This window comes from Ranitomeya imitator, chromosome 3 (assembly GCF_032444005.1).
Source record: "Ranitomeya imitator isolate aRanImi1 chromosome 3, aRanImi1.pri, whole genome shotgun sequence".
NCBI classification, from domain to species: Eukaryota; Metazoa; Chordata; class Amphibia; order Anura; family Dendrobatidae; genus Ranitomeya; species Ranitomeya imitator.
Window position 1 is genome coordinate 435,132,021 of NC_091284.1, and position 117,177 is coordinate 435,249,197.

Below are 117,177 nucleotides of genomic sequence, written 5' to 3' on the forward strand. Positions count from 1 at the left end.
ACTTTTGTGAGGTCTATGGCTTACATTGACCCATTGTCCATATAGGCACACGGTTGTTCATCTGCTTTACTAGCACATTACATTACTCCTTGGATAGGATGGGGTATAGGGATGGTCTTTAGTGTCCTTATTTTATTTCATGTATGTACTTGTCAGTGTGTGTTTTTCAGTGTCTTAATAAAATTTTGTACTTTTTAAACTTGTTATCTGTAAGCTCCTTTGTTCTCCTGTATGAGATATTGCCGTTTGGAGCAGGATTTGGTAGTGCTCAGGACATGGTTTCTGGACACTCTACAATATGAGCCTGGGTGTATGTATACTGCCACTATATGAGTGGTTGTAACCATGGATACCTAAGGTCTTGCAATGCCTGTCCATGAATAAGCAACATAGCAGTTCAGAACTATTCTACATTTCTAATTGGAGGTATTTGCTAATATTATTATTATACACACTACGTATTGGGATAGGATCTTGGAGATGGAATACCCATTAAAGGCATTTTAGAGATGGGAATACCCTGTTAAGTCACAACCATGCTGCTAGCCAAACTGTTAACCTTGAGGAACACCTCAGGAAGCCAAGGACTCACTTTATACAGGGATCTAGACTTTGCTACAAGGAGTCCACAAATACTGGAGTAGAAGCCGAATAACCACGTCTGGCTCCTCAGCTAAACTGACAAAGATAGAGTCGGGTCATACACAGATCTCAAGCTGGTGAACATTAGAACAGGACGAGGCAGGAAGGTTAAGAGTAAGCCAAGGACAATATTTAGCAGTAGTAGAATACGTTTCTAAAGTATACAGGAAGATAAAAAAAGAATCCAGATGCAGGGTCAGGTCGCAAAACGGGTCAGAACCAAGTACCAATACACATAATCAAAAACATCCATTCACGATGATCCATCAGGAGTCGGCACAGTGCAGAATTGTCTGACAATGGAATCAAGAATATACAATATTTACATACACAGAATCATATAAATCTGTCCAGATATACCACGTCCACTGTTATTTGGTTTTTTTTTTGTGTGCCAGAGTTCGGATAGAAAAAAAAAGCAAAGCTGTGACCCTTCAATCGGTTGTGTCTGGGTCTTTATCAAACTAACATAATGGTTAAACATATCCCATGTTTAAACCTTCTTCACCCAACCAATTAACTAGTCAAAACACACAAATATTAACGCACATTATTTGGCATAAAACTATTTTATTGGCTTAAACTATTGGTTAGAATAACATAAAATGCAGTACATACATGGAAATAACTGTGATTAGGTAATACAACACATAGTAAAGTAACGTGAAATTAGACATACATATAAATTATTTGTCAGCCATTATTAAAGCTACTGAGAGTACGCAGTGATTTATAGAGCTCTCCCTCAAAGTCCTTCAGTATGCAAAAAAATGTTATACCATTATTACAGTGCTGATATGCCGTTCTGGGGTTTATTCATTGTCACCCAGCCTTTTCCACTACAGGTTTTGCTAAAAAGAAACATTAATAGAATTGTAAAGGACAACTAAAGGGTGATCAGTTAGGCCGGGTTCACACTGCATTGGTGCAGTCCGTTCAACATATCCGTTAAACGGACTGCACTATCGCAAGTGCCGGTGCTTGCACAGCGCTAGCGCAGATGGAGCTTCTGCTAGCTCCATCTGCGCTAGCAGTGACGGACCTGGAAACGCTGCAGCCCGCGTCTCGGGTCCGTCACTCAAATGACGGCACATCACTAGCGCACGCCCATTGTGGGCGTGCGCTAGCGATGCGTTCGCCATTGCAAGTAATGGCGGCGTTAACGGACTACGTTACACCGCGTTATGCCGCGGTGTAACGTAGTCCGTTAAACGAGTTCACACAACGCAGTGTGAACCCAGCCTAAGATATGCTATAGAAAGTGCACCCAGTGTTTGAAGGCAATTGCTTTGCTTGAATGGAAGTGGTTACAAACTTTGCTCGAAAACAACGATAATATATTGTTAAAGAAAATTTGTCACCAGGTTTTTGTAATCTGAGAGTAGCAAGATGTAGGGAAATAGATTCTGATTCCAGCGATGTGTCACTAACTGGGCTGCTTGGTGTAATTTTGATAAAATTGCTGAAGATCCAGCAATCCTCTAATGCTGAGCTCTGTATAATCTCGCCCACACCACTGATTGGCAGCTTTCTGCCTATATACAGTATGAAAATAAAGGCATTAAATATGTTTCACAAAACAGGAGAAAAGTGGACCATGGTAATTTATGAGGGCAGGTGGATTAAGAAGGTGGATATTAAAGACGTACTGTATATGTTGCTGGATATAATTATCTCTTTTGCATGATCATTATCTTTATATTGTTGTGTCTCTATCCAGTTTGCTGCATTCTGGCACTGACATTGGGGAGGTGACAAGATGGGTGCATCTTAGGGCGCAGTCAGACCGCCATATAAATAGTAGCTAGATCAAAACACACTGCATGGACTGGGCAGTAGCTCTCCCAACCTGAGCGTAACGGCTGGATTGAAATACATGAAGCTGTCACACTCAGGCTGGGAGAGCCGCTGGCCAGTCCATGCACTGCGATCCAATCTCGCTCTGACTTATTTCGCTTTTAGGCAACAAAATAGACTTTTAACCCTTTAAACTGCGTCGTCTGATAAGAAAGGTTTAAGGAAAAGGATGACATCAATGTATAGTACTGTGCAAAAGTTTTAGGCAGGTGTGGAAAAAATGCTGAAAAGTTATCATGAATTAAAAAAATAGAAGTGCTGACAGTTTATTTTTATCAGCTTACAAAATATAAAGTGAATAAACAAAGAAATCAAATCAATATTTGTTGTGACCATCCTTTGCCTTCAATACAATATATTGTACATTCTTCTAGATACACTTGTGCACAGTTTTTGAAGAAACTCATCTGGGAGGTTGTTCCAAACATCTTGGAAAACTAACCACAGATCTTCCGTGGATGTAGGCTTCCACAAATCTTTCTGTCTCTTCTTGTAATCCCACACAGACTAGATGTTGAAATCAGTGCTCTTTTGGGGCCATGTCACCACGTCCATGGCTCTTTGTTCTTTACTCTGAAGATCGTTTCCTAATTTGCTGTATGTTTGGGGCCATGATCCTACTGCAGAATATATTTGTAGCTTTGTAGGGGTCATATCATCACTTCCAGAAATCCTTGTTATTTGCGTCTATGGTCCTCAACATTGCCTATATCTTGGTGTCCTCAATGTTGGGAAAGATAGGTAGATATTTATCCTTCATGCAATACCATCAGAGAGGCATCTGATTGGCTCAAAATATTATTCTGCCGCAGGACAAGTGATGATATGGCCCCCACAGAGCCCTGATCTCAACATCATTGAGTCTGTGTGGGATTACATGGTGTGGAAAAAGGATTTGCACAAGCCTACATCCACAGAATATCTGTGGTTAGTTCTCCAAGATGTTTAGAACAACCACCCTGCCAAGTTCCTTCAAAAACTGTGAAAGTGTATCTAGACAAATTGCTGCTTTTGTGCTGTTTTGAAGGTAAAGGGAGTTCACACCAAATATTGATTTTATTTAGATTCTTCTTTTGTTCATTCACTTTGCATTTTGTTAATTGATAAAAAAAAACTTTTCACACTTCTATTTTTTAAAGAATTCTTACATTGCAGCGTTTTTTTCCACCCCTGACTAAAACTTTTCACAGCACTGTATGTAATAAAGGTATTCACATATTTTAACATATTCATTTCAAGATACTAAATGCATATGGTCATAATGTGTTCTATATGTGGATCGAGACATAAAATCCATTTTGCTGGTGATATTACTTTTCATGTCCATTGATCTCTTCCAGCAAATGTCCCGGCTGCAATCAAAAGAAAAAGAAAGGTCAATGGTCATAAATAGGAAACCATTGTACATTGCAATGGATGTCTCAAAGTCTTTGCTCTGTTAATGTACTGTAGATCATAAGAAATAAATATTTGAAAAACTTTCCTGACAACTGTTTGCAATGTGAAGGTTTCTTACAAATCAATGTTAGAGTCTGGTTTACATTGGTGTATCTATTGGCACGCAGCCATCGATATAATATGTCTTGCCTCATCTATTTGCACAGTTACTGTGAGAATCATTGAATCTTATCTATCATTTTTTCTTTGTCCAATCTTAAATTCATATGCACAATTGACCGGTTGTGCAGGGCCTCCTACCAGGTCCAAAAGTAATATAGAAGTTAAGGAAGCAAAAACAGCAAATTCTTGGTAAAAAAAAGCTATTCTTTTTTCCATGTCAATTAAAAAGCAAACAGTAAGACACAGCAGGCAACGATTCGGCCATAATTGTCATTTATCAAGCTGTATGAATTTTTTTGGGCTTGATAAAGACCAATTATGGCCGAAATGTCGCCCACTGTGTCTTCCTGTTCATTATTTAATTGACATGGAATAAAGAATAGGTTTTTACCAAGAATTTGCTGTTTTTGTGCCTCGGCTTTCCTCAACTTCTGTATCATTTATTCTTTTATTCTACCCAAGCTAATATTTCCAAGGGGCCAAATCTATGTCTATTATTTATTTGTTGGTACAATTCGGTAGAAATCAAAATGGTGGGTGTATAGACATGAAAGCCCTTACACATGAAACATGTCTACAACTTAAGTGCCTGGGAAAGCAGAAAAGCATAGAAATACATAAGACATAAAAACACAAAGATCAGCTGTGTTGAAATCCAACATGCCTGATCCTTCTTCACTTTGACAGTTAGGACATCGTCATACTTATAAGATGGTTGGTCGGCCCCAGTGAAATTGGATTTAGTTGAAATAACTGTATTGTCTAATGATTAGAGTAGACTTAATGATTAGATTATTAATCTATTGACTGTCAATGTGGAGGAGTGCAAACATCTCTATTGACTTCTCACAGTATGTTGTCTTCTATAGCTTAAGGTACCTTCACACATAACGATTTCGTTAACGATACCGTTGCAACGTCACGCTTTTTGTGATGTAGCAACGATCCCGCTATCGATCTCGTTATGTGTGACAGCGACCAATGATCAGGCCCCTGCTAGGAGATTGTTGGTCGCTGGGGAATGATCAGGACCTTTTTTTGGTCGCTGATCACCCGCTGTCATCGCTGGATTGGCGTGTGTGCCTCCAATCCAGCGATGTGTTCACTTGTAACCAGGGTAAATATCGGGTTACTAAGCACAGGGCCGCGCTTAGTAACCCGATATTTACCCTGGTTACCATTGTAAAAGTTAAAAAAAAAACAGTACATACTCACATTCCGATGTCTGTCACGTCCCCCGCCGTCAGCTTCCCTGCACTGTCAGCGCCGGCCATAAAGCAGAGCACAGCGGTGACGTCATTTTTACCATTTTAACTTTTACAATGGTAACCAGGGTAAATATCGGGTTACTAAGCGCGGCCCTACACTTAGTAACCCGATGTTTACCCTGGTTACCCGGGGACTTCGGCATCGTTGAAGACAGTTTCAACGATGCCGAAGTCATTCCCCGGATCGTTGGTCGCTGGAGAGAGCTGTCTGTGTGACAGCTCCCCAGCGACCACACAACGACTTACCAACGATCACGGCCAGGTTGTATCGCTGGTCGTGATCGTTGGTAAGTCGTTTAGTGTAACGGTACCATTAGCCACAAGGTAGCACTCATTTTTGGTCCATGTCTATGATTAACCCCATAGAAGTAATTTCTGTATGCTTTTGTCTAGACATAGTATCATGAGCATAGTCTTACCTTCCAGTAAATAGTGCAGCAATCAAGGCAACCAGCAAAATAGCCAATAAGACACAGAGTATAGAAGTTAGGACAATCATTCCTCCACTTCGACCAGAAGACCAAAAGGCGTCCCCTTGAAATGGTTTTTCTGTTGCAAAAATATATTATATTAGAAATAGCATGTTTTATTGTAAATTTCACATACCTAATGTGTTTATCAGGGAAGGCTAACTCACTTTTGGGAGCAATGACAATAACGGTTGCCATGATGAGCTTTCAACAGAGCATGTTCTCAACAATAAAATGCTTAATATGGATGGATATTGATTAATAACTTTTTGTTTATTGTTTTTTCTACAAATATAGAATGTAAAAAAATCAGAAGAAAGGCGCCCTTTTCACTTTACAGTGTGAATTGAGTCTGGTATAGCATCTCCGTCATATTCAAGAGATTGAACCGCGTCTGAGCAGCCATAGCAGTTAGAATAAAAAGGTGTACAAGTACAAAATCTCTTTAAAAGGAGATTTCAAGGGATTTAGAAAATGGCTATTGGGCCAAAATAAGAAAGTAAAACAATTTCCAGTATATTTATGTTCAGACAAACAGATGAAAAACTCTTGTTTCATCCAGATAAAAGCAGACATTTTCATCCATACTGTCATCTGCATTGCGTCCATGTGCTATCTGTTTGGGTTTTACATCTGCATGGCAACAGATAGAAACATGTACAAGACCATATACATTTTCCTATGCTAATAATGGTCATTTATCTGTAAAAAATGGATGCAATACACATGATCCGTAAGCAGTGCATTTTTTTTTGCGCACCCATAGACTTGATTGGGCAAGTGTCATCCACAAAATAGAAGAGACTAGTTTATGCTGCGATTTTTATCACACAGACATTTAGACAGTGTAAAAAACACACTGAGGCCGGCGTCACACTAGCGAGTTTTACGGACGTATGAGCGCATAAAATACGTCCGTAAAACACGCATTACACACGGCCCAATGATTCTCAATGGGTCAGGTCCTATCAGCCGTATATTACGCATCCGTATTCTACGGCTTTCTACGGCCATACAAAGTCGCAGCATGCTGCGTTTGTCACCGTATTGCGCAAATAATACGCCAATGAAAGTCTATGGGGGCGAGAAAAATACGGATTACACATGGACCAGCAGTGTGACTTGCGAGAAATACGCAGCGGTGTTAGAGAGAAAAGCCGGCAATTCAGTGCGGTGTACAGTAAAATCACACTGACAGGTTACAATAGAATAGGTAGAATAAATGTGTACACAAAGAATAGGTATATATATATATATATATATAATTGAGACACATATATGTATATATATTAATATTTCATACAGCGCTAGATAGCTTAAAAGCTGGTAATTCAATTGCTGGCTTTTGCTATCTCCTTCCTAAACCCGACATGATATGAGACATGGTTTACATACAGTAAACCATCTCATATCACCATTTTTTTTGCATATTCCACACTACTAATGTTAGTAGTGTGTATGTGCAAAATTGATGCGCTCTAGCTATTAAATTTAAGGGTTAAATGGCAGAAAAAATTGGCGTGGGCTCCCGTGCAATTTTCTCTGCCAGAGTAGTAAAGCCAGTGACTGAGGGCAGATATTAATAGCCTGGAGAGGGTCCACGGTTATTGGTCCCCCCTGGCTAAAAACATCTGCCCCCAGCCACCCCAGAAAAGGCACATCTGGAAGATGCGCCTATTCTGGCACTTGGCCACTCTCTTCCCATTCCTGTGTAGCGGTGGGATATGGGGTAATGAAGGCTTAATGTCACCTTGCTACTGTAAGGTGACATTAAGCCAGATTAATAATGGAGAGGTGTCAATTATGACACCTATCCATTATTAACCCAATAGTCTGAAATGGTTTAAAAAAACACAAACACATTATTACAAAGTCTTTTAATGAAATAAAAACACAGGTTGTTGGAATATTTTATTATCCTGGTAATCCACCTGAAGACCCTCATTCTGTAACAAAGGAAAAATAAAAAAACAACAATATCTCATACCTTCCGATGATCTGTCACGTCCCACGATGTAAATCCATCTGAAGGGGTTAACATTTTTTACAGGCAGGAGCTCTGCTATAATGCAGCTGTGCTCCTGGCTGTAAGACCCCAGCGAATGAATGTAAAGTAGGTCAATGACCTGTAGTTACCTTCATTCGCAGTGATGCGCCCTCTGTTGGATGTCCTTCGAGCGTGGGTAAAAAATCAGAGAAGTTCCCAGGCTCGAGTTCATATGAGGACAACCAGCAGAGGGCGCATCACCGCTTTTCACATATCTCGCGCTGAATGAAATATAAATACAGTGTATATACAGTGGGGCAAAAAAGTATTTAGTCAGTCAGCAATAGTGCAAGTTCCACCACTTAAAAAGATGAGAGGCGTCTGTAATTTACATCATAGGTAGACCTCAACTATGGGAGACAAACTGAGAAAACAAAATCCAGACAATCACATTGTCTGTTTTTTTAACATTTTATTTGCATATTATGGTGGAAAATAAGTATTTGGTCAGAAACAAAATTTCTTCTCAATACTTTGTAATATATCCTTTGTTGGCAATGACAGAGGTCAAACGTTTTCTGTAAGTCTTCACAAGGTTGCCACACACTGTTGTTGGTATGTTGGCCCATTCCTCCATGCAGATCTCCTCTAGAGCAGTGATGTTTTTGGCTTTTCGCTTGGCAACACGGACTTTCAACTCCCTCCAAAGGTTTTCTATAGGGTTGAGATCTGGAGACTGGCTAGGCCACTCCAGGACCTTGAAATGCTTCTTACGAAGCCACTCCTTCGTTGCCCTGGCGGTGTGCTTTGGATCATTGTCATGTTGAAAGACCCAGCCACGTTTCATCTTCAATGCCCTTGCTGATGGAAGGAGGTTTGCACTCAAAATCTCACGATACATGGCCCCATTCATTCTTTCATGTACCCGGATCAGTCGTCCTGGCCCCTTTGCAGAGAAACAGCCCCAAAGCATGATGTTTCCACCACCATGCTTTACAGTAGGTATGGTGTTTGATGGATGCAACTCAGTATTCTTTTTCCTCCAAACACGACAAGTTGTGTTTCTACCAAACAGTTCCAGTTTGGCTTCATCAGACCATAGGACATTCTCCCAAAACTCCTCTGGATCATCCAAATGCTCTCTAGCAAACTTCAGACGGGCCCGGACATGTACTGGCTTAAGCAGTGGGACACGTCTGGCACTGCAGGATCTGAGTCCATGGTGGCGTAGTGTGTTACTTATGGTAGGCCTTGTTACATTGGTCCCAGCTCTCTGCAGTTCATTCACTAGGTCCCCCTGCGTGGTTCTGGGATTTTTGCTCACCGTTCTTGTGATCATTCTGACCCCACGGGGTGGGATTTTGCGTGGAGCCCCAGATCGAGGGAGATTATCAGTGGTCTTGTATGTCTTCCATTTTCTAATTATTGCTCCCACTGTTGATTTCTTCACTCCAAGCTGGTTGGCTATTGCAGATTCAGTCTTCCCAGCCTGGTGCAGGGCTACAATTTTGTTTCTGGTGTCCTTTGACAGCTCTTCGGTCTTCACCATAGTGGAGTTGGGAGTCAGACTGTTTGAGGGTGTGCACAGGTGTCTTTTTATACTGATAACAAGTTTAAACAGGTGCCATTACTACAGGTAATGAGTGGAGGAAAGAGGAGACTCTTAAAGAAGAAGTTACAGGTCTGTGAGAGCCAGAAATCTTGATTGTTTGTTTCTGACAAATACTTATTTTCCACCATAATATGCAAATAAATTGCTAAAAAAACAGACAATGTGATTTTCTGGATTTTTTTTTCTCAGTTTGTCTCCCATAGTTGAGGTCTACCTATGATGTAAATTACAGACGCCTCTCATCTTTTTAAGTGGTGGAACTTGCACTATTGCTGACTGACTAAATACTTTTTTGCCCCACTGTATATATATATATATATGTGAGTGTGTGTCTCAATGACATATATATATATATATATATATATATATATATACTGTATATATGTTTTAACGAACATTTGAGCCCATAAATCCATTAGATGTCAATATTGCAAGCCTGCGAGAAAAAAATCGCAGTATGGATGCCATACGGATTACATACGGAGGATGCCATGTGCAAAATACGCTGCCACACCCTGCCTACGGATGACATACAGATCACTATTTTGGGAATATTTCTGCGTATTACAGCCGTATTACGGCCGTAAAATACGGACCGTATTGTCTTACGCCGAGTGTGACGCCGGCCTTAAAGAGAACATGTCAGTAGGATTTTGCAAAGTAAACCACACACGGCCATATTGGCAATTAGATACTAATTAAAATGATATCTGCCACCGGTGCCATTTTCCTGGAAGCTACAGGAGATAAATGTGTGCAAGCACCTCCCGTGGTAAGGACGGCATCGATGAGAAGTTTAAACCAGGAGGACAATAAAGACAACAGGAGCTGCAGGTGGCAGTGCCAAAAACCCACCCACAGTCCCCTGCTCCTAAGACACCTGACCCACAGACCCCTGCCCCAGTCTCCTGTCCCACAGTCCCCCTGCCCCATAGTTCCCCTGCCCCACAGTCCCCTGCTCCACAGACACCTGCCACACAGTCTCCTGCCCCACTGTCCCCCTGCTCCACAGACACCTACCCCGCAGTCTCCTACCCCACAGTCCACTGTCCCCCTGGCCCGCAGTCCCCCTGCCCCACAGACCCCCTGACCCACAGTCTCATGCCTCACAGTCCCCCTGCCCCACAGTCCCCCTGCCCCACAGACCCCTTGCCCCACAGTCCCCTGCCTCACAGTCCCCCTGCCCCACAGCCCCCCTGCCCCACAGCCCCCCTGCCCCAGAGTCCCATGCCCCACAGACCCCCTGCCTCACAGTCCCCCTGCTCCACAGTCCCCCTGCCCCAATGGACAAAGTTATGATTATAAGAAAACTTCAAACCCTGATTACACAAAAGCCACAAAACAGATTTCTTCACCACAGATATCGTTTTAATCAGTATCGCAGTGCCAATAAGGCCATATGTGCACTTTACTTAGCAACAGGTCCCCTTTCAATCAATTGGTGTTAGAATATAGGCTTGTTCAAATAAGTATGCACCATGAACTGCACACAGACCCAGTGCACATGGACGATTTTCTATACGGTCTGAGTGAAAAAAAAGCATTATGCAATACTTTGAACTTTTTATGAATCTCAGTAATACATGTGATTTAAAGGCGCTCCGGCACCCATGCAATGCAGATGAGCACATGGAGCCAATCACGTTAGAAATTTGTGGTCTCAACTGGGCCGATTTCCAATATGGCCTTCTTAATCCATCCTTACAAGAATGCCAGCAGGCTACTAGATGTAATGCAGAACCTGGCAGCAGCCACTTCACAGTGAATGGCACTGCGCTTTGCACCTTCGTTCCATGTGTTGTCATCTGGCCACCAAGTAACAGCTGATTGGTGGGTTGCCAGTTGTCGGAATCCCAGCAATCTCAAATTGATGACCTATGCCTCAACAACCCATTTAAAGGGACTCTATCAGCAGAAAACAACTGTGCAAACTAAGTCCTGCCACAGTCCTGCCACTCGGTGTATCACGGAGAGGCCAAGCATTTAACAACACCTTCCCACCTGCTTGGTTTCCATCTATCGCCGCCCTTCATTGGCTCTATGAATCCAGAGCCCTCAATTGAACAAAGAGGGTTGAGAATGAGGGAAACCAAGCAGGTAGGAGGGTGGATGTTTGACCTAATTCTGCCAATTTTCATCTGTATTATTACCTATATGACATCCATGTGTCCGTATTTTACATGTATATGGCATCTGTGTTTCTACATCAGCAATTATTGACATTTGTGAGACCAATTACAGTTTACTATGTTAATAATGACAAAGTATCCATAAAAGTATAATATATTTAGAATACTATACAGATGGGATTACTTGAATTTTTGTGCACCCTTTGACTTGAATAGGAGAATCTCATCCAAAATGTGGAAGATAGTGTTGCGTGCTGTGATTTGTTTTTTCCTCACTCGGTCCGTGTGTAAGAACTCATCTGAACAGCCCTATTGAATTACATTATTCAGTGTGCTGTCTGATTTTTTTACATGGACACCATATGTCCGCATAGAACACTTGTCTGAACGAGCTCTAAGAGTTGCTTTTTGTAGCAGCTGTCTCACCCTAATAAAGTTCGGTTCCAATAGATAGACACTCTATTTTTCGGTTTATTCTAATGACGCATATGACAAAATGGTTTGTTAGAGACAACCCTTTAAAGGGGTTTTCCACAATTTAAGTTCATCCCCTATGTTTAACCAAGAGCTATCTTCTGATTGACCTCTTCTCCATTCAGATAGCGTTCAGCTACGCCCCATTGTTGGGATCCGGCTGCAGCCCCCAAGTGATCAGTAAGTTATCCCCATCATATGTATAAAGTCAAAATTAATACACCAGAGAGTTTTAAAATATCCAATCCAATTAGTAACCAGTATATAAAAGGCAAAGAGTGGGAGCATTAAGACACTATGATTAGTAGTACCTTTCAGTAGCTTAATTTCTTCTGACCATTGTGTTTTGTCATATACTCCTATGTTGTCCAGCAGAACAAATCTCACCCTAAATTGCAGAAAGGTACCGTATATTAGTTATTACATATTAATTATTTTATTTCATGCAAAATAAATCATTAGCAAACATGAAGATGAGAATAGCGATGTTTTTATACATTTACTCCTCCAAGGCTACCAGTATTTCTCAAGACATAATCAAAATTCCCACATAGGGTAATGAATTACACAGGTCTACAATAACAATTTTTTTTTCAGCTGCCAAGATTTTTTTGAATGGATTTAGGGTATTTTGAGGGTGCAGAGTTAAAAAAAACAATCAAACATTACTTTTGCTCAATTGGTTCTAGTTTTTGAGATAATTCATCCATTAAAATAATGCATTCCACCAATGCGACTTGTGTGGTAACTAATGCAATAGCTTTTGACTCTATCAGTGTCTTAGGTAATGAAATATCCCATAGAATTATTTTGTATTTCAATTTGGAGGCTTATAATGCTATAAAAGCGATTTTTTTTAAAGCCAAAATTCTGTTGTAATGAATTAACTATAAAATATCTCGGAAACTAAAGCCAATCTGGCAAAACCAAAGTCATATTCTTATTTAACACCATTAACTTGATATAAAACTCCTCAGACATCGTTGGCACGAAAATCACTGTATACCAATGTAATGATTAATTTGTCTTATTAAGGCATGATTCAGGCAACAGTAAATATGATGTCTGTATGAAATCTATTTGCATTGTGCCAGAAATTAGATAGGAACCCAATAGAAGACATAGAGGAGTCCGCTCCAGCCCTGGGGTCTTGGTAGAGCTATCAGCTTGTTGTGACCGTAATAGGAAATTATCCTATTATCCTATCCTAATATTTATGCAAGCCACTGTACATTCAGGTTCCATGGCTGTGGCTTATATGTGCATTTTTATTTCTGCAGTCTTCCCCATTTAAATCAGAAGATTTAAAATAAATTAGTGACATTTAAATCCGTCTTGCTTGACCCTTCTTTTTATTGACATCTGCCCTTATGGTGGAACATTACCATACATATTGTGGTTGTTGTATATACAGTGGGGCAAAAAAGTATTTAGTCAGTCAGCAATAGTGCAAGTTCCACCACTTAAAAAGATGAGAGGCGTCTGTAATTTACATCATAGGTAGACCTCAACTATGGGAGACAAACTGAGAAAAAAAAATCCAGAAAATCACATTGTCTGTTTTTTTTTAACATTTTATTTGCATATTATGGTGGAAAATAAGTATTTGGTCAGAAACAAAATTTCATCTCAATACTTTGTAATATATCCTTTGTTGGCAATGACAGAGGTCAAACGTTTTCTGTAAGTCTTCACAAGGTTGCCACACACTGTTGTTGGTATGTTGGCCCATTCCTCCATGCAGATCTCCTCTAGAGCAGTGATGTTTTTGGCTTTTCGCTTGGCAACACGGACTTTCAACTCCCTCCAAAGGTTTTCTATATGGTTGAAATCTGGAGACTGGCTAGGCCACTCCAGGACCTTGAAATGCTTCTTACGAAGCCACTCCTTCGTTGCCCTGGCGGTGTGCTTTGGATCATTGTCATGTTGAAAGACCCAGCCACGTTTCATCTTCAATGCCCTTGCTGATGGAAGGAGGTTTGCACTCAAAATCTCACGATACATGGCCCCATTCATTCTTTCATGTACCTGGATCAGTCGTCCTGGCCCCTTTGCAGAGAAACAGTGCCAAAGCATGATGTTTCCACCACAATGCTTTACAGTAGGTATGGTGTTTGATGGATGCAACTCAGTATTCTTTTTCCTCCAAACACGACAAGTTGTGTTTCTACCAAACAGTTCCAGTTTGGTTTCATCAGACCATAGGACATTCTCCCAAAACTCCTCTGGATCATCCAAATGCTCTCTAGCAAACTTCAGATGGGCCCGGACATGTACTGGCTTAAGCAGTGGGACATGTCTGGCACTGCAGGATCTGAGTCCATGGTGGCGTAGTGTGTTACTTATGGTAGGCCTTGTTACATTTGTCCCAGCTCTCTGCAGTTCATTCACTAGGTCCCCCCGCGTGGTTCTGGGATTTTTGCTCACCGTTCTTGTGATCATTCTGACCCCACGGGGTGGGATTTTGTGTGGAGCCCCAGATCGAGGGAGATTTTCAGTGGTCTTGTATGTCTTCCATTTTCTAATTATTGCTCCCACTGTTGATTTCTTCACTCCAAGCTGGTTGGCTATTGCAGATTCAGTCTTCCCAGCCTGGTGCAGGGCTACAATTTTGTTTTTGGTGTCCTTTGACAGCTCTTTGGTCTTCACCATAGTGGAGTTTGGAGTCAGACTGTTTGAGGGTGTGCACAGGTGTCTTTTTATACTGATAACAAGTTTAAACAGGTGCCATTACTACAGGTAATCAGTGGAGGAAAGAGGAGACTCTTAAAGAAGAAGTTACAGGTCTGTGAGAGCCAGAAATCTTGATTGTTTGTTTCTGACCAAATACTTATTTTCCACCATAATATGCAAAAAAAATGTTAAAAAAACAGACAATGTGATTTTCTGGATTTTTTTTTTCTCAGTTTGTCTCCCATAGTTGAGGTCTACCTATGATGTAAATTACAGACGCCTCTCATCTTTTTAAGTGGTGGAACTTGCACTATTGCTGACTGACTAAATACTTTTTTGCCCCACTGTATACACACAGTTCCTAGTGATGACTATGCAGGGAGAATGTGGGGAGAGCACCTTATCGTCGCGCACGCCTGAGGTCACTGGAGCGGAAATTGTGGAGGGCACTGTGACGTGCATGGGAGGGGGTGATATTATAATGAAGACAGGGGGCAGGGATTTCTTCCAGGCACTGCACACCCCAGAGCCTGGAAGAAATCATTAGCATAAGAAATAAAATAAGATTTCTCAACAACAAGACCGCTAATATGAGGCATGCAGGTAGGACTAAGTTAACATTTCTATCACCTGTATGCCCATATTAATAGGTTATACACATCCCAGGGGGTGACAGATTATCTTTAAAAGGTGCCTGACAGCAGGATTTACCTCTATTAACTAATTACAGCATTGCTTTTGTAATTCTGGTGCAGCATGTTATAATTAGTTAGACTAGCCGGACAGGCGTGCACTTAGTGCTGAGAAGTCTAGCCCAGCCATCCGATAACATGAACACAGTGGAGTGGTTATAGTCTCTGCAGTGCTCCTTTTCCTCCTACCTGCTTCCTAAATCACACAAATTTGTGGCTGCTGCCATCCCTTTTGGCATGCATAGTGATCTGCCTATGTGCCACTGCCTTGACATCACTCTGTGCTGACCTGAAGTCTGACTGACAGATCTCACAGTAGTTGTGCTGCTATGTTGTGTTATAGTGCTGAGCTGGCAAGTGATTGCACATAAGCAGAAGTTCACTGTACATGGCTGAAGTGCATGCCTCTGCTGTGAGATTGCGGAGGGAAAGGCTCAGCTGGTTAGACTTCAGGTCACACAGCGTGACGCCAGGGTAATGGAACAGAGGCAGAAGATTACTGTGCATGACCCAAGTCACTGCTGTAACCGCAATTTGTGTCATTTAGGGAGGAGGCAAAGTAGATGGGGCATAATGACCATGGCTGCAGAGGTTGTGACCGGGGGCCCGCCGACACCAGCACAAACTTCAACTGGATGTGCGTCCTCGGCTGAAGTGTATTGTGGTACAGAGATCTGTTGGGTCCGTGTGTGGCAATGCATGCTGCCAGCCAATCAGAGGCCATCAGCTGATGTCAGCGTGCATGTGACAGGGCGCACGGCAGTGACGTCATGTTCTCCCATTGCTTGCATGCTGAAATCAGCTGCCTGCTTCAGAAGAGGATGCTTAGTGGTGGGGGAGCGGGGGAAGGTGAGTATAATTATTTGTTTTTTTCAATGCATTAAAGAACAGGGGCAGAACTGGGAACATATACCAGGATTGGGCCTAGGATAAGGGACAAATATACCAGGATGGGTAACATACATACGAGGATAGGGGATATATATACAGTTGTGTTAAAAAGTGTTTTACTCCCTTCTCATTTCTTATTCTTTTGCATCTTTGTCACACTTAAATGTTTCAGATCACCAAACAAATTTAAATATTAGACAAAGATAACACAAGTAAACACAAAATGCAGTTTTTAAATGAAGGTCTTTATTATTAAGGGAAAATGAAATCCAAGCCTACAGAGCCCTGTGTGAAAAAGTGATTGCCCCTAATCCTAATAACTGGTTGGCAATGAGTCTTTTACAATGCTCTGGAGGAATTTTGTCCCACTCATCTTTGCAGAATTGTTGTAATTAAGGGGTACTTCACACTAAGCGAGATCGCTAGCGAGATCGCTGCTGAGTCACAAGTTTTGTGACGCAACAGCGACCTCAGTAGCGATCTCGCTATGTTTGACACGTAGCAGCGACCAGGCCCCTGCTGTGAGATCGCTAGTCATGTCGGAATGGCCTGGACCTATTTTTGATCATTGAGGTCCCGCTGGGTAGCACACATCGCTGTGTTTGACACCTTACCAACGACCTCGTTGATGACTCAGACACCGACACATAGGTGTGCATTTGCGTTGCCTTTTCCCCACCCCTCCGCTCCGATTGATGGTCGCTACTGCGTTCTGATTGGCGGTCATGCCTTCAGCAGAAGGCGACATAGTAGCGCTTCCATCCTTTGTTCCTGACCGTGTGGTGGTTTGCAGATCGTTGTAGAGTTCTCCGGCCTGCGACTCCTCTTCGATTTATCTATTCTTCAACGGTTCTTCTGACACCTATATTTTGTGCACGGTAGGTATCGTTTGGGGTCTCAAATGCGTTTTCATTTTTCCTTAATCTGCAAACCACCAATCGGAACTGAATGGGCGCGGAAAAGGCAACGCAAATGCACACCTGTGTGACTACAACGTCACACAGGACGTCCCTCATCGAGGTCTGAATCGTCATAATAGCTGCCATGTGACAGGGTCGCAATGACCAACGACATCGTTGTACAGGTCGCCGCATCGCTGCTACTTCGTTGGGAAGATCGCACTGTTTGACATCTCACCAGCGACCACATAGCGACGCAGCAACGATCCCTGACAGGTCGTATCGTTGTCGGGATCGCTTTAGCGTCGCTAAGTGTGACGGGGCCTTAAGCCACATTGGAGGATTTCCAAGCATGAACTACCTTTTTAAGGTCATGCCACTGCATCTCAATTGGATTAAGGTCAGGACTTTGACTAGGCCATTCCAAAGTCTTAATTTTGCTTTTCTTAAACCATTCAGAGGTGGAATTGCTGGAATTCATGGTTCCATTTAGCACTGCAAGTCTTCCAGTGTAACAACTCTGCTGGCATCACGGCATGGCCTCTCATCTCTCACACTATCTTACCCACTGCTCCAGGTCCTGTTGTGGCTTCTGTTTCTTGCCAGCTCCATATTCTGTGCCTCTGCTCACTGCATGCTTCCTGGCTGTGTGCATAGGGGGGCGGCGCCTGAACGCTCTGGTTCTTATAGGAATCAAGTGCACCTGTCTAAGGCTACGTTCAGATTTGCGTTCCGCCGGGCTGCGTCGGGCGCAGCCGCGGCGACGCATGCATCATGCGCCCCTATATTTAACATGGGGGCGCATGGACATGCGTTGTGCTGCGTTTTGCAATGCATGCGTCTTTTTTGCCGCATGCGTCAGGGCGCAGAGGACGCAGCAAGATGCATTTTTTTTGCGTCCAAAATTCGACAAAAAAGGACGCATGCGTCGCAAAACGCAGTGTTTTAGCGTGCGTTTTGGTGCGTTTTTATTTGCATTGTGCGTTGCGTTGCCGACGCAGCGGCGCACAACGCAAATGTGAATGTAGCCTAAAATGTTCCTGACCAATTACCAAGAGATCTCCAGTATTTAGAGCAGCTCCACCCAGTGGACAGGGCCTGTGCAATGTGTTATCTCAGTTAGTATTTTGCTTCTGAGCTGCTCTGTTTCTCCTTCTCTGGAGGCTCTACTCCTTAGTTTTGCCTTGTTCTTCTTGGTCTGCCCTCCAGGTGGTTGTATATCCAGGTCTCATTTCTGTGTCCTTGCTTTACCTTGTTTTGGTCTGAATATCCTGGTCCCTGTGTCTTTGTTCTTGTACCTTGTCTTGTTCCATTACCTGGTCTGAACTTTGTCCTATCTCTGTCTCCTTGTTTGTGGTTTCTTTCCCTGCAGTGCCTCTCTGCTCTGCTCTCAGCTCCGCACTCTGCGACCTTGCTTTGCTCTTGTCTCTGCACTCTGTGCCTTCACTCTGCTCTTGGCTCTGCACTCTGTGCTTTCATTCTGCTCTTGGCTATGCACTTTGTGGTTCTACCCTTGTCTCTCTGCGGCTTTGCCTCTGCTCCGCACTCCTGCGGTAACATCAACTGATCTTCACTGTCCTATTAAAGGAGTAGAAGAATCTAGGATATCTATAAACAGAAAGACAGTGAGGAAACACTTAGCTAACATAAATGAATTCAAGTCTCCAGGTCCAGATGAATTACACCCCAGAATACTGAAAGAGATAGCAAAATACATTTTTGAACCACTCTCCATAATCTTTAAAAATTCTTGGAGAACAGAAGAAGTCCCAAAAGACTGGAGAAGAGCAAATGTTCCTATCTTCAAAAAGGGGAAGAAGGTGGATCCAGGGAACTACAGGCCGGTGAGTCTGACTTCCATGATTAAGCAGAGTCAGCATGGGTTTGTAACTAATAAGTCATGTCAGACTAACTTAATTTCCTTCTATAACAGAATCACTGACTGGGTAGATCAGGGAAATTCTGTAGATATGGTATATCTTGACTTCAGCAAAGCATTTGACAAAGTATTTCACACCATTCTTATTGAAAAAATGACTAAGTATTGAATGGACAAGCCAACTGTTAGGTGGATTCATAACTGGCTTTGTGATTGCATCCAAAGAGTGGTCATAAATGGCTGCACATCCAGTTGGAAGAATGTCTCAAGTGGGGTACCACAGGGTTCTGTCCTGGGCCCTGTATTGTTCAACATCTTTACCAATGATTTAGGTGAAGAAACTGAGGGTACACTAATTAAATTTGCTGATGACACAAAGCTAGGAGGGATAGCTAATACTAGAGAAGAGAGGATTCAAAAAGATATAAATCACTGGAGCAATGGGCAGCAACTAACAGAATGGTTTTTAACAAGGAAAAATGCAAAGTACTACATCAGGGCAAAAAAAATAAATAAAAAAAAAGCATTTACAGAATGGGAGGCAACAGCACATGTGAAAAAGACTTGGTTATACTTATTAGATCATAAACTAAACATGAGTCAACAGTGTGATGCAGCAGCAAAAAAAGGCAAAAGTAATTCTGGGATGTATTAACAGGAAGCATACAGTCTAGATCAGTCGAAGTCATTATTGCCTTCTATATCTCTTTGGTTAGACTTCACATGGAATACCGTGTCTAGTTATGGGCACCACATTTTAAAAAAAGACATCAACAAACTGGAGCAAGTTCAGAGAAGAGCGACCAGAATGGTGACCGGTCTGCAAACCATGTCCTATGAGGAACGGTTGCAGGATTTGAGAATGTTTACCTTGCAGAAAAGAAGACTGAGAGGAAACTTAATAGCTGTCTACAAATATCTCAAGGGCTGTCACATTTTAGAAGGATCATCTTTATTCTCATTTGCACAAGGAAAGACTAGAAGCAATGGGATGAAACTGAATGGGAGGAGACAAAGATTAGATATTAGAAAAACCTTTTGGCAGTTAGGGTGATCAATGAGTGGAACATGCTGCCACAAGAGGTGATGAGTTATCCTTCTATGGAAGTCTTCAAACAGAGGCTGGACAGACATCTGTCTGGGATGATTTAGTGAATCCTGCTTTGAGCAGGAGGTTGGACCAGATGACCCAGGAGGTCCCTTCCAACTCTATCACTCCTTGATTCTATGAGTTATCACTGCACTCTTGGAAAGGTTCATCACTGTTTAATTTTTTGGCCATTTGTGGATAATGACTTTCACTCTGGTTTACTGGAGTCTCAATCTTGAGAAATTACTTTATAACCTTTTCCAGACAGATAGAGTTCAATAGCATTGTTTCTCATTTGTTCCAGAGTGTTTTTGTTTGTTTAGCTTTTGATGATCTTTTGGTCTACTTCACTTTGTCGGGCAGGTCCAATTTAAGTGACTTCTTGATTGAGAACAGAAGTGGCAGTAATCAGGCCAGCATGTGGCTAGGCAATTTGAACTCGGCTTCCGAAACATATAATAGACCACAGTAAATTTATGTTTTAAGGTGGGGAGGCAATCACTTTTTCACACAAGGCACTGTAGGTTTGGTTTTCTTTTTCCCTTAATAATAAAGACCTTCATTTAAAAACTGCATTTTTTATTTACTTGTGCTATCTTTGCCTAATGTTTAAATTTGTTTGGTGATCTGAAACATTTAAGTGTGAAAAACATGCAAGAGAATAGGAAATCAGGAAGGGAGCAAACACTTTTTTTTGCAAAATTGTACAATGATGGGGCCCAGGATAAGGGACATACATACCATGATGAGGGATATATACACCAGGATGGGGCCCAGGATAAGGGACATGTATACCAGGATGGGTAACATACATACCAGGATGGGGGATATATATACCAGGATAAGGGACATAAATACCAGGATGGGGCCCAGGATAATGGACATATATACCAGGATGGGGGATATATATATACCAGGATGGAGCTCAAGACATGGGACATATATACCAGGATGGGGGATATATATACTAGGATGGGGATATATATACCAGGATAAGGGACATATATACTAGGATGGGTAACATACATACCAGGATGGGGCCCTGTTATGAACTGGTGGTTTAGGAGCAACATGAGACGAGCTCTGAATGAGGTGGTACCTGTACTGACCGCAGTTCCTAAGCTTAACACAACACTAGCAGTAGCCGTGGGATGTTCCTGTCACTCCCTAGACACCTCGTCACAGCCGGAGAACTAACTACCCCTAAAGATAGAAACAGGAAAGCTATCTTGACTCAGAGAAAATCCCCAAAGGATAGACAGCCCCCCACAAATAATGACTGTGAGTGGAGAGGGAAATGACATACGTAGAATGAAACCAGGATGTAGCAAAGGAGGCCAGTCTAGCTAGATAGATAGAACAGGACAGAATACTGTGCGGTCAGTATTAAAAAACTAGAAAAATCCACACAGAGTTTACAAAAATCTCCACATCTGACTAAAGGTGTGGAGGGTAAATCTGCTTCCCAGAGCTTCCAGCTTAACTGAATAAATCCATACTGACAAGCTGGACAAAAACATAGAATGTACAGAACAATTAAGTCCACTACATGTGGACAGAAAAGAGCAAAGCAAGGACTTATCTTTGCTGAACTGGTCAGGATGTCCGGGAAATCCAAGCAGAGATGTGAATCCAACCAGGAACCATTGACAAGTGGCACTGGCTGAAGGAAAGAGCCAGGCAAAAATAGCAGAGCAGAAAGACAATCAGTGGAAGCAGCTGCAGACTGCTAAATCCAAGGAGCAGCCATTCCACTTAAAACCACCGGAGGGAGCCCAAGAGCAGAACTCACAAAAGTGCCACTTACAACCACCGGAGGGAGCCCAAGAGCGGAATTCACAGCAGGGCCCAGGATAATGGACATATATAACAGGATGGATAACATACATACCAGGATGGGGGATATACAATATGTACCAGGATGGGGTTCAGGATAAGGGACATATATACCAAGATGGGGGATATATATATACTAGGATGGGGATATATATACCAGGATAAGGGACATATATACCAGGTTGGAGGGTACATATACCAGGATTGGGATCCAGGATAAGAAACACATATACAAGGATGGGGCTCAGGATAAGGGACATATATACGGTGGCTTAGTGGTTAGCACTGCAGCATTGCAGGGGTCCTTGATTCAAATCCTACCAATGACAACATCTGCAAGGAGTTTGTATGCTCTACCAGTGTTTGCGTGGATTTCCTCCAGGTTCTCCGGTTTACACTCCAAAGACATACTGATAGGGAATCTAGATTGTAAGCTCCAGGTGGAACAGTGCCGATAATGTCTGTAAAGTTCTGTGGAATTAATGGCGTTATATAAGTGAGTAAAATAAATAAATTAGTAAAGTATATATATATTTTATATATACAGTACAGACCAAAAGTTTGGACACACCTTCTCATTTAAATATTTTTCTGTATTTTCATGACTATGAAAATTGTACATTCAAACTGAAGGCATCAAAACTATGAATTAACACATGTGGAATTATATAATTAACAAAAAAGTGCGAAACAACAGAAACTATGTCTTATATTCTAGGTTCTTCAAAGTAGCCACCTTTTGCTTTGATGACTGCTTTGCACACTCTTGGCATTCTCTTGATGAGCTTGGAGAGGTTGTCACCAGGAATGGTTTTCACTTCACAGGTGTGCCCTGTCAGGTTTAATAAGTGGGATTTCTTGCCTTATAAATGGGGTTGGGACCATCAGTTGTGTTGAGCAGAGGTCTGGTGGATACACAGCTGATAGTCCTAAAAAATAGACTGTTAGAATTTGTATTATAGCAAGAAAAAAGCAGCTAAGAAAAGAAAAACAAGTGGCCATCATTACTTTAAGAATTGAAGGTCAGTCAGTCCGAAAAATTAGGAAAACTTTGAAAGTGTCCCCAAGTGCAGTTGCAAAAGCCATCAAGCGCTACAAAGAAACTGGCTCACATGAGGACCGCCCCAGGAAAGGAAGACCAAGAGTCAAAATACAAAAATAGAAAAAGCCGCACAGCCTGATGACAAGAAATAACAGTGGGATCACTAGAGGAACTACTGAGCTCAGAAAGTCCAGAGAGGTGCTCACGTTTGAACACACAGCAAAAGTGTATTAATACGAAAATGAAGGAAAAAACGTGGCAACACTCACCGATCCTGTTAAGCAGATTGTGTCTTTTTACTCAAGCGATGATGAGACCGTATTCACGGCTCGGGGGAGAAAAACATACAAGAGGTGAGCGGGGAGAGGACAACAGCCGTTTCGCGCCTACACCGGCGCTTCTACGGGTCCACGCTGGAATACAACACCGCCAGGTGAGATAAGTGCATCAGCACCGCCCCCTATGACGTGTATCCTATCCAGCGCAGGCAGAAATCAGGTGCACGTTAGGAAGGTAAGTGAAATTGCACACACTTTTTTAAAATCAAAATAAACCGACTTGGACATTGCGATATTATACATACACCTAGAGTAACAAAATTAGCATAAAAAGTGGATATAAACTACATACAATGAGCAGTCATAATGCATACAGGACTAGCTATTCAAACTTTGCATTTTTTATATACCATTATATGAATAATCAATTTAATAAACTGGTCTTGTATCCGAATCATATCTCGTCATTATTATCATTATTATTGAAATCAAGTCAATTTTTAGAAAAGGGAAAGAAGAAATGCAACAATAAGAACGAGAGATTATAATACTGATCGTGCTGATCTAACCATTCGTTTGACCCAAGCTTTATAAAAACACCGACATGTCAATTTTTTCGTTAAGTCCGGCCGGACCTGTTGCTTTTGTTCTCATTATCCATCTAGCCTCACGCTGTAACAAATGCTTTTGTAGGTCACCTCCTTGTTTTGGTAGGAATACTTTTTCGATCCCTGCAAAAGTTAATACATTAGGATCCCCTGCATGACAATCTTTAATATGTTGAATAAGTCTGGGAACACCTTTCCCTGAATGGATAGATCTTTGGTGTTCCCTAAAACGTGTAAATAATTTGCGGATTGTCTTGCCTATATAAAATCTCCTGCAGGGACAAAAAATAACGTATACTACGTAATCTGTCCTGCAGGTGATTAATTGTTGGACACGATGTGTACAGGGACCAATGTTTAAAACAGGAGCCTGGATATGGAAGCGACAATATCGGCACTGTCCACATCTATGATTCCCTTTCGGTGTAATCTGTTCTAACCACGTACTTTTGCATTCTGTTATACGGTTACGGACTGAAACATCTCTAATCCTTCTCCCCCGTCTGTTAGCAATAAGAGGGCCTCCCACAGCAATGTCAATCAATTCTTTGTCTCTTTCCAATATATGCCAATGCTTCCTGATTACGGACCTAATGTCCCTGTCCATGGAACTGAATTGGAAACAGAAATTGAAACGTCTGGGAGTGATTTTTGTGGAGTCTATTGTATGTGTACAGTTATTAACTCGTCTCATGGCATCTCCTATAATATCTTCCGGGTACCCTCTATCTCTGAACCTTTGACATAAGTCCTTAGATTGATCTTCAAACCCTCTCATTGTGTTATTTACTCTTTTTGTCCTCAATAATTGGCTATATGGCAATGACCTTTTTACATGATGGGGATGAAAACTATCATGATGTAGTAATGAATTAATGGCGGTCGGTTTACGATACACCGATGTACATAATTTCCCTTCCTGGATGCATACATTAACATCCAAGAACTCTAATTTATCACCGCCAAAATTAGAGGTAAAAGACATCCCCATTGTGTTGCTGGTGTTTAAAAGGTCAACAAACTGATTGAATTCGATCTCAGTTCCATCCCAAATAAGGAATACATCATCTATATACCTTAAATATGTCCTAATATGTTTCAAAAAGACATTTGAATTCGAGTATATATAATCTTCCTTGAAGACAGCCATATATAGATTAGCGAATGTACATGCAGCCGGGGTCCCCATGGCAGTCCCGGTGATCTGCCTGTACCACGAATGAAGAAAACTGAAGATGTTATGGGTCAGGATGAAATGGAGACTTTCACATACAAAGTCAAGATAATTGGTACTCTTATCGGTAGTCTCCAAAATTCTCCTAATTGAGCTAATGCCCAACTCTTGTGGTATATTAGTGTACAGGCTGATCACGTCGAGGGAAGCCAATGAGAACCCCGGCTGCCAATCCACTGTCTGTACTTGTTTTAGGAAAGAATCTGTATCCTTAATGTAGGATGGAACATCTTTGAGTAGCGGGCGTAGGAGCCAATCAACATATTGTGACAGGGGTTTGGTCAAAGACCCCACCCCTGACACAATTGGTCTCCCAGGAGGAGACGTGACAGATTTATGGATTTTTGATAGGTAATATCAGTGAGGCTTTGTGGGACACGCCGGTAGAAGTTTCTCCTCCTTGTTCTCTGGAATGATATTATTCTCAACTGCTCGTCTGAGCAGGGAGCGGAGATCATCTTTAAATTTCTGTGTATAGTCCTTCTTTAAAGGAAGGTAAACAGTAGTGTCTGATAACTGCCGCAAAGCCTCAGTGATATATACCTCTCTAGGAATTAATACTACTTTGCCTCCTTTGTCTGCTGGACGTATTATGACATCTGTCCAGCTGGCCATGTCCTTCAACGCCTCCTTCTCCAAATCAGACAAATTAGTTGGTGCTTTCTTGTACAATATCGCCTCCAAGAAGGACTATACACAGAAATTTAAAGATGATCTCCGCTCCCTGCTCAGACGAGCAGTTGAGAACAATATGTTGATTGGCTCCTACGCCCGCTACTCAAAGATGTTCCATCCTACATTAAGGATACAGATTCTTTCCTAAAACAAGTACAGACAGTGGATTGGCAGCCGGGGTTCTCATTGGCTTCCCTCGACGTGATCAGCCTGTACACTAATATACCACAAGAGTTGGGCATTAGCTCAATTAGGAGAATTTTGGAGACTACCGATAAGAGTACCAATTATCTTGACTTTGTATGTGAAAGTCTCCATTTCATCCTGACCCATAACATCTTCAGTTTTCTTCATTCGTGGTACAGGCAGATCACCGGGACTGCCATGGGGACCCCGGCTGCATGTACATTCGCTAATCTATATATGGCTGTCTTCGAGGAAGATTATATATACTCGAATTCAAATGTCTTTTTGAAACATATTAGGACATATTTAAGGTATATAGATGATGTATTCCTTATTTGGGATGGAACTGAGATCGAATTCAATCAGTTTGTTGACCTTTTAAACACCAGCAACACAATGGGGATGTCTTTTACCTCTAATTTTGGCGGTGATAAATTAGAGTTCTTGGATGTTAATGTATGCATCCAGGAAGGGAAATTATGTACATCGGTGTATCGTAAACCGACCGCCATTAATTCATTACTACATCATGATAGTTTTCATCCCCATCATATAAAAAGGTCATTGCCATATAGCCAATTATTGAGGACAAAAAGAGTAAATAACACAATGAGAGGGTTTGAAGATCAATCTAAGGACTTATGTCAAAGGTTCAGAGATAGAGGGTACCCGGAAGATATTATAGGAGATGCCATGAGACGAGTTAATAACTGTACACATACGATAGACTCCACAAAAATCACTCCCAGACGTTTCAATTTCTGTTTCCAATTCAGTTCCATGGACAGGGACATTAGGTCCGTAATCAGGAAGCATTGGCATATATTGGAAAGAGACAAAGAATTGATTGACATTGCTGTGGGAGGCCCTCTTATTGCTAACAGACGGGGGAGAAGGATTAGAGATGTTTTAGTCCTTAACCGTATAACAGAATGCAAAAGTACGTGGTTAGAACAGATTACACCGAATGGCAATTATAGATGTGGACAGTGCCGATATTGTCGCTTCCATATCCAGGCTCCTGTTTTAAACATTGGTCCCTGTACACATCGTGTCCAACAATTAATCACCTGCAGGACAGATTACGTAGTATACGTTATTTTCTGTCCCTGCAGGAGATTTTATATAGGCAAGACAATCCGCAAATTATTTACACGTTTTAGGGAACACCAAAGATCTATCCATTCAGGGAAAGGTGTTCCCAGACTTATTCAACATATTAAAGATTGTCATGCAGGGGATCCTAATGTATTAACTTTTGCAGGGATCGAAAAAGTATTCCTACCAAAACAAGGAGGTGACCTACAAAAGCTTTTGTTACAGCGTGAGGCTAGATGGATAATGAGAACAAAAGCAACAGGTCCGGCCGGACTTAACGAAAAAATTGACATGTCGGTGTTTTTATAAAGCTTGGGTCAAACGAATGGTTAGATCAGCACGATTAGTATTATAATTTCCCGTTCTTATTGTTGCATTTCTTCTTTCCTTTTTCTAAAAATTGACTTGATTTCAATAATAATGATAATAATGACGAGATATGATTCGGATACAAGACCAGTTTGTTAAATTGATTATTCATATAATGGTATATAAAAAACGCAAAGTTTGAATAGCTAGTCCTGTATGCATTATGACTGCTCATTGTATGTAGTTTATATCCACTTTTTATGCTAATTTTGTTACTCTAGGTGTATGTATAATATCGCAATGTCCAAGTCGGTTTATTTTGATTTTAAAAAAGTGTGTGCAATTTCACTTACCTTCCTAACGTGCACCTGATTTCTGCCTGCGCTGGATAGGATACATGTCATAGGGGGCAGTGCTGATGCACTTATCTCACCTGGCGGTATTGTATTCCAGCGTGGACCCGTAGAAGCGCCGGTGTAGGCGCGAAACGGCTGTTGTCCTCTCCCCGCTCACCTCTTGTATGTTTTTCTCCCCCGAGCCGTGAATACGGTCTCATCATCGCTTGAATAAAAAGACACAATCTGCTTAACAGGATCGGTGAGTGTTGCCACGTTTTTTCCTTCATTTTCGTATTGAAGACCAAGAGTCACCTCTGCTTCTGAGGATAAGTTTCTCCGAGTCACCAGCCTCAGAAATCGCAGGTTATCAGCAGCTCAGATTAGAGACCAGGTCAATGCCACACAGAGTTCTAGGAGCAGACACATCTCTACAACAACTGTTAAGAGGAGACTTTGTTCAGCAGGCCTTCATGGTAAAATAGCTGCTAGGAAACCACTGCTAAGGACAGGCAAAAAGCAGAAGAGACTTGTTTGGGCTAAAGAACACAAGGAATGGACATTAGACCAGTGGAAATCTGTGCTTTGGTCTGATGAGTCCAAATTTGAGATCTTTGGTTCCAATCACCGTGTCTTTGTGCGATGCAGAAAAGGTGAACGGATGGACTCTACATGCCTGGTTCCCACCGTGAAGCATGGAGGAGGAAGTGTGATGGTGTGGGGGTGCTTTGCTGGTGACACTGTTGGGGATTTATTCAAAATTGAAGGCATACTGAACCAGCATGACTACCACAGCATCTTGCAGCGGCATGCTATTCCATCCAGTTTGCCTTTAGTTGGACCATCATTTATTTTTCAACAGGACAATGACCCCAAACACACCTCCAGGCTGTGTAAGGGCTATTTGACCAAGAAGGAGAGAGTGATGGGTGCTACGCCAGATGACCTGGCCTCCACAGTCACCAGAACTGAACCCAATCGAGATGGTTTGGGGTGAGCTGGACCGCAGAGTGAAGGCAAAAGGGCCAACAAGTGCTAAGCATCTCTGGGAACTCCTTCAAGATTGTTGGAAGACCATTCCCGGTGACTACCGCTTGAAGCTTATGAAGAGAATGCCAAGAGTGTGCAAAGCCATCATCAAAGCAAAAGGTGGCTACTTTGAAGAACCTAGAATATAAGACATAATTTCAGTTGTTTCACACTTTTTTTAAGTATATAATTCTACATGTGTTAATTCATAGTTTTGATGCGTTCAGTGTGAATTTACAGTTTTCATAGTCGTAAAAATACAGAAAAATCTTTAAATGAGAAGGTGTGTCCAAACTTTGGTCTGTACTGTATACACACACACACACATGTGGGCAAAATTGTTGGTACTCCTCGTTTAATGACAGAAAAACCCACAATGGTCACAGAAATAACTTGAATCTGACAAAAGTAATAAAAAAAGAACAAATGAAAGTCAGACATTGCTTTTCAACCATGCTTCCACAGAATTTAAAAAAAATAAAACTCATGAAATAGGCCTGGACAGAAATGATGGTACCCTTAACTTAATATTTTGTTGCGCAACCTTTTGAGGCAATCACTGCAAACAAATGATTCCTGTAACTGTCAATGAGACTTCTGCACCTCTCGAAGGGTATTTTGGCCCACTTCTCAAGAGCAAACTGCTCTAGTTGTCTCCTATTTGATGGTTGCCTTTTCCAGGCGGCATGTTTGAGCCCTTTCCAAAGATGCTCAATAAGATTTAGGTCAGGGCTCATAGAAGACCACTTCAGAATAGAACAGTGTTTTCCTCTTAGCCATTCTTGGGTGTTTTTAGCTGTGTGTTTTGGGTCATTATCCTGTTGCAAGACCCATGACCTGTGACTGAGACCAAGCTTTCTGACACTGGGCAGCACATTTCCATCACGAAACCCTTGATAATCTTGAGATTTCATTGTACCCTGCACAGATTCTAGACACCCTGTGCCAGATGCTGCAAAGCAGCCCCAGAACATAACAGAGCTTCCTCCATGGTTCACAGTAGGGACAGTGTTCTTTTCTTGATATGCTTCATTTTTCCATCTGTGAACATAGAGCTGATCTACCTTGCCAAAAAAGTTCAATTTTTGTCTCATCTGTCCATAGGACTTTCTCCCAGAAGCTTTGTGGCTTGTTAACATATAGTTTGGAAAATTCCAGTCTGGCTTTTTTAGGATTTTTTTTCAACAATGGTGTCCTCCTTGGTCGTCTCCTACGAAGTCCACTTTGGCTCATACAACGACTTATGGTGCAATCTGACACTAATGTTCCTTGAGCTTGATGTTCACATTTAATCAGTATAGTAGTTTTTCTGGGCTCTTTTGTTACCATTCGTATTATTCGTCTCTTTGATTTGTCATCAATTTTCCTCCTTCATCCACGTCTTGGAGGTTGGCTACAGTCCCATGGATCTTAAATTTCTGAATAATACGAGTGTGCAATTGTAGTCACAGGAACATCATCAAGCTGCTTGGAGATGGTCTTATAACTTTTACCTTTAACATGTTTGTCTGTTATGAAAGGTAATTCAGTACCACAATGGACATAGAGCTCAGCGCACATACAGTGACCTGGCAATAACCCAAAAAACAACAACGAGCTCTGAGACGTGGGAACTCTGTTGACCGCAATCCCTAATCCTCTCCAACCACACTAAAGGCAGCCGTGGATTGCGCCTAACGCTCCCTATGCAACTCGGCACGGCCTGAGAAATTAGCTAGCCTGAAGATAGAAAATAAGCCAACCTTGCCTCAGAGAAATACCCCAAAGGAAAAGGCAGCCCCCACATATAATGACTGTGAGTTAAGATGAAAAGACAAACGTAGAGATGAAATAGATTTAGCAAAGTGAGGCCCAACTTTCTGAACAGAGCGAGGACAGGAAAGGTAACTTTGCGGTCAACACAAAACCCTACAAAAACCACGCAAAGGGGGCAAAAAGACCCTCCGTACCGAACTAACGGCAAGGAGGTACACGCTCTGCGTCCCAGAGCTTCCAGCAAGCAGTAAAAAACAAATTGACAAGCTGGACAGAAAAAAACAGCAAACAAATAGCAAAGAGTAACTTAGCTATGCAGAGCAGCAGGCCACAGGAACGATCCAGGAGGAAACAGGTCCAATACTAGAACATTGACTGGAGGCCAGGATCAAAGCACTAGGTGGAGTTAAATAGAGCAGCACCTAACGACTTCACCACATCACCTGAGGAAGGAAACTCAGAAGCCGCAGTACCACTTTCCTCCACCAACGGAAGCTCACAGAGAGAACCAGCCGAAGTACCACTTGTGACCACAGGAGGGAGCTCTGCCACAGAATTCACAACATTTGTCTATAATTTTCTTTCTAATTTCCTGAGACAACTCCTTCCTTCGCTTCCTCTGGTCCATGCTGAGTATGATACACACCATGTCACCAAACAGCACAGTGAGTATCTGTAGCTCTATATACAGGCCCACTCACTGATTCCAAGATTGTAGACACCTGTGATGCTAGTTAGTGGACACACCTTGATTTAACATGTCCCTTTTGTCGCATTATTTTCAGGGGTACCATCTGTCCTATTTCATGAGTTTCATTTTTTTTTAAATTCGGTGGAAGCATAGTTGAAAAGCAATTTCTGACTTTCATTTGTTCTTTTTCATAGATCTTTTATTTATTATTACTTTTGTCAGATTCAAGTTTTCTGTGACCATTGTGGGTTTTTCTGTCATTAAACGAGGGGTACCAACAATTTTGACCACGTGTGTGTATATATATACACACACACACACATCGGTATGGGGCCAGGATGAGGAGCATAGGGGCCTATCGAATTTTAGTTATACCACTGCAGGGGAGGACTACAGAAACAGCAACCATGTGCCTGTGGGCGTGAAATGGACTGGCTAGGCTACTCAGCAATAAGTGATCACCTTATCAACTAGGTCTAATTAGAATATGTGGCACCGCTGATTTTAGAAATATACTAGCACCTTTTCCTAAACATTGAGGTTTCTACAAATTTGCTCTTAATGATAAATGCAGCGCTGTAATTTGTTAATAGTAATTGCCGCTGTCAGGTTCCCTTTAAGAGAGTCTTGTATCCTACTGAAGGGTTGAAAATAAGAAAATGAATAGAGTAGCAATGTTCCTACCTGTAGGTTTGATTATTACTTAATTCTCCATTGCAGAACTGACTTTCTGTGCATGATGATGGTGACGTAGAACCAATCTTTATCAATTTAATCACTTTATCATTGTTTGAACAAGGATATTTTCCAGCAGAGACAAGAAGAGTATGGTAATACGTATAACTGCCATTTATGTATGCAGAATATGGAACTGGCGTACCAAAATCTGAATCGTTTAGGACAGAAAATGCTGTAAAAGAAATATATTTCTAGAATAAGAAAACAGATTTTTAATCACTATATTCTTACACAAGGTTTTTTGGATTTTAAAATGCTAAAAATGACACAATTAGGGGAGCACGAAGAATAAAATAAGAGCAAAAGATAACAACTTTTGACCAAACATCATATCCTCTTTAATTTGGGTTATTGCATTTTATATGTATTTTTGTAAATTTATTGGCACATTTTTTTTATATCCTGATCTTCATTAAAAAGCAAGATTAATATTCTTGTAATTTTCACACTGGCCACTCAGTTCTTCCTATGCTTTCAGGAAGAGTTTTCAGGAGGCTCCATATCATCAGAGGCAGAATTACAATGACAGATTACATCTCTATGCACAACTGATAACACAGGATTCACCAAACATAATAGATGTTGTCACAGCTGACCATTCTTTAACCCCTTCACAACACGGCCAATTTCCGTTTTTCCGTTTTTGTTTTTCCTCCCCTTCTTCCCAGAGCCATTTTTATTTTTCTGTCCACACAGGCATATGAGGGAAGGTTTGTTTTTGTGGGATGAGTTGCACTTGTGAAAGACTTCACTCATTTTACAAAGTAGTGTGGTAGAAAATGGGAAAAAAATCCAAGTTCGGAAAAATTGTGAAAAACACCCACAATTCTAATATTGTATTTTCTGAATTATTTTTAAGATATACATTGTGTGGTAAAAATGACCTCACAATATGATTCTCCTCATCAATACAATTATGACAATACCAAACATGTCCAGTTTATTATTTTATGGTAAAAAAATCAGAGGTTTGAAAAAAAATTGGGGGCTGTGTCTCCATTTTCTGAGACCTGTAACATTTTTCAGTTAATGGAGCTGTGGGATGGCTTCTTTTATGCGTGTAGATATGACATTTTGATCGCTTGTTAGAGTATTTTTTGTGATTTTATAGCAACCAAAGAACCCTAATGTTGGTGTTGAATTTTTTTACATTTACGGTGTTTACCGATCGGGTAACTTATTTTTATATTTTGATAGATTAGTCTTTTCTGAATGTGGTTTTTTTTGCTATTTTTATTTTTAATAGGGAAAGGGGGGGATGATTTGAACTTTTCTGTTTGTTTTTTTCATATTTTTTAAAATATTTATTTTATTTTTCACTGTACTTGTTAGGCTACATTCACATTTGCGTTGTTGGGCGCAGCGTCAGCGACGCGACGCAACCAACAACGCATGTGCACAATGCATCGTTTTGCAACGCATGCGTTGTCATAAGATCCTACAGATCAGGAATTTCGGCTCAGGAAAAATGCTACAAGTGCCCTGTCTTGTGTGTCTATATGACGCATGCGTCGTAAAACGCAGTACAACGCATACCGGCGCATGTCCATGCGCCCCCCATGTTAAAGATAGGGGCGCATGACGCATGCGTCGGTATGCGTCGACGACGCTGCGCCCAACAACGCAAATGTGAACGTAGCCTTAGCCCCCTTAGGAGACTTGAACATGCGATTGTCTGATCGCTTGTGCTATATACAGCAATACCATAGTATTGCTGCATATAATAAAAATGATGGTATCCTTTGAAGCCCTGCCATGGGCAGGATTTAACTCTTAAGCCCCGAGGGTGGTTTGCACGTTAATGACCGGGCCAATTTTTACAATTCTGACCACTGTCCCTTTATGAGGTTATCACTCTTGAACGCTTCAACGGATCTTGGCGATTCTGAGATTATTTTCTCGTGACATATTCTAGTTCATGATAGTGGTAACATTTCTTTGATATTACCTGCGTTTATTTGTGAAAAAAATGGAAATTTGGTGAAAATTTTGAAAATTTCACAATTTTCCAACTTTGAATTTGTATGCCCTTAAATCCCAGAGATACAGTACAGACCAAAAGTCTGGACACACCTTCTCATTTAAGTTTTTTTCTGTATTTTCATGACTATGAAAATTGTAAATTCACACTGAAGGCATCAAAACTATGAATTAACACATGTGGAATTATATACTTAACAAAAAAGTGTGAAACAAATAAAATTATGTCTTACATTCTAGGTTCTTCAAAGTAGCCACCTTTTGCTTTGATGATGGCTTTGCACACTCTTGGTATTCTCTTGATGAGCTTCAAGAAGTAGTCAGCGGAAATGGTCTTCCAACCATCTTGAAGGAGTTCCCAGAGATGTTTAGCTCTTGTTGGCCCTTTTGTCTTCACTCTGCGGTTAAGCTCACCCCAAACTATCTTGATTGGGTTCAGGTCTGGTGACTGTGGAGGTCAGGTCATCTGGCGTAGCACCCCATCACTCTCCTTCTTGGTCAAATAGCCCTTACACAGCCTGGAGGTGTGTTTGGGGTCATTGTCCTGTTGAAAAATAAATGATGGTCCAACTAAGCGCAAACCGGATGGAATAGCATGCCGCTGCAAGATGCTCTGGTAGCCATGCTGGTTGATTATGCCTTCACTTTTGAATAAATTCCCAACAGTGTCTCCAGCAAAGCACCCCCACACCATCACACCTCCTCCTCCATGCTTCATAGTGGGAACCAGCATGTAGTATTCATCCGTTCACCTTTTCTGCGTTGCACAAAGACACGGTGGTTAGAACCAAAGATCTCAAATTTGGACTCATCAGACCAAAGCACAGATTTCCACTGGTCTAATGTCCATTCCTTGTGTTCTTTATCCCAACCAAGTCTCTTCTGCTTGTTGCCTGTCCTTAGCAGTGATTTCCTAGCAGCTATTTTACCATGAAAGCCTGCTGAACAAAGTCTCCTCTTAATAGTTGTTTTAGAGATGTGTTTGCTGCTAGAACTCTGTGTGGCATTGATCTGGTCTCTAATCTGAGCTGCTGTTAACCTGCGATTTCTGAGGCTGGTGACTCGGATAAACTTATCCTCAGAAGCAGAGGTGACTCTTGATCTTCCTTTCCTGGGGCGGTCCTCATGTGAGCCAGTTTTTTGTAGTGCTTGATGGCTTTTGCAACTCCACTTGGGGACACTTCCAAAGTTTTCCCAATTTTTCGGATTGACTGACCTTCATTTCTTAAAGTAATGATGGCCACTCGTTTTTCTTTTTTCTTGCCATAATACAAATTCTTTTCCAAAGATTTTATTTGGATTTTAAAATAGCAGGCAAGAAAAGGGAATAAGGGCGGGATAGGACGGTGGGGAAGGGGGAGGGGAAAGAAGGGAGGGGCATAGGGAAAAATAGCAATGCAACATTATAGCAACAGTGATATACACTTATAGGGTACATAATGTCCAGGTCATAAGGTTTAAACGAAACAACTGTGAACCAACGCATAGACAAATAAACAAACGAGAGATTGCAAGCCAATTAAGGCCAATCATATGTGAGCAAATATTTAACAAGGATTGAACCGTTAGATAGTGCACGGAATTTACAATTAATAGGTATTGCACCTAGAACTTGGTGGTGAGGGAATTAAGTAATGGGGGACGGAAAGCCATGTCCCATTTGTTCCATTTTTTGTAAAATCTTGCAAACTGATTGCTAATCAAAGCAAATTTCAGTTCATGTGATCTGTGTTGCTGGACTAGGTGCAGGATAACCTCTGGATTTGGGAGTATTTTGTTTTTCCAGTGGAAAGTGATGAGATTTTTTGCTACAAGACAAAGATGAATAAAAATGGGTTGGAGTGCCAAGTCTAGTTCGTCCAAGTTAAGGGAAAGAAGGGCCATTTGAGGTGTGAGGGTTAAAGTTTTGTTAGAGAGTTTATTGAGAGTGGTAGAGATCCAAGACCAGACTATTTTGACTCTAGGACATTCCCAAAGCATATGTAATAGGTCTCCCTTGAAGCCGCAGTCTCTCCAGCAAAGGGGTGAGGATGAGTTTGAAGGACCGAAGTGTGCTAATTTTGCCGGGGTAAGGTACCAATTACTAATAGTTTTAAAGTATGTTTCTTGAAGTGGGAATGAGATTGTGGAGTTGTACGTTTTGGAGAGAGCTTCTTCCCATTGCTCAGGAGAAAAGGTGGATTTTAGGGTTTTTTCCCAGGTGATCATATAAGGGCTTTTTGACAAACTATCGTCATTGTTGAAAGAGTCATAGAGAAAACCATGACTCCAGAAGATTTTATGGTGAGGATTGAGTAAGACTTTTATTGAGGAGTGGGTAAAGTTTTTCCTCAGGGATGAAAAGTCTAAGAAATTGGAGCCGTTGTGGATATCTCCCAATTTAGTGATTTTAAATTCTGGCCAAATTGTAGGGAGGGTTATATTAGAGAGACTAAAGATAAGAGTAAGGGGTATGTTTTTAAGAATGGAGAATTTGTGTGTCCGTCTGCTTGGTTTGGAAAATTTACACCAAGCTTGGGCAATGGCCTGGAATAGAGGGTGAGCGTTGAAGTTAGGAAGATGGTTTGAGATTGCTTGAGTGATGATATTACTTAACTATTTGCCATTATTTAAAAATAATTCCAAGTCAAACCAGGCCGGAGGTTCACGTTGGGAAATCCAATGGACACTTTGTTTAATCAGAAGGGTTTGATAATGGGCAATAATGTTAGGAAGGCCCATCCCACCATTCCCTTTCTTCCTGTATAATGATGAGGAGGAAGTCCTAGCTTTTTTTCCTCCCCACAAGAAGGTTTTGAACAAGGTTTGGATATTTGTTAGGAGTATGACCGGGATGGGCAGAGGGAGGCATCGGAGAACATATAGAATTTTTGGAAGGATATGTGTTTTAAGGATATAATTTTTTCCCCACCAAGAGAGATTTTTTTCTTTAAAGATTAAGCAGTCTTTGCTTATTGAATCTGTCAAATTTCTCAGATTTATCTTCACCATAAGGTGGAGATTGTTACAGAGAGTAATACCTAGGTAAGGAATCTCTCTGTTGCACCAGTTAAGGGATGTTTTATCCTTTATTGCATCCGTTTGTTTAGTGTCAAGATTAAGGGGAAGGATGTTCGATTTTGACTGGTTGATTTTGTAGTTGGATAAATCTGAGAACTTGTCCAGCTCACTAAAAACCTCATATGAAGAGTTTTGGGGGTCAGTTAAAGTCAAAATAATATCATCTGCGAATAGGCTTATTTTGTGTTCCTTGTGTTGGGTATGGATACCTTTAATTTTGTCATTGCTAAGAATGTGTTCGGCTAGGGGTTCAAGGGCCAAGTTGAAAAGTAGGGGTGATAGGGGGCACCCCTGTCTGGTGCCATTTGAGATAGTAAAGGGGTTTGAGATATGGTTGTTGGAGGTTATTTTCGCGCTTGGGTTTGAGTATAGTGCCATAATAGTAGTCACTAGTTTTTGATTAAATCCAAATTTGAAAAGAGTGTGTCTAAGGAAATCCCAATTTATGCGGTCAAAGGCCTTCTCGGCATCTAGTGATATTAAAGTTGTTGGGGTTTTTGTTGAATTGGCGTACCTGATGGCGTTTACCAATCTCCTTGTGGCATCTGCGGGTTGTCTCCCATGTGTGAATCCCATTTGGTCGTTGGCCAGAAGAGACGGGAGAAAATTACTCAACCTGTTGGCTAATATTTTGGAGAACAGTTTTATGTCTGTGTTGATGAGGGAAATAGGGCGATAATTGGTCAATAGTTCAGGGTCACCTTTAGGTTTCGGGATCAGGACAATCGAGGCCTCAAGCATTTCCTTTGGAAATAACCCCCGGTCGGCGGCGAAGTTGAATACTTCTGCAAGGTGAGGAGATAAAAGTTTACTGAAGGTTTTGTAATATGAATTGTTGAAACCGTCAGGGCCTGGGGATTTGTGGAGGGGGAGTTTGTTAATAGTATCTTCTATTTCAATAGGGGAAAAAGGGGCAGACATAAAGGCCAAGTCGTCGGTTGATAAAGAGGGAAGATTAATTGAGTTGAGGTAATCATTGATAGCTGACGAGTTGGGTTGGGAAGAGAAAAAAGTTGATTTGAGGTTATATAATTTTTGGTAGAAGTGGGCGAATTCGTTTACTATATCTTGGGGGTGGGATAAAATACCGTTTTTGGAGGTGGCTACTATTCTGTTGATTCTATTGTAAATTCTTTTATTCTTTACCCTATTTGACATGAACGAAGTCGGTTTATTTAGTGAGGAGTAATATTTATATTTTGAGGATATTACTACAGCATCATAAGGAGTGGTGATGAGTGACTTGAGATTTTGTCTCAAGGTCAAAAGTTCAGTTTGGAGAGAGGAAGATTGGGAATGATGGGCTAGTATTTCGGATTCTTTATTGTGGATTTGGGTTTGGACTTCCAAGATTTTCCTTTTATTTTCTTTTTTAATTTTTGATGAAATGTCAATGAAAGTACCTCTGAGTACAGCCTTGTGAGTACACCAATTGTTGAAAGGGTTGGTTGAGGAGGAATTGTTCTCTAGGAAGAATTGGGAAATGGCCTTTTCTATTTTTTGCTTGTGGAAGGTGTCGTGAAGGATGCTGGAGTTACATCTCCACGTATTGGCTTTCTTAAGAGGGGGGCCTAATTGAATAAGACTGTGTACTGGTGAATGATCCGAGAAAGATTTTTTGCCTATAGAGATCTCCTGGAGTCTGGGGAGAGTGAACACGTCTGTAAGGATTAGATCAATCCGGGATGCGGACTGGTGAACGTCTGAAAAGAAAGTGTACTCTCTTGACGACGTGTTTAGGCACCTAAAGACGTCGAAAAGTTCGTTTTTAAAGATCCACTGATTTAGGTTATCTGAAGGACTGCGGGTGTGTGAGGAGGAGTCTATAGTGCTATCCGGTGTAATGTTGAAATCTCCAGCAAGAATTAGTTCACCTTTCCTAACCTTGGAGATGGTTTTCATAAGCTTGTTTAGAAAGCGAATCTGGTGACGGTTGGGGCCATAAAGGTTTACTAGGGTACAGATTTGGTCATTGATTTTGCAGATCAAGATGAGGTATCTACCGTTAGTATCTTTATGTTCCTCTATGATTTCAAAAGGAGTTGAAGAACTTATCATAGTGATTACACCTGCTTTTTTCTGGGGACCACAGGATGTAAAAATGTGGGGGAACTTTTTGTGATAGAGGTGTGGGTGATTATTAATCATGAACTTTGACTCCTGAATGCATGCAATGTCTATGTGTGATCTTTCTAGTTCCCTCCAGAGGGAGAACCTTTTCCATGGGCTATTTAGGCCTTTCACATTGTAGGAGGTGAGTTTGAAACTCATGATGGGTCTAATTTGGAATAGGTGCGGGGATGATCAGTAGAGAGCTAAGTAACTTGGAACCTAGAACAGATGGATACAATGATATAGACTGAACCAATACTTGAATACAATCAGTGTATATCAACAAAAGAAGCAACCTGTAAAGAGAAAGGCAGATTGTTAACAGTAAACAATAAACATAAGCAGAACACTAATTAATGAACTGCTACTAGACATTCGGGGTATTTCACATGGACGGGTAATAGTGAAACCCAAAGTAGGCATAAAGAGAACCTAGTAGGCAGTCAAGTTATTTCTCATGTTCCAGTATTTTGTCTTGGTCTGGAGATGGAACTTAAGAAGTTGGCGCCTTCCTCTGGGGTGAAGACAGGGATAACTTTGCCCTGGTAGCGGATTAGGAGCTTGAGGGGGAACCCCCAATTGTACGGGATTCCTTTATCCCTGAGGGCAGAGGTGACACCGGAGAAGGAGCGTCTAGCATCTAATGTGAATTTTGACAAGTCAGGAAAAACCTTCAGATCACTATACGGGTCCGGGAACGTTTTTTGGTCCTTTAGGTATTTTAGAATTTTTTCTTTCGTTTGGAAGAAGTGTACCCTCAGGATTGTGTCCCTTGGGACTTCGGCTGCTAATTTTGGGGGCCGCGGAAGTCTATGAGCCCTGTCTATCTCAAGGTCAGAAGAGGAGAGGTTTGGTATAGCTGTTTTGAAGATGTCTTTAATATGATCAGAGAGACGTTCTGGAGGAATGCTTTCCGGGATGCCTCGAATCTTTAAATTATTGCGGCGGCTTCTATCTTCCACATCTGAGATTTTAAGCTTGAGTTTGTATACCTCAGCAGAAAGTTCCTCTAAGTCAAAGGACGAGTTAGCTGATTTTCGTTCAAGTTTTTGTAGTCTCTCTTCATGGTTGATAATCTTTTCAGAGAGCTTTTCAAACATTGAATTTAATTTAAGGTCAATCTGTTTACTTTGTTCTTTGAAGTTTTTGTCCATATCCCTTCCCATTTTTTCCATTTTTTCAGATAGTTTGGCCAAATATGAAAGTACGTCTCCCTGTGGCGGTTCGAGACCTACTTTGGATCCCTTTAAAGATGGAAAATCTTCCACATAGTTATAGCTTGGGGGATTTTTCTTGGCCTTGGGTTTCACGGGGGAGGAATTTGGAGAGATATCCTCTGACTCCTCATCCGAGCCAGATTGTTCGTGTGAAGAGGTATAAACCTTTCCCCATGTTCCTGGAGCATTTCTTTTAAGGCTCTGAGAAGTGTCCATCTCCGCGAGGATCTGGTTGTTTTTACCAGTATTTACGGGTATGTGTTGGGGGTAGTAAGATTGCTTTGTGGGAGTGTTAACCCTGCGTGGTGAGCGGGATCTGCTTCTATTAGTAATAGTGGCTCTATCGCTGTTTACTTGGCGTTGTGGATGAGCTTTGTTGCTTTTTGGTAGGTTGGGGATTTTTGAGGTAGGAGAGGACCCTTTGTTTCTAGTGGTACTCATTCTGGAGATAAGGAGAGGTTTTGTAGGTGTATAAAGCGTTGTCCAGCTTACCCCCCTTGTTTGTTTTAATGTTTCCCCCTTTTTGCTTGAATAGTAGTGATTGATACATAATAAGAGGTGGCAGGCTTAGAAGATATAGTAACATAGTAACATAGTAACATAGTTAGTAAGGCCGAAAAAAGACATTTGTCCATCCAGTTCAGCCTATATTCCATCATAATAAATCCCCAGATCTACGTCCTTCTACAGAACCTAATAATTGTATGATACAATATTTTTCTGCTCCAGGAAGACATCCAGGCCTCTCTTGAACCCCTCGACTGAGTTCGCCATCACCACCTCCTCAGGCAAGCAATTCCAGATTCTCACTGCCCTAACAGTAAAGAATCCTCTTCTATGTTGGTGGAAAAACCTTCTCTCCTCCAGACGCAAAGAATGCCCCCTTGTGCCCGTCACCTTCCTTGGTATAAACAGATCCTCAGCGAGATATTTGTATTGTCCCCTTATATACTTATACATGGTTATTAGATCGCCCCTCAGTCGTCTTTTTTCTAGACTAAATAATCCTAATTTCGCTAATCTATCTGGGTATTGTAGTTCTCCCATCCCCTTTATTAATTTTGTTGCCCTCCTTTGTACTCTCTCTAGTTCCATTATATCCTTCCTGAGCACCGGTGCCCAAAACTGGACACAGTACTCCATGTGCGGTCTAACTAGGGATTTGTACAGAGGCAGTATAATGCTCTCATCATGTGTATCCAGACCTCTTTTAATGCACCCCATGATCCTGTTTGCCTTGGCAGCTGCTGCCTGGCACTGGCTGCTCCAGGTAAGTTTATCATTAACTAGGATCCCCAAGTCCTTCTCCCTGTCAGATTTACCCAGTGGTTTCCCATTCAGTGTGTAATGGTGATATTGATTCCTTCTTCCCATGTGTATAACCTTACATTTATCATTGTTAAACCTCATCTGCCACCTTTCAGCCCAAGTTTCCAACTTATCCAGATCCATCTGTAGCAGAATACTATCTTCTCTTGTATTAACTGCTTTACATAGTTTTGTATCATCTGCAAATATCGATATTTTACTGTGTAAACCTTCTACCAGATCATTAATGAATATGTTGAAGAGAAGAGGTCCCAATACCGACCCCTGCGGTACCCCACTGGTCACAGCGACCCAGTTAGAGACTATACCATTTATAACCACCCTCTGCTTTCTATCACTAAGCCAGTTACTAACCCATTTACACACATTTTCCCCCAGACCAAGCATTCTCATTTTGTGTACCAACCTCTTGTGCGGCACGGTATCAAACGCTTTGGAAAAATCGAGATATACCACGTCCAATGACTCACCGTGGTCCAGCCTATAGCTTACCTCTTCATAAAAACTGATTAGATTGGTTTGACAGGAGCGATTTCTCATAAACCCATGCTGATATGGAGTTAAACAGTTATTCTCATTGAGATAATCCAGAATAACATCCCTCAGAAACCCTTCAAATATTTTACCAACAATAGAGGTTAGACTTACTTACTATAGGTTTCACAGCGATGGGAAAAAGAGCTTCACCTTTAAGATATAAGCCAGTAGGTGGTGCTGTGGTGCTGAGAGTTCCCCAGACCAGACTCTCTAATAGGATTTGTGAGCTTTGAGCTTATTGTTGTGGCAGCTTAGCTCTCTGTCCCTTTAATCCTGAAGGGAATGAGATTAACCCTTAAGGTACCGTCACACTTAGCGACGCTGCAGCGATACCGACAACGATCCGGATCGCTGCAGCGTCGCTGTTTGGTCGCTGGAGAGCTGTCACACAGACAGCTCTCCAGCGACCAACGATCCCGAGGTCCCCGGTAACCAGGGTAAACATCGGGTAACTAAGCGCAGGGCCGCGCTTAGTAACCCGATGTTTACCCTGGTTACCAGCGTAAAAAAACAAACAGTACATACTTACATTCAGCTGTGTGTCCCTTGCCGTCTGGTTCCTGCACTGACTGCTGGCCATAAAGTGAAAGTGAAAGCACAGCACAGCAGTGAGTCACACAGCGGTGACTCACCGCTGTGGCTGTGCTCTGCTTTCACTTTACGGCCAGCAGTCAGTGCAGGAACCAGACGGCAAGGGACAGACAGCTGAATGTAAGTATGTACTGTTTGTTTTTTTACGCTGGTAACCAGGGTAAACATCGGGTTACTAAGCGCGGCCCTGCGCTTAGTTACCCGATGTTTACCCTGGTTACCAGTGAAGACATCGCTGAATCGGTGTCACACACGCCGATTCAGCGATGTCTACGGGGAGTCCAGCGACCAAATAAAGTTCTGGACTTTCTTCCCCGACCAGCGACAGCACAGCAGGGGCCTGATCGTTGCTGCCTGTCACACTGGACGATATCGCTAGCGAGGACGCTGCAACGTCACGGATCGCTAGCGATATCGTCTAGTGTGACGGTACCTTTACTTGTATATTAGCACAACCAGGCTGCTCTCACAGACAGTGTGACTGCCCCCTCCTCGGATTCAAGCACTTCTTGGGGCTACAGGAGTATGAGGGTCTATCAGTGACCTCAGTATATGCAACCACAGCGGCTCCCTGCTGGTAATGTTTATGGTAATTATATATTACTGTTCCTCTTCTTTAGCCCCCAACCATTTATTTAGGGAAGACCTCTCCCTGCCTTAAGCACTGATAATTCTACAGCACTGCTCCCTGTCTCGCTGTGGGCGGTGTAATATGGCAGCGTTGTCTGCCTGTTCTTACAGAGCAGCCTTGTAATTAGATCTCCTGGCGTCAGCAGCAGCTGCAGTGATGGAGCGTCTTCACTGCTCCTTTCCGCAGGGCAGGTGTCAGTGGCTGATTCTCACTGAACTGCAGCTGGAGAGGCGGGGGAGGGAGGGATCTCCGTCCTGCTTACTCTGTCTGCAGTGAGGCTCCTTAATCTCCCGGCCAGTGATGCGGGAGTATGCAGGGCTGTGGAGGCTAGGGTCAGGGGAGACCGGTAATACAGTGGCTGTGAATCTAAGGGCTTACCCCAACTGAAGTGCCGCTCCAAAGGGACTGGATCTTTGCCTTTACTTGCGGTGGTGCGGGAGTTCAGCCTTGTTCTTTGTACAAGGAGGGCTTCAGCGTCTCCTTTCTTCTCAGGGGAACCCCCTCAAAGTGCAGGAGGATCTGGAGAGGACCCCTGTTATCTTGAGTCTCCAGTAGTTGCAGGACTCTTAGGAGAGAAAGGAGGAGGATCCAGGCCACATGTAAAAATTAGACCAAAATGATCTTGAAAGATCCAATAGCTTTTTAGGATGGTAATAAGGTGGAATTTAAGCTTAGATGGTTCAAAACCGTCGCAGATTGAGTTAGATTTTGCGGGTTTCACTGGAGCACCCGGTTCCTAAGTCCTCATGGTACAAGGCATAGGCCACGCCCCCCATAATACAAATTCTAACAGTATATTCAGTTGTACTATCAGCTGTGAATCCACCAGACTTCTGCACAACACAACTGATGGTCTCAACCCTATTTATAAGGCAAGAAATCCCACTTATTAAACCTGACAGGGCACACCTGTGAAGTGAAAACCATTTCCGGTGACTAACTCTGGAAGCTCATCAAGAGAATGCCAAGAGTGTGCAAAGCAGTCATCAAAGCAAGAGGTGGCTACTTTGAGGAACCTAGAATATAAGACATATTTTCAGTTTTTTCTCACTTTTTTGTTAAGTATATAATTCCACATGTGTTAATTCACAGTTTTGATGCCTTCAGTGTGAATTTACAATTTTCATAGTCATGAAAATACAGAAAAATCTTTAAATGAGAAGGTGTGTCCAAACTTTTGGTCTGTACTGTATGTCACCCAAAATACTTAATAAGTGACATTTCCCACAAGTCTACTTTACATCAGAACAATTTTGGAAACATTTTTTTTTGTTAGGGAGTTATAAGGGTTAAAAGTTGCCCAGCAATTTCTCATTTTTACAACAAAATTTACAAAACCATATTTTTAGGGACCACCTCACATTTGAAGTCACATTTAGGGGTCTATATAGCTAAAATACACAAAAGTGACACCATTCTAAAAACTGCACCCCTCAAGCTGATCAAAACCACATTCAAGAAGTTTATTAACCCTTCAGGGGCTTCATGAGAGCTAAAGCAATGTTGAAGGAAAAAATGAAAATTTAACTTTTTAGTCATGAAAACGATCTTCTAGCAACAATTTTTTTATTTTCCCAAAGGTAACAGGAGGAACTTATCTAGATGTGTTATGAGCACTTTGAACCCCCAGGGGCTTCACAGACGTTTATAATGCCCGGGCGTGAAAATAAAAAAATCATATTTTTTCCACAAACATGATCGTTTAGTCCCCAATTTTTTATTTTCCCAAAGGTAACAGGAGAAATTGGACTGCAAATGTTGTTGTCCAATTTGTCCTGAGTACGCTGATACCCCATATGTGGGGGGGAACCACTGTTTGGGCGCATGGCAGGGCTCAGAAGAGAAGGAGCGCCATTTGACTTTTTCAAGCTAAAATTAGCTGGAATTGAGAACGGACGCCATGTCGCGTTTGGTGAGCCCCTGATGTGCCTAAACAGTGGAAACCCCCCCAAGTGACCCCATTTTGGAAACAAGTGCTGGGCCTGCACTAGTCTCTGGCCTGCAATCGGTGCCACTGCAGCAAGGCACGATCCAGGCCGATACAGCAGGGCACGATCCAGGCTGGTACAGCAGGGCACAGCACAGTAATACCGCCGCTGTGCCCTGCGATTGGCACGATCGTTACAATTGGCGATCGCGCAAATCCGGGGGGGTTTTGTCGGTGCCTGGCTTTGCCAGGCACCGGCCCTAGGATCGAGTACATCGGTGTTATGAACTGGTGGTTTAGGAGCAACATGGGACGAGCTCTGAAGGAGGTGGTACCTGTACTGACCGCAGTTCCTAAGCTCAACACAACACTAGAAGTAGCCGTGGGATGTTCCTGTCACTCCCTAGACACCTCGTCACAGCCTGAGAACTAACTACCCCTAAAGATAGAAACAGGAAAGCTATCTTGCCTCAGAGAAAATCCCCAAAGGATAGATAGCCCCCCACAAGTAATGACTGTGAGTGGAGAGGGAAAAAGACATACATAGAATGAAACCAGGATGTAGCAAAGGATGCCAGTCTAGCTAGATAGATAGGACAGGACTGAAAAAATCCATACTGACAAGCTGGACAAAACATAGAATGTACAGAACAATTAAGTCCACTACATGTGGGCAGAAAAGAGCAAAGCAAGGACTTATCTTTGCTGAACAGGTCAGGATATCAGGGAAATCCAAGCAGAGATGTGAATCCAACCATGAACCATTGACAAGTGGCACTGGCTGAAGGGAAGAGCCAGGCATAAAAGCCGAGCAGAAAGACAATCAGTGAAAGCAGCTGCAGACTGCTAAATCCAAGGAGCAGCCATTCCACTTAAAACCACCGGAGGGAGCCCAAGAGCAGAACTCACAAAAGTGCCACTTACAACCACCGGAGGGAGCCCAATAGCAGAATTCACAACAGTACCCCCCCCCCTTGAGGAGGGGTCACCGAACCCTCACCAGAGCCCCCAGGCCGATCAGGACGAGCCAAGTGAAAAGCACAAACCAAATCGGCGGCATGGACATCGGAGGAAACAACCCAAGAATTATCCTCTTGGCCATAACCCTTCCACTTGACAAGATACTGAAGCCTCCACCTCGAAAAACGAGAATCCAAAATTTTCTCAACCTCATATTCCAACTCTCCTTCAACCAACACCGCGGCAGGAGGATCAACCGAGGGAACAACGGGCACCACATATCTCCGCAACAAAGATCTATGGAAAACATTATGAATGGCAAAAGAGGCTGGAAGAGCCACACGAAAAGACACCGGATTGATAATTTCAGAAATCTTATAAGGACCAATAAACCGAGGCTTAAACTTAGGGGAAGAAACCTTCATAGGAACATGACGAGAAGACAACCAAACTAAATCCCCCACACGAAGCCGGGGACCAACACACCGACATCGGTTAGCAAAACGTTGAGCCTTTTCCTGAGACAACGTCAAATTGTCTACCACATGAGTCCAAATCTGCTGCAGCCTGTCCACCACAAAATCCACACCAGGACAATCAGAAGGCTCAACCTGCCCCGGAGAAAAACGAGGATGAAAACCAAAATTACAAAAGAAAGGTGAAACCAAAGTAGCCGAACTAGCCCTATTATTAAGGGCAAACTCGGCCAACGGCAAGAAAGCCACCCAATCATCCTGATCAGCAGACACAAAGCATCTCAAATAGGTTTCCAAGGTCTGATTAGTTCGCTCAGTTTGGCCATTTGTCTGAGGATGAAACGCCGAAGAAAAAGACAAATCAATGCCCATCCTAGCACAAAAGGCCCGCCAAAACCTAGAGACAAACTGAGAACCTCTGTCAGACACAATATTCTCCGGAATGCCATGCAAACGAACCACATGCTGAAAAAACAATGGAACCAAATCTGAGGAGGAAGGCAACTTAGGCAAAGGTACCAGATGGACCATTTTAGAGAACCGGTCACAAACCACCCAGATAACAGACATCTTCTGGGAAACAGGAAGATCCGAAATAAAATCCATGGAAATATGCGTCCAGGGCCTCTCAGGGACCGGCAAAGGCAAAAGCAACCCACTAGCGCGGGAACAGCAAGGCTTGGCCCGGGCGCAAGTCCCACAGGACAGCACAAAAGCACGCACATCACGCGACAAGGAAGGCCACCAAAAGGACCTAGCAACCAAATCTCTGGTACCAAAAATCCCAGGATGACCAGCCAACACTGAACAATGAACCTCAGAAATTACCCTACTTGTCCATCTATCAGGAACAAACAGCTTCCCCACTGGACAGCGGTCAGGCTTATCAGCCTGAAATTTCTGAAGCACCCGCCGCAAATCAGGGGAGATGGCAGAAAGAATCACCCTTCCTTAAGAATGCCAACCGGCTCAAGGACTCCAGGAGAATCAGGCAAAAAACTCCTAGAGAGGGCATCAGCCTTAACACTCTTAGATCCCGGAAGATACGAGACCACAAAATCAAAACGGGAGAAAAACATTGACCATCGAGCCTGTCTAGGGTTCAGCCGCTTGGCCGACTCGAGGTAAATCAGATTCTTATGATCAGTCAAGACCACAACGCGGTGCTTGGCTCCCTCAAGCCAATGTCGCCACTCCTAAAAAGGCCCACTTCATAGCCAACAACTCACGATTGCCGACGTCATAATTGCGCTCTGCAGGCGAAAACTTTCTGGAAAAAAATGCACACGGTTTCATAAAACGGCCCCTGCCCCAATCTCAGAAGCATCAACCTCCACCTGAAAAGGAAGAGAAACATCCGGCTGACGCAACACAGGGGCAGAAGTAAATCGGCGTTTAAGCTCCCGAAAGGCCTCAACAGCCGCAGAGGACCAATTCGTCACATCAGCGCCTTTCTTCGTCAAATCAGTAAGGGCCTTAACCACACTGGAAAAGTTGGCAATGAAACGGCGATATAAATTAGCAAAGCCCAAAAATTTCTGATGGCTCTTCACAGATGTGGGTTGAATCCAGTCATGAATGGCTTGGACCTTAACAGGATCCATTTCCATAGACGAGGGAGAAAAAATAAAACCCAAAAAAGAGACCTTCTGAACTCCGAATAGGCACTTAGACCCCTTCACAAATAAAGCATTATCACGAAGGATCTGGAATACCATCCTGACCTGCTTCACATGAGACTCCCAATCATCGGAAAAAATCAAAATATCATCCAAATATACAACCATGAATTTATCAAGATAATTGCGGAAAATATCATGCATGAAAGATTGGAACACAGATGGAGGATTAGAGAGCCCGAATGGCATCACAAGGTATTCAAAATGGCCTTCGGGCGTATTAAATGCAGTTTTCCATTCGTCACCCTGTTTAATACGAACAAGATTATATGCCCCTCGAAGGTCAATCTTAGTAAACCAACTAGCCCCCTTAACCGAGCAAACAAATCAGAAAGCAAAGGCAAGAGGTATTGGAATTTGACCGTGATCTTATTAAGAAGACAATAATCTATACAAGGTCTCAAGGAGCCATCCTTCTTAGCAACAAAAAAGAAACCCGCTCCCAATGGTGACGAAGACGGCAGAATATGCCCCTTCTCCAAAGACTCCTTAACATAACTCCGCATGGCGGCATGCTCTGGCACAGACAGATTGAAAAGTCGGCCCTTAGGGAACTTGCAGCCAGGAATCAAGTCAATAGCACAATCACAGTCCCTGTGCGGTGGAAGGGAACTGGACTTGGGCTCGTCAAATACATCCTGTAAATCGGACAAAAACTCAGGGACCTCAGAAGAGGGGGAAGAGGAAATTGACATCAAAGGAACGTCACTATGTACCCTGTTATGATCTGGTGGTTTAGGAGCTACATGGAATGAGCTATGAAGGAAGTGGTATCTGTACTGACCGCAGTCCCTAAGCTCAACACAACACTAAAAGTAGCCGTGGGATGCTCCTAACTCTTCCTAGGCAGCTCGTCACAGCCTAAGAGCTAACTACCCCTAAAGATAGAAGCAGGAAAACTATCTTGCCTTAGAGAAAATCCCCAAAGGATAGATTAGCCCCCCACAAATAATGACTGTGAGTGGAGAGGGAAAAGACATGCACAGAATGAAACCAGGATGAGCACAGGAGGCCAGTCTAGCTAGATAGAGAGGACAGGATGGAATACTGTGCGGTCAGTATAAAACACTACAAAAATCCACGCAGAGATTACAAAAATCTACACACCTGACTAAAGGTATGGAGGGTAAATCTGCTTCCCAGAGCTTCCAGCAAGACAGAATTAATTCATACTGATAAGCTGGACAAACATAGAAAGCACAGAACGGATGAGTCCACAATCTGTGGACAGAAAAGAGCAAGCAAGAACTTAGCTTTGCTGAACTGGTCAGGATAACAGGGAAATTCAAAGAGATGTGAATCCAACCAGGAACCATTTACAAGTGCCACTGGCTGAAGACTAGAGCCAGGTTAAATAGCAGAGCCAGGAGAGACGATTAGAGAAAGCAGCTGCTAAAGCTAAACCCAAGGAGCAGCAGTACCACTCAAAACCACCAGAGGGAGCCCAAGGGCAGAATTCACAAAAGTGCCATTTACAACCACCGGAGGGAGCACAAGAACGGAATTCACAAGAGTACCCCCCCCTTGAGGAGGGGTCACCGAACCCTCACCAGAGCGCCCAGGCCGATCAGGACGAGCCAAGTGAAAAGCATGAACCAAATCGGTGGCATGGACATCGGAGGCAACAATCCAAGAATTATCCTCCTGGCCATAACCCTTCCACTTGACAAGATACTGAAGCCTCTGCCTCGAAAAACGAGAATCCAAAATCTTCTCAACCTCATATTCCAACTCTCCCTCAACCAACACCGGGGCAGGAGGGTCAACCGAGGGAACAACGGGCACCACATATCTCCACAACAAAGATCTATGGAAAACATTATGAATGGCAAAAGAGGCTGGAAGAGCCAAACGAAAAGACACCGGATTAATAATTTAAGAAATTTTATAAGGACCAATAAATCGAGGCTTAAACTTAGGGGAAGAAACCTTCATAGGAACATGACAAGAAGACAACCAAACCAAATCCCCCACACGAAGCCGGGGGCCAACACACCGATGGCGGTTAGCAAAACGTTGAGCCCTTTCCTGAGAGAACGTCAAATTGTCCACCACATGAGTCCAAATCTGCTGCAGCCTGTCCACCACAGAATCAACACCAGGACAATCAGAAGGCTCAACCTGCCCAGAAGAAAAACGAGGATGAAAACCAAAATTACAAAAAAAGGGTGAAACCAAAGTAGCCGAACTAGCCCGATTATTAAGGGCAAACTCGGCCAACGGTAAAAAAGACACCCAATCATCCTGATCAGCAGACACAAAGCATCTCAAATAGGTCTCCAAGGTCTGATTAGTTTTCTCAGTTTGGCCATTAGTCTGAGGATGAAACGCCGAAGAAAAAGACAAATCAATGCCCATCCTAGCACAAAAGGCCCGCCAAAACCTAGAAACAAACTGAGAACCTCTGTCAGACACAATATTCTCCGGAATGCCATGCAAACGAACCACATGCTGAAAAAACAATGGAACCAGATCTGAGGAGGAAGGCAACTTAGGCAAAGGAACAAGATAGACCATTTTAGAGAACTGGTCACAAACAACCCAGATAACAGACATCTTCTGGGAAACAGGAAGATCAGAAATAAAATCCATGGAAATATGCGTCCAGGGCCTCTCAGGGACCAGCAAAGGCAAAAGCAACCCACTAGCGCGGGAACAGCAAGGCTTGGCTCGGGCGCAAGTCCCACAGGACTGCACAAAAGCACGGACATCGCGCGACAAGGAAGGCCACCAAAAGGACCTAGCAACCAAATCACTGGTACCAAAAATCCCAGGATGACCAGCCAACACTGAACAATGAACCTCAGAAATCACCTTACTTGTCCATCCATCAGGAACAAACAGCTTCCCCACAGGACAGCGGTCAGGCCTATCAGCCTGAAATTCCTGAAGCACCCGCCGTAAATCAGGGGAGATGGCAGAAAGAATCACCCCTTCCTTAAGAATGCCAACCGGCTCAAGGACTCCAGGAGAATCAGGCAAAAAACTCCTAGAGAGAGCATCAGCCTTAACATTCTTAGATCCCGGAAGATACGAGACCACAAAATCAAAACGGGAGAAAAACAGGGACCATTGAGCCTGTCTAGGATTCAGCCGCTTGGCCAACTCGAGGTAAATCAGATTCTTATGCTCAGTCAGGACCACAACGCGGTGCTTAGCTCCCTCAATCCAATGTCGCCACTCCTCAAACGCCCACTTCATAGCCAACAACTCCCGATTGACGACATCATAATTGCATTCCGCAGGCGAAAACTTTCTGGAAAAAAAAGCACACGGTTTCATCAAAGAACCATCAGATTCCCTCTGAAACAAAACGGCCCCTGCCCCAATCTCAGAAGCGTCGACCTCCACCTGAAAAGGAAGAGAAACATCCGGCTGACGCAACACAGGGGCAGAAGTAAATCAGCGTTTTAGCTCCTGAAAGGCCTCAACAGCCGCAGAGGACCAATTCGCCACATCAGCTCCTTTCTTCATCAAATCAGTAAGGGCCTTAACCACACTGGAAAAGTTGGCAATGAAACGGCGATAGAAATTAGCAAAGCCCAAAAATTTTTGAAGGCCCTTCACAGATGTGGGTTGAATCGAGTCATGAATAGCTTGGACCTTAACAGGATCCATTTCTATGGACGAGGGAGAAAAAATAAAACCCAAAAAAGAGACCTTCTGAACTCCGAATAGGCACTTAGACCCCTTCACAAACAAAGCATTATCACGAAGGATCTGGAACACCATCCTGACCTGCTTCACATGAGACTCCCAATCATCGGAAAAAATCAAAATATCATCCATATATACAACCATAAATTTATCAAGATAATTGCGGAAGATATCATGCATGAAGGACTGGAACACAGATGGAGCATTAGAGAGCCCAAATGGCATCACAAGGTATTCAAAATGGCCTTCGGGTGTATTAAATGCAGTTTTCCATTCGTCACCCTGTTTAATACGAACAAGATTATATGCCCCTCGGAGGTCAATCTTAGTAAACCAACTAGGCCCCTTAATCTGAGCAAACAAATCAGTAAGCAAAGGCAAGGGGTATTGGAATTTAACCGTGATCTTATTAAGAAGACGATAATCTATACAGGGTCTCAAGGAGCCATCCTTCTTAGCAACAAAAATGAAACCCGCTCCCAATGGTGACGAAGACGGCCGAATATGCCCCTTCTCCAAAGATTCTTTAACATAGCTCCACATGGCAGCATGCTCTGGCACAGACAGATTGAAAAGTCGGCCTTTAGGGAACTTACAACCTGGAATCAAGTTAATAGCACAATCACAGTCCCTATGTGGAGGAAGGGAACTGGACTTGGGCTCATCAAATACATCCTGGAAATCCGACAAAAACTCAGGGACCTCAGAAGAGGGGGAAGAGGAAATTGACATCAAAGGAACGTCACTATGTACCCCTTGACAACCCCAACTAGTCACAGACATAGTTTTCCAATCCAGCATCGGTTATCCTATCACATTGCATAGATTCAGGACTCTGCTAAGAGGACACTGCCACATGGTGCACAGCTTTGCGATCGCGCAAACGCCGATCAATCTGAATGGCTAGAGACATAGACTCGCTCAAACCAGTAGGCGTAGGAAAGCCCACCATAACATCTTTAAGGGCTTCAGAAAGACCCTTTCTGAAAATAGCAGCCATAGCATCCTCATTCCATTTAGTAAGCACAGACCATTTCCTAAATTTCTGGCAGTATAATTCTGCCGCTTCCTGACCTTGACACAAGGCCAACAGGGTTTTTTCTGCATGATCCACAGAGTTAGGTTCATCATACAATAATCCAAGCGCTTGAAAAAATGCATCTACATTCCGCAATGCTGGATCGCCTGATTCAAGAGAGAATGCCCAGTCCTGAGGGTCACCACGCAGCAAGGATATGATGATTTTTACTTGCTGAATGGGATCGCCAGAAGAACGGGGTTTCAAAGCAAAAATCAATTTGCAGTTATTTTTAAAGTTCAAAAACTTGGATCTGTCTCCAAAAAACAAATCAGGAGTAGGAATTTTAGGCTCCAAAGCCGGAGTCTGGACAACATAATCTTGGATACTCTGTACTCTTTAGAAGCACAAAATAAGGAAAGCAGGAAGCAGCACCGCTGCGATACACTCACCCCTCGTGCGTAGAGTTAGTCCAAAAAAGCCGAAATACCAGCCTTCCAAATAATCAGTCCTGAGAAGGTGCAGCATCCAAAGAATACCGATCACCACAATATGAGAGAAGAAGATGGAGCGCACACCTCAATCCGGACGAAACGAAGCCTTTATTGGAACATCTTACACATGGACGCGGGTGGAAGAAAACATGATGGGAGAAGACGGGACCATCTTCTTCTCTCATATTGTGGTACTCTGTACTCTTGCAGCAAGTTGATCCACACGAGAAAACAAACCCTGAACATCCATGCCAGAGCACAAATCCTGCACCACCCAAAGGTCAAGAGGAAAAAAAAAAAGACAAAAAGAGAGCACAGAAAAAAAATGGCTCAAAATTTTTTCCTTCTTTTTGAGATGCATTTAATTCATTTATGGCCACTTGTACTGTTATGATCTGGTGGTTTAGGAGCAACATGGAACGAGCTCTGAAGGAAGTGGTATCTGTACTGACCGCAGTCCCTAAGCTCAACACAACACTAGAAGTAGCCGTGGGATGCTCCTAACTCTCCCTAGGCACTTCATCACAGCCTAAGAGCTAACTACCCCTAAAGATAGAAGCAGGAAAACTATCTTGCCTCAGAGAAAATCCCCAAAGGATAGATTAGCCCCCCACAAATAATGACTGTGAGTGGATAGGGAAAAGACATGCACAGAATGAAACCAGGATGAGCACAGGAGGCCAGTCTAGCTAGATAGAGAGGACAGGATGGAATACTGTGCGGTCAGTATAAAACACTACAAAAATCCACGCAGAGATTACAAAAATCTACACACCTGACTAAAGGTGTGGAGGGTAAATCTGCTTCCCAGAGCTTCCAGCAAGACAGAATTAATTCATACTGATAAGCTGGACAAACATAGAAAGCACAGAACGGATAAGTCCACAATCTGTGGACAGAAAAGAGCAAGCAAGAACTTAGCTTTGCTGAACTGGTCAGGATAACAGGGAAATCCAAAGAGATGTGAATCCAACCAGGAACTATTTAAAAGTGGCACTGGCTGAAGACTAGAGCCAGGTTAAATAGCAGAGCCAGGATAGATGATTAGTGAAAACAGCTGCTAAAGCTAAACCCAAGGAGCAGCAGTACCACTCAAAACCACCAGAGGGAGCCCAAGGGCAGAATTCACAAAAGTGCCATTTACAACCACCGGAGGGAGCCCAAGAACGGAATTCACAACAGTATCCCTTGACAACCACAACTAGTCACAGACATAGTTTTCCAATCCAGCACCGGATTATGTTCCTGTAACCATGGAAAACCCAGTACAACAACATCATGCAGGTTATGCAACACCAGAAAACGGCAATCTTCCTGATGTGCTGGAGCCATGTACATGGTCATCTGCATCCAGTACTGAGGTTTATCCTTGGCCAATGGTGTAGCATCAATGCCCCTCAAAGGAATAGGGCTCTGCAAAGGCTGCAAGGAAAAACCACAGCACCTGGCGAATTCTAAGTCCATTAAGTTCAGGGCAGCGCCTGAATCCACAAATGCCATGACAGAAAAGGACGACAATGATCAAATCAGGGTCACAGATAAGAGAAATTTAGGCTGTACAGTACTGATGGTAACAGACCTAGCGACCCTCTTAGTACGCTTAGGGCAATCAGAAATAGCATGAGCAGAATCACCACAGTAAAAACACAGCCTATTCTGACGTCTGAATTCCTGCCGTTCTGTTCTAGTCAAAATCCTATCACACTGCATAGGCTCAGGACTCTGCTCAGAGGACACTGCCATATGATGCACAGCTTTGCGCTCGCGCAGACGCCGATCAATCTGAATGGCTAGAGACATAGATTCGCTCAAACCAGCAGGCGTAGGGAAGCCCACCATAACATCTTTAAGGGCTTCAGAAAGACCTTTTCTGAAAATTGCAGCCATAGCATCCTCATTCCATTTAGTGAGCACAGACCATTTTCTAAATTTCTGGCAGTATAATTCTGCCGCTTCCTGATCCTGACACAGGGCCAACAGGGTTCTTTCTGCATGATCCACAGAATTAGGTTCGTCATACAATAATCCGAGCGCTTGAAAAAATGCGTCTACATTCAGCAATGCCGGATCCCCTGATTCAAGGGAGAATGCCCAGTCCTGAGGGTCACCACGCAGTAAGGATATGATGATTTTAACTTGCTGAATTTGATCACCAGAAGAACGGGGTTTCAAAGCAAAAAACAATTTGCAGTTATTTTTAAAGTTCAAAAACTTGGATCTGTCCCTAATAAACAAATCAGGAGTAGGAATTTTAGGCTCTAAAGCTGGAGTCTGGACAACATAATCTTGGATACTCTGTACTCTTGCAGCAAGTTGATCCACACGAGAAAACAAACCCTGAACATCCATGCCAGAGCCAAAATCCTGAACCACCCAGAGATCAAGAGGAAAAAAAAGACAAAACAGAGCACAGAAAAAAAAATGGCTCAGAATTTTTTTTCCCTTCTTTTGAGATGCATTTAATTCATTTTTGGCCACTTGTACTGTTATGATCTGGTGGTTTAGGAGCAACATGGAACGAGCTCTGAAGGAAGTGGTATCTGTACTGACCGCAGTCCCTAAGCTCAACACAACACTAGAAGTAGCCGTGGGATGCTCCTAACTCTCCCTAGGCACCTCATCACAGCCTAAGAGCTAACTACCCCTAAAGATAGAAGCAGGAAAACTATCTTGCCTCAGAGAAAATCCCCAAAGGATAGATTAGCCCCCCACAAATAATGACTGTGAGTGGATAGGGAAAAGACATGCACAGAATGAAACCAGGATGAGCACAGGAGGCCAGTCTAGCTAGATAGAGAGGACAGGATGGAATACTGTGCGGTCAGTATAAAACACTACAAAAATCCACGCAGAGATTACAAAAATCTACACACCTGACTAAAGGTGTGGAGGGTAAATCTGCTTCCCAGAGCTTCCAGCAAGACAGAATTAATTCATACTGATAAGCTGGACAAACATAGAAAGCACAGAACGGATAAGTCCACAATCTGTGGACAGAAAAGAGCAAGCAAGAACTTAGCTTTGCTGAACTGGTCAGGATAACAGGGAAATCCAAAGAGATGTGAATCCAACCAGGAACTATTTAAAAGTGGCACTGGCTGAAGACTAGAGCCAGGTTAAATAGCAGAGCCAGGATAGATGATTAGTGAAAACAGCTGCTAAAGCTAAACCCAAGGAGCAGCAGTACCACTCAAAACCACCAGAGGGAGCCCAAGGGCAGAATTCACAAAAGTGCCATTTACAACCACCGGAGGGAGCCCAAGAACGGAATTCACAACAGTATCCCTTGACAACCACAACTAGTCACAGACATAGTTTTCCAATCCAGCACCGGATTATGTTCCTGTAACCATGGAAAACCCAGTACAACAACATCATGCAGGTTATGCAACACCAGAAAACGGCAATCTTCCTGATGTGCTGGAGCCATGTACATGGTCATCTGCGTCCAGTACTGAGGTTTATCCTTGGCCAATGGTGTAGCATCAATGCCCCTCAAAGGAATAGGGCTCTGCAAAGGCTGCAAGGAAAAACCACAGCACCTGGCGAATTCTAAGTCCATTAAGTTCAGGGCAGCGCCTGAATCCACAAATGCCATGACAGAAAAGGACGACAATGATCAAATCAGGGTCACAGATAAGAGAAATTTAGGCTGTACAGTACTGATGGTAACAGACCTAGCGACCCTCTTAGTACGCTTAGGGCAATCAGAAATAGCATGAGCAGAATCACCACAGTAAAAACACAGCCTATTCTGACGTCTGAATTCCTGCCGTTCTGTTCTAGTCAAAATCCTATCACACTGCATAGGCTCAGGACTCTGCTCAGAGGACACTGCCATATGATGCACAGCTTTGCGCTCGCGCAGACGCCGATCAATCTGAATGGCTAGAGACATAGATTCGCTCAAACCAGCAGGCGTAGGGAAGCCCACCATAACATCTTTAAGGGCTTCAGAAAGACCTTTTCTGAAAATTGCAGCCATAGCATCCTCATTCCATTTAGTGAGCACAGACCATTTTCTAAATTTCTGGCAGTATAATTCTGCCGCTTCCTGATCCTGACACAGGGCCAACAGGGTTCTTTCTGCATGATCCACAGAATTAGGTTCGTCATACAATAATCCGAGCGCTTGAAAAAATGCGTCTACATTCAGCAATGCCGGATCCCCTGATTCAAGGGAGAATGCCCAGTCCTGAGGGTCACCACGCAGTAAGGATATGATGATTTTAACTTGCTGAATTTGATCACCAGAAGAACGGGGTTTCAAAGCAAAAAACAATTTGCAGTTATTTTTAAAGTTCAAAAACTTGGATCTGTCCCTAATAAACAAATCAGGAGTAGGAATTTTAGGCTCTAAAGCTGGAGTCTGGACAACATAATCTTGGATACTCTGTACTCTTGCAGCAAGTTGATCCACACGAGAAAACAAACCCTGAACATCCATGCCAGAGCCAAAATCCTGAACCACCCAGAGATCAAGAGGAAAAAAAAGACAAAACAGAGCACAGAAAAAAAAATGGCTCAGAATTTTTTTTCCCTTCTTTTGAGATGCATTTAATTCATTTTTGGCCACTTGTACTGTTATGAACTGGTGGTTTAGGAGCAATATGGGATGAGCTCTGAAGGAGGTGGTACCTGTACTGACCGCAGTTCCTAAACTCAACACAACACTAGAAGTAGCCGTGGGATGTTCCTGTCACTCCCTAGACACCTCGTCACAGCCTGAGAACTAACTACCCCTAAAGATAGAAACAGGAAAGCTATCTTGCCTCAGAGAAAATCCCCAAAGGATAGATAGCCCCCCACAAGTAATGACTGTGAGTGAAGAGGGAAAAGACATACATAGAATGAAACCAGGATGTAGCAAAGGAGGCCAGTCTAGCTAGATAGATAGGACAGGACAGCATACTGTGCGGTCAGTATTAAAAACTAGAAAAATCCACACAGAGTTTACAAAAATCTCCACACCTGACTAAAGGTGTGGAGGGTAAATCTGCTTCCCAGAGCTTCCAGCTTAACTGAAAAAATCCATACTGACAAGCTGGACAAAACATAGAATGTACAGAACAATTAAGTCCACTACATGTGGACAGAAAAGAGCAAAGCAAGGACTTATCTTTGCTGAACAGGTCAGGATATCAGGGAAATCCAAGCAGAGATGTGAATCCAACCAGGAACCATTGACAAGTGGCACAGGCTGAAGGGAAGAGCCAGGCATAAAAGCCGAGCAGAAAGACAATCAGTGGAAGCAGCTGCAGACTGCTAAATCCAAGGAGCAGCCATTCCACTTAAAACCACCGGAGGGAGCCCAAGAGCAGAACTCACAAAAGTGCCACTTACAACCACCGGAGGGAGACCAAGAGCGGAATTCACAACACATCGGTACTCGATCCTAGCCTGGGACCTCATTGTTTGCAGCCGCTCCGATTGGCTGAAACAATGAGAAACGCTGTGATTGGCTGTTCAGAATTGAACAGCCTATCACAGCGATCGAGAGGCCTGGGGGGCGGAGCCAGGCCCTGGGATGCCGACGCCATCTTCCTTCAGGGAAGATGGCACCGGAAATTGAATGTGATCTCTGCGACTTAAGTCGCGATGTCCCATTAAACAGTATGACGTACTATCCCTTCACTGGAAATTAAGTCCCCGGTCACCTTGACGAAATAGTACGTCATATGGGATTAAGGGGTTAAAGGAAGCTCTATAGTGACAAACACAGAGGTCTTTAAGAAACCCCTGGCTGTGATGGCAACACATTGGCGACCCGAGATATCACTAGTGCACCAATGGTTGCATAGAATGACGCACCTCCCTTCCAGGGCATTGTTAATGGCGCTGTCAGAGTTTGACAGCAACATTTAACAGGTTAACAACCACGGGCGGCAGTTTGCACCACCTGCGTTTGTCAGAGGCACGTCTTGGCTGTAAAACATAGCCATTACCTGATGAGTATTGGGGGAAATCGCTCCATGAGCCTGCTCCATACACCCGATTACCGACGTGCGCTGTACATGTGTCATGTAGTGAAGAAGTTAATTAAAAAGTCTTTGCTATTCCCTAACTTCTCTAATTTCTTTCTTTAGTTATTTTTTACTACTTCCTCTTTGATGACGCTTTATTTGAGAATCCCAGTGCAGCCTGAGTAAGTCAAACGAGTCGTCATCATTGGGCAGAGGCTGCTGTCATTGAGTTGTCAATTCCGACATTTGCTCAGTAGATATGCACAGTGACAGTGCGCTCGCTCACCAGCTCTGATGAGAAGTGGCTAGCTGGCAAGAGAGTGGACTGTCAGTGCACATTGTAAGAAGATTACCTGTCATACAGGTAAAACATGGTGTTTAATCTTACAAGGCTCTCCAGATGGATCATTACTTCTGATCAGGGTCAGGGTGAGAGCGTACTGTCCATATTGTACAGCGACAATAATCTGCTGTGCATACGTCGGAATTGACAACCATTGCATGCTTAGTGGGGAATGGGACTAGCCTAGCTAGACCCTGAAACAGACTTCACTGATGCTACAGGGAGGGGGGCAGAGACTGCGGCAGTGACCTCAGCCGCTGCCCCTGATGACTACTCCCTTGACTATCCCAACATGCACTGGGATTCTCAAAAAAGAAGCATCATCAAAGAGCATTTAGAGTAGTGAGGGAATGGTAGGGACTTTTTAATTAAGGTATATTTAAAAAAAGAGATTAGATTATGACATTACACAGATAGGCATTTGGGAATAAAGTAAATTTTAGTTCTGGACCATCCCTTTAACGCAAAGTGGAATGAAAAAGTTAATAATTAAATTTTTTTAACTAAAATGCAAATTTTGCTTCACGTTTTTACATTTTCATGAAGTGAAATGAGAGAAAATACACAAAAATATTTGTTAAGCAATTCCTACTGAAAATATGTGGCACCTGTTAGGTGATCGGAATCTACTTTTTACTTTTGGATAATTTTTGCTGTGGACGCCATGTTGCATTTGCAAAGTCCCAAAAGTGCTAAAACAGTAGGCCCCTCCACCCACAAGTGACACCATTTTGGAAACAAAAGCCTTCAAGGGATTATTCTAGGCATGAAGTGATCTTTTTCAACCCAGGTGCATCTAAAAATTGTACGAATGAAAACATCAATGAGAAAGGTCCTCAAATAGCATCAGAAAATTGACAACTTGTCGGTGTGACTGCTGTCTCTGCAAAGCGCAGCAGATGAGGTCACTAGCTACTGTGCTCTGTACATTGAAGTTGAACGTGGAAAGCCCAGTAGCTAGTGACAAAGTCATCTCATCTGCTGCACTTTGCCGAAGCATTCAAACATTTGTGATGCATGGACTGACCCATGGATTTCCTAACCCAAGCTTTCCAGGTTCATAGACACATGTGAAGTTCCCAAGTTCAGGTCAGGAGACCGACGGCCAGTCTGTATATTATGGTCCGTACACAGACTGTGGTACACAGACATCTGAATGAGACTTTACAATGACAAAGCAGAGCTCAGTGTTGAGAGCACAGCAGCCTTGATGATTTGACTGCTGAGCTCTGAATGCTGTAGCAGTAACAGCAGAATGGGCACCAGGGCAGTTGTTTTCACAGCTGTGAACTTGGCATGAAGGGTGTATGCACACTTCCCAGCTGATGCTGCCACAACGTAGAAGATACGGTCAAAGAGGACCCTTATGAAAAAGCAAAATTTGGAGCTAAAAAAGATTTATCTGGGAAAAATTTGATTTTTTTTATTTTCACGGCTCTATGTTATAAACTTTTGTGAAGCACCTGTGGGTTCAAGGTGCTCAATATCCATCTAGATAAGTTCCCTAAGGGGTCTAGTTTCCAAACTGGTGTCACTTGTTTTGGGTTTCCACTGTTTAGGCACATCAGGAGCTCTCCAAACACGACATGGCATCCGCTAATGGTTTTGAGTATCTTGAGGGGTGCAACTTTTGAAATGGGTATTTTCTGTCATATAATCCCCTCAAGGTCACTTCAAATGTGAGGTGGTCCCTAAAAACTAGTTTTGCAAATTTTGTTGTAAAAATGAGAACTCGCTGGTCAACTTTTAACCCTCATAACTTCCTAACAAAAAAAATATTTAAAAAATTGTGCTGATATAAAGTAGACATGTGGGAAATGTTATTCATTAACTACTTTGTGTCATATGACTCTCTGATTTAAGGGCATAAAAGTTAAAAGTTTGAAAACTGCAAAATTTTCAAAATATTTGCAAAATTTCCATTTTTTCACAAAAATAAACGCAAGTCATATCAAATAAATTTTACTACTGTCATGAAGTACAATATGTCACAAGAAAACAGTCTCAGAATCCGTGGAATCCATTGAAGCATTTCAGAGTTATGACCTCATGAGTAGTCAGAATTGTATAATTTGGCTTGGTCAGAAAGGTGAAAACAGACTTCAGGCGAAGGTGTTAAAATAATGTACCGTATGTTGGTTTATTAAATATATATATAGAAACAAAATACTGTACTTACATTGATTCAGTGCAATTACCACCCACACATTAGTACTGGGGAAATCATTAAAAATGCAATTTGGTAGATCCAGAACAAAGCTTGTATCCGTTACGTTGCCGCTTATGTTTTGTGGAATCTTTGGAATATAGTCTGATACACCTGCAAAATAAAAATGTGCTCAATAATTTTGCTCCTCATGACTTTGCAATTTAATGGTACGGTAAATGGAATTTAGAAATTATGATCTGGTGTGTTTTAAAGGCTATGCACACCTTAGCACGGATTCATTTTACTGTTTCTAAATTTTTACAACTTTCTAAATCTTCTTCATAATTTCTTTTCTACCATTTTGCTGCTGCACAGTGTCTGTAAGTCCTTTACTTAGCTGCCTGCATTGACAAACATGTTACAAGTCCACTAGAGTGCCTGATCCTTGTTCTGATAGCTCTCTCTGCTCCTCTCTCCTTTCTCTCAGTTTTAGAGACTGCAGCATGAAATGGGATGGGATTGTATACAAATTTACACAGTATGGAGAAACGAGAAAGTATCTCAGGGAGGGCAGAGAAAACAGGCTATAGAAAAGGAGGAAAGTACATGAAGATAAATAAGTGAAGGATAGAAGCTGTGCTGATATATGAGCTAATGAAGCCAGCAGCACATTGGATACATACAGACCTCACATCCAGCCTGTGTAGCTAAGAGGGACATATCCACAAAAGAAAGATCTTAAACTTCAATTTAGCTGCAAAATGCAAATCATGGTGTTGTGAAAAGAAATGAAGGAATACAGATTGCAGATGGCAACTTAATTCAGTTTTATTAGTTAAAGGTAACCATTTATCATTTTTTTCATTCTAATGCTGATCATAACTTTTAGTCTAAGTTCCCAAAATGAGCTTTTGATTCTGAGTATTTTGCTGCGCAAAAAAACACAGCGTCTTACATTTATACAATACTTTATGTTTACATTCCTACAAATATCATGCTTCTTTTTAACCCCTTAACGAATGCCGATACACCTTTTAACGGCCCTAAGAAATAAGTGTATAGCGCCCCCCAGAGTCAGATAATCTCCTGGGGGAGGGGTAGCAGAGACCCCCAGAGAACATGATTCGGGTCGGTTTTTACCATCCCCAGTCTTGTGATCGCCGTTATTCACTGAAACACACAAGAAATTTTACTGCTAACATGAACTACAATATGTCACAGAAAAACAGCCTCAGAAACAGTGGGATACGTTTTAAGCGTTCCAGAGCTATAACTTCATAAAGTGACAGTGGTCAGAATTGTAAAAATTGGCTAAGGGGTTAAAGCTGCATAAACTCACCTGCAGTGCGTGTTTGAAATCCGCAATGTATCAATTTCTCTTGTGGATACGTTATTATTATTTATTATTATAGCGCCATTTATTCCATGGCGCTTTACATGTGAGGAGGGGTATACATAATAAAAAACAAATACAATAATCTTATGCATACAAGTCACAACTGGTACAGGAGGAGAGAGGACCCTGCCCGCGAAGGCTCACAATCTACAAGGGATGGGTGAGGATACAGTAGGCGAGGGTAGAGTTGGCTGTGCAGCAGTTTGGTTGACAGGTGGTTACTGTAGGGTGTAGGCTTGTTGGAAGAGGTAGGTCTTCAGGTTCCTTTTGAAGATTTCGATGGTAGGCGAGGTCTGATATGTTGGGGTAGAGAGTTCCAGAGTAGGGGGATGCATGAGAGAAATCTTGTATTCGATTGTAGGAAGAGGAGATAAGAGGGGAGTAGAGAAGTAGATCTTGTGAGGATTGGAGGAGTTGAGTTGAGAATTATGTGCCGATTTTCCCATATAATTGCATTAGATGCAGAAAATTACACGTAGTAAATGCATGTAATCCACACAGGAGTGTGTAAAGGGCAGAGCCAGGGCCGTAGTCATGGCTAAGCTTATCGGCGCTGGAGTGCCCTGGCCTCCCATCACATGAAAATAACGTCCCACTGTCAGCTTACTTGTCTCTTTGTCCTCTGCACCGTCAGATTCCACATTGCACTTGGCTTTATCTTTCCCTGCACTCCTCTGCTTGTCACACGGCACGTGCCCAGGTCAGACCATAGTATACGGTTCCTCAGCGTCCTCCCTGTCCCGACTCACTGTGCTAGGGGATTCCTTCAGCTGTTTCACCCTGGATCTGAGGGGAACAACACATGCAATGAACTTCCACATGGTGAGCGACCTGCCTGTCTGTACTGCTGTGACTTCTTCTGCTGCTAACACTTCTGTCACTGTGGCTTCTGTCTTTCCTGCAGCACAGATCTAAGGACCCAGGATGGCTGAGATTCTCCCTTAGAAAAAACGTTGCGGGTGTTGAGTAGCTCAGGCATTAAGCCCACCCGAGCACTTTGGGCTCCCTAGTCTCTTCTGCCTCTTCCCAGGAAATATTCCTCACTTACTATCCAGCTGACTCCTCCTAAAGTTAGCTGTGTAATAGATTGTGTCCTATCCTATCTATGTATACTAAAATGCCCCCATCTAGTGGCTGAACTTAGCACTGTGCTTTCCCTACGAGTTAACCAAAAACACAGTGCAGATAAAACATACAAGCCTACAGTAAAACCATATACATACAATAAACATAATAGAACGAGTGTGAGGGGGGAAAATATAAGTGTATCAATGAGGGTATGTTCTCACGGTCAGGAACTGGCAGCACTTTGGACACAGCACATGTCCACTCCGTCCAAAGCGCTGCCAGCTTTTGAACTCAGGTGATTCCGCATGTGTTCATTGAACCGTGTGGAATCACTGCACCTAATACATTGGATGGGAAATTTATCTTGCGGAGATGGAGTGCCTCCACAAGATAAATTGACATGCTGCGGTCTCAAAAGACGCGCCACATTTCCGTCTCCACAGGGTAGCTGGAGGCATCCCTGCACGCATAGTGGAGATGGGATTTCTTCAAATCCCATCCACTATGCTGTAACATCTGGCCACTGCGGATTGAACGCTGCAGATGTACACAGTGTCAAACCCGCAGCATTTACTGACTGTGGGAACATACCCTAAAGCTTTGTCAAAGCCAAATGCCAGTAAATATAAAAAAACAGCTTAATTTAAAACAGGTTAAACTAAAAAGGTACAAAAAGTACAGCGCCAAAAACGTGATAAAAATGCTTGCATAAAAATGCACTCACAAGCGCAATTAAAAAAACAAGTCAGCTAGTAGGTGCAGAATTGTTGCAGAAAATTTACAATATCAAAAACTCACCAAATACTCATCATGGGAATATTTCTTTAAGCAATCAGTGGTATGTGTATTTTTGAGAAACAAGAAGTCCCATCCATGCACATTACAATTGACACAGTCAATACTGAAAAAACTACAACCTGTTGCCTACATTTGGTTCAGGGTATAATGATACAAAAAGGGAGTGCCTGGTACCCTATCTTCTTTAATGGCCCATAGCTCAAGATCTAGTGAGGGGGATTGTGATGTTATCAAATACCTATTCGACCGCTTATCTTGGAAGTTGTTATCAACCACTGGGACTCCCATCGATCTAAAAAATGGAGATCTGCAGAGCCCTGTCGTAGTTGAGTATGTGTGTTAGAAATAATCCGAGCACTGTACTCATCTATACACAACAGTCGCACAGACAATAAATGAAGCAGTGCTGAAAATTTCAACCTCTGTTCATAAAGATTGCTACAGAGTCCATTCTTAGAATCAATGGGAGCCCAAATAAAGAGACCCTCAGAGATCAGTAAATCAACTATCCTATGGAAAGTGATAGGCTAAAAAATTGGGACATAGTGGAGAGAGAATTGATAACAACCAATGCCAGGTATCTGCTGCCAAGGAATTTATAAAGAGGAATGTCACAAGGAGGACCTAAATGCACATCATTACTATTATTCATCTAGCATCAACTTCAATTATTGCGAATTTTCTCATACCAGACCTTTGTTACACCTCAACTAGGATGGATGATTTTCCTCTTATGATCACATAGTTTGCACAACCTGAAAACCACCTCTGCTTGTTGCACATGCCCATAAAGGCCTACAAGACTTTTAATTTTGTATCTTTAGTTATTGATTTAATAAGCTGAAGTAAGAAACTTGTTTTCCATATTATGTTTTTCCATTAGGCTGGAATCACACATGCAGTTTTTCATTAAACCAAACATATGGAATTAGATGTGGAGTTTGCATGGTTTGCAGCTCACAGAATCAGAAAGAATAAGTCCATCTATCAAAACAGCAAGACCATCATCATTGAACGATTCTTCAAGTTGTCTTGTTTGTTGGTGTGTATTATAAACATCCAAAAACATGTGACATTATTACCAATGGCAGAGAATAGACAAATACATATCGTGGCTGTACATCTAAGATGTAAAGTAATGCAAGTCTTTAGAGAAAACTCAACAAAAAATTTAAAGACACATAAAACGTGCATACTGGATGAAATCCCAGACTCCATTCCCAAGCTGATGCTCATGACACATAACCCACATGAATGGGTTATTCGGGGGATACACATTAGGTCCTCATACCCACATGAATGGGGAATGGGTTGTTGGTGGAGGGATACACATCGAATCGTAATTCCTGCATAAATGAGGAATGGGTTGTTGGTGGACATACACATCGGGTCCTCATACCTACATGAATGGGGAATGGGTTGTTGGTGGAGAGATACACATCGAATCATAATGCCTGCATAAATGGGGAATGGGTTGTTGGTGGAGAGATACACATCGAATTGTAATGCCTGCATAAATGAGGAATGGGTTATTGGTGGAGATACACATCGGGTCCTCATACCCACATGAATGGGGAATGGGTTGTTGGAGGAGAGATACACATAGGGTCCTCATACCCACATAAATGGAGATAGGTTATTGGTGGAGATACACATCGGGACCTCATACCCACATAATTGGAGAATGGGTTAATGGTAGAGATACAAATTGAATCCTCATACTTGCATAAATAGGGAATGGGTTATTGGTAGAGATACACATCGGGTCTTCACATCCACATATAGTGATCTTTATGAGCCATTTACCATTTTTTCTTGTATTGATTATTTCCTGTGGCACAATGATACTGGTCTTGCTGCCTGCATATAGCAATAAACAGATACATTCCAAACTATTTCTGCCTTCTGCATTGGACATCTTGCCCTAACAGCCAGGTTTTTGTCCCATTTATGCACAGATGTTTGTGTAGTTTTTTATTGAGTTGGGTGATGTTTTTTTGGCATGGAAACATAATTTGGGCTTATTTTGACTTCAGTGTTATTTTGTCTGTGTACTTTCTGTGCATTCCGCAGACAGCACATGGACACATTATATTCTATAAACCAGTGGAATAATCTGATCCCGTTTGCAGATCTTGCTCTCCCATTCAAGTGAAGGGGTTTGAGAAAAAAATGGCAGCACACATAGGACATCCTTGTCCTGTCCATTTTTCATGGAACTATTTCTAGGTGATGGTTGTGAAACCCCCACTATGAGCATCCTTCCTTTCTTTTATTTTAGTGGACATGAAAAACATACGACACATGGATGATAAAGACAAGTACACAAAACACAAACCAATGAAAACTGGACAATAATACATGTTAAAAAAATGCAAATTGCAAATCAGACACTCATGTCAGTCACTGATCTTGTACTCATTATTTTTGAGCTTTCTTCCAATGCATTTACATATCTAGCATGCAGCATCTATACGGATGGCGTACTACCCTTTTTAAATTTTGCGCCATGTCATCTACGATTTTTGTACAGCCTGGCACTCCTCATACAAAATAAATGAGCAGCTTCCTACACTAATAATGTGAGTTTTTTTTTAATGTTTTTAAGAACGGCTACATCTGCAAAGCTACTGATGTCTTCTCTGTTGTGTATCAGGCATTTGACCTAAAGTTGTACAGTTTACAATTGTGAAGGCAGTGTGGGACTAGTGTGCCAAGGGCCCACCAGTAACATCAACTCCATGGCCCCACGTTTAAGCTATATTCAAATATGACATTATCCTCATTCACAAATTTCTATAGCAATAAAATGGGTTGATTGTTAAATAAAAAAAAAATATATGCTGACTCTGTATGTACATAGTGAACCAAGTGTATTGTGCCATCTGAGGCTGGAGTCACACTCAGCGTAAGATAAAACGGTCCGTATATTACGGCCGTAATACGCTGAAAAGTCCCCAAAATAGTGGTCTGTAGCTCCTCCGTAGGCAGGGTGTTTCAGCATTTTTTGCGCATGGCATCCGCCGTATGTAATCCGTATGGCATCCGTACTGCGTGTGTTTCTCGCAGGCTTGCCAAACCGACATACGGCTATACAAGGGATCCATGTGTAAAAAAAAAATATATATATATATATATATACTGTCTATATATATATATATATATATATGTCAGTAGACACATATATGTATATATATATTATTACTTCATACAGCGCTAGATAGCTTTAAAGCCGGTAATTCAATTACCGACTTTTGCTATCTCCTTCCTAAACCCGACATGATATGAGACATGGTTTACATACAGTAAACCATCTCATATCCCCATTTTTTTTGCATATTCCACACTACTAATGTTAGTAGTGTGTATATGCAAAATTTGGCCGTTCTAGCTATTAAATTAAGGGTTAAATGGCAGAAAAAATTGGCGTGGGCTCCCGCGCAATTTTCTCCGCCAGAGTAGTAAAGCCAGTGACTGAGGGCAGATATTAATAGCCTGGAGGGGGTCCATGGTTATTGGCCCCCCCTGGCTAAAAACACCTGCCCCCAGCCACCCCAGAAAAGGCACATCTGGAAGATGTGCCTATTCTGGCACTTGGCCACTCTCTTCCCATTCCCGTGTAGCGGTGGGATATGGGGTAATGAAGGGTTAATGTCACCTTGCTATTGTAAGGTGACATTAAGCCAAATTAATAATGGAGAGGCGTCAATTATGACACCTATCCATTATTAATCCAATAGTAGTAAAGGGTTAAAAAAAAACCACATTATTAAAAATTATTTTAATGAAAAAATCACAAAGGTTGTTGTAATATTTTATTCTACGCTCAATCCACTCACTGAAGACCCTCGATCTGTAACAAAAAAAAATAATAAACCAACAATATCCATACCTTCCGAAGATCTGTAACGTCCAACGATGTAAATCCATCTGAAGGGGTTAAAATATTTTGCAGCCACGAGCTCTGTTAATGCAGCGTTGTTCGTGGCTGCAAACTCCGGGGAATGAAGGTAAAGTAGGTCAATGACCTATATTTACCTTCATTTGCGGTGAGGCGCCCTCTGCTGGTTGTCCCTAGATCGTGGGAACTTTCCTAGAAAGCTCCCAGGCTCGAGTTCATAAGAGGGCGCCCTCTGCTGGTTGTCCTCATATGAACTCGAGCCTGGGAGCTTTCTAGGAAAGTTCCCACGATCTAAGGACAACCAGCAGAGGGCGCCTCACCGCAATTGAAGGTAAATATAGGTCATTGACCTACTTTACCTTCATTCCCCGGGGTTTTGCAGCCACGAACAATGCTGCATTAGCAGAGCTCGTGGCTGCAAAATATTTTAACCCCTTCAGATGGATTTACATCGTTGGACGTTACAGATCTTCGGAAGGTATGGATATTGTTGGTTTATTTTTTTTGTTTGTTACAGATCGAGGGTCTTCAGTGAGTGGATTGAGCGTAGAATAAAATATTACAACAACCTTTGTGATTTTTACATTAAAATAATTTTCATAATGTGTTTGTGTTTTTTTTAACCCTTTACTACTATTGGATTAATAATGGATAGGTGTCATAATTGACGCCTCTCCATTATTAATTTGGCTTAATGTCACCTTACAATAGCAAGGTGGCATTAACCCTTCATTACCCCATATCCCACCGCTACACGGGAATGGGAAGAGAGTGGCCAAGTGCCAGAATAGGCGCATCTTCCAGATGTGACTTTTCTGGGGTGGCTGGGGGCAGGTGTTTTTAGCCAGGGGGGGGGGGGGGGGGGGCAATAACCACGGACCCTCTCCAGGCTATTAATATCTGCCCTCAGTCACTGGCTTTACTACTCTGGCGGAGAAAATTGTGCGGGAGCCCACGCCAATTTTTTCCGCCATTTAACCCTTTAATTTAATAGCTAGAACGGCCAAATTTTGCATATACACACTACTAACATTAGTAGTGTGGAATATGCAAAAAAAAAATGGGGACATGAGATGGTTTACTGTATGTAAACCATGTCTCATATCATGTCGGGTTTAGGAAGGAGATAGCAAAAGCCGGCAATTGAATTACCGGCTTTAAAGCTATCTCGCGCTGGATGAAATATTAATATATATACATATATGTGTCTCACTGACATATATATATATACATATATATATATATATATATATATATATGTATATATATATATATATATATATACCTATTCTATGTGTACACATTTATTCTACCTATTCTATTGTCAGCTGTCAGTGTGATTTTACTGTACACCGTACTGAATTGCCGGCTTTTCTCTCTAACAGCGCTGCATATTTCTCGCAAGTCACACTGCTGGTCCGTGTGTAATCCGTATTTTTGGGGCTTCCATAGACTTTCATTGGCTTTTTTTGCGCAGTACGGTGACAATCGCAGCATGCTGCGATTTTCTACGGCCGTAGAAAGCCGTATAATACTGATCAGGAAAATACGGCAGATAGGAGCAGGGGCATAGAGAAGCATTGGGACGTTTGTTTTGCGAGTTTTACGGACGTATTTTCTGCGCTCTTACGTCCGTAAAACTCGCTAGTGTGACTCCAGCCTAAGAGGGTGGTGGCCCACTCGGAACAAAATATGGCACCTGACAGACTGACAAAGTCACTGGTTGGTCATAAGGATGTAAGTTATTTAACTTCTTCCCAACATTGGATGTACCGAGACCTCATGTATCATGCTGGCTCAGGAACTGAGCTTGCATACTACCCAGCTGATACTGGATGGGCAATACATCAGCCTTTAACAGCTTTGAGTAGTGCTGTTAACCCCTTGAATGCATCTGTCAATCTCTGACAGTGACATTTAAAGCCTGAGGTCTGGGGTTCTTCATTTCAAAATATAAAAATTCGAATAACGAAATATGAAATATTAGTACATAATCAGATTTGGTATCACTGTGTCCATAAAAGTCTTGTCTAACAAAATATAAAATTAATAAACCCTTTCGAAAAATTCAAAAAGAAATTGAAATGCCATAAATTTATATTTCCATTTGTGGTTTCTCGGCAAAAAAATGCAATAAGAAGTGATTAAAACATTGCATCTACCAAAAATCATATCATTAAAATCCATCTGAACGTGATGCAAAAAAATAAGCCAACACAGCTCCATTGATGTAAAAATCAAAACGTTCCAAATTGGGGACCACATTTATTCTTACCAATTTGTGAATTTTTTTCACTACTTACATAAAGAAATCTCTAGAAGTTTAGTACCGCTGTTATTGTACTGATGTGTAGAATCATATTGCTAAGTCATTTTTCCGCTCAATGAACAAAGTAGAAACAAACCCTAAAAAGAAATGGCGGAATTGCTATTTGTTTGGTTTTTTTTCACTGCAATTGAAATTGGATTTTTTTTTTCCAGTTTTTCAGTGCTTTGCATGGTAAAATGAATGGATTCATTCAAATCTTCAACTCATACAGCTATGTTGGCTGAAACATAAAAAGTTACGGATGAGGAAAAAAATTATAGTAAAAAAGCAAGCAACACCAGGTCAAAAAGGTGAAAGAACCTTAAAAAAAAACCCTGCGTTTATAACTGTTATTTCTTATGAGTGTGAATACATTTTTGTCCCAAATGCTTACAAAGCAATAGACTACATATGCATGTCATATTTTTTTTATGATTACAGGAAATATGATTTTGGTGCCCTCTATGTGTAGTGTGGGGTCAATCTCTCTCTGCCTGCCCTTTATGTGTAGTGTGCAGTATATTGCTCTCAGCCTGCCCTTCAAACATAATGTGGGGTTAATCATTCTCGTCCTGCCCTCTATATGTAGTGTGCTGTATATCGCTCTCTGCCTACCTTCTGTACCTTCTGTATGTAATGTGGGGTCTATCACTTCCTGCCTGTCCTCTATGTGTACTGTAGGGTCTACCGATCTCTGCCTGCCCTCCATGTGTAGTGTGGGGTCTATCGCTCTCTGACTGCCCTCCATGTGTAGTGTGGGGTCTATCGCTCTCTGACTGCCCTCCATGTGTAGTGTGGGATCTATCGCTCTCTGACTGCCCTCCATGTGTAGTGTGGGATCTATCGCTCTCTGACTGACCTCCATGTGTAGTGTGGGGTCTATCGCTCCCTGACTGACCTCCATGTGTATTCTCTTCCCTCTGCACTCCATGTCTGCAATCCCCACCCCACAAACTTTCACACCCTCACAGAAATCTTAAACACCTTGACCTACACTCATTCTCTGAATCCCTCCTCCCTCTCACAGATATAAGTTCCTTACACAATGCGGATGACGCTGCCGCTCTATATAACACCACAATAGCTGTAGCTTTGGAATCTGCTGCCCCACTTACACATACCAAAGCTTGCAAAATCAACAGACAGCCCTGGCACACCAGCCTGACTGTCATGCCGTTGCTCCCGCCGCCTCTCCCCACTGCAGCTCGCAGGGTGCGCGCGCGCGTCGCATTCAGCTCTGCGCATGCGCACATCTGATTCCTCTGTTGGCGCTCTTTCCTGTCCTCTCCGTCATCCTGGAGGACTGTAACCCAGAAATAGCTCCCATGCTGCTATGTAAACTGCTTCCTGCTGCTTCTCTGTGCCTGATGTTCATTTGTGTTTACAAGTGCTTCTGGCCACCTGTGGTCTCTGTGCGTTCCTAGCTCTCTGACTTTGGGTCTCCTCCGCCCTCTGCAGTGCCTGCCTGTTTCCTGTGTTCCTGCCTTGTTCCTTCAGTTCCTTTTCCTCTGCGGTACCTGCCCGGCTCCTATATCTTTTCCTTGCTCCCGTCAGCCTCGGTTTCTCCATATTGTCCTGCCAGCCTCCGTGCCTCCGTAGCGTTCCCATCTTCTCCCTTGTCTCAGTAGTTCCTTTCTGTTCCCTCTTTCCCTTTGTGCCTGCTGTGTTCCCATCTGTTCTCAGTCGACCCTCCAGCTTCCGTGGCGATAGTCCCTCACGGGCCTGCCCCTAACTCTCCCTGTATAGGGGGCGGTCCACCTGGTCAGCTCGTCCGAGAGGGGTTCGTCATCACGGTCCAGTGGGTCCACTCTCCGTTTTTCACTGTTTGAATCAACATGCTCTAATAGGACTGCACTCGGGTGACATCCGAGTGCAGCCAGATTCTTACAGCGTCACACTGACCAAAGAACTGAGGCGAGCTTCCAGGGCTGCTGAGCGCACATGGAAAAGATCCCACTCCAAAGAGCACTTCATCGCATTCAAACAGTCCCTCACTACTTTCAAGACCACACTCGCCACAGCTAAACAAACCTACTTCTCATCTCTCATATCCTCCCTGTCTCACAACCCTAAACAGTTATTCAACACCTTCAATTCTCTCCTCCTTCCCCCAGCACCTCCTCCCTCCCCACTCATCTCAGCTGTAGACTTTGCCTCATTTTTCAAGCAGAAGATTGATAACATCAGAGACAGTTTTGGTCAACAACCCCCAGAGCCCTTCCTCCCGACTTCCCAGCCCTCCACCTCCAAAACCAACTTCTCCACCATTACAGAAGATCGACTCTCCACTTTACTCTCAAGATCACATCTCACCACCTGCGCACTTGAACCGATCCCATCCCACTTCATCCCAAACCTCACCACAGTCTTCATCCCAACCCTAACCCATCTCTTCAACCTATCACTAACAACTGGTGTTTTCCCCTCAAGCTTTAAACATGCCTCCATCACACCTGTCCTCAAAAAGTCCTCTCTTGACCCATCCTCTGTGTCTAGCTATCGCCCTATATCACTTCTCCCCTATGCCTCCAAGCTACTGGAACAACACGTCTACCTTGAACTGTCCTCCCATCTCTCTTCTTGCTCCGTCTTTGACTGCTTACAATCTGGCTTCCGGTCACACCACTCCACTGAAACTGCCCTAACTAGGGTCACCAATGACCTCTTAACCGCCAAGAGCAAGCGATACTACTCTGTCCTCCTCCTCCTCGACCTGTCAGCTGCCTTTGACACAGTGGACCATTCCCTATTATTACAGACCCTCTCATCCCTTGGCATCACAGACTTGGCCCTATCCTGGATCTCATCATACCTAACAGACCAGACATTCAGCATCTCCCAATCACACACCACCTCCTCACCTCGCCCCCTATCTGTCGGAGTCCCACAAGGTTCAGTCCTAGGGCCCTGCTCTTCTCCATTTACACCATTGGCCTGGGACAGCTCATAGAATCTCATGGCTTTCAGTATCATCTCTATGCTGATGACACACAGATCTACATCTCTGGACCAGATACCACCTCCCTACTAACCAGAATCCCTCAATGTCGGTCCACTATTTCATCCTTCTTCTCCACTAGATTTCTGAAACTTAACATGGACAAAACAGAATTCATCATCTTTCCCCCATCTCACGTGACCCCCCCAACGAAAGTATCCATTACAGTAAATGGCTGCCCACTCTCCCCAGTCCCACAAGCTCGCAGCCTCGGGGTAATCATTGATGCTGATCTCTCCTTCAAACCACATATCCAAGCCCTTTCCACTTCCTGCCGACTTCAACTCAAAAATATTTCACAAATCCGTTCATTTCTCTACCAAGAATCTGCAAAAACCCTAGTCCATGCCCTCATCATCTCTTGCCTTGACTACTGCAACCTCCTGCTCTGTGGCCTCCTGTTGTGGCTGGTAATTCAGTACCACAATGGACATAGAAGTCAGAGCACATACAGTGATCTGACAATAACCCCAAAACATAGAACGAGCTCTGAGACGTGGGAACTCTGCTGACCGCAATCCCTAATCCTCTCCAACCACACTAGAGGCAGCCGTGGATTGCGCCTAACGCTCCCTATGCAACTCGGCACAGCCTGAGAAACTAGCTAGCCTGAAGATAGAAAATGAGCCTACCTTGCCTCAGAGAAATACCCCAAAGGAAAAGGCAGCCCCCCACATATAATGACTGTGAGTTAAGATGAAAAGACAAACGTAGAGATGAAACAGATTTAGCAAAGTGAGGCCCGACTTTCTGAACAGAGCGAGGATAGGAAAGGTAACTTTGCGGTCAACACAAAACCCTACAAACAACCACGCAAAGGGGGCAAAAAGACCCTCCGTACCGACTAACGGCACGGAGGTACACCCTCTGCGTCCCAGAGCTTCCAGCAAGCAAGAAAAACCAAATAAACAAGCTGGACAGAAAAAACAGCAAACAAAAAAAACACAAGAGCAACTTAGCTATGCAGAGTAGCAGGGCACAGGAACGATCCAGGAGGAAGCAAGTCAATACTAGAACATTGACTGGAGGCCAGGATCAAAGCACTAGGTGGAGTTAAATAGAGCAGCACCTAACGACTTCACCACACCACCTGAGGAAGGAAACTCAGAAGCCGCAGTACCACTCTCCTCCACCAACGGAAGATCATAGAGAGAATCAGCCGAAATACCACTTGTGACCACAGGAGGGAGCTCTGCCACAGAATTCACAACAGCCTCCCCTCTAACACTCTCGCATCCCTCCTGTTATGAAAGGCAATTCAGTACTACAATGGACATAGCGGTCAGAGCACATACAGTGATCTGACAATAACCCAAAATCATAGAACGAGCTCTGAGACGTGGGAACTCTGCAGACCGCAATACCTAATCCTCTCCAAAACAACAATAGAGGCAGCCATGGATTGCGCCTAACTCTGCCTATGCAACTCGGCACAGCCTAAGAAACTAACTAGCCTGAAGATAGAAAATAAGCCTACCTTGCCTCAGAGAAATACCCCAAAGGAAAAGGCAGCCCCCCACATATAATGACTGTGAGTTAAGATGAAAAGACAAACGTAGAGATGAAATAGATTCAGCAAAGTGAGGCCCGACTTTCTTAACAGATCGAGGATAGAAAAGGTAACTTTGCGGTCTACACAAAACCCTAATGAAAACCACGCAAAGGGGGCAAAAAGACCCTCCGTACCGAACTAACGGCACGGAGGTACACCCTTTGCGTCCCAGAGCTTCCAGCAACAAAATAGACAAGCTGGACAGAAAAAATAGCAAACAAATAGCAAAGAAGAACTTAGCTATGCAGAGCAGCAGGCCACAGGAATGATCCAGGGAAAAGCAAGTCCAACACTGGAACATTGACAGGAAGCCAGGATCAAAGCATTAGGTGGAGTTAAGTAGAGAAGCACCTAACGACCTCACCAGATCACCTGAGGGAGGAAACTCAGAAGCCGCAGTACCACTTCCCTCCACCAACAGAAGCTCACAGAGAGAATCAGCCGAAGTACCACTTGTGACCACAGGAGGGAGCTCTGCCACAGAATTCACAACAGTACCCCCCCTTTGAGGAGGGGTCACCGAACCCTCACCAGAGCCCCCAGGCCGACCAGGATGAGCCACATGAAAGGCACGAACAAGATCGGGAGCATGGACATCAGAGGCAAAAACCCAGGAATTATCTTCCTGAGCATAACCCTTCCATTTAACCAGATACTGGAGTTTCCGTCTAGAAACACGAGAATCCAAAATCTTCTCCACAATATACTCCAATTCCCCCTCCACCAAAACCGGGGCAGGAGGATCAACAGATGGAACCATAGGTGCCACGTATCTCCGCAACAATGACCTATGGAATACGTTATGTATGGAAAAAGAATCTGGAAGGGTCAGACGAAAAGACACAGGATTAAGAACCTCAGAAATCCTATATGGACCAATGAAACGAGGTTTAAACTTCAGAGAGGAAACCTTCATAGGAATATGACGAGAAGATAACCAAACCAGATCCCCAACACGAAGTTGGGGACCCACACGGAGTCTGCGATTAGCGAAATGTTGAGCCTTCTCCTGGGACAAGGTCAAATTGTCCACTACATGAGTCCAAATCTGCTGCAACCTGTCCACCACAGTATCCACACCAGGACAGTCCGAAGACTCAACCTGTCCTGAAGAGAAACGAGGATGGAACCCAGAATTGCAGAAAAATGGCGAAACCAAGGTAGCCGAGCTGGCCCGATTATTAAGGGCGAACTCAGCCAAAGGCAAAAAGGACACCCAGTCATCCTGATCGGCAGAAACAAAGCATCTCAGATATGTTTCCAAGGTCTAATTGGTTCGTTCGGTCTGGCCATTAGTCTGAGGATGGAAAGCCGAGGAAAAAGACAAGTCAATGCCCATCCTACCACAAAAGGCTCGCCAAAACCTTGAAACAAACTGGGAACCTCTGTCAGAAACGATATTCTCTGGAATGCCATGTAAACGAACCACATGCTGGAAGAACAATGGCACCAAATCAGAGGAGGAAGGCAATTTAGGCAAGGGTACCAGATGGACCATCTTAGAAAAGCGATCACAGACCACCCAAATGACTGACATCTTTTGAGAAACGGGAAGATCAGAAATAAAATCCATAGAGATATGTGTCCAAGGCCTCTTCGGGACCGGCAAGGGCAAAAGCAACCCACTGGCACGAGAACAGCAGGGCTTAGCCCGAGCACAAATCCCACAGGACTGCACAAAAACACGCACATCCTGCGACAGAGACGGCCACCAAAAGGATCTAGCCACCAACTCTCTGGTACCAAAGATTCCAGGATGACCAGCCAATACCGAACAATGAACCTCAGAGATAACTTTATTGGTCCACCTATCAGGGACAAACAGTCTCTCCGCTGGACAACGATCAGGTTTATTAGCCTGAAATTTTTGCAGCACCCGCCGCAAATCAGGGGAGATGGCAGACACAATTACTCCTTCCTTGAGGATACCCGCCGGCTCAGACAAACCCGGAGAGTTGGGCACAAAACTCCTAGACAGAGCATCCGCCTTCACATTTTTAGAGCCCGGAAGGTACGAAATCACAAAGTCAAAACGGGCAAAAAACAGCGACCAACGAGCCTGTCTAGGATTCAACCGCTTAGCAGACTCAAGATAAGTCAAGTTCTTATGATCAGTCAAAGCCACCACGCGATGCTTAGCTCCTTCAAGCCAATGACGCCACTCCTCGAATGCCCACTTCATGGCCAGCAACTCTCGGTTGCCCACATCATAATTTCGCTCAGCAGGCGAAAACTTCCTGGAAAAAAAAGCGCATGGTTTCATCACTGAGCAATCAGAACCTCTCTGCGACAAAACAGCCCCTGCTCCAATCTCAGAAGCATCAACCTCGACCTGGAACGGAAGAGAAACATCTGGTTGACACAACACAGGGGCAGAAGAAAAACGACGCTTCAAGTCTTGAAAAGCTTCCACAGCAGCAGAAGACCAATTGACCAAATCAGCACCCTTCTTGGTCAAATCGGTCAATGGTTTGGCAATACTAGAAAAATTGCAGATGAAGCGACGATAAAAATTAGCAAAGCCCAGGAATGTCGGCTGAGTCCAATCATGGATGGCTTGGACCTTAACAGGATCCATCTCGATAGTAGAAGGGGAAAAGATGAACCCCAAAAATGAAACCTTCTGCACACCAAAGAGACACTTTGATCCCTTCACAAACAAAGAATTAGCACGCAGGACCTGAAAAACTGTTCTGACCTGCTTCACATGAGACTCCCAATCATCCGAGAAGATCAAAATGTCATCCAAGTACACAATCAGGAATTTATCCAGGTACTCTCGGAAGATGTCATGCATAAAGGACTTAAACACTGATGGAGCATTGGCAAGTCCGAATGGCATCACTAGATACTCAAAATGACCCTCGGGCGTATTAAATGCAGTTTTCCATTCATCTCCTCGCCTGATTCGCACCAGATTATACGCACCACGAAGATCTATCTTGGTGAACCAACTAGCCCCCTTAATCCGAGCAAACAAATCAGATAACAATGGCAAGGGGTACTGAAATTTAACCATGATCTTATTTAAAAGGCGGTAATCTATACAAGGTCTCAGCGAACCATCCTTCTTGGCTACAAAAAAGAACCCTGCTCCTAATGGTGACGATGACGGGCGAATATGCCCCTTCTCCAGGGATTCCTTCACATAACTGCGCATAGCGGCGTGCTCAGGCACGGATAAATTAAACAGTCGACCTTTTGGGAAATGGAACATCACCATGTACCCCCTGACAACCCCAGCTGGACACCGACATGGATTTCCAATCTAATACTGGATTATGGGCTTTTTTTTGCAAAAAACGTATCAACCAAATACCCTGTTTTTTACATCTTTTACTAGCACTTGCGGATTACTGCAACATTTTTTCAAACTGAGTGTTTTTGGTTTTACTATTCTCTTTTGTGTCTTCAGGTTTCTTGGTGGTGTGTGAACATGATCATACAGACTTGTTCACTGTGCAAGTAGCCCATGTGTTCCTGTTTCCATAATTGTTCTCTTGTGTCTACAAGACTGGGGAGTTCCACCACTCCTCTTGGGCTATCTGCACAAAAGCTGTTCTACTCTGTATGCACACATGGATTTTTCCTCTCTGAACCCTGTTCACACAGGTTATATACAGATGATCAGGTTTTTAAATACATCAGATAGGGATTGCATACATTAGTTAGGACTGCTCTGATAAGGGTATACCGTGAAGATTGGTAGAGCAGCTTAGTATACATTTTTTGCAAAAAACGTATCAACCAAATACCCTGTTTTTTACATCTTTTACTAGCACTTGCGGATTACTGCAACATTTTTTCAAACTGAGTGTTTTTGGTTTTACTATTCTCTTTTGTGTCTTCTGGATTATGGGCTTGTAGCCATGGCAACCCCAACACGACCACATCATGCAGATTATGCAACACCAGAAAGCGAATAACCTCCTGATGTGCAGGAGCCATGCATATGGTCAGCTGGGTCCAGTATTGAGGCTTATTCTTGGCCAAAGGCGTGTCATCAATTCCTCTCAATGGAATAGGACACTGCAAGGGCTCCAAGAAAAACCCATAACGCTTAGCATACTCCAAGTCCATCAAATTCAGGGCAGCGCCTGAATCCACAAATGCCATGACAGAATACGATGACAAAGAGCAGATCAAGGTAACGTACAGAAGAAATTTTGATTGTACCGTACCAATGGTGGCAGACCTAGCGAACCGCTTAGTGCGCTTAGGACAATCAGAGATAGCATGAGTGGAATCACCACAGTAGAAACACAGCCCATTCAGACGTCTGTGTTTTTGCCGTTTAACTCTGGTCAAAGTCCTATCGCACTGCATAGGCTCAGGTTTAAGCTCAGGTAATACCGCCAAATGGTGCACAGATTTAAGCTCACGCAAGCGTCGACCGATCTGAATGGCCAAAGACATAGACTCATTCAAACCAGCAGGCATAGGAAATCCCACCATGACATCCTTAAGGGCTTCAGAGAGACCCTTTCTGAACATAGCTGCCAGCGCAGATTCATTCCATTGAGTGAGCACGGACCACTTTCTAAATTTCTGACAATATACCTCTATCTCATCCTGACCCTGACAAAGAGCCAGCAAATTTTTCTCTGCCTGATCCACTGAATTAGGTTCGTCGTACAGCAATCCGAGCGCCAGGAAAAACGCATCGATATTACTCAATGCAGGATCTCCTGGCGCAAGAGAAAATGCCCAGTCCTGAGGGTCGCCGCGCAAAAAAGAAATAACAATCAAAACCTGTTGAACTGGATCACCAGAGGAGCGAGGTTTCAAGGCCAGAAATAATTTACAATTATTTTTGAAACTCAGAAACTTAGTTCTATCTCCAAAAAACAAATCAGGAATAGGAATTCTTGGTTCCAACATAGCTTTCTGATCAATAGTGTCTTGAATCTTTTGCACATTTATATTATCCATCGAAGAGCACAGACCCTGAATGTCCATGTCCACACCTGTGTCCTGAACCACCCAAATGTCTAGGGGAAAAAAACGGCAAAACACAGTGCAAAGGAAAAAAAAATGGTCTCAGAACTTCTTTTTTCCCTCTATTGGGAATCATTAGTCCTTTTGGCTTCCTGTACTGTTATGAAAGGCAATTCAGTACTACAATGGACATAGCGGTCAGAGCACATACAGTGATCAGACAATAACCCAAAATCATAGAACGAGCTCTGAGACGTGGGAACTCTGCAGACCGCAATCCCTAATCCTCTCCAAAACAACACCAGAGGCAGCCGTGGATTGCGCCTAACTCTGCCTATGCAACTCGGCACAGCCTAAGAAACTAACTAGCCTGAAGATAGAAAATAAGCCTACCTTGCCTCAGAGAAATACCCCAAAGGAAAAGGCAGCCCCCCACATATAATGACTGTGAGTTAAGACGAAAAGACAAACGTAGAGATGAAATAGATATGATAGGATCAAAGCATTAGGTGGAGTTAAGTAGAGAAACACCTAACGACCTCACCAGATCACCTGAGGGAGGAAACTCAGAAGCCGCAGTACCACTTCCCTCCACCAACAGAAGCTCACAGAGAGAATCAGCCGAAGTACCACTTGTGACCACAGGAGGGAGCTCTGCCACAGAATTCACAACACCCTCCAATCTATTCTAAACTCTGCTGCCCGACTAATCCACCTGTCCCCCCGCTATTTCCCAGCTTCTCCCCTCTGTCAATCTCTTCACTAGCTCCCCATTGCCCAGAGGCTCCAGTACAAAACCCTAACCATGACGTACAAAGCCATCCACAACCTGTCTTCTCCATACATCTGTGACCTCGTCTCCCGGTACTTACCTACACGCAACCTCCGATCCTCACAAGACCTCCTTCTCTACTCCCCTCTTATCTCCTCTTCCCACAATCGTATACAAGATTTCTCTTGCGTATCACCCCTACTCTGGAACCCTCTACCCCAACATATCAGAATCTCACCTACCATCGAAACCTTCAAAAAGAACCTGAAGACCTACCTCTTCCAGCAAGCCTATAACCTGCAGTAACCACCGATCGACCAAGCCGCTGCATGACCAGCTCTACCCTCGCCTACTGTATTCTCACCCATCCCTTGTAGATTGTGAGCCTTCGCGGGCAGGGTCCTCTCTCCTCCTGTACCAGTTATGACTTGTATTGTTTAAGATTATTGTACTTGTTTTTATTATGTATACCCCTCCTAACATGTAAATCGCCATGGAATAAATGGCGCTATAACAATAAATAATAATAATAATAATGTGTAGTGTGGGGTCTATCACTCTCTGCCTGCCCTCAATGTGTAGTGTGCGGTCTATCACTCTCTGACTGACCTCCATGTGTAGTGTGGGGTCTATCGCTCTCTGACTGACCTCCATGTGTAGTGTGGGGTCTATCGCTCTCTGACTGACCTCCATGAGTAGTGCGGGGTCTATCGCTCTCTGACTGACCTCCATGTGTAGTGTGGGGGTCTATAGCTCTCTGACTGACCTCCATGTGTAGTGTGGGGTCTATCACTCTCTACCTGATCTCCATATGTAGTGTGGGGTCTATCACTCTCTGCCTGCCCTCTATTTGTAGTGTGGGGTCTATTACTCTCTTCCTGCCCTCCATGTGTAGTGTGGGGTCTATCATTCTCTACCTGTCCTCCATGTGTAGTGTGGGGTCTATCATTCCCTGCCTGCCCTCCATGTGTAGTGTGGGGTCTATCATTCTCTGCCTGTCCTCCATGTGTAGTGTGGAGTCTATTGCTTTTTGCCTGACCTCCATGTGTAGTGTGAGGTCTATTACTCTCTGCCTGACCTCCATGTGTATTGTGGGGTCTATCATTCTCTGCCTGTCCTCCATGTGTATTGTGGGGTCTATCTCTCTCTGCCTGCTCTCCATGTATAGTTTGGGGTCTGTCAATCTCTGCCTGACCTCCAAGCCAGCAAAAAAAGTTCTGCAGCTATGAAGGTTCATTGTGAGCACCCAGCACTGACCAGTATAATTATTATTTTTTAACAATGGGTCCTGCACCCTCCTCAATGAAAGAAGCTGGTTGCTACATTTTACAGGGTAACCAATTGGTGGAGGGTAAAAATAGGGCAACTTTCTCAAAAACTGGGTAAGTTGTCATGCCTCCATGAAAGGGATTATTCAATCATAAGGACTGATAGTATATTACCTATGTCTGCCATCACTGTCTGATCAGAGGAGCTGCTATTACCAAAATCTACAATGAAGGGGCTGATTTTTTTCTATTTTTAATTTTTAAATCTGTAAAATGTAATTGCCATTTTTTCTATTTACCATTTTAATCGCTATTTATTATCTGCACAAAGTTTACAATGTTAATTAGGCCGCTGTTAACAGAAATAATTGAGCAAAACTAGATTATTAATATCATGTTTTTGGAAGCAGACACTTCCTAAGTTATGAGGAATCTTAGTTATCAATTGTTTTGTATGGAACAGCAGGCAGGCTGCTGGAAAGAATCCCATACAGACGTGGTGAAGATATAAAGAATCTGAAGTCTTACCTGATGCATTTACAGCAATGGACACAACCAAAAGCAAGCCAAGTGTAACATGTAGATCCATTACTTCTTCGGGTTTTCATCTGAAGATCTGATGATAAAGTAGGTTTTCTATAAATACGTTCAACTCAAAAAATTTGCACTTGACACAAGATCACCGAGCACACTAAGACTTATGACATTTCCCACCAGCCCTGGTTCTCCCCTAGGGTAAACATCACTGATTTATGAAATGACATTCTTTACGTTTTGTATTGAGTCGCTTATTGCCGGAGTGACAAACATGTAAAACCTGTTTATATGCAAAGCAACAAGAGTGTAAGTTCTTCCATTATATGGTAATCGTAGTCACAAATTAGTATACAAAGCCTTATTTTACGTAGCTCTAGATTCTTCAAATGGTTTCAGTCATAAAGAAGTACAGTTATATATGAGCAGTATGGTAGTCATGGACAAAATATTTGTGCAGTTTTTTTTTCAACAAAATTTACAAAACCATTTTTTTAAAGTACCACCTCACATTTGAAGTCACTTTGACAGGTCTATATGATAGAAAATGCCCAAAAAGTGACACCATTCTAAAAACTACACCCCTCAAGGTGCTCAAACCACATTCAAGAAGTTTATTAACCTTTCAGGTGCTTCAGATTAATTTTTGGAATATGGAAAAAAAATGAACATTTAACTTTTTTCACAATTTTTTTTTACTTCAGATCCAATTTTTCTGTATTTTGACAAGGGTAACAGGAAAAAATGGACCCCAAAATTTGTTGAGTAATTTTTCCTGAGCGTGCCGATACCCCATATGAGGGAGAGGGAGAAAACCACTGTTGACTTTTTGAATGCAAAATTTGCTGGAACATTTGGCAGACATGTCGCGTTTGGAGAGCCTCTGTGTCATGATCCAGGCTGGGGTTTGTTTCATGTTATTCTATCCCCAGTCTGGTCATGCAGGGGTTTACCTTCTCTGCCTTGTTTTGGTTTCTGTGTGACTATTTCAATCTGCTGTACCCTGCAGACCAATGTCAGTGATAGTTCATGCTCCCAGGCTAGAGCAGCTGACTCCTTGATACCGTGTTTTGTCCTCTGTCTGTTTACTCTGTTCCCGTGACTGCCCTATCCTGCCACCCTGCTTGTCTTAATGTTGGTTCCCCGTGCTTGGACCTCTTGATATTTGACCCAACTTGTCTTCTCACCTGTTTGACTGTCTCTCATCTCTGTTATCTCTGCTCCCTTCTGGCTCTGACTTCTGGCTTGTATTTGACCACGTGCAATGCTGTGACCTCTGGTACTTCTTATCCTGATTGTTTCTGACACGGCTCGTCTGACCATTCTTTCGCCACCAGGTGGAGCTTGTGCTGCTGCTCAGTGGTGTTATGCTGTGTGTGCAACCTCTCTTCCCTCACAAGCATCCCCTGGTGGAGGTTGCTCTTTACTGCACTGCAGCAGCATTACACTCTGATGTGCCTAAATAGTGAAAATCCCACACAAGTGACACCATTTGGTAGACTAGACCCCTCAGGATACTGATCTACACGTGTGGTGAGCACATTGAACCCTCATGTGCTTCACAGAAGTTTATAAAGCTGATCCGTGAAAATTTTTTTAAAAAATCACATTTTCCCACAAATATATTTTATGCCCCAAATGTTGCATTTTCCTAAGGGTAACAGGAGAAATTGCACAATGCAATTTGTTGTGAAATTTCTCCTGAGTACGCTGATAATCAATATTAGAGAGAAAAATACTGTTTAGGCTCACGGCAGAGCTAGGAAGGGAAGTAGCATCATTTGACTTTTTGAATTTAAATTTGTCCGAAATCATTATCGGACGTCATGTCCTGTTTTGAGAGCCCCTGATGTGGATAAACAGTGAAAACCCCACACAAATGACCCCTTTTTGGAAATTAGACCCCTCAAGGAATGTATTTAGATGTATGGTGAGCACCTTGAACCCCCAGGTGCTTCACAGAAGTTTATAACGTTAAGCAGTGAAAATAAAAAAAAAACACATTTTCCCAACAAAAAATGTTATTTTTGCCCCAAATTTTGCATTTTTTTAAAGAATAAAAGGAGAAATTGCACCATACAATTTGTTGTACAATTTCTCCTGAATACGCTGATACCCAATATGTGGGAGAATACTACTTTTGAGGCACAGTGCAAAGCTCAGAAGGGAAGAGGTGCCATATTGGAGTTCAGATTTTGCTGGAATGGTTGAGAGTGCCATGTCACATTGGGAGAGCCCCTGAGGTGTCAGAACAACAGAAACTCCTTATATGTGAACTCATTTTACAAACAACACTCCCCAATGAATTAATCTAGGGGTGCAGTGATGATATTGACACCACATGTGCCTCACAGAATTTTATACCACTGAGCAGTGAAGAAAAAATACATTACATTTTAGCCCCAAGTTTTTAATTTTTCTAAGAGCTAATAGGATTTTTTTTTACCACAAACTGAGGTCCATTTTTTCCTGAGTGCGCCAGTGCCCTACATGTAATAGGGAAATGTTTTTCAGGCACCATGCAAAGCTCAGAAGGGAAGAAGTGCCAGATTTTACTGTTATGGTTTGCAGGTGCCATGACCCACTGGGAGAGCCCATGAGGTGCCAGAACTGCAGAACCCCCATAAGTGACCCCATTTTACAAACTATATCTCTTACTCAATTCATCTAGGGGTACATTGATCATATTGACACCACAGGTGTGTCACAGAATTTGATACCATTGGGCAGTGAAGAAAAAAATAGCTACATTTTTACCATCAAAATTTAGTTTTAGTCCCAGATTTTACATTTTCACACAAAAAGTGGGTAAAAATAGCATGATAATTTGTCCCACAATTTCAACTGATCGTGGCAATACCCCATATGTGGCTGTACAGTACTACTTAGCCATACGGAGAGACTCGGGAGGAACAGAGTGCTGTTTGCCTCATGGAGCGCAGATTTTCCCAGAACAGTTTGTGGACTCCTTTTACAGTGCCCCTAATTGTTAGAAGAGCAGAATCCCCCCTCAAGTGACCCCATTTTGGAAATGATATCCCTTGTGGAATTTATCTACATGTGTAGTGACGATTTTGACTTCATGAGTGTTTTCCATAAACAAGCAGCAATGAAAGTTGCAGAGTAAAAATTGCAAACTGCTGTTGTAGTGATCAGTACGCTCCAGTGACCAGTATGTTGCAGTCACCAGTAAGTTATGCCCAGCAGGTGCTTCTGGAGGCATGTACCTGTAAGTTAAGTGGGCTCTCATTGCTTCAGAAATGCCAAACATGTGATCGCGTTTTGTGGTTTAGGTACACTGTGGAGCTCAGAAGGGAGGAGGCATTTGTATTAGGGAGTGGAGAATTTGCTGAATTTCTTTTGGAGGGTGAGGAGCCATTTCGCTTTTCCAGAGCCTTTGTACTACCAGTAATGTGGAAGTCCTCTATATTTCCATTAATAGATGACAGACCTGAGTAGGGACTTGCTTTTTTTTAGATTGAGCTGAAGCTTTTGTTGGAACATTTTACATAATGTTTGGGATTACATATATCTGGTGGTGCTATATCTGGTGGTGCTCTACGCTGAGCACTTACTTTTAGGTCTCCATCTAAATCTCGGAGTGGCGTGATTCAGATGAACCTGCCTGGGGATCCATTCACTATAATGACGCAGCAGAGTTACTCTGGACTCTGTCTGGCCTCTTTTCAGCAGTGTCCTTCATTTCAGAAGTGTACAAAACTGTGGCTGATGGCACTTTTATGCAATTCTAAAAAGACGGACACTGCAGGATCACAGGTCAGATGGCGTCCACAGTGAATCATAGAAACATAGAATGGTAGAGTTGGAACGGACCTCCTGGGTTATCTGGTCCAACCCCTGCTCAAAGCAGGATTCACTAAATCATCCCAGACAGATGTCTGTCCAGCCTCTGTTTGAAGACTTCCATTGAAGGGGAACTCACCACCTCTCGAGGCAACCTGTTCCACTCATTGATCACCCTAACTGTCAGAAAGTTTTTCTAATATCTAATCTGTGTCTCCCCCATTCAGTTTCATCCCATTGCTTCTAGTCTTTCCTTGTGCAAATGAGAATAAAGTATATATTTGTAGACAGCTATTAAGTCTCCTCTCAGTCTTCTTTTTTGCAAGCTAAACATTCCCAAACCCTGTAAATGTTCCTCATAGGACATGGTTTGCAGACCAGTCACCATTGTGGTTGCTGTTGTGAATTCTGTGGCCAAGCTCCCTCCTGTGGTCGTGAGTGGTACTTCGGCTGGTTCTGTCTATGAGCTTCCTTTGGTGGATGAGAGTGGTACTGCGGCTTCTGAGTTTCCTTCCTCAGGTGATGAGGTTAAGTCGTTAGGGGCTGCTCTATTTAACTCCACCTGGTGCTTTGATCCTGGCCTCCAGTCAATGTTCTAGTATTGGTCTTGCTTCCTCATGGATCGTTCCTGTGGCCTGTTCATCCTGCATAAGCTAAGTTCTGCTTGTGTTACTTTTGTTTGCTATTTTTCCTGTCCAGCTTGCTATATTGGTTTTTCTTGCTTGCTGGAAGCTCTGAGACGCAGAGGGAGCACCTCCGTACCGTTAGTCGGTGCGGAGGGTCTTTTTGCCCCTCTGCGTGGTTGTTTGTAGGTTTTTGTGTTGACCGCAAAGCTATCTTTCCTATTCTCGGTCTATTCAGTAAGTCGGGCCTCACTTTGCTAAATCTATTTCATCTCTGTGTTTGTATTTCATCTTTACTCACAGTCATTATATGTGAAGGGCTGCCTTTTCCTTTGGGGATTTTCTCTGAGGCAAGGTAGGCTTATTTTTCTATCTTCAGGGCTAGTTAGTTTCTCAGGCTGTGCCGAGTTGCATAGGGAGCGTTAGGCGCAATCCACGGCTACCTCTAGTGTGGTGTGATAGGATTAGGGATTGCGGTCAGCAGAGTTCCCACGTCTCAGAGCTCGTCCTATGTTTTTGGTCAATGTCAGGTCACTTTGTGTGCTCTGAACTTCAATGTCCATTGTGGTTCTGAATTACCTGTTCATAACAGTACTGGAGGCCCAAAGTACTAATGCTTCTCAATAGAGGGAAAAGAGAAGTTCTGAGACCATTTTTTTTTCTTTGCACTGTGTTCTGTCTTTCTTTTCCCCTTTACATCAGGGTGGTTCAGAACACAGGTGTGGACATGGACATTCAGGGTCTGTCCTCTTTGATGGATAATCTCACTATAAGAGTACAGAACATTCAAGATTTAGTGGTTCAGAATCCTATGTTAGAACCTAAAATTCCTATTCTTGAGTTATTTTCTGGAGATAGAGCTAAGTTTTTGAATTTTAAAAATAATTGTAAACTATTTCTGGCTTTGAAACCCCGCTCCTCTGGTGACCCAGTTCAACAAGTTAAGATCATTATTTCTTTATTACGTGGCGACCCTCAAGACTGGGCATTTTCCCTTGCGCCAGGAGATCCTGCATTATGTAATATTGATGCGTTTTTTCTGGTGCTCGGATTGCTGTACGATGAACCTAATTCAGTGGATCAGGCAGAGAAAAATTTGCTGGCTCTGTGTCAGGGTCAGGATGAGATAGAGATTTATTGTCAGAAGTTTAGAAAGCCGTCCGTGCTCACTCAATGGAATGAATGTGCGCTGGCAGCTATTTTCAAAAAGGGTCTCTCTGAAGCCCTTAAGGATGTCATGGTGGGATTTCCTATGCCTGCTGGTCTAAATGAGTCTATGTCTTTGGCCATTCAGATCGGTCGACGCTTGCGTGAGCGTAAATCTGTGCACCATTTGGCGGTATTATCTGAGCATAAACCTGAGCCTATGCAGTGCGATAGGACTTTGACCAGAGCTGAAAGGCAAGAACACAGACATCAGAATGGGCTGTGTTTCTACTGTGGTGATTCCACTCATGCTATCTCCGATTGTCCTAAGCACACTAAGCGGTTCGCTAGGTCCGCCACCATTGGTACGGTACAGTCGAAATTTCTTTTGTCCGTTACTTTGATCTGCTCTTTGTCTTCCTATTCTGTCATGGCATTTGTGGATTCAGGCGCTGCCCTGAATTTGATGGACTTAGAGTTTGCTAGGCGCTGTGGGTTTGTCTTGGAGCCCTTGCAGTGTCTTATTCCATTGAGAGGAATTGATGCTACGCCTTTGGCCAAGAATAAGCCTCAGTATTGGACCCAGCTGACTATGTGCATGGCTCCTGCGCACCAGGAGGATATTCGCTTTCTGGTGTTGCATAATCTGCATGATGTGGTCGTGTTGGGGTTGCCATGGCTACAAGTCCATAACCCAGTATTAGATTGGAAATCAATGTCTGTGTCCAGCTGGGGTTGTCAGGGGGTACATGGTGATGTTCCATTTCTGTCTATCTCATCATCCACCCCTTCTGAGGTCCCAGAGTTCTTGGCTGATTACCGGGATGTATTTGATGAGCCCAAGTCCAATGCCCTACCTCCGCATAGGGATTGTGATTGTGCTATCGATTTGATTCCTGGTAGGAAGTTTCCTAAGGGTCGACTGTTTAATTTATCTGTACCTGAGCACGCCGCTATGCGGAGTTATGTGAAGGAGTCTTTGGAGAAGGGTCATATTCGCCCGTCATCGTCGCCATTGGGAGCGGGGTTCTTTTTTGTGGCCAAGAAGGATGGTTCGCTGAGACCTTGTATTGAATACCGCCTTCTAAATAAAATTACGATCAAATTTCAGTACCCCTTGCCGCTGCTGTCTGATTTGTTTGCTCGGATTAAGGGGGCTAGTTGGTTCACCAAGATAGATCTTCGTGGTGCGTATAATCTTGAGCGTATTAAACGGAGCGATGAATGGAAAACAGCATTTAATACGCCCGAAGGCCATTTTGAGTACCTGGTTATGCCATTCGGGCTTTCTAATGCTCCATCAGTGTTTCAGTCCTTTATGCATGACATCGTCCGAGAGTACCTGGATAAATTCCTGATTGTATACTTGGATGATATTTTGGTCTTCTCGGATGATTGGGAGTCTCATGTGAAGCAGGTCAGAATGGTGTTCCAGGTCCTGCGTGCTAATTCTTTGTTTGTGAAGGGGTCAAAGTGTCTCTTTGGTGTTCAGAAGGTTTCATTTTTGGGGTTCATTTTTTCTCCTTCTACTATCGAGATGGACCCTGTTAAAGTTCAGGCCATTTATGATTGGACTCAGCCAACATCCCTGAAGAGTCTGCAGAAGTTCCTGGGCTTTGCTAATTTTTGTGAGAAAACGGGGGTAGATCACCTGCGCTAAGTGTGGGTGCCTCTGCTGGCACTAGAAGCTATATACGGGAACAATACCCGGCAGATAGGAGCTAACAATAGTTAGAATGGTGCACTTACTTCATACTGGGAAGATGATGTGGGCGTAGAACTTCCTAGAGCTGAGTGCCTGGCTCCGTACTGCAAGATCAGGGGATAGTGGTAGCGCCTGGATCCGCGCGAGCCTGAACAGCAGGGTGAACGCTGGAACCAGGAAAGAACCGCCAACTTCTAGCGTGCCCCGGCCGGAAGCAACGCCGAAGCGGTGGCAGAGTGTGGGGGGGCGTGGCGAGTAGCGTGACGTCACAGCTAATGGGCGGGCGCGTATGAGGATTATCCAATCCAACGCGTTTCGAAGGAAGCGATCCTTCTTCGTCAGGGCTGGAGTTCCCCATGGAGCCCTCCCCTTATATAGCGAACTACCTACACGCCCCCTACAGAAAAAACTACCTGACAACCCTGATTAATGCAGCGTAATTGGTATATCAAATGGGCGCTATGCCTGAATATCTCAATAGATGATATATATAGTGTGTACTTGGTGGATTACAAGAAGACCCAGGTGAAGGTACATAGAGTGGAAGAACATAAAAGAAATGTTGGCGCAGAATAAACGCTGGGATAATGGATTGGTGCCCTAAATCCTGGGCTTTGGTACGACAGATATAAAAAAACTTTGCAAAAATAACTCTAAGTATATCCCACATAATCTCACTATCAGTGAAAAGAAATCCATCATTAACCTTCAGAAAAATCATGATATTGTCATTCGTCCAGCCGATAAAGGTGGCGGCATTGTGGTTCTCGATTGTACTATGTATCATAATGAGTCATTAAGACTTTTAAGTGACTCCGTCACTTACAAAAAACTGCACTTCAATCCTACTAATAATTACATAAAAAAACTTAATCTCTTAGCACTAAAGGGCAAGACCCTAGGGGTATTAAATAAAAAGGAGTTTCAATTTATCAATAACCGAACCCCAACAACAGCTATATTTTATCATATACCTAAAATCCACCAAGATACCTCTAACCCCCCAGGTCGCCCAATTATATCAGGCATCAATTGCTTGACCGCCAATTTGTCCAAATATGTAGATCTGCACTTACAAAAATGTATGCCCTTAATTCCAGCTTATTTAAAAGACACTGCTCATACCATACAAGTTTTGGAACCCATCATATGGCAAAGCAATTTCATTTTGGGCACCCTTGACATTAAATCCCTATACACGGTAATCAACCATGAAAAAGGATGTGAGTCGGCCAATTTCTTTCTAAACGCTTTGGAAATATACCCAAAACCCCAAATCGAATTTATTTTGGAAAGTATTGATTTTATTTTAAGACACAATTATTTCCAATACGAGCAACAGTATTACTTGCAAACGTGGGGCACCGCTATGGGCACACGTTTTGCGCCCAGTTACGCAAACTTATATGTAGGCTACTGGGAGCACCAATATATCTTTAAAGAAGGCATATTACATCCAGGATTAAAGCTTTGGCGTCGCTTCATTGACGACATCCTGTTTATTTGGGAGGGAACCACAACAGAACTGAGCTCCTTCATTTCGGGCCTAAACAACAATCAGTTTGGCCTTGAATTCACTCCCACTACTAATAATTTCCAGGTTAATTTCCTGGACCTTACCATTTATGCGGAAAATAACGTACTTAAAACAAAGTGTTTTCGCAAACCAGTAGATTCAAATAGTTTTATACATCTAACAAGTTGCCACCTTCCAATCTGGCTTACGAACATCCCCAGAGGCCAATACACCCGTATTAGACGCAATTGCACGTAATTTGGAGGATTATAATGAGGAGTCCACATACATCACCAAACAATTTGAAGCCAAAGGTTATCCAACTCAAACCCTTGATGTAGCTCGTCAGACAGTGGGTCATATTCCACGAGCGAACCTCGTTCACAAAACAAAAAAGACTAATTACCCCCAAGATATCCAATCACAAATTAAAGATTTACCCATTGTCACTCAATTCCATTCAGGGTACAAGAAATTCACGAACATAGTTAAAAAACATTGGCCCGTCCTACAATGCGACAAGTACATTGGGGACTTATTACCACACAATCCTAGATTTGTGTATACTAAGGCACAAAATTTGGGCCTCCTCTTAGCACCGACAACCAAACCAGTCCTCTCTAGACCAGGAGCGTCTGCAAAACCATCAGCCCCCCAAAAATGGGGTTTCAGGCCATGTGGTAGTTGTTCGTGTTGTAAGCGAACATCTCTTGGGAAGGTTGTCCAAACAACATTTACAAACTCTGGTGGCACTAAGCAATTTCAGATTAAAAACTCAATAACTTGCGAAACCACGGGGGTAATCTACATATTGCAGTGTCCTTGTAACAAAATGTATGTGGGTCGCACAAAAAGATCTTTAAAGGTCAGAATTAAGGAGCACCTAGATAATATTCAAAAAGGCTTCAAAGGTCACCCTTTATCTCGCCACTTTCTAGAAAAACACAACAAATCTTGTGGAGGGATCCGCTTTTGTGGAATCCAAAAAGTCCAGCAAAACCCTAGGGGCAGAGATTTCCTTAAAGCAATGTCTAGGGTTGAATCCAAATGGATTTACCTATTAGACAGCATGGCCCCAAGAGGCCTTAATTATGAAATCGAGTTATACGCTTTTTAATGCGCATTTTTCATGTTCAGCCATCCCTGTCTATACGTATGAGGTTCAGGACCAAATTGTGTTCCTGTGAACAACCCCGTCTTGGCACATTTATTACACAACCCGTATTTTACTATTATGTGTTACAATGTGCTTAATTTTTTACATCCCTGTTTTTAAATACCTCCACATATTTTTGTTTTAAACTTTTTAAATTTTATTATTGTTCTAGGTTGATAAAACTTTATAATGTAGTATCCTTTTATTTTTAAGGTTTTTATTCATTTTTTGTATTAAAGTTAAACTGTTTTTATCGAGGTCGACTATATGTCATCTCCTCCTTCCCCCCCCCCCCGTTTTTTCGCTATTGTGTTAAAGCCCAGGATTTAGGGCACCAATCCATTATCCCAGCGTTTATTCTGCACCAACATTTCTTTTATGTTCTTCCACTCTATGTACCTTCACCTGGGTCTTCTTGTAATCCACCAAGTACACACTATATATATCATCTATTGAGATATTCAGGCATAGCGCCCATTTGATATACCAATTACGCTGCATTAATCAGGGTTGTCAGGTAGTTTTTTCTGTAGGGGGCGTGTAGGTAGTTCACTATATAAGGGGAGGGCTCCATGGGGAACTCCAGCCCTGACGAAGAAGGATCGCTTCCTTCGAAACGCGTTGGATTGGATAATCCTCATACGCGCCAGCCCATTTGCTGTGACGTCACGCTACTCGCCACGCCCCCCCCACACTCCGACACCGCTTCGGCGTTGCTTCCGGCCGGGGCACGCTAGAAGTTGGCGGTTCTTTCCTGGTTCCAGCGTTCACCCTGCTGTTCAGGCTCGCGCGGATCCAGGCGCTACCACTATCCCCTGATCTTGCAGTACGGAGCCAGGCACTTAGCTCTAGGAAGTTCTACGCCCACATCATCTTCCCAGTATGAAGTAAGTGCACCATTCTAACTATTGTTAGCTCCTATCTGCCGGGTATTGTTCCCGTGTATAGCTTCTAGTGCCAGCAGAGGCACCCACACTAGCGCAGGTGATCTACCCCCGTTTTCTCACTCTTGTTATCTATTTACAGGGTGATACACAGACCCTGTTTTTGATCACCAGCAGCTTCCATTCCCTCCTATTCTTCACTCTCCGAGTGCCAGTGTATTTTATTATTTTTTTCCATACTATTCTAGCTTCTGTGTATTCCACACGTAGGCAGCTCGGACATGGCCATAGATGCCCTCATACACGATAGGGACTTCCGCCGTAGGTTCATACAAACACAGTTTTCCCACCAGAAACTTTCAATCAATGAGCATGACCAGGTTAAAATCTTATTAAGATCACTGGAAAAACAATTAATTAATGAAATGAGGAACCTATGGGAAATCGCGTCATTAGAAAAATATGCCGAGGCAGGCATTGTCCCAAAAGGTCTCATTATTCAGAAAGCCCTCGCAGGCGATTTTGGGGATCCCGACATCCAAAGGGAGTGGGAATCTCTGTTTAAGGAATTTTCTAATCAAGCTTTGAACTTTATCATAGAGAAACGTCGTATTAATCTTAAGGGAATCAGCCAATCTATTACACATGTATTTGAGCAATTAAAAACATATAATCATATTGAAGAACTGCATGATCTTACTTCAAACATTATGTACAGGCTAAAAGAAAAAGAGAAAGAAATTATCACCAAAAAAATGAGAAAGTTCGCAAGAGATAATTTACCTTTTGAGAACATTACACCCAACGAACCCACGCTTAGTCCAAATGAACAATTTGTTACTTTGGACGAATATAATTCCACCCCAACTAATCATTTGGAAGATATTTCTTTAGTATTCTCCACATATACTAATACCAATTCCACCCAGTACACACCCATGTCGGTTCGTACTAGGACTGATCATGAAATGGGGTCGACTAACTCTCCAAACAAAGAAATGATTTCAAATATATCCATGAATGAGGTCAATTCTCCAGTAAGAGAATCTAATCCTGTAATTAATACTCAAATTCCTACTTCAAATAGGTTTTCTCAATTGTCCATAATGGCGGAAGAACCAACAACAACCGCTGAATGGGAACAACCCACTACAAGTACCAATAACAATAGGCTTCATCAAAACCCAATCAGCAAAACCAATACTAAATATCATAACAAAACCTATTCCAGGCACAGACAAGTATCAGTCCCAATTTCCAGACAATTACCCAATCGAATGCTTAACAGCACATATAGGGGTACAGATACTAGACCAAACAAAACCGTACAATCCACCATCAAGCGGGATTTTTTCCACCCACGAAACTCAAAACCAAAAGAGGCAAGAGGGGTGGGAAACTCGCCAAAAAGAAAAATATAAAAAAACTTCTACAAAATCATACGCAAAAAATCTTTAATCTCAGCTCTTACCAATTAACCCATAGTGAAACTAACCTCTTACAAAAAGGTTTAAAATTTGCCCCTACTGCTACAGCTAATCCCTTTAACCTATTCATTAGTATTAAAAAGTTCATGCGTAATTTAGCTCTAAAAAAATACTTTCTGAAAAAGGTACCCATTACTAATTCCACCACTTATTCAACTATAACCAACACTCAGGACTATATCCATACTAACTTAGCACCCCAATCCTCATTCAATCCCATCAATGAATATTCCAGTGCCTTCCAGTTTTTTGACACCCTGGTTACGACAGATATAAAAAAAACTCTGCAAAAATAACTCTAAGTATATCCCACATAATCTCACTATCAGTGAAAGGAAATCCATCATTAACCTTCAGAAAAATCATGATATTGTCATTCGTCCAGCCGATAAAGGTGGCGGCATTGTGGTTCTCGATTGTACTATGTATCATAATGAGTCATTAAGACTTTTAAGTGACTCCGTCACTTACAAAAAAATGCACTTCAATCCTACTATTAATTACATCAAAAAACTTAATCTCTTAGCACTAAAGGGCAAGACCCTAGGGGTATTAAATAAAAAGGAGTTTCAATTTATCAATAACCGAACCCCAACAACAGCTATATTTTATCATATACCTAAAATCCACAAAGATACCTCTAACCCCCCAGGTCGCCCAATTATATCAGGCATCAATTGCTTGACCGCCAATTTGTCCAAATATGTAGATCTGCACTTACAAAAATGTATGCCCTTAATTCCAGCTTATTTAAAAGACACTGCTCATACCATACAAGTTTTGGAACCCATCATATGGCAAAGCAATTTCATTTTGGGCACCCTTGACATTAAATCCCTATACACGGTAATCAACCATGAAAAAGGATGTGAGTCGGCCAATTTCTTTCTAAACGCTTTGGAAATATACCCAAAACCCCAAATCGAATTTATTTTGGAAAGTATTGATTTTATTTTAAGACACAATTATTTCCAATACGAGCAACAGTATTACTTGCAAACGTGGGGCACCGCTATGGGCACACGTTTTGCGCCCAGTTACGCAAACTTATATGTAGGCTACTGGGAGCACCAATATATCTTTAAAGAAGGCATATTACATCCAGGATTAAAGCTTTGGCGTCGCTTCATTGACGACATCCTGTTTATTTGGGAGGGAACCACAACAGAACTGAGCTCCTTCATTTCGGGCCTAAACAACAATCAGTTTGGCCTTGAATTCACTCCCACTACTAATAATTTCCAGGTTAATTTCCTGGACCTTACCATTTATGCGGAAAATAACGTACTTAAAACAAAGTGTTTTCGCAAACCAGTAGATTCAAATAGTTTTATACATCTAACAAGTTGCCACCTTCCAATCTGGCTTACGAACATCCCCAGAGGCCAATACACCCGTATTAGACGCAATTGCACGAATTTGGAGGATTATAATGAGGAGTCCACATACATCACCAAACAATTTTGAAGCCAAAGGTTATCCAACTCAAACCCTTGATGTAGCTCGTCAGACAGTGGGTCATATTCCACGAGCGAACCTCGTTCACAAAACAAAAAAGACTAATTACCCCCAAGATATCCAATCACAAATTAAAGATTTACCCATTGTCACTCAATTCTGTTGTGAATTCTGTGGCTGAATTCACTCCTGTGGTCACAAGTGGTACTGCAGCTTCTGAGCTTCCTCCCTCAGGTGTTCTGGTGAGCTCGTTAACTGCTTCATTACTTAACTCCGCCTGATGCTGCTATCCTTGCTCCTTGTCAATGTTTCAGTGTTGGATCTGAGCTTCTCCTGATTGTTCCTGTGACCTGCTGCTCTGTATAGCTAAGTGCTTTTTGCTTTTTTGTTGCTTTTTTTCTGTCCAGCTTGTCTTTTGTTTTGCTGGAAGCTCTGAGACGCAAAGGGTGTACCGCCGTGCCGTTAGTTCGGCACGGTGGGTTTTTTTTGCCCCCTTTGCGTGGTTTTGCTTTAGGGTTTTTTGTAGACTGCAAAGTTCGCTTTACTGTCCTCGCTCTGTCCTAGAATATCGGGCCCCACTTTGCTGAATCTATTTCATCCCTACGTTTTGTCTTTTCATCTTACTCACAGTCATTATATGTGGGGGGCTGCCTTTTCCTTTGGGGAATTTCTCTGGGGCAAGTCAGGCCTATTTTTCTATCTTCAGGCTAGCTAGTTTCTTAGGCTGTGCCGAGTTGCCTAGGTAGTTGTTAGGCGCAATACACAGCCGCTTTTAGTTGTGTTTAGGATAGGATCAGGTGTGCAGTCTACAGAGTTTCCACGTCTCAGAGCTCGTTCTTGTATTTTTGGGTATTTGTCAGATCACTGTGTGCGCTCTGATCGCTAAGCACACTGTGTTTCTGGATTGCCTTCATAACACCTGTCATTAGCAAACATAACACAATTCCATTCAGGGTACAAGAAATTCACGAACATAGTTAAAAAACATTGGCCCGTCCTACAATGCGACAAGTACATTGGGGACTTATTACCACACAATCCTAGATTTGTGTATACTAAGGCACAAAATTTGGGCCTCCTCTTAGCACCAACAACCAAACCAGTCCTCTCTAGACCAGGAGCGTCTGCAAAACCATCAGCCCCCCAAAAATGGGGTTTCAGGCCATGTGGTAGTTGTTCGTGTTGTAAACGAACATCTCTTGGGAAGGTTGTCCAAACAACATTTACAAACTCTGGTGGCACTAAGCAATTTCAGATTAAAAACTCAATAACTTGCGAAACCACGGGGGTAATCTAAATATTGCAGTGTCCTTGTAACAAAATGTATGTGGGTCGCACAAAAAGATCTTTAAAGGTCAGAATTAAGGAGCACCTAGATAATATTCAAAAAGGCTTCAAAGGTCATCCTTTATCTCGCCACTTTCTAGAAAAACACAACAAATCTTGTGGAGGGATCCGTTTTTGTGGAATCCAAAAAGTCCAGCAAAACCCTAGGGGCGGAGATTTCCTTAAAGCAATGTCTAGGGTTGAATCCAAATGGATTTACCTATTAGACAGCATGGCCCCAAGAGGCCTTAATTATGAGATCGAGTTATACGCTTTTTAATGCGCATTTTTCATGTTCAGCCATCCCTGTCTATACGTATGAGGTTCAGGACCAAATTGTGTTCCTGTGAACAACCCCGTCTTGGCACATTTATTACACAACCCGTATTTTACTATTATGTGTTACAATGTGCTTAATTTTTTACATCCCTGTTTTTAAATACCTCCATATATTTTTGTTTTAAACTTTTTAAATTTTATTATTGTTCTAGGTTGATAAAACTTTATAATGTAGTATCCTTTTATTTTTAAGGTTTTTATTCATTTTTTGTATTAAAGTTAAACTGTTTTTATCGAGGTCGACTATATGTCATCTCCCCCTTTCCCCCCCCCCCCCCGTTTTTTCGCTATTGTGTTAAAGCCCAGGATTTAGGGCACCAATCCATTATCCCAGCGTTTATTCTGCGCCAACATTTCTTTTATGTTCTTCCACTCTATGTACCTTCACCTGGGTCTTCTTGTAATCCACCAAGTACACACTATATATATCATCTATTGAGATATTCAGGCATAGCGCCCATTTGATATACCAATTATGCTGCATTAATCAGGGTTGTCAGGTAGTTTTTTCTGTAGGGGGCGTGTAGGTAGTTCGCTATATAAGGGGAGGGCTCCATGGGGAACTCCAGCCCTGACGAAGAAGGATCGCTTCCTTCGAAACGCGTTGGATTGGATAATCCTCATACGCGCCCGCCCATTAGCTGTGACGTCACGCTACTCGCCACGCCCCCCCACACTCTGCCACCGCTTCGGCGTTGCTTCCGGCCGGGGCACGCTAGAAGTTGGCGGTTCTTTCCTGGTTCCAGCATTCACCCTGCTGTTCAGGCTCGCGCGGATCCAGGCGCTACCACTATCCCCTGATCTTGCAGTACGGAGCCAGGCACTCAGCTCTAGGAAGTTCTACGCCCACATCATCTTCCCAGTATGAAGTAAGTGCACCATTCTAACTATTGTTAGCTCCTATCTGCCGGGTATTGTTCCCGTGTATAGCTTCTAGTGCCAGCAGAGGCACCCACACTAGCGCAGGTGATCTACCCCCGTTTTCTCACTCTTGTTATCTATTTACAGGGTGATACACAGACCCTGTTTTTTATCACCAGCAGCTTCCATTCCCTCCTATTCTTCACTCTCCGAGCGCCAGTGTATTTTATTATTTTTTTCTATACTATTCTTTGCTAATTTTTATCGTCGCTTCATCAATAATTTTTCTAGTATTGCTAAACCGTTGACTGATTTAACCAAGAAGGGTGCTGATGTGGTCAATTGGTCTTCTGCTGCTGTGGAAGCTTTTCAGGAGTTGAAGCGTCGTTTTTCTTCTGCCCCTGTGTTGTGCCAACCAGATGTTTCGCTTCCGTTCCAGGTCGAGGTTGATGCTTCTGAAATTGGAGCAGGGACTGTTTTGTCGCAGAGAAGTTCTGATTGCTCGGTGATGAAACCATGCGCCTTCTTTTCCAGGAAATTTTCGCCTGCTGAGCGAAATTATGATGTTGGCAATCGAGAGTTGCTAGCCATGAAGTGGGCATTCGAGGAGTGGCGTCATTGGCTTGAAGGAGCTAAGCATCGCGTGGTGGTCTTGACTGATCACAAAAACTTGACTTATCTCGAGTCTGCCAAACGGTTGAATCCTAGACAGGCTCGTTGGTCGCTGTTTTTCTCCCGTTTTGACTTTGTGGTTTCGTACCTTCCGGGCTCTAAAAATGTGAAGGCGGATGCCCTGTCTAGGAGTTTTGTGCCCGATTCTCCGGGTTTGCCTGAGCCGGCGGGTATTCTCAAAGAGGGGGTAATTTTGTCTGCCATTTCCCCTGATTGGCGGCGGGTGCTGCAAAAATTTCAGGCTAATAGACCTGACCGTTGCCCAGCGGAGAAACTGTTTGTCCCTGATAGGTGGACGAATAAAGTTATCTCTGAGGTTCATTGTTCGGTGTTGGCTGGTCATCCTGGAATCTTTGGTACCAGAGATTTGGTGGCTAGATCCTTTTGGTGGCCTTCTCTGTCGCGGCATGTGCGTTCTTTTGTGCAGTCCTGTGGGATTTGTGCTCGGGCTAAGCCCTGCTGTTCTCGTGCCAGTGGGTTGCATTTGCCCTTGCCGGTCCCGAAGAGGCCTTGGACACATATCTCTATGGATTTTATCTCGGATCTCCCCGTCTCTCAAAGAATGTCGGTCATTTGGGTGGTTTGTGATCGCTTCTCTAAGATGGTCCATTTGGTGCCCTTGTCTAAATTGCCTTCCTCCTCTGATTTGGTGCCATTGTTTTTCCAGCATGTGGTTCATTTACATGGCATTCCAGAGAACATCGTTTCTGACAGAGGTTCCCAGTTTGTTTCGAGGTTTTGGCGAGCCTTTTGTGCTAGGATGGGCATTGATTTGTCTTTTTCCTCGGCTTTCCATCCTCAGACAAATAGCCAGACTGAACGAACCAATCAGACCTTGGAAACATATCTGAGATGTTTTGTTTCTGCTGATCAGGATGATTGGGTGTCCTTTTTGCCTTTGGCCGAGTTCGCCCTTAATAATCGGGCCAGCTCGGCTACTTTGGTTTCGCCGTTTTTCTGCAATTCTGGGTTCCACCCTCGTTTCTCTTCAGGGCAGGTTGAGTCTTCGGACTGTCCTAGTGTGGATACTGTGGTGGATAGGTTGCAGCAGATTTGGACTCATGTAGTGGACAATTTGACTTTGTCCCAGGAGAAGGCTCAACGTTTCGCTAACCGCAGGCGCTGTGTGGGTCCCCGACTTCGTGTTGGGGATTTGGTTTGGTTGTCATCTCGTTATATTCCTATGAAGGTTTCCTCTCCTAAATTTAAGCCTCGTTTCATTGGTCCATATAGGATTTCTGAGGTTCTTAATCCTGTGTCTTTTCGTTTGACTCTTCCGGCTTCTTTTTCCATCCATAACGTGTTCCATAGGTCATTGTTGCGGAGATACGTGGCACCTGTGGTTCCATCTATTGATCCTCCTGCTCCGGTTTTGGTTGAAGGGGAATTGGAGTATATAGTAGAGAAGATTTTGGATTCTCGTGTTTCGAGACGGAAACTCCAGTATCTGGTTAAGTGGAAAGGTTATGGTCAGGAAGATAATTCCTGGGTCTTTGCCTCTGATGTCCATGCTGCCGACCTGGTTCGTGCCTTTCATGTGGCTCATCCTGGTCGTCCTGGGGGCTCTGGTGAGGGTTCGGTGACCCCTCCTCAAGGGGGGTACTGTTGTGAATTCTGTGGCCAAGCTCCCTCCTGTGGTCGTGAGTGGTACTTTGGCTGGTTCTGTCTATGAGCTTTCTTTGGTGGATGAGAGTGGTACTGCGGCTTCTGAGTTTCCTTCCTCAGGTGATGAGGTTAAGTCGTTAGGGGCTGCTCTATTTAACTCCACCTGGTGCTTTGATCCTGGCCTCCAGTCAATGTTCTAGTATTGGTCTTGCTTCCTCCTGGATCGTTCCTGTGGCCTGTTCATCCTGCATAAGCTAAGTTCTGCTTGTGTTACTTTTGTTTGCTATTTTTTCTGTCCAGCTTACTATATTGGTTTTTCTTGCTTGCTGGAAGCTCTGAGACGCAGAGGGAGCACCTCCGTACCGTTAGTCGGTGCAGAGGGTCTTTTTGCCCCTCTGCATGGTTGTTTGTAGGTTTTTGTTTTGACCGCAAAGCTATCTTTCCTATCCTCGGTCTATTCAGTAAGTCGGGCCTCACTTTGCTAAATCTATTTCATCTCTGTGTTTGTATTTCATCTTTACTCACAGTCATTATATGTGGGGGGCTGCCTTTTCCTTTGGGGATTTTCTCTGAGGCAAGGTAGGCTTATTTTTCTATCTTCAGGGCTAGTTAGTTTGTCAGGCTGTGCCAAGTTGCATAGGGAGCGTTAGGCGCAATCCACGGCTACCTCTAGTGTGGTGTGATAGGATTAGGGATTGCGGTCAGCAGAGTTCCCACGTCTCAGAGCTCGTCCTATGTTTTTGGTAAATGTCAGGTCACTTTGTGTGCTCTGAACTTCAATGTCTATTGTGGTTCTGAATTACCTGTTCATAACAGGTTGCTCTTCTCTGAACTTGCTCCAGTTTGTTGAAGTTTTTTTTTAATGTGGTGCCCAAAACTGGACACAGTATTCCAGGTGAGGTCTGACCAAAGAGAAGTAAAGGGCAATAATGACTTCACGTGATCTAGACTGTATGCTTCTGTTAATACATCCAAGAATTGTATTTGCCCTTTTTTGCTGCTGCATCACACTGTTGACTCATGTTCAGTCTGTGATCTATTAGTATACCCAAGTCTTTTTCACATGTGCTGTTGCTTAACCCTATTCCTCCCATTCTGTACATGCTTTTTACCTTTTTATTGCCCATATGTAGTACTTTGCATTTTTCCCTGTTAAAAACCATTCTGTTAGTTGCTGCCCACTGCTCCAGTTTATTTATATATTTTTGAATCCTCTCTCTCTTCTCTAGTGTTAGCTATCCGTTCTAGCTTTGTGTCATCAGCAAATTTAATCAGTTTATCCTCAATTCCTTAATCAAAATCATTGATCAAGATGTTGAACAATACAGGGCCCAGGACTGATCCCTGTGGTCCCCCACTTTAGACATTCTTCCAACTGAATGTGGAGCCATTTACGACCACTCTTTGGGTTCAATCACTAAGCTAGTTTTGAATCCACCTAACGGTTGCCTTGTCCATTCCATGCTTAGTCATTTTTTCAATAAGGATTGTGTGAGATACTTTGTCAAATGCTTTGCTGAAGTCAAGATATACTATATCTACAGCATTTCCCTGATCCATCCAGTCAGTGATTCTGGCACAGAAGAAAATTAAGTTACTCTGACATGACCTATTAATTAGTTACAAACCCATGCTGACTCTGTTTAATCACTTCATTCTTATCCAAGTACTTACATACATGTTGTTTAATAATTTGTTCAAAGATCTTTCCTGGTATAGACGTCAGTGCCTCCATCTGCCTCATTATATGGAGTTTTCCGTCAAGGGTTCCGTGTGAAATGCGTATTTCAGAGATTTAAACGAAAACCCCTGTGTAAGCTCTCAGCACAACGTGCAGGATGAATGTGCGCCAAGCCTTACTGTGATCTTTGGGAGGCAGAATAAAAAAATCAACAGCGGGTGAAGAATTGTTTTTATTTATTTTTTTTCCATTCCTTGTGCGGTATAAATGATTAAGCGACTTTATTCTTCGGGTCAGTGCGATTACAGGGATACCAGATTTTTATCGGGTTTTTATCTTTGGCTGCTGTCACACACTAAATGATGCTTTTTGTTGTAAAAACTAGTTTTTTGCATCACCATATTTTGACAGATATAATGTTTCATATTTGGCTCACAGAGTTTGTGCAGAACAAACTGACGGTTTTATTGGTACCATTTTCAGACACGTGACATTTTTGGATCGCTTTCTATTCTGATTTTTGGGAGGCAGAATGAACAAAAACCAGCAATTCAGGAATATTTTTTTGGGTGGGGTTTTATATCATTCCGCATGTGGCAAAATTGATAAGGCAGTTTTATTCTTTGGGTCAGTAATATTACAGCGATACCCAGGCTCGGACTTTCCCACAGGGTAACAGGGGAATCCCCCTGTGTGCCCCCCGTGCAGAATTGGGCCCCCATCCTCACTGTATGGGCAGTATTTGGCATAATTCACTTGGCTCTGGCGATACCTCATTTATATCTTTTTTTATGCTTTGGTACTTGTACACAATAAAAACTATTTTATAGAAAAAAATATTATTTTTGCATCTCTTTATTCTGAGAGTTTTAACTTTTTTATTTTTCTGCTGATGTAGCTGTATGGTGGACTATTTTTTGTGGGACAAAATGACGGTTTTAAGGGGACTATATTCATTTACAGTACAGACCAAAAGTTTGGACACACCTTCTCATTTAAAGATTTTTCTGTATTTTCCTACATATGAAAATTGTACATTCACACTGAAAACATCAAAACTATGAATTAACACATGTGGAATTATATACTTAACAAAAAAAGTGTGAAACAACTGAAATTATGTCTTATATTCTACGTTTTTCAAAGTAGCCACCTTTTGCTTTGATGACTGTTTTACACACTCTTGACATTCTCTTGATGAGCTTCAAGAGGTAGTCAACGGGATGGTCCTCCAACAATCTTGAAGGAGTTCCCAGAGATGCTTAGCACTTGTTGGCCCTTTTGCCTTCATTCTGCGGTCCAGCTCACCCCAAAGCATCTCGATTGGGTTCAGGTCTGGTGACTGTTGAGGCCAGGTCATCTGGTGTAGCACACCATCACTCTCCTTCTTGGTCAAATAGCCCTTACACAGCCTGGAGGTGATGAATGCTTTGCACACTCTTGGCATTCTCTTGATGAGCTTCAAGAGGTAGTCACCGGGAATGGTTTTCACTTCACAGGTGTGCCCTGTTTGGTGTTTAATAAGTGGGATTTCTTGCCTTATAAATGGGGTTGGGACCATCAGTTGTGTTGTGCAGAAGTCTGGTGGATACACAGCTGATAGTCCTGCTGAACAGACTGTTAGAATTTGTATTCTGGCAAGAAAAAAGCAGCTAAGTAAAGAAAAATGAGTGGCCATCATTACTTTAAGAAATGAAGGTCAGTCAGTCCAAAAAATTGGGAAAACTTTGAAAGTGTCCCCAAGTGCAGTGGCAAAAACCATCAAGCACTACAAAGAAACTAGCTCACATGAGGAGCACCCCAGGAAAGGAAGACCAAGAGTCAACTCTGCTTCTAAGGATAAGTTTATCCGAATCACCAGCCTCAGAAATCACAGGTTAACAGCAGCTCAGATTAGAGACCAGGTCAATAATAATAATAATAATTTTTATTTATATAGCGCCAACATATTCCGCAGCGCTTTACAAGTTATAAATGCCACACAGAGTTCTAGCAGCAGACACATCTCTACAACTGTTAAGAGGAGACTTTTTGCAACAGGCCTTCATGGTAAAATAGCTGCTAGGAAACCACTGCTAAGGACAGGCAACAAGCAGAAGAAACTTGTTTGGGCTAAATAACACAAGGAATGGACATTAGACCAGTGGAAATCTGTGCTTTGGTCTGATGAGTCCAAACTTGAGATTTTTGGTTCCAACCACCATGTCTTTGTGCGACGAAGAAAAGGTGAACGGATGGACTCTACATGCCTGGTTCCCACTGTGAAGCATGGAGGAGGAGGAGTGATGGTGTGGGGGGTGCTTTGCTGGTGACACTGTTGGGGATTTATTCAAAATTGAAGGCATACTGAACCAGCATGGCTACCACAGCATCTTGCAGCGGCATGCTATTCCATCCGATTTGCGTTTAGTTGGACCATCATTTATTTTTCAACAGGACAATGATCCCAAACACACCTCCAGGCTGTGTAAGGGCTATTTGACCAAGAAGGAGAGTGATGGGGTGCTACGCCAGATGACCTGGCCTCCACAGTCACCAGACCTGAACCCAATCGAGAAGGTTTGGGGTGAGCTGGACCGCAGAGTGAAGGCAAAAGGGCCAACAAGTGCTAAGCAACTCTGGGAACTCCTTCAAGATTATTGGAAGACCATTCCCGGTGACTACCTCTTGAAGCTCATCAAGAGAATGCCAAGAGTGTGTAAAACAGTCATCAAAGCAAAAGGTAGATACTTTGAAGAACCTAGAATATAAGACATAATTTCAGTTGTTTCACACTTTTTGTTAAGTATATAATTCCACATGTGTTAATTCATAGTTTTGATGCATTCAGTGTGAATGTACAATTTTCATAGTCATGTAAATACAGAAAACTCTTTAAATGAGAAGGTGTGTCCCAACTTTTGGTCTGTACTGTAAATCGATGATTTCGTTGTATTCCACTTTTTGTTCAGCTTTATGGTTAAGGGTTACTTCTGAAGGTGAAGATGCCGAGGCCACGTACCTTGCCTTATCTCCTGTATCCACCCTCCTTCTGTACTCTTCCCAGACCCAGGAAGGAGGGGAGTAGTTATGCACTGCAGTACATCAACCAGACAAACAAGGCAACACGAACAAGGGGAACTGAAAATACCAGGCATACAAATATTCACTCACAAATAACAGAGAAATGCATCGGGGAGTTGAGGATGGGTAAAAACCAAAGTAGGAAAAGGAAAGGAATTATCATACTTACAAACCCAAGCAACAGTCACTGATAAACCCACCATTCACCTTCTCATATAACCACTAACTCCTATCCTCTCAGCCATGCAGCATAAGCTTGCGCTGATGATGTGTCAGTCAGGAACCAGATTAAATAGGGGCTAGGAGTGGCTGACCGTGCTCAGCTGAGAGCCCAGACTCCCAGAGCTCTCAACATGGTGGATTAACTCCTGTACTGCCAAAACAAATTTACACCATTTAAAAAGAAGGTGAAGTGCTTCTTTTCAGTGCAGGAGTAGGAGCCATCAGATACTGCGGTCTCCTGTCTCCTCTCTGTCGCGGTAAACCTGTGACACTCAGAAGCTGATATCCAATTTGCCAGGGCGAATTGCAGACGTCTTGAAAAATAAAAATCAACACAGTAAATATTGAATCCTTGCATAAGCTTGATGTAGTAAAGGTATAAAAAGTATGAAATTCTTATAATTGTACTTCAGTAATCATAGAAACATTTGATGAGAAGATCTAAAAAAAATAAAACTTTGTGAAAACCAAAATTTTGGTTTTGAGAGTGAGTCTCAAAAGTTTTGGCCAATGCTGTAAAATACTGGTTTTATAACTAAGTTTATATGCTACATCTATAGTATTTGAGTTTAAGGCATAGCAGTTTTTTTTTCTTTAAGATACTTTTAAATCTGCTTCTGTCTTCTTTTCTGTGTGTCCTGACAACCAGGTATTTGCACACATTGTAGCTAGAAAATGTCAGGGCTGAGGAGAGCGGCTACGCCTTGTGACGATGTTTGTGCTGCATGAAGTGACAGTTTCTCTACGCCCAAGGAAGTCAAGTGACCTTTTAGTTATGATTAAGAACTTTAAAATTTCTTTCACAAAATATGCATATTTTTGTAGCAAATGTTAACATATATAATATAGGAAAAATATATATCTTTGTAAAGTGTTAGCCAGTAGATAGAAAAATATTAAAATTTTAGAGTCTTCAAGTGGTTGATACCTTTTTATGGCTAACTGAAAAGACAGTAACAAATTGCAAGCTTTCCAGACTACTCAGGTTGAGACTTGAACAGTCTTGAAAGCTTACAATTTTTTTATCATCTTTTCTGATAGTGAATAAAAGGTATCAATCATTGAAGGCTTTAAAATCTTAAAATGTAATATATGTAATACAAATTATATGACCGATAAAAAAAAATTGGAGGAAGGGAAAAAATTCCAAAAGGCAGAGTCTGGAAGGAAAACAAGACAGCATTTCCAGTGTAGTGTGGCAAGTAAGTGAGGAGCAAAGGTACATGTACACGTTGAGTATTTGGTATTTTACCTCAGTATTTGAAAGCCCAAACCAGGAGAGAAACAATCAGAGGAAAAGTATAATAGAAATAAGTCACCACTTCTGTATTTATCACCTACTCCTGGTTTCGGCTTAAGGTACTGTCACACTGACCAACTTCACAACGATATCGTTAGCGATCCGTGACGTTGCAGCGTCCTGGATAGCGATATCGTTGTGTTTGACATGCAGCAGCGATCTGGATCCTGCTGTGACATCGTTGGTCGGAGCAGAAAGTCCAGAACTTTATTTCGTCGCTGGATCTCCCGCAGACATCGCTGAATCTGCGTGTGTGACGTCGATTCAGCGATGTCTTCACTGGTAACCAGGGTAAACATCGGGTTACTAAGCGCAGGGCCGCGCTTAGTAACCCGATGTTTACCCTGGTTACCAGTGTAAATGTAAAAAAAAACAAACACTACATACTTACATTCCGGTGTCTGTCGCATCCCTCGGCGTTCTGCTTCCCTGCACTGTCAGCGCCAGCCAGCCGTAAAGCAGATTACAGCGGTGACGTCACTGCTGTGCTTTACGGCCAGCTGACACAGTCAGTGCAGGAAAGCACAGCGCCGGGGGACAGACACCGGAATGTAAGTATGTAGTGTTTTTTTTTTTTTACATTAGCACTGGTAACCAGGGTAAACATCGGGTTACTAAGCGTGGCCCTGCGCTTAGTAACCCGATGTTTACCCTGGTTACCAGGGGACTTAGCATAGTTGGTCGCTGGAGAGCTGTCTGTGTGACAGCTCTCCAGCGACCACACAGCGACGCTGCAGCGATCGGCATCGTTGTCTAGATCGCTGCAGCGTCGCTAAATGTGACGGTACCTTTACAAATACTAAGACAAAAACTCTCCCAATACTCAATGTGTGCATGTGGCCTAATAGGACAGGAGGTTTGGCAACCAGTCAGTGGGCTTCAGAAGCCTATTGAAAACGTGAAAGAGAGTGAGACGGGGAGAAAGAAATAGTAAACGCATTACAAAAAGACTCCAACAAAGATATGCGGTTACTCTACTAAACAGAAGAGACAGTAGAAGTGGGCAGTCCGGCAACGCCAGAGAGTAAAGTGCACAGTTGTGGGACACTCCACACCTCTACCATTCACAGTAGCTTTTAATTATTACTATAACCTGTTGTAATCAGCGTGGGTGTGGTAGGTGTCCTACACTGTATGCAAATCCAGGCCTGCCATGTGTGGATACACAAGTAAGGGTACCCTCACATGAATGTATTTCCACTCCGAGAGCTGTCCATGTGGAAAGTAAATCGTTCTCAGAGCACAGGAACCAATACTAGAGATTGGGTGCATTCATATGAATGATTTTCTACATGGACTAAAATTCCTAGGGAAGAAAAATCACAGAATACGCTAGTTTTATACAGTTTTTATGAGACTTGGCTATTTATGGTATTTCCATGGGTGTGCAAAAAAAACCCTCAGGTCCTATACTGACCCCATCCGTATAATATATATTTTTAATTATGAACATTGAAAACTGTTTGGCCTTGTATATTTTTTTTATTATTGATGTAAAAAACAAATGTCGTACTGATACCATTCAGATGTCAAAGGTGGATATACGAAGGGCATACAGATGGCATATAGATGAAACGCTGTTTTTTTTCTGGATAAAAAATGGACAATTTTTCATATACTTGTGTGAACTAAGCCTGACAGTGATCAGTTCCTCCATCTGTGGAAGAGACTTGTGGAGAAAATAAACATTAGCAGCAATCCTGTCCAAACGACAGTAGCCAGGCAGTCAATCATCCAAACAGTACACCAAACCTACAGCTTAAACCTATAAGCCCTGAACTCATGTACAGAAAAAGGTCTATCACAGCATTCCAGTTGGTGGTTAAATAAATAATTTATTCCATTTAAAGAAACTGACAGCAACGTTTCGACTCTAAATGAGTCTTTCTCACTGACATACGCAGTGAGATAACATAGATATATAGTACCACATAATGTCTCATGACCAATCAATTATATAAATATACTGAGATACAAAATACTAAAATAGACTATATAATTTATGCATATAATCTACATGATTAATTATATAATTTCTTTTACTATCTTGCATCTCAGTATACTTATATAACTGATCATGTGACACTATGTGGTACTATATATCTTCTATGTAATTTCACTATGTCTGTTTTTTTTGTGATGGAATAAAGGAGACTTGTGGAAGCATTATTTTAAGTTGTTGGTTCTGGTTCTTCCTCTACCTCTTTACAGATTTTTTTGTAGTCTAAACCCAACCCCAACCCTAATGCCAATCGTAACCTTAACCCTAACTTTAGCCCCGACCCTAACCCCAACTTTAGCCCCAACCCTAACCCTAACTTTAGCCCAAACCCTAACTTTAGCTCCAACCCTAACCCCAGCCCCAACCCTAACCACAACCCTAACCCTAATGGGAAAATGGTAATATATACCATTTTTTATGTTATTATTTTTCCCTAACTAAGGGGTGATAGAGGGGGGTATGGTTTACTATTTATAACAGGTTTTTATAGCAGGTTATTATGCTTGGCAGCTGTCACAGACTAAAAGATGCTTTTTATTGCAAAAAATAGTTTTTGCATCACCATATTTTGAGAGCTATAAATTTTCCATATTTTGGCCCACAGAGTCATGTGAGGTCTTGTTTTTTGCGGGATGAGTTGACATTTTTATTGGTACAATATTTGGGCACATGATTTTTTTCTCGCTTTTTATTCCAATTTTTGGGAGGCAGAATGAACAAAAACCAGCAATTCATGAATTTCTTTTGGGGGGAACGTTTACATCGTTCCGCGTGCGGCTAAATTGCTAAAGCACTTTTATTATTCGGGTCAGTACAATGACAGCGATACCGCATTTATATCTTTTATATATTATTTTTTGGGTGATGGAGCTATAAGGCAGCTTGTTTTTTTGTGGGATAAGATGACATTTTCAGCGGTACCGCGTTTATTTACATCTATATTTTTGATCGCATGTTATTCCACTTTTTGTTTGGCGGTATGATGATAAAGCATTGTTTTTGGCTTGTTTTTTTAATGGTGTTCACTAAGGGGGTAAACTAGTGGGGCAGTTTTATAGGTCGGGTCATTACGGACGCAGTGATACCAAATATGTGTACTTTTATTGTTTAGATTTTTTTTTATTCAAATATTTATTGATGGAATAAATATTGATTTTTTAAATTAATTTTTTTATATTTTTACAATGATTTAATTTTTTTTTAAATGTCATTCTAAGTTTTATACTGTGTCCCACTATGGGACAATCATTTTGCGCAGGCTGATCGCTTCTATAGCATGCAGATTTGCATACTATAGAAGCTGTCAGGGCTGCACTCTGTGCACACTGACCTCAAAGACTTCCTGACATGCACTGCGCATGACAGGAAATCTCTCAACTCTGGAGACCCAGATGTCATCATAATGACATCGGGTCTTCATGACAGCGATTGGGACCCCGTGGCATGCCGCGGGATCTCCGATCCAAAGGCAGAGGGGTTGTCAGCCCCTGTGCCGGCTCCGGAACGCTGCGATCATGTTTGATCGCAGTGTTCTGGGGGTGTAATTTGCCGGGAGCGGTCTGTGACCGATCCTGGCACTTAGTGCCTGGTGTCAGCTGTGACAATCAGCTGACAACCAGCCCTGATCGGCCGCACACCACCCGTGTGCGTGGCTGATCCGCGATGACGTACTATCCCGTCCATGGTCAGACGGGCCCAGGTCACATGGACAGGATAGTATATCTACTGTCAGAAAGGGGTTAAAAGCTATGAAACTTTACAAATCACTTTATTAACTCCTTACCATCCAAATCCACCCTCAACCATTAAAGGGAATCTTTCAGGTCATTTTTGTCTACCCTACTAATAGTATCCTGAAATAGGCCCTGGGAAACCCTTTCAGGATATGTAACTTGTTGTCTTGCTACAACCCCTTGAAAATGTATTGTCTTGCATCAATCAAACTTATGTTAATGCCAAATGGATATTCACCTCTTCCCCGCCCATAATCCCGCTCACCACTCTGCCGGCCTCACTGACTCAGTCAAACTGCCGTATTACTAGCCCAAGGATCGCATGGCTGTCTCCACCTGGTTTTCAGGATGCACAGCCATACTCTGCAGGAATTTAACACTACTGTGTCCTGCAGAGTTTTGCTTTCCTGGCCTACACCTTGCCAGTAGAGGATATATTAGGCAGCTTTTCCCTACACCCCTTGCCTGAGCTTAGGTTCTAGTTTGCTAGTTACCTTTCTAGGTGTTTTCTGTCACCGACCCTACTAGCTCAATCTTTCTGTCTGATCTCTCCACTCCTGACCCCAGATTCATGCTCTGACACTGAACTGCCTGCCCCAACCCGTACTGATGAGACAAAAGGACACCAAAACTGAAAATGTTCCCATGAATAAATACCACCTTAAACAAATAAATATAACAACAAAACTCTTTTCTTTAATGGAGGGAGGTCGGTCACAGCATAAAAGATGCATGTTTACAATAAGGCACCTTTTGCGCGATATAACATTTTGGTACAAAGCGTTATGCGAACAGCCAGACTCCCGGCGCAAGTCAGCCTTCGTATGGAAAAACTATCAAAATTTTATATTAACCTCTGTTGTGACTTAATAAAACATCAACCACACTGAATGATAACATATCCAATAACAAGAGGGAGGGGCGACAAAAGCCTTTGGGTCCCACACAGTGAGGAGAGACCGGAAGAGGCAGAGATCAGCTTAGAGGGAATCTGTCACACCCAGGGATGTTTTAACCTATTAACATGGGCATACAAGTGATATAATGGTAAAAGCAGTTATAACCGAATACTGCAGTATTCGTGTGGAGAAATACTCTTTTATTCTGTTACGGTAATGCGTTCTTCCAGGCTCTGGGGCGTGCGATGCGTTGAAGAAAACTCTGTCTTCGGTCTTCATTATCATACAAGCCCTTTCTCATCAGCATCACACTGCCCTGTGTAGTAGTGGTCCCGGAATCCTGCAATAGCACGATTACACATCACTATTCCACCCTTCAATGGACATTGGCTTCTTTTGTGTATGCACGGGGAGTGGTGAGAGCACCTTATCACTGCACAACCCAGCGGTCACTGAGGCAGAAGTAGTGATGACTCGCTGGCGCCTGCGCAGAAGAACAAAACAGCCAATGCCCATAGAAGGGCGGAAAAGTGATGTGTAATCGTGTTATTGCAGAATGACGCTTCGGACAGAGCAAAAACTCTCAATCAGATACAGTAATTAAAAATTTTTTTTCAGGGAGATGGAAAAGCATAGCTATTGAATCGATTTTGATACCTAAATAGGGCAAAGTAGTCACTGGGCCAAAAGTTTTTTTGCCTGGACAGGGGGGACTCTAAAATGTGACATGAAAAAAACAAGAAGTATCCAACAAAAATTGGCAAGAATAGAGCTCTGTGGGCCTACAAAAAGAAAATTGTCGAGATAGTGAATAATGGAAAGGGAGCCCGTCTCATACTTAATGACCTATTCGATGAAAGAGCTAAAGAGGTGGCGTAATAATATTGTGACAGTCTGGATGAACAGGCAAAAGCCGAAACGCTGACTCAGTGTTGGATTTTGCCAGTAAGGCCTTCCGACCGGCTTTTCTAATTAGAGTAACAACCCTGAAACATAAGTGACTGACACATTTCTTTCAGAAATGCTGTCGTTCACTGATAAAACCCATGGGGTGATTAAGATGATGAATTAAACGGAACTTGCTGACTTCTTTCTTTGGGACAATTCCTAACAGAGAAACCCAAAAGTTAAAAAGGGGGGAAGAGGTTTAAAATGGAATTTTGCCCAAGGATATTTATTTTTGTAACTGCTCCACCCGCGATTGTTAGCAGCAGGTCCTGGCTGTAAGGGCTCTTTCACACCTCCGTGTCTCCGGTATGTGTGGTGACAGTTTTCATAAGTACTGCAGACACTGACACACGTAGACCCATTCAAGTAAATGGGTCTGTGCACATGTCAGTCTGTTTCCATGGACTGTGTGTCCATGGGCAAAACACACTGACATGTCTGTTTTTTACCATCAGCACGGGCTGCATAACGTCCCACACACGGAGAACATCTGTGTGACACACATCGGCGCTAGGGAAGAAGCGCTACAGTAAGTGCTGTTCCTCCGGCGCCTGCTGCTGAAGATGCTCTCATCATTCTCCCCTGCTCTGCTGGCAATCAGCATGAGGAGGTGTTAGGTGTTGAGTTCCCGCTGCTGCACAGGGGGAATTTCGAACCATGTCCGCTGCTGTCTCCCTTTTTCCTCCAGCCACAGTGGAACCTGCTCAGCAGAGACGGCGATCTCAGCATCTGGCTCAAGCTGATACTGTGCGCTTGGTTACTGCTGCCTTTCCAGGCTCAGCCCTTGTAGCCAGCACTGATCAGTGGCAAGCAGACATTCCAGAGACTATGTACTGCTTTTCCCCTACTGAGCATGCCCACGGGTCGACCTCTCATTGGAGGTCGGGGGTCACATGCTCAGGTCCTGTAGTGGCTCCTATTGAATCACTAGGAAGGTCCTGGAGAGCTACAGCTATAAAAGGTTTGCATGGCCATGCGCTAGTATAAATCAATTATTGTGTGTGTGGATGTATGCCTGTTCTGGTGAAAGCTCCGAATCATTCCCATCCCTAGTGTTGATGAATGCTCGCGAATGTTGAAGCTGACTAGCACCAGTTAGTGCCATCCAGCACCAGGCACAATCTATAGCATCAATCAGCAGCGTTAGCTAGTGCGTCACCGAGCGCAACCAGTGCGCTTACCTGTCCCTAGTTATTGTGGTTAGTGGTGTTCGCCAGAGCGGCGCTTCGTGCACCCAGTGTGCTAAATCTATTTTTAGTTTAATCCTGACACCACTGTAGCGGTGTCGAGCGCAAGAGGTCTCGAGGGACTCTGACTCTTGGGGCAGAGTTCTGTGACTCCTTGCTTACGCTCTCTGTGCAGTATCGCGGCCCTGTGAGGCAACAGGGTTCACTTCCTTCATACCGGTTGAAGCTAACCCGTGTGTGTCTTCTCTTAATACCACCATATAGTCCGCCATTACCGAGCAGCAGGTGTCTTCTCTGCACAGTGGACCCCGAACTGCAAATGCATCTTATATCGCCTCTTATTTATATTTGGTGCGTTCCGCCAGTCCTAACAGCAGGGGAGAATGATGAGAGTCGTATTCAAGAGATAACAATGACAGCAGGACTATTACTCCCATCAGCCTATGCCTGCTGCCTCTAATAACAGTGAAGTGACAGCAGGAGCAACTGATGGGAGTATTCATCGCCTGGTGTGGGTTCCCCTCTATTTTCTATAACCAGTAAGGCAGAAGTGGCAGCTGGGGGCTGCAATCCTCAGCTGTCAGCTTCAGCAAGGTTAGTTATCAAAAATAGAGGGGTCCTCACATTTAATAAATGGTGTGGGGTCCCTCCATTTTTGACAACCATCCTTGATAAAGCTGACAGCTGGGGTCAGTGAGGCTGTGTTCCCTGCCGGGCTGAACTGCGGTGACCTCAACACTATGTGATCACTTAAATAGAACTCTCCTCATTCTTCCCTGCTCACGCTGATTGTTAGCAAAGCATCGGAGAATGATGAGTGGTCTTCAGCACCCGGCGCCGGGAAACAGTGCTTACTGTAGCGCTTCTTCCCTGGGGCCCGTCCATGTGGTAGTGATGCAGCACACGCATTACACACATGGACACACAGACATTGTCATCTCCGGTATCGTTTTTTCCGGTACCGGAAAAAAACGGACGTGTGAAAACCGGCCTAATGCTAGGTTCACATTGCGTTAGTGCAGTCCGTTCAATGCATATGTTAAACGGACTGCGCTAACGCAAGTGCTGACTTTGCACAGTGCTAGCGCAGATGGAGCATCTGCTAGCTCCATCTGCGCTAGCAGTGACGGACCCGGAAATGCTGCAGCCGCGTCTCGGCTCCGTCACTCAGGCTGCCGTCACACTAGCAGTATGTTGTGAATTCCGCTCTTGGGCTCCCTCCGGTGGTTGTAAGTGGCACTTTTGTGAGTTCTGCTCTTGGGCTCCCTCTTGTGGTTTATAGTGGTATGGCTGCTCCTTGGAGTTAGCTGTCATCAGCTGCCTCCACTTATCATCTCTTCTGCTCCGCTATTTAAGTCTGGCTCTTTCTTCAGCCTGTGCCACTTGTCAATGTTTCCTGGCTGGATTCACATCTCTGCTTGGATTCTCCTGGTTTCCTGACCAGTTCTGCAAAGATAAGTTCTGGCTTTGCTCATTTCAGTCCACATGTTGTGGACTTATTGTTCTGTGCATTCTATATTTGTCCAGCTTGTCATTATGGATTATTTCTGTTAGCTGGAAGCTCTTGGAAGCAGATTTACCCTCCACACCTTTAGTCAGGTGTGGAGATTTTGTAAACTTTTGACCGCACAGTATCCTTTCCTGTCCTGTCTATCAAGCTAGACTGGCCTCCTATGCTAAAATCTGATTTCATTTCTGCGTATGTTATTTTCCCCTCTTCTCACCGTCAATATTTGTGGGGGGCTATCTTTCCTTTGGGGATTTTCTCTGAGGCAAGATAGGTTTCCTGTTTCCTTCTTTAGGGGAAGTTAGATCTTAGGCTGTGCCGAGGTGTCTAGGGAGCGTCAGGTACCCCCCACGGCTATTTCTAGTTGCGCTGCTAGGTTCAGGGTCTGCGGTCAGTACAGATACCACCTCCTTCAGAGCTTGTCTCATGTTGTTCCTAAACCACCAGATCATAACACAGT

The 117,177-nt window shown here is 42.9% G+C and overlaps 1 protein-coding gene across 1 annotated transcript; it reads right to left on the reverse strand.

Moving 5' to 3' along the window:
• Window positions 1–1,192: 1,192 nt before the first annotated feature.
• LOC138670194 (uroplakin-3b-like) lies at window positions 1,193–83,799 on the reverse strand. Its single transcript, XM_069757311.1, has 6 exons — window positions 83,588–83,799; window positions 62,091–62,231; window positions 31,884–32,109; window positions 12,311–12,387; window positions 5,747–5,876; window positions 1,193–3,851 (listed from the first exon to the last, which is right to left on the reverse strand). Exons 1-6 carry the CDS (start codon window positions 83,646–83,648, stop codon window positions 3,734–3,736), a joined length of 753 nt encoding a protein of 250 aa, XP_069613412.1. The 5' UTR covers window positions 83,649–83,799; the 3' UTR covers window positions 1,193–3,733.
• Window positions 83,800–117,177: the final 33,378 nt, after the last annotated feature.

Bases quoted from the DNA above. Each gene is read 5' to 3' on its own strand.
- LOC138670194 (XM_069757311.1), bottom strand. From the start codon at position 83,648: ATGGATCTACATGTTACACTTGGCTTGCTTTTGGTTGTGTCCATTGCT. The intron at 62,232-83,587 runs GTAAGACTTCAG...TTTATTTTGCAG, and splicing joins CATTGCTGTAAATGCATCAG to GTGTATCAGACTATATTCCA. The intron at 3,852-5,746 runs GTAAGACTATGC...TTTTGATTGCAG, and splicing joins GCTGCACTATTTACTGGAAG to CCGGGACATTTGCTGGAAGA.